The sequence below is a fragment of the Rhea pennata genome, chromosome 1 (assembly GCF_028389875.1).
Source record: "Rhea pennata isolate bPtePen1 chromosome 1, bPtePen1.pri, whole genome shotgun sequence".
In the NCBI taxonomy this organism is placed as follows: domain Eukaryota; kingdom Metazoa; phylum Chordata; class Aves; order Rheiformes; family Rheidae; genus Rhea; species Rhea pennata.
The window spans coordinates 42,004,808-42,148,986 of record NC_084663.1 but is presented as its reverse complement, the minus strand read 5'-3'; the positions used below and the strand labels follow the sequence as shown (position 1 = coordinate 42,148,986).

Below are 144,179 nucleotides of genomic sequence, written 5' to 3'. Positions count from 1 at the left end.
TAACATGCTCTAGGTGACCCTGCTGAGCGGGGAGGTTGGACTAGATGATCTCCAGAGGTCCCTTCCAACCTTACTGATTCTATGATTCTATGACCAGCCACATCAAATCTTATTTGGGTATTATCTTTGAGTCACTCCCTCTGCTAGCTCTGAGAGCTTCTTCATATCTTCAATCTTATCTCCTCCCCCTCCACAAAAGAAAGCACAGAACAACACTCCTTGATTTTATGCTCCCACCTGCACCTCAGAGAGAGCTTGACAGTGCTTTTACTTTCAGTTCTCAGCAAGAGGGGTAGTTAACCAACCTGTGGATGATATAGCAAACGTATTTTCAGTCTTCTTTCTCCTTATTCCCACGTTCATAGCAGTAAATTGCTTTTCATTTGCTGTGTCAGTTGCTCTGACATATCAAAACAGAAACAAGGCTCTGCCCTTTGTCTTGCTACAGGTGCAGGGGGCACCATATTAACAGCTCTGAACATGCAGGTGTCAGCTCCTAGTAGCACCCCTAAGAGCATAAGTGAGCTTTCATTCCCCAGCATGAGTACATGACTTTATCACAGTCTAATTGAGTCTAACCCATGTGCAGTGCTCCAAAACTGTTATTTCTTGCTGCCTGCCTGTGAGCTCCTAAGCAGAACTAGTGCACAGCAAAAGGCTTCAAGGCTCTTGCTGTCTGTGAAAGCAGCAAAATCTTTGGGGGCAATATTAGTGCTACTGTAGGTGAGAAGATAACAGATGGAAAAGAGGTTTAGAAGCTCTGGGGACATCAGTGATGCTTGGGATTGCAGATAGTAGGAATTAAACACAATAAAAGTGGCAGTAAAATTATTTAGGGCTTTTTACCTTCTTGGAGTCAAAGGTGACTTGGCCACCCTTTTAAACAATGCCTAAGGCAAATGGTTGGATATCTAGACAAAAGTTGCTAATACTCTGAAATACTAGGACTTACCCTGAATTCTGCTAATCTGCAGATCCTAAACCTGCACAAAAGATACAGAGTGAAGCTTACTCATAAACCAAAAATATGAATAAAATCTACATATCTGTAGAGATGAATTTGCACTCTCTTGCCTTTATTTGGTCTGGCTTATTAGAAGAACAAGAAACATTTTAGAGCCAATTTTTAAGTGACTTGCTCTTTGTTCTACAGACCTTGGTTTTAAAAAGAATACATACTGACTTATTCAGTTGTCTCACATTTTCTTTATTGAGGGGAGGGGGGAACTCTTGAACCATCCATTTTAAGTTCTGTTTGTACTAAGAGAACACAGACAGAAGCAGTGCCTTTCATTTCAGGGTATCACAGATGAGCTGTAAGTATGTGAATTCAGGGAATAAAGACAGAGAAGCTGTTAGGCAAGCAGGCAACAGCACCTTACTTACTGAGTTATTTCATTGATTCAAATGCGCTGACCTGCACAATAGGACACAAGAAAGGTGCAAGGATTGGTGGTGGTGGTGGCGGCGGGGGTGAAGTATTTGGCCATGTATTTCTCTAGCTGAAAAAACGTTTTATTCATTCATCATAAAACCAATCAATACAAAAAACACCTGCTTTGGCACAAGTTACAAGAGTACCCAATAACTTGTTACTTTTCACAGGAGCTCAGGAAGCTAAGTTTCTAAAACCTCAAACAACAATATCAACAACAAAATGGAAATTTGAAACAAATATCTTATATCAGGAAAGACAGTTGTTCTTACTTTGTACCTTCCCAAACAAGAGATGTGTTCTGTTGCCTTATGACTCATGATGTTATGAGCTGAAACAGAACAACTCAACTTAGAGAATGAGTGTAACACTTTTACTAGTTAAGACAGAATAAAATAAGAAAAATTTAAACAAGCAAATCCAGTCAATGTATTACGAATGTTTAGAAAAGGAAAAAAAAAAAAAAGAATCTATTCTGCTTCTACAGATTATTCTGCAGATTACTCCTGCAGATAGTGATTTACAAGGAACATGGTAGACCAAGTGTATTGCAACATCAGTTTTGGACTAGTAGAATTATATTGGCAGAATGGTTAAAACACACAGACAAAAACCCTAGTTAATCTACCATTTTCACTGGAAAGAGTGATTATTGTTAGCAAACCAGAAATGCAGAGTTTGGCAGAAAACGAGATCTAAGAAAATATTTAAAATTCCAGCTAAAAAATATTCAGATAGAAAACTCATGATTGCAGCCCATCTTTATCATCATCATTCTAAATCTTCCCCATTTTATCTCAGCCCCTGATAAAGACAAAGCCATCCAAAGAATATAAGGTTATCTTTTGAGGGTAGAGTGCCCAAAATGGCAAGTAGAAAGCTGAAAAAATCACTTATCAATGACTTGCCTAAGGACATACAAACAGTATCTGTTTCAATGCCTAGAGTTTAAACCTTGTTATCTTTACCTACCAGCTCTTCCACCACATAGTGATGGACAAAAACTTAAATAACATCTGTAGCAACATTTTGTTTCCTCACATTGTTGAAATAACATACTAGAGTGTAACACGAGAGTAGTTATATGGGGTCAGATCAAAGGTCTATTTAGCATAGTGTCCTAAATTCAGCATCAGTTGAAAATAAGTTATGAGAAAGTGTCACCTGGAAAGGTTCAGATCGTTGGAAAAGGTGAAATACCCTTCTATTTAAAAGCTGAAATTTCTTTCTTGTGGGCATGTTTTCCCATCTGATCTCCATAAACTGTATGTCCAAGCTATGTGGAAAATACTGTCTGCAGGCCTTCATTACGGAGAAGCTGTGATACTGAACCTACAGTTTCAAAGTGAGGTACATGGATTACAGCTAGCAATTTTGCCAGGTAACTTGCAAATCTTCCTCCAGCAGCTTAAATTTACTACATATTGAACATATTCCCAGCAGAAATGTTAGGAATCTGTGAGTCAAAAAAGATTAGGATTTGGATGATTCTGCTTATTGTTGCCTTCATATAGCTGAGAAAACCCCACCATCTGCTGGAGAGAGGAAAATCTGCTCTGGCTTCTGTAATCATAACTTCTTCATCTTCCTCTACCTCATGTGCTCTTCTCTCAGTTTTGCTTTAGTAGGTTTTTTTGTTTGTTTAAGTAAGCCGTTGCTGGTTTTAAATTAGCTGGTTTAGTTATCCTGTGTGCACAACAATTTGGCTAAGTCATTTTGTATGTATACATATACTGATATTTCAGATGTTCACTCCATTCCCACTGCTATTTCATAGCAAGGCAGACACAGCCTCACTTTATTCATAGTAACTAGATGCTTAATATGAGAATCTTATTTCATCGTATCTTTACGTGAGTTATAAGGCAATCTGGTCTAGTATCTTTCTGCAAAGTAGGCTTTTCAAGCTTATTGGAACAGAATATAAGTAAATAAACCTAGTAGCAGTTTTCCAAAGCATTACAACTCTTTATTTATCACTTCGTCTGCAGTTTTCCACTACATTATTCCTATGAAATGGGAACAACAATCCTGCCTATGCCTTTGTACTGTAACTGAAATGACTGAGTCAGCTGTCAGAGTCCTGGAACACATTGCAGGTGGACTGAGCTCCTGGAACAAACAGATGCATCTGTCACAGCAAATACTTTTTCATACTTTAGAGATGATTTAAGGATGAAAATAAAGAGAAATTTCAGCACTTCAATACCTACTCTGAGGTCTACCTCCCATTTCTTTTAAAATGCAGCAGAGGCAGCTCTGACCTATGCTAGCATGCACTACTTGTCATTTGCAATATAAAGAATGCTGTAGAGGACTGATATTGTCTGATTGTTTTTAGGGATCAAGATTTTACATCTGGTAGCCAATTCTTTGGGACATATCTGGTTTACTTCATGTCTTCAACTTAGCATAGAGTATAGAGCATATTGCCAATACATGTTTAAAGCTTGGTAACAGCTTCTCTGTCTATCACGCCAGCTTGGTATCTGTTTAAACATAGTTCAGAGTATCTGAAGAAAGAGCTCATTATGGCAGTTCCCCTGCCTACCTTAAACAGATGAAATTCCACAACTGTAATAAAGCAAACAGAAGGCTAGCATCTTTGCCTAATTTGACACATTGTGTTCACATCCTACTTCAAACATCAGGCACATGTTCTCATATGCAAGCACACATACATGCCTGCAACCTTGTTCATACCTCCTGTTTCCAACTGACAGGAATGATGGATATATTGGTAGAAGCCAGATTAGTAGTTATTACCCTTCTATATTTCTCTAGTGGAATCATCCTAATTTGTATACCAAGCCCAAGAAAAAAAGTAAACAAGAATGCTCTCTTTGATGGGACTGCTGGAGTCTCACAGAGCTTCCCTGTATCACAAACATTTACTACAAATGTAACTGCCCTTTTATTCATGCAAATCCTGTTGGTACTTTTTCCACTTACCAATGCTAACCTTTGTGCTACAATAATGAAAACCAGTGCATGGCATATGCAGCATTATCATCAAAAGAAATGCAATAATTTACAGCCTAGTACATAGCTGTCTACTTTATGAAGAAGTAGAACAAAGAGGAGCACAAATAAAATCCAGGGAAGGTAACGAAAGTAGTTTTGATCTCATTTATTATTTGTCTCTTCAAGTACATAAAATAAAGCAGTACCTTTTGCTCTGGATTCTATGCTTCTTATACTTAGAACAAAAATACAAAATCATGTTAAAAATGACCTATGTCTCAGAATCCAAAATTCTTTCTTATGAAGAGGTGACGATCAGTTTGGTCCATAGCCTGTTCCTTCCTGGTCAGGGAAAAGGAAAGAAAAGGCAGGTACTACAGTGTATCCAAAGACTGATTAATAGAACTGTGGTGGTTTATCAAGTTTCCATTGAATTTTCTAAATAAAGGAAGTCAAGTATGAACTGAAAAAGCATAAAGGTCTTGGAGATTTTGTTACTAAGCTATAGCCTGTAGTAGTAGTTACCTCTACTGATTTCCATTTCATGCAGTTGCAGAAACCCAACAGTTATCATAGATTTCAGCCTAACTAAAACCTCTTGAGAATTATGCAAGACATTTTTTTTGCTATAAGCTTCACATTACAATTTGCTTGAATCATACAACCAGAACAGAATGTAATGCTAGAATATTTTGATTCTTTAGGTTCCAAAAGAAATTGATTTAAAGCCACATAAAGTGATGGAAAAAAATGCTAGAAAAACATCTGTTTGTACCACCCCACTCCACCTCTTCCGCTCCCCCCAAAGAAGAAAAGAAATCAGTCTGCTGGTGTGCATTAGGTGGGCCAAACAAGAACCTCATAGATTTTTCTTTGGCAGTGTCACAAAGCATCAGTGTTGTATTTAAACAATTTTACAATTTAAAATTAATTACAATTTAAACAACTTAAATTGCATATATCCAGTTATTAGAATCTATTATATGCATGGAGATGCATGAAAGATGTAGAAATCAATGAGCTAGAAGAATTAGAACAGTTAATTCTTATGATTTTCAGGTAACAAAGAATAAAGATAGAAAACTCACAATTGACTCTTACCTGCAGACACAACTGTATTACTTCAGCTAAACCATTATTCAACTGATTTCTCTACAGTAATGTTCATATATAGACACCTATTTTTAGCAGTCATTTTTTAAGTGTCACACATTTATCATACTCCTTTCATCAGTCATTCATTTTGATCACCAGCTTGAGAAAAGTCAACATGAAACAATTTAAGGATACCTACATAATGGCCTGCATTGGCATAATTAAACCACTTCTAAATATATTACTGAACTCTGTGTAAGGGTAGCTCTTAAAAGATCTTACTGGATACTACTTGATCAAAATGGCAAAAATACTTTTGGTGAATTCACTTAATTCGGTCCTATTGTTTTGGAAACCAAAAGTTGGAACTCTTAGGCCTCTTAGTGGAATGACTGTAAACATATCCATGTTTTATAACTCTTACCGGATCTCTCATAAACCAGTGCAGAGAGGGGACAGGCTGTATTAGTTCCAGAGAGGTTCCTTGTTTCATCTTCGTGAAAAATCTGTCCATTTGCTGTCAAGTTTAGAGTCAGTTTGCAAATATAAAGGCACATTAAGACAGGCTTGATTCCACAGCTCCCATGTGCACTAGGCATATATCCCAAGGCTGCAGAAGCTGAATGTGGCTTTCCACTTTCATACCTGGAGCACTGTAATTTCAGACATCAGCACAGTGAGTTATCCTGAATTTTTATGTGCTCACTCCCATGGTCTGAATAGCCATTTTGTCAAAAGGATAAATAAAAGCCAGAAAGACTAATATTAGAGGAGAAGCAACAAGCAGGTCATCAAGAACTCTGTGCTGGGCTAACAAAGTGTGCACTGTGTCTTACTTCTTAGCCTGTTAAGCCTATCCACCTGGTCAGCAAGGAAGCAACCTCATTGTAAGACATCAGCAAACAGCTGTGAAACTTGACAGCAAACTAGATTTTATCTCTTTGCAGAAAGAATGTTCTCCCTATTACTGCTATGAGCTACTCCATTGCCACAGAGAAGACAAATCTGGTCTTAAAATTTGCAATGTGGCAGCTAGCCAAAATAACAGCCAAATAATTAAATTTTCTCCCTTCCTGCCATCAGTCTGCTTCTTGAGAAAGCCACAAAATTCCACACTCCTATATATGCATGTAGGGCCACACATTGTAGAAAACTCACATTAGAAGAAAACTAGTGATCCAGAAATACAATAAGAGCCAGGAAATGATCAAAAGAAAGTTGCCTTTGCTGATTAGTCTCATGAGCATGTGGCAAGATGAAATCTTCACATAGTATGATTATTCTTTCTGATCTGGACTCCTGCCTGACACAGCAAAAAGGATCTACATGTTCTGGGGATACACAAACAACAAGCAATATGTGTCATCAGAGATCAAAGTGGGGTTATTTTTAATAAGTAATATACATTGCATAACATTCAGACATTGGAAACATTTATTCAGTTTCCAAAATAAGCTCAAAAGGTCATCACCATTAAAAACTTGTAAGGCTTTTTAATTAGTTAAAAAAGAAAAAGAAAGACATAAGAATTCTCACCTGAGAGTACCCTTACCAGATCAGTAAATTAGAGTTTCTGTCTGTGATAGTCACTATGTTTAGCTCCATCCGTAGATTCCCTCCCCCTCACAAGCTATTTTCCTCCCAAATTGTGCAGGTCTCTGGTTAAGCTGTATCTTTTTTATAGCCTTTATAGTCTCTCTCAGTCTACATCATTCTGAACTGCCCTCTCCCTTTGCAGCTGAACCTGTTTTAGCCACTTCCTCAGCAGGCATAGCTTACAAACCCTTTCACAGTAAAAATTTTCTTGAACAAAACTCAGTATATAGCACAACTAATCTGCATTTATTACAAATGTGATTATAAAAATCCAAGCCAAAGCCCAAAATACTTAAACAAGATGAAAAGGGCTTCCTGTTGCCAAGATCAGAATAAATAGCTGTGAATATTCTTTTTTTCTTTTGACAATATGTATGCTGCTTATGTCTGGTAAGCAGCAAGCACAGAGTGACTGTAAGTGACTCCAGGTCACACTGAATGATGGTGAAATCTGCCAGGATATGGGCTTGTCATCACTCCTTCTGACTGTAAGGCACAGAAAAATAGGAATAAGGATTTCTTGCCTGATACTACTTTTTTCAAATAGCCTTTTCTCCACCTTGACAAGAATATACAATACAGTAGGCAAAATGCTGATGCAGATGTTTTCACGAGGGTTAAGTGCAGTATCTTGTGCAAATTTTGGTAAAACTCTTGCAGTTTGAGATGAGTTTCCCTGTTATTTGCTAATGAGTTATAATGCCCAAGATGCTGAAAGAAATGGCAGACAGATGGAGCTAGTGATTTATGCAGAGCCAGAAATAGAAGATAAGTGAGTGTTTATAGGAGCCATCTGCAACGTTTATGCACTGATTTTAAAGTCAATTCATTACATTTGGACTTGACACCAGCAAGAGAATCTTCTGAAGAGGTTTCTTCAGTATACAAGCAGCAGTGAGCTATAGTAAAAATATAGTGAAATTGTAGTAAGATCAGTTGTAATGAAGATTTTAAGCTCCCAGGGCAGAGAAGCTTACCTCAATCTTCACTAAAAAAGGAAGCTCCTGCAAAACATATCTCAATGTATTATTCACTGACATGCTAGTCTTACCAGGGTAGAATTTTCCCATGCTTGAGAAATAAAGTCAAAGATCCTGGCATGCCTATCTGTTCTAACTTTGATCAAGTCCTCCAACTTTCTACTTCAGATTTCCTCTGATGATAAAAGAGGATACTTGATTTACCTCATATATTGTGAGAATATTTTCATGTTTTTTATATTGCTTTTAACATGCAAATTCACTCTACAATAGAATATAATGCATATTACTTCATACTATTGTTTTTGTTATGCACAGTAGAGATGGGTCCAAATTGCAATTCAGACAAGGCTCACATTGTTCCACAGCACTGGGTTATATAGATTTGGAGTACAGGAATAGTCTGTCTCCCATGAATAGAACAGTATGTGCTTTGGAAAATCTTCAATGAAAAATTAATTTTAAAAAGATATAAACAGTTTAAATACAACAACAGTTGCCAATGCATTAGACCTGGAAAATAATCAGTTAAATGAGATAGTCTGTGTGCTCACAAGTCTTTTAAGATTCTTTTTGTATGGGAGAATTATAACTATCTCAGCAGCTAAGGAGTCAAACATGAACAGACTACCTCTGGTCCTCCCTCTTCAGCATGACAAAACTATGATGAATTTGCAGAGTAAAATGTGTCATGACATTCTTCTCCAACACTAATATCCTAATATCTCTCATTTTTACAAGAGAAAAGTAGAAATAGGTAAAAAGGAGAAATCACATAGCACTGTGGAAAGAACAATAAAATCCTGGCCCCACTGAATTCAGAGGTTTGACAGGGCTACTATCTCAGCACTTTGGGATGGAAAATTTTGACACTGTATCTTATCCCTCCCTGATCCATGGATCTGGGTAAGCAATATTTTGTTCCATACTTGAAACAGAAAATGGACTACTATGGTTTATCCCTACAGCTCTCTAAATCTAAAGGTTCACAAGCACCAAAACAAATGATAAAATGGAAATCTACCAGAGATGTATTTTGCACCCAATGTAGAAAGGGAGAGGTCAGAGCAAAAGCACCTCTTCACTTACAGAGACAAATTTTCAGTGAAGCCTTGAAAAATTCTAAATTAGTTTAAGGAAGTTTGGTTTAAATCTAGACACTATGGTACTGAGATGCCAACTTAGGAAAAAAAATAAAGCTTTATATTTCTGGGGACAAAAATAGACTGAGCTACCATTTGATTACATTATTTTTACAAAGCTGTATTTAAATGACAGCTGAGTGCACGAATAGAGGCAGAGCACCTGAATTTTGCCTTGATTTGATTCACTCCTCATTTATATGTATGTTGTACAAACATTCAGTAGGAGGTAGTTTCTAGCCTAATAGTTTGATGTCTAATTTTAGCAAATAGACAAGGGAGTTGTACTCAAAGGAAGAAGAGGTGGGTATTCAAAGGAGGAAACATGTAATTACACCTGGATGTGGTTTGGATGTAACTATTAGCATCTCAGAATCTTCAAATTATAAATTCCCTTTTTAAATTTGTGCATATTTATAAGTAGTGATATCAACAATTCTACAAACAGTTTGCCTAGCCATTTTCACAGTACCATGAAAAACATGGATCTGGTAGATCCATAGAAAACTATGGATCCATAGAAAACTAAACGGTGTTTAACTCCCTCTGTTTCGATAGCAGGTTTCAAATATGCACCTGTGGCTATGACCAGTTCCTATGGTGCAAGAATGCAACTTTCCTTCCTCTTTGGATAGTTAGAGCCTGTGTCTGCTGTGATAAATCATAGAACCATAGAATCAGTAAGGTTGGAAGGGACCTCTGGAGATCATCTAGCCCAACCTCCCCGCCCAGCAGGGGCACCTAGAGCGTGTTAGACAGGGTTGCATCCAGGCAGGCCTTGAAGAACTGCAGACAAGGAGACTCCACAACCTTTCTGGGCAACCTGTTCCAGGGCTCTGTCACTCTCACAGGGAAGAAATTCCCCCTCACGGTCAGCTGGAACTTCCTGTGCTTCAATTTCTGCCCATTGCGTCTTGTCCTGTCACACGGGACAACTGAAAAGAGTTTGTCCCCGTCCCCTTGACACCCTCCCTTCAGGTACTTGTACACACTGATAAGATCCCCCCTCAGTCTTCTCTTCCCCAGGCTGAAGAGGCCCAGCTCTCGCAGCCGTTCCTCATAGGGCAGGTGCTCCAGCCCTCCGATCATCTTTGTAGCCCTATGCTGGACTGTCTCCAGTAGCTCCATGTCTTTCTTGTCCTGGGGAGCCCAGAAGTGGACTCAGTACTCGAGATGAGGCCTCCCCAGGGCTGCGTTGAAGGGCAGGATCACCTCCCTTGACCTGCTGGCAACAGTCTTCCTAAGGCACCCCAGGAGACCATTGGCCTCCTTGGCCACAAGGGCACATTGCTGGCTCATGATCAATCTGTCATCCACCATCACTCCCAGGTCTTTCTCTGCAGAGCTGCTCTGCAGAAGGTCAACACCCAGCTTGTCCTGGTGCCTAGGGTTATTTCTCCCTAGGTGCAGGACCCTGCACTTGTCCTTGTGGAACCTCATGAGGTCCCTCTCTGCCCAACTCTCCAGCCTATCCAGGTCTCTCTGAATGGCAGCACAGCCCTCCGGTGTGTCAGCCACTCCTCCCAGCTTGGTATCATCCGCAAACTTGCTGAGGAGGCACTCTGTCCCCTCATCCAGGTCATTGATGAAGAAGTTGAACACGATGGGACCCAGTACTGAGCCCTGAGGGACGCCACTAGCCACAGGCCTCCAAGTAGACTCCATGCCACTGATGACAACCCTCTGAGCTCTGCCTTTCAGCCAGTTCTCAAGCCACCTCACTGTCCACTCCTCTAACCCACATTTCCTGAGCTTGCCTAGGAGGATGTTCTGGGAGACAGTGTCAAAAGCCTTGCTGAAGTCAAGGTACACAATGTCCACTGCTCTACCCTCATCTACCTAGCCAGTCACTCCGTCATAGAAGGCTATCAGGTTGGTTAAGCAGGATTGCTGAATCCATGCTGGCTACTCCTGATCGCCTTCTCTTCCTCCATATGCCTGGAGATGACATCCAGAATGAGCTGTTCCATCACCTTTCCAGGGATGGAGGTGAGGCTGACTGGCCTATAGTTTCCTGGGTCCTCCTTCTGGCCTTTCTTGAAGACTGGAGTGACATGGGCTTTCTTCCAGATGCAGCTGGGCAACAACACCCACCAGCTCCCTCAGTACCTGTGGATGCATCCCATCTGGGCACTTGGATTTGTGGATGTCTAGCCTGCCCACAAGGTCTCTAATCCTATCCTCCTCAACCAAAGGAAAGTCTTCCCATCTCTGGACTTTCTCCCTCATGTCCAGGCTGCAGGATTCATGAGGGCTGCCCTTAGCAGTGAAGACTGAAGCAAAGAAAGCATTCAGTAATTCTGCCTTCCCTGTATCCCTTGTCACCAGGGCCCCCACCCCATTCAGTAGTGGGCCCACATTTTCCCGAGTCCTCCTCTTGCTGCTGATGTATTTGAAGAAACCCTTCCTGTTGTCCTTGACATCCCTTGCCAGACTCAATTCCAGCTGGGCCTTAGCCTTCCTTGCAGCATCTCTACATACTCTGGCTGCGTTCCTATAATTCTCCCAAGTGGCCTGTCCCCTCTGTGTACTTTCTTCTTCTGTCTGAATTTGGCCAAGAGCTTCTTGCTCACCCATGAAGGTCTCCCGCCCCTTTTGCTGCACTTCTTACTCATAGGGATGCACCGCTCTTGAGCTTGGAGGAAGTGATGTTTGAATACTAGGCAGCTAAAAGATGAAGAAGGAGCTCCAGTGATTATTTTGGGGAGGCTGTTTAAAGAATGTGAGAGAAGTAGCACTGCCACCAATGTTTTAAACTATTTCTGTGTATTTAAATTGGAAAGGCACAGACTGTGAAAGGTAAAAATATACATAAACTAAATACGGTTCTCACAGCTAAAAAGTTACATGAAAGATATATGAGCACACATACGTGCATATACACACCAGTCATTAAAGTTCTTCATGTGAATGGAAGCCTGAGGATGCTCATTCATTCACGGACAAATTTTGGCATTATTGTATCAGCCAATTCCTAGATGATTATCAAGAGGACCACTGGCATAAGTGGCCAGTGTTGATGTGAGGATCTGCAGGTGCCCTATGTGGAGGATGCTGTGAGCTGCCCTGGTCTGGTCCCGGCTGGCCCTGACCTCAGTGCAAAGACTCGCAGGCTGCCAAACTGCCAGTGGCTGGGGGAGCCTGCAGCAAGACCACTAGAGCTCCTCCCCCCCCCCCCAAAAAAAAAAAAAAAAAAAAAAAAACACTAACCTGCTATTCTGGAAATTCAAAACTTCCCCTTGCCTCCTTTCAATACTAGCAACCAACTTGTTCTGCTGATACTTAAAAGCCTTATCTGCAATTACTCCTTCCCTCTAGCACGAAGCTTTTCTTTTCCTCTCACGTTCTTTCATATCTAAACTCCACATTTTTTTCTCCTGTGCCTGTTCATATGCCTCCCTCTGCAATTCATTTTTATTCTGTAGTTCGTAGTTGTATCATTTGTGTGAAGCATTATATGAACTGTCAGGACAAAATGCATTGTCCTAATAGGTGGAGTTCTTCTAAGGAGCCTGGGGAGGTGGAGGAGAAGGAGCAGTTTTTCAAATTCTGCTTAATTTTTATACTGCAATGGTCAGTCTGTTTATTTAACAGAAGTCAAATCAATGAAAGTTAATGGAAGTAGGTACATAGTAGTACCGTATTTCCCTATGAAATACGAAAATAGCTAAGCAGACTATAGAATTGATGATACCACTGATCATATATGCGCACAAATTCCAAGAAAGAAAACATTGCTTTTAAAAAATGTTTATATTTTAAATTCTGAGATGTTAATAATTGCATCCACACCACATTACACATCCAGGTGTAATTACATGTTTCCTCCTCTAAATATCCACCTCCATCTTCCTTTGAATATAACTCCCTTGTCTTTCCCATGAAGGCACGATCATGTTCAGGGACCATTGCATGTACCAGAAGCAATCACTTAGGTTTAGAGTCAGCTATTTTTACTGATGAGAAGCATTACTTTTCTTAGCAAATAGCTCCATTAAATCCTACATTAAAAACAAAACAAAACCAGAACAAAACACAGATCCTAAACAGGTAGTTCTGTTTTCCAGCTTTCTGAATGCAGTAAGCTTTAATCTGGACCCACTTTCAGTGGTGGAAATCAGCTGGAAGAGGTGGGTTCATTTCTGTGGTACAAAAGTATCACAGAGCAGAACTGGGTCAGGTATACACACTAGAGAAAAGTAATGCGTCCAACACCAGAGCAGCTGGTCTTTTTTAGCACATGCATTCAGGGCTGTTGAAGACAATTGAAACTTTGTAAATGCTTCTCTTTAACAATTACTGTGCACAGGTCGGGCTTCATGAAGTTACCTTTACAAAAGCAAGAAACGATTAGTGAACATTTTTATACTTTTTTTTTTTTTTAACTGACTCTAGTCAATCTATTCAAAACTAGGAATACCATGCCTGCATTCCCTGTGGGATTTCAAAGCTCCAACTGCCAGGCAGATATTCCCAGTCTTCCTCTGTATTCTTTTTACTGTCCTTCTCTTGGGAATCTGTTATTACCACAATTTGGCTGCAGTTATATTAGCAAAAGATCTTAATTCAACAAAATATTTAAGCAAGTTTCAGCCTTCTTGCATCTGGGTTTCATAGAGCTAAATTAAGATTAGCGGATTCCTATGTGTTTCCCATTGGACTTTGTTGTGGAGAAATTATTAAACACTCTAAACTGTTATGAAGATTTAATAATTTGCATTTGTTTGCAACAGGGACATGTAATTCTCTCTCTGCTTTTATATAAAGCATTTTTTAGATTATTTGTACCACATGACACTGAAGAAAATTACGAAAAACAATCTTACTGTTCAATTCCAACTAGAGTAAAAATCTCCAGGGAATTAGATGACTAACACCATTTTTAGTTCCCCTAAAATCTTAAGCCAATGCTATCCTTTGACAAATAAAGGATGCTTTGGGGACACAACAAACTTGGCTTCCCTACAACTTCCCTAAACCTGACTAAAAATAATTGCTATGAATGTCACAAGGGACTAGATAGTATTCCTAGATACAGAATTTTGAATGGAGTGTAAGTATGCAATGATTTCTTCTTTAGACCTTCAAAAACATGTACTAACCAACTGAATGCTGACCAGTGGTCACTTGAAAAGTAACTTCTGGACCCAATTCTGAAAGTGAATCAGGACAGGAAGCTAGAAGTGTGGCTAGAAGTCACTGATAATCTTTCTTTGACCATATTATCACCCTCAGTATCAGACATATTCAAAGGCAATATAAAAATTACTATATATATTCTAGCTTCCTTGTTTTCTCAAAATAGGAATTATCCATACAGGCATAACAGTTAACAAAAGCATCCCGAGACTGATACTGCTCATTTATGTTGTACAAATGTTGCCTAGTAGACCTACATCTACAACAAGCAGTAAAAATAACTCAGGTGAGAAAAGGCAGTTTGAAACCATCAATGAGGGACTAAACACTGTCACATTTTGGAATACCTGATTCCCAGAGATAATCTATTTGTCTTCACCTGTGTGGATATGGAAACATCATCTGTAAAGTAGGTGAGGAGTTTTAGGACATGACAGCACTTTTTGTCCTGTTAATGAACTTCCTGAACCACTTTAGTAGCAAGAACATTTATCAGCTTCACTAGATTTTTCTATACCACTGGAAAAATTAAAAATGTTTTTTTTTTTATTAATATGCTGGTTAAATGATTTAATTATGAATCCAGCTGCATTGCACTTTTGGGGAAGGTCTTCTTTTCAAGCCAAACAACAATTTCAGTTTATGGCCTCTTCCTGGAGGCCATTTGTTTAAAAGTGTGTTTCTCACAGAAGTATCTGCCAGGTGTGCTACTGTACAAAACTAATTTCATTTTAATTTGAGTTGTTGCTTTCCTTCCTTTAAATCTAATGTCAGAGGAAAACTAAAGCCAGAATAACTGTAACTACCTGAGAACTTTCACATCAGTTTTGTCAGAGAGCAAAGAATGAAGGGTATTATCATGTCTCCTTCAGCACTTTTCTAGACTAAATAAAATACATTTTTCACTGCTCTCTCTGAGATTATGTATTCTAGATCTTTGGTCTTCTGCTCTCCAGTAGACTTTCTCCAATAGGACACATCTTTCCTGGAGCACTAAATCTCACACTGGTCACTTACTCTAAGGGTAGTCTTGTCAGCATAGGCGTGAGAGGGAAATTGCTTTATGCATTATATTTGTGTAACAGCATTTCTATTTATATACCTGCATGGCACCATTGATGTGTGACCACTTATGATCCACTGTAACAAACACAATTAAATTTTGATTTCTGAGCAACTTGACTGTAGCTTCCATGCCAGCCTGTCTCACGCAATGATCAGCACGGACTGCTGGGTTTGTAAAACCACAAGTTTGGGAGGAAGTGAGCCAGGGATGCTACTGAGGCAGACACTTCTGGACCAGCTAGGTAATCTGGCTTCATGTCCAGTCCAACCCAACCTTGAATGAATGGAGTATAAAGATCCCAAGAGAGTGGTGGCCATCTCCCATCTTTGGGGAGATGACACCAAGACAGGAGTCATGTGTCTCAGAACTCTTAGACCAAGATTTGTATGCAGAGTACAAAAGGTTGACCACTCTTTTGCTACAGCTGTTCTCCTTCCTGCATTTAATTGCGACAGTTTTCATGAATATATCTTATTGAAATATGTTGTGTACTTTTCAGATCACCTTTTTTTTCCAATTTGTCACATTCTCTCTGCTTTTTCTATCCATCCTACTTGCAGCTTCCTTTATCTCAAAATTTGATTTGGATCCACAATCCTCATTGTGGACCCAAAAATTGTTATGGAACCCACAGAACCCACAAGAACCACTGATAAGTTCTCTGTTTTTAAACCAGAAGTATAAAGGTAGATTACACACCTACCTTATAGAAGTTTTATCCAGATTGTATTTTCATAGTTACTAAAAATTTAAAAAATTATTACTGAATTTAAGAAATATCACATCAACCTCTTCCTCTTTAGAAAGCTCCATACACAGTCATACAGAAAATCAGAATTACTTGATATGATTTGTTCTGATTTATTAATGCCAGCTGTTGCTTATTACTTTACTATCATCTAGTGCTTACAAATGGATTTTATTCCTGTATACTTGTAGGAATGGAAAGTGGGCTAAATATAATTCCCTCAGTTGTCTTCCTCTACCCTTCTATCCTTTCAAAAACAGACACTGTGACTTCTATTTTGCAGGCCACTGGAGTCTCCCTCATACTTGATGAGGTAATATATAGTTTCAGCAATACTTTTACAGCTACGCACACACAGCTGTTAATAATGAAGGCTAGTTTATCCTCTTCCCCCACAAAGATTCCTGTAAGTGAGATATGACATACAGTATTGGGATATCCGAGGAGATCTGAATTATTGTTACTTACAATAATTAGCTATTCTCTATTGCAAATAAATAAAGAGCTCAGGTCTCCTGAACTGTGGTTCAAGAGCAAGTTTAATGACAACTGTATTCCCGCAGGGGAAAAAAAAAGTAAATGATAGTTCAGATATCTCATGAGATGAAAATGTAGAACCACCTAGACAACTTCCAACTAGATTTGTAAACCAATAGGTTGCAACATACAGGAATGACAAGAAATTCCCTGTGGCTGGGGCAACACCAAGTACACACATCATATTTCATTTGTGAAGTTTATAACTATTAAACATATGCCAAAACAAACAGCATAACTCCCAGACTGTCAACATCAGCCTGTCAAAGCACAGATGTGCTTTGTGAGACACTGGCCTTTAACATATTACAGGTATATATTAAAAACATAACAAAAACATGGGGAAGAGTGAAAAATAGCACAGTATAACATGGAAAGGACTTAAAAACACATCTGATGAATTGCTTTTACACAGTTTTCTATCTATCAGCCCTTCTTATGACAGAAATGAAGTGTTATATAACACAGGAGCTGTATGATACAAAAGCTGAAATAAAGAAATAGTGCCTAAGTTCTCTGCATTAAGCCTTTGGCCCTATTTTTTCAATAGCTGTCTGCTATATTTGATGCAATAACATTCTGTGGTTTTGAAGGCCCACAAAAGAGCACTGAAAAAAGCTTTAATGGAAAGTGGGGGACCAGCGGATATTGTCCATGGACTTGAGACCCTTTCCTTCCCTCCTCCCCGCCCCGCCCCGAGTAGGTAACCTCTCTTTTGAAGACAGATTTATTACTATGTGTATGTTTTCACACATTCTGTACAAGATTCCACAATGAGGAGGAAAATATAGAGAACATAGCAAGAAGTTCTGGAAAAGAAGGTTCAACCTGAAGCATCTTGCACTAAATGTGTGCATGTATTTCTTTCTCCCTGCAAAATTGGTATAGCTTGAGGGAATTGTGTCACCAGCACTCCAGGAAGACTACAAATCTCTGTAGAAGCTGCTGCCTGACACTGTTGTCAAACCACACAAGGATGGAGTAAGTGCGGGACATCCTATATTTCCAGTCTAGCATCCCATCACTTTCAGTTAGTGTGTGGTGGATGAGTGATAAGCCTAATAATAAGCTTTGCAAGGACAAATATTAGGATCAGATGGGAGCTCCTGATTCACCTGAGAATGAAACATAGATGACAGTAGACAGTAAGTGTGATACCCTGTGCAGAAGACTAGCACCATGCAGTCCCTACAGGTTTACTAGCACAGGCCATCAATTTTGTTGACTTTAGTCCTGGTTCATCACCTTTACAAGGAAGTGGTGAAGAATGTAAATGTTCTGTGAAGAAATCCAGTTGTGGCATCCTGAACACTGTGATGTATCTATATCCTCCACATGGAGAAAACTGTCACCACAAAGAAGTCTTGACAGAAAAATACCCTCAGAAGCAGTGCAGTTGACTTGATCAGATACTCCAGAAGCATATGCAGTATCTGCAAGAATCCCATCCTGCAAGCATTGGCTAACCAGCTAAGAACTTATACCTACCTCTATCTTAAATACACTCTATCTTAAAGGGTGTCTAGTCCAGACACTCTTTTTAGTTTTCTGTGATACCATTACACAGACTAGAAGTTTCCTTCTCTGCAGTTAGTATCTCATACTTTGGAAACTTTGATTACTTGCTGAAAATATCATCAAGGATCTTTTTGATTTCTCATTGAAAAACTCTTTCAGATTACTTTTTAGTTGGGACAGGGGGGTTGATTTTATCATTTAACTATTTTTAGGCAGAGGAAGAATTATCTACATTTCCACATAGGAACGATGTAGAACCAACCCTGCATTCTTCAACTGTGAAGTTCAGATCTGGATTAATTAATGACTGTGTAGCCTCAGCTTGAACGGATTCTGGTTGATATTCCTGTCAGCCAGATATAACTGTACGCTATGAAATGCATCAAGGCTTTTCACCTTCCTCTTTGTTCCCCTCATGCTCTTCAAAACCCTGGCTAATCTAAACCTTCCAAAACAAAAAGAAATGTTTCAAACTTGTGGAAAAGCTATCTTAGCCTCCCATGTCTGAATTGGAATGCATCTGGAATTTGCAGTGAAGAGTTATCAAATTGATTATTGGAAAGGGTTATTGCAGACCCAGGTAAGAGCTGACTTACCATATAAAATATGAGTGTTTACATCCTGTATATAACCAGTGGTACAAGAGTGGATGCATTTTGTTATCTATTTTCTCACAATACCAAACATTTGCACAAAGTTCTGCAAAAATTGACTATAAGGCCATAAGACTATAACTGCAAACTAAGTGGCAGGTGAAACAGGATCATTAGATCTCCTTGCTGCCATGGATTTCCTCTCAGAAAGATTATGAGATTAAAATCCTACTGATACAGCTAAATATAATTTTATCAAGCTCAATCCACTGTGCCCGAGAAATCTGAGTTTCTCTACATGGAAGTAGAAGCTAAAAAAAAAAAAAACTGCACTCAGCAAGAAAATAGAAGCCACAGTCATGTGGAAAGAAAGAAAATTTTCAAGACATGGTAGGCGTTGATATAGCAGATATTTTAAGAGGACTTGTCAGACAAGAGCATACTAAAAATTGCTAAAATGACAAACCAGATCAGGGCTAAGAATACTTGAACACTGGGGATGGCAAAAGAATAAAAATAAACTGGTATTTAACAAAGTGCTTGTGTTGAATTCAAAATCCTGTAACATCATGTCCTAAATAACTAAATATAATGCAGAAGAGCAGGACTGACATATTTCATAGAGACAAGCTTAGATCTAAAGCAAGGAGGAACACATGTAATAGCACTCTGGAGTGCCAACACTTGTGATCAGATGAGTAGTTCCACAATTCAGCTGCTTGTACAATAACAAATGTGATTTAACGGTGGAAAGATACGCTTGGATTTTTACTTTAGTCCTATGATTGAATGAAGAAAATTTTGGGTTACTGTGGAAAAAGCCATTCCATAAGGATAGCAGTCTTAACTGTGAACAAACTGAAGACAATAGGAATTAATGGAAAGTAAATTAGAAAGATGTCAGATACTTGCAACATAGCTTTTAGAATCAAACCTAAAATTATTGTCCTCTTGCTTGTAATTTCAGTTACTACAATCATGCTGACTTCACATAGAAACTCCAATCATTACTAGACATGTAAATAGTTTTAAAGTTTCAAAACATTCACTCTAAAATGACAATACATTACCAAACTCCATGGCAAAGAGAGTACTACTAAGCGTTCAAAAAGAGCATTGGAACAGGTTGCCCAGATCGGTTGTGGAATCTCCTTCTCTGGAGATATTCAAAACCTGGCTGGATGCAACCCTGTCTAACATGCTCTATGTGACCCTGCTTGAGCAGGAGGGTTGAACTAGATGATCTCCAGAGGTCCCTTCCAACCTCAACCATTCCATGATTCTGTGAAGTGTTGTCTTCTATCATGAACAATATGCTCAGAACCACATAAGTTCTTTTTAATTAATGAATAATGTGACCATGAAGATAATTTCTCCAAAACAAAACAGAGTAATGCAATAAGGCATTTATTGCTTTGCTTCTTGGCAAAAAGTGTTCAGTGGCTGTAGAACTGGTTACTCTAGAAGCAATGCTAACACTTCCCTGTAGAGGGCAACAGAGGACCTCTGTAAGTATTTTTTGTTGTTTTTTGTAGTTAAGTCTAAAAAAGCATTTTAGGTAAACGTTTAGCTAAAAAAATGTCATTCTCTTCCCACTCAATCCCAGCTGCTTTTGTAATTATAACCAAGAACCGCATTTCAGCTTTTTAAAAATAAAATCTTTTCAAGGTGAGAACAAAAACTGCAATTTTCTTTGAGAGATATGTGAAGCTGAAACTTCTTGTAAGAGTAAGCAAGGAATAATTTTATTCAAGATAGGAAGTTGTTGATATATTCATATTAATGCTTTCAGTACAAGATTTCTAGTACATTTCTATTTTTTTCTAATTTTCAGAGACTAATTAGCTCTCTGTGCCTACAGATGTTGCAAAGTTATGCTATATGCTCCAGATAAGCAGGAGAAAAACAAGGAGGGCAGAAGCTTCCCTTGACAGGACTGCAGAACTCTCACTTTAGTTCAGAATCTGCTGTTCCTTTTAGTCTTTTGCTCTGTTTTACCTTACCAGTAGAGTGCCATGTGGTATGTGTTACCACTAGATAATAAGATAAAACCTACCAGGATTACAGTGAATAATCCTCTAGTGACTCTGCAAGTATGTTATCTCATGTCTCTCATTACTTTTTTCTATTCACATAGCATCTATGGGCCCTAATCATACCTCAGCAGCCCCTTAAGCTAAGTGCAACCACCAAAAAAAAAGCTGTGCCCTTTTGCTGTTCAACCTAAACTCTACTACCTTATCATGTTTTTGGAACACGTAGCAGAGAACTCATGAATTTAGGAAGCAACTGTGAGATGCAGAGCTGCCACAAGCTCCCACACTACAGTTGGAGGATGTTCATGCCTAGCATTCCCACTTCAGCAGCAACCTTGCTCACCCTTTCACTGCTCCTTTTGCAAGAGCTGAGCCAGGAAGAAGCAGCGGTAGGTAACTGAGATGAAGGACATATTTCAGTGTATTATTACAAATATGCTGCACAGAAGATACAGACTAAGTGACCTCAAAGGTCACCTCCATCTTTAAATTGCCTGTATCTCTGCTATTTTAAAGAAAAGCATATGCCCTACTGAAAGATATATTTCAAAGACAGAACAGACCTCTACTCTTTCATAGAGTGGTTTCTATTTCTATCGCCGCATATGTATTAAGAAGAATTGATAACTGAGGCTTTCCTACAGGAAAAGGAGTTTTCTTTCCCTACTAACTGAAAGCCTCTCTTTATTTTATACCTAGTCACAGGCATGCTTCCCAACAGATCCGTTACACAGACACACGCAGCACAAGCAAACACTCTCCCCAGTGAATGTATCTGTGGTGCTTGTTAGGTGTTTCTTCTGCCTGACAATCCTAATGAGTGACGTATAAACTCGTGCCTACTATTCATATATACATATCTATACATATATATACCTATACCTGTATATACCTACTACATACTTACATATCCAGCATTCAATAGCATTCTGAGTCCTCAAATCATTTTCACCCCTGCTTTACAAAATTTCCCTGTTACATATTCCACGTTTGCACTGCCTAAAAAAAATTATATTAACTTTTATTTGATTCTGTATAAGCCACATTAACAGAGGCCTATAACGCTCCATAAATTGTTATTGCTGTCTCGGTGTGCGTCCTTCTACCACAAATCTAAATACAAGAACTCTGTAATGCTATGAAAGCCCTCTAAAGAATAAGGAATAGAAGTTTACTAGTGCTCTGAAGGAAAAGGAGAAAAGTATAATATGGAAAAGGGATCAGGTACAGTATGGACTCATAGAATGCCCATTCAGTGATCCAATTTCTGCCTGCCAGCAACTGTCTGGTATCATCACATCTCAAATTGTGACCCATCCATGGCAGTTTAGCACAACTTTAAAAACTTCCGTGTTTTTTTGGAGCTCTCAAAATACTAAAGCACAAAATATAGCGTCTTTGAAAATAGCTTTAAAAGTACTGCTATCTGTTACAAGGCAAAATGTGATCTGAACACTTGAACAGAACTGCTGCTTCCCAAAGCTAAATTCAATCCATTACATAGACCACAAATGACCTTAGGAATTACAGCTTTACAGTGAGAAAGCCCTAGTGTCTAACTCGTGTCAGAGTGAATTATCTCATTCTAGGGCCCTCCTTTGGGAACAACTATTGCTTAATTATAGTAAGTTTTATAAAAAGAAATTTTAAATCCTTTCTTTCAAATAATGAAAACAAAATTGTTCTCTGCTCTCTGCAACATTTTATACCTAATTGCTGAGAACAAAAAGGAATCTTCCGTACTCAGGAATATATGCATATGTACTTCTAAAGAAGTATTAAAAAGTACTGAGGAAATAATACTCAGTCTTTTAATTAACTCACACTATTCAAGGGACAGAAAGAAAAGATTGTGGATAGAATATTAGCCCAAGATAATGGACTCCTAGTGACACTGCTACATAATTGAGGTAGAGCAGATAATACTATGAAAAACAGATTGAGCTAGAAGGTTTATTTTCAGACTTGGACACATTAATCTTTTGATGGCTTTTTTGTGTCATTACTTAGCAGGTCAATGCTCAAGGTACCAAACATCTTCTGAATGCACTGATGTTAGTTCCCCTCAAAATAAGTGGAAAGAGAAGATGTTTAGCATCTCCAAAAGTTACTCAGCACTTTACAACTGTTCTCAGTTGTGTCATCAGGCAGACGATAAAAACGTGAGCTACTCATTCATTTTATTTTAAATATAATAACATGATATGAAAGCTGCTCATTGTGGTTTTATATCACCAATGACACGTTTAAAAACGCTTTGAGGGGGCACATTTAAAAAAAAATCCAAAATGATGTTCTTCTTGGCATAATAATTAGAGATCATTTCACTTGTAGAATTTTATTCGGAGAATATATTATTTCCATTGTTACTATCTTTTTTCACTGCCTAAATTAGTACAATGCTTTTATGCTATTTATCACTGAACTGTTTCCAATATTCAGTACAATTTAGTTTCCGCTTGAAGGAGTAGTGCTCCTTGAAAGTAAGTTGCTTATAAAAAAAAAGGAATTAAAATCCAACATCATGAACTTCAGTAGCTCCCTCCTAGCCAGGCCTCCCTCCAGCTATCCCTGAAAATGTCTTGGTTTTGCCTTTCAGATTATGTTGTGCTTTTCTTTTCTTTTGGAATGATCTTTGAATCTTCTTTCAGTCCAGCAGTGTTTCCTAGCAAAAAACAATTATGCTTCCCATAGCTTCCCTTATAGCAACTTTCATTTTTCAGCTCCACACTGGCACCCCAGTCTTACCATAAAGCATGTCATCGGCCTAAAATTATTTGTTTTACATTTCCAGCTATTCTTTAAAGCTATCATCCTGAGCCATAGTAAGATCTCCTGCAGTCAAAAGGCTCAAGTTCAGTGTCTCCTATCTCCTCCTTTACGTCCTGGCCCTATGGATGAAGGTGGATGAGAAACTGACCTCATATTGCAGGATGTGTGGAGACACCAAAGTCAGCCTGATACACAGGACTTCTCTTCTTCAGAACTATTACAGAGGATTTTCTTCGTGCTAGAAGGAAATACAAAACAAAAAGGGGCTCAGGCTCAAGAGTTCTAGCTTCTAGACCATTGTGTCTGAACCGACAAAAGTCATTTTGTGTAAAAAAGATCCGGTAATTATCCAGCCTCTCACTTGGATTTTACTGCCCACAGCAGGTAGGTCTGCCAACACTTGCAGCTGTCACACAGATACAAATACTCAAGGCCCGCAGCGCAGCGAGGGAACAGCACACGACCAGCAGCAGCAAAACCACCCTGCGGTCTTATGAAGTCTTCGTTTTCCCAGGGCCAAAGCAATGAAAAAACCGCACGTTAGTTGGGAGAGGAGCGGAGAGGAGAGGAAAAGCCCCCCCTCGCTCTGCCTCACCCTCCCGCTCGGGCAGAGAGCGACCCGCGGCGGTTGCACGCACCCACTGGCAGCTAACGGCCAGCGCGGGGGAAGGTGCTGAGGGGGGCGAGCCAACGGCCGGCGCGAGGGGGCGGGGCCGCGGGGGGTGGCGGGGGGGGCGCGAGCTAACGGCCGGCGCGAGGGGGCGGGGCCGCGGGGGGGTGGGGCGAGCTAAGGGCCGGCGCGAGGGGGCGGGGCCTCGGGAGCGGGCACGCGCCGCGGGGAGGTGAAGGCGCGGGGCGCACGCGACCCTGCGGCGGCGGCAGGGGCGGCCCCGATGCTAATGAGGCACGTGACGGGGCGGAGCGCGTGCGCTTGCGCGTGCGCGTCCGCCGGGCTCGCGGAGGGGGCGCGGCGCGGCGCGGCGGCCGATGAGAGGATCAAGCGGCGACTCGGCGCCGCGGTGGGAGTTGAGGGGGGAGCGAGCGAGCGAGCGGGCGGGGCCGCGCGCTACGGGCGGAGCGCGGCGGCGGCGAGGGGAGCGCTCGTGGCCGGCAGCGGCCTCCGACGGCGCCGAGGTGAGAGCCCGGCCGCGGGGCTGCGTCCCCACCGCTGCGCGCGGGGCGGGAGCCGGGGCGCGGCGGCGGTGTGGGGAGGAGGCTCGACGGGCGGTGTGGGGCGCCGCTGTGGCGGCGCGGCCCCCGTGCCGCTGCGCGCTGGCCGCAGTCTGGAGCTGCTGGGGGTCCAGCGTGGGGCTTGGGGTCCGCACGGGCTCGTTTGATCCCCCTAAATTCGGGAGCGGGAGCTGAAGCTGAAACGCGGCGAGTCAGCGCGCCCACCGTAATCGCGCTGTCAGGGTGTAGTGGCGTTTTAAAACTTTATTTCAGACCAGTGACACTTGACAGTGAAGCCATGCATCGCAGGGCATTAACAGGACATTTAAGCTTGCTTCATGACAGACTTGCTCTTATTTACCGTCCTTGGACCTTCAACCCGCAAGGATGCACAAACCACAACGTGAAAGCAGTTGTGTTAAGGACCGACTGCAGTTAAAATCTCACTCCTTTGGTTGTCAGTAATGTTCTTCCCCTCGCACTGGGAAAGCAATCTCACCGGGCAGTGCTCTGGGGAATGAAGCCTGAATCCCTGGTATTGTAACCAGTCCCTTATTGCTGCCAGCTGTTATTCTGAATCTTTATGTGCAGACCATATACACTAGAAAGAGTGTACTCACAAGTTGTCTAGCGACATTTTGTTTAACATACTTGGTGTCAATTCATATGTGCCTCAAATGTTTGCTTGAAATACACTCTTCATAAATTGTGTTTTATAAGGATGCTGTATAGAACCCTTTCTAAAAGAAGGAGGAAAACATTAATGCATGTGTATGCCGGAAGGTGTTTCTAATGTGAGATTTTGCTGCTGTCTGTTTTGGATCTGTGGACAGGAAGCCCTTTTAAAACTGCTATTTTTCATCTGGAAGTTTTTTTAGCCTTAGTTATTTCAGTTTTATCACAGGAAATGGAATAGAAATCAGTGCTTGATGCATTAAATATTACGCAGTTGAGTCCCTGCTGATGCTTGTTTAATGTCTATCTAATTTTCACAATTTTGAAAAGATGACACTTTTGATCAAAAGTTATTCTTCTATAGTGTTACAGGTGGTAGCAGAAATGCTTATGGTTCTCTTCCCCTGTTGTCTTTGTCGGATCTGTTCTTCAGTTAGTGACAGTTTAGTGTTGATACCCCAAATACTAGTCTTATGCGGAGGGAAGGGGAGGGAAATAATAAGATTTCAGTTAACTGATGCCTAGTGTCTTTGGAAGGGAACTCTTTAGAATTCCCTACAAGCTTCTAAGGATATTTGTTGTTTCAGCAATGCACTAACTTTTATCAAAACTCCTAACCTTTGAAGTAATCTGTTCTTTGAACATACTATCTACTATACAGCCCAGCTTTCCACATGCAAATTTAATGTTGTTTATGTCAAAACTGAAACTAGCTAAGAAGATGGAGATGTGTGGTTGTGGTCGTTTGTGACTTTTTTGGCCATAATTTTTCTAGAGCTGTGAAGCTGCTGTAATAAAGTGAGTTGTTGAGACTGATATAACTTAGATCTAGCGGTGAATTGATCTCTCTTTTCCTGATTCAATTATGGGTCAGGAAAAGAGCGCCTTCTAAACATGCATTCCTGTCAAATTAAGAACTGATATTTCAGAAAATATTTGTCCAGGTCATGTTTCTGCCCACAACTGTTAAAGGACATACAGACTTGGTATTTCAAACCCTGTGCTTTAAGTGTTGTAAGCATGTAAGCTTGTTAGCCTTTACAATGTAAAGTTGCACGTTCTGTCTTTGCAGGAGAAAATGTTGAACTTTTGCACTTTTTATTCGTTATTATATAAAGAACGCCTGGTGCTGCTTTTTGTTTTTGTTTTGACATGACAAAATCAGATTTTGACTTCCTTGAGATGAGGATGTTTCTTTTTTCTGATGTCAGGCTGACCAACAGAGGAAAACACTTGAAGAGTTCTGTGTTGTACATCTACTGACACAAAAGCTAAGCAGAATTTATTTCAAGAGTATAATCTAGTTCCTGTTTACTTTAGTGGGAATTGAATCAGGGGAAAAAAGTCAGATTGATGTTTTCCTGCTTGTTCATTTCTTCATATTGTATTCTCGCAGGTCTGCTCCTAGGAGAACTAAAATACTAAAATCAACGATTTTGGGGAAAGTTTACTGATGATTGCTCCATATCAAATTACTTGCAATAAACCTTTCAGTGCTATAAATGCTCTGGTGAAATCATCAAGAAGGCTTTTAGGGGATACATTACTTGTAAACATACTATTTTTTTTGTCTGCTCATATGTTCTTGGAGAAATGTGTACGCAGCTTTCTAGTATGAAAAAGTATGCATATTTTATATTTTGTGAAGTGGTATTCCATCTCTTACCTTACAATAAATTTTTGTGCAGAGCACTTCAGACAACATTCAGTAAACTGCTAAGTCAGTTATTTTGGCTTTTATCTCTACTGCAATGACTGTTGCACTACCTATCCTCCCACCTCTACCTGACTTCTGTTTTGTGAAGCTTCAGGTGGTCTTCTAAGGGTTTATTCTTTCCACTGCCTGCCACCCCAATGCCATGGATTTCTTTCATTTTGTCTGTCAAAAATGTTATCTTGTGTTAGACTCTTTGACCTCTATTTCCAAAGAGAAAATGCCATTGTGTAGTTACATCTTTCCAATGTGACAAAACAAACTTTTTTTTTGATGAGAACCGAACTCTAATGTTGTCAGGTTTGTGACAAAAGCAGAACGAAAACTTCTAGTGTAAAAGAATCTTGAAGGAAGAGAGAAGAAGGTCTTCTGTAATGTAACAGTATGAACTCTTTTCTGCAAAACAGAATATTCTTCTTGGCAAAATTTGTGAGGTTTTTCTTCAGTTGCTTGTAACATAATAGAAGCAGGACAAGCACAAAAGTTGATGGTACTGTCCCCAAAAGCTTAATGTGGGAATCTTGATCAGATATGTTGTGGTTTCTTATGTAATATGCAGTTAATGAAGATGTTGCTTCTGTGGCAGATGGACAGTTGAGGAGGGAGGGGAGCAGTAGCTGAAACCTGTTTGAGATGTGTGTTTATGTAGTCCCAGTGTTTACAGGAAATGAAACAGCATACTTTAAAGGTTCTAGTTCTTCACCTATGCTGTTTTGATGAGTTAGTGAGGAAGTAGAGAGTCCTGCTTCTAAATGTCAGAAGATTCTTTGCTGAGTGAACTGTCATTTATCCTTTCTCCTGTATAAGAGACCAGGGCTACAGTCTTGGTGTAAAAAACCCTTTTTTCCAAAAGGCTTATGATTCATATTAGAGGACTCTCTGTGGATTTTACTCAAGTGATTTCCTTTGTTGCTGCCTTGTGTTTTGGTTGATATACTCCTCTGTTTAACTTCAGTTTACCAATAGATTCATTACTTCTGCTGATTCAAGCTCTTCCACCAAGACAAAGAGAAGAATCCTGCTCACAGCACCTCACAACAGTAGCAATGTAAAGCAATTGTAAACATCCTCCTCCTGTTGAAAGGGTATGAGCAAGTATAGATGCTAGCATGGCTTTCCCAAATTTTCCCAGCTGGCAGAGGATCTTATTGGAAACCAGAAGGTCCAAAAAAAGTTATTTATTTTGAAAAATAAACACTGGCTTTTGTGATCCTGGGAATTAGTAGAGAAAAGTATTGTTGCCACTTTGCGGACTTGCTTCCACCCTGTACCTGAAGAATTGTTATCATCTGGGAGATGATGACTTATATTCAAAAATAACTTACAGTTAAAAAAACAGTAGAAGCAGCTCTTTGTAGCCTTATCTAAAATGAACACTTGGTCAGCTTGTGGTAATAGCAAGTTGTATGCTTCTCCAGTAACTTGATCTGAGTTGCCTCACTTTTGTAATTTCATACTATAGTAGAGAGACTTAGTGGAGGTTAATGTTTTGACTGTTGACACTGACCTTTAAAAGGAAGGTATGTATGCAGTGTTGCACCCAGTAAAATGTGTGAGTGATGTTTAGGAAACAGTGTGTGTAATAGAGCATTGATTAACAGCAAATATGTTAGTCAGAAGTGTTGTACAATCCAAAACCAGTTACTCTGAATACGCAGTTTGAGTTCAGTGCAGTGTTTTGCTATGTTTGTTATAAAACAAATCATTTTATTCCATCTGTATGCTACAACAGGAAAAATCTGTTGCAGATGTAATGTGTATAGTAGCATAAAAAGTCTCTTGAGAGGAGCTAAAAGTGTTCAACAGATGGCAAGAGGCATTTGGGAAGTGCAGTCTTAGTTGTGAGGAAGTATCTTGGACTTTGGTGTTACGAGATGAATAGATAAACCTTATTTTCTTCCCACTCTTAAGTGGAAATGCAAGTTTCAGTTAGCTTTTTCCTTCACTGCAGTCTGCAGTGTTGATCCTTTATCTGATGAAAATGTTAGCAGTTTCAGAGAGATCTAAAGGATTCAATGATGTTGAAGCTGTACTGGAGAGTGCACGTCTCCTGCTCTTTCTACACTCAGCCGTCTTCTTTCATGTTCCATTTTAAATCGCTGTTGTTGCGTCTAAGCTTGGACTACTAGTTCATTAGCTTTTATAGGCTATCTGTATGTTTTTACATGTTCTAGTGTGGTAATCCTGTCACCCAGTGTCTGTATTAAAGTACTGCACAAGATGTTGATATTACTATCCTGTTGAGATAAGGAAAGACAACTTGCTTCTTTCAGAGTTATCTTTTGCTTGCCTGCTGACAAGAAGCCATGGTATTTTGAAGGTTATTTTAAGGACCAGCAAATTGCTTTTTAAAAGGCTTGTATTTGAGAATACAGCTCTATTTTTGGTCATTTAAATGTCTGAAAAAAAATTTCAATCAACTTAAGTATTGCTACACAACTTATGGAAACATTGCATTGTTTTGTATATCGCAGGTGAATTTTTGGATTACTGAAAATTTTTAGCTGTTTAAGGAATTGTACATCAGAAGAAAATAGGTTGGTTTTATTATTGACCTATTTAAAGCCCATAGTAAGCTGGTGGTCTGGTAAACTGAGCAGGACACGTGATTGTGATCTGAAATTTTTTGCAAGTCCAACACTCTTTTCTTAGGAATAGCTTTGATAAATTTAAGAACATTTCTCACCTCTTCTTCCCTATCCCTACCTCCAAAAGTAATAAATGACTGTGAATGACTGACTTGACTTTCTGAAGGACAGAGATCACATTCCCAAACTAGATTTGTCTTGTGCACTGTAGGCCTTTTTTGAAGTGTTTACAGAGGGTCTTATGTCAGTGGTTGGCATGTGTTCTGCTTATTCCTCAAAAACATATTCTTTAGATGTTGTATTTTTTTACAGACAATTTTGAGAATTGAGACAAACTGTGTTTATTGCTTATAACTAGATGACATTAAGTAGAAAGAACAGTATATTGCTGGTATGAAAGCTGTGTGGCAAATTAGATAGCAATTGGAATTTATAACTTGTGATTTATTGAAGGTTTTTGGCTGCATTCTAAAGGAGAAATATAACTGGCTTTAAGAATTGTGAAACACATCTTCCATGTATACAGCAAGCTTATTTTGCTGAGATGCAGGATTTTTTTTTGCTTGAAATTTTTATCTTCAGGCATTTTTTTCTTACTATTGTCAAGAGGTTTAGCGACAAGGATACATTTACAGACAAGAGTACTTTACTAGGTAAAACATGGGTAATGCTTGCTTAAGTGTTGCATTGAATGATCTTGTGTATTTTTGGTTAACTAATTCAGATGGCATATTCTTGTGTTCTTTACCTGTTTAAAAATGTATGATAATGCTGTAAAGCTGTGATTTAAATACTCCTCAAGTGATACTAAAAAAGAAACATATTTACTGGAAAGCTTACCTTTCCTTGTCTAGGTATGAGATAAAGGATAAGATCAGTCTGAGGATATGTGGTGACAGATACTTTTCTGTACTAAACAACCTTTTCTGTGTGAAGTACCCCTTCCTTTCCCCCTTCTTTCCCCCCTGCCTCCCACCTCGGCTGTTGGATGTTAAGTTCTCACTAATGTAAATTACCTGCTTACAGGTCACTGCTCCTTCTCGCACACAGGCCAAAGGATGAGAGGGGAGGTTACACAGTGTTGCAGATGGTCTAAACACTGTAGAATGCATGCATGGAGTCAAAGGAAAAAAAAAACTTTTAGCCCTGTGAAGGTTTTGAAATAAGTCTCTAGAAATTTATCAGCCCCTACATAACCTATTTTTTCCATAATCTTTTAGTATATGGCTGCTTTAGGTACCTGATAGAATATGCTAGCCTATGCCTTTATGCATAGGGATGTGTGCAGAAAAGGAGGGAGGAAGAGTTTCGTAGGAGCCTGTTGTTTGCTTGGTAGCTACTGGCAGCCTACAAAGGAGTAGGTTCTTTCTAGGTAGAATGAAGTAGTTTGTCCAGAGTAGAGATTTGGCTATGATCTGTTGACTGTTATACTTCATAAAACAAATAACTGTTCTTGAATGTGAAAGGAATAGCTAGGGTGTTATTTAGACATTAAAGCAGTGAGTCTGCATAAACTGCAGTTCTTTGTTTTGCAGCTATGGCTGTCAAAAACTGCTGTGCCATACTGTACCAGGAAAATGGGTTTACCATTGTTGGTAACTGGAGAACGTTTCCAAAAGAATGACTGCAGCCTTAAAGCAAATATTTGACATGGCTGTAGAAGAACTCTAATTTCCTTACTTGCATGATGCTACCTTTGTCTGAAAAGGGCTCTGTTTTGAGGCTTTTGGCATAAGGAGTTTGTCTTGCCTATTTGAGAACTCCTGTGATGACTTCCAGTACTTTTTTCCGGTGGAAAGCAATCACAAGAATAAGTTTATATGTGGCTTACTGAGAACTGAACCGCTTGGAATATCCAATTAGAATAGTGTAATTCAATATCTAATACAAATGTACAAAATGTTAGTTGAAACATTTGTAACGTATGTAATATGATGTATATTACTTTGGACTTTGAATCATATGACTTTCTGCCTCTTATCCTCACATGTGTGGCATCAAAATGAACTAACTCCTTTGTTTGCTGAATTCATTGCTTATCTTTTAGAGTTTGCCATTGACGTAGCTCTAGACATGTAGACAGTGATTCTTGTATAGAGGGATGGCAGTTGTGCCTGCCTCTTGCCTGTATTGACAATTGAAAGCAGAGCTGCTTTTGTATGTATGCTTTATTAAATGTTGATTCTGTAGCTTATAAATGGAAGCTAAACTAAGCGTAATTGTTAGGCAAGTTGGTGTGTGATTGTGTTAAGAATACCAGTAGAGGCTTGGGGAAACTGTCAGACTGGTGAAGGGAGCCTATAAAGTCAACAAAACACTAGAAAGTGGACTTCTTTTCCCCTGAGCAGAGGATTATATGTATGCATTTTGTTTTTGAAAGATTCAGCTGTCCTTTGCTTTAATTAATGCATTTAAAACTTGCTTATATCCAGTGATTTTCTTACAGAGCCTTTGAATTTCTGTACAAAGAAAGACTGTATCAGTTTGGCCTCCAGCGTAGCTCAGACTTGCAAAGATGATAATTTCTGCAGGAGAATTAGCTGTGCAAGATGTAACTACTTGATACCTTTCTTCTGGCTAAATGTATTTAAGAAGTTCTTATCCTGCTGTTTGCTTCATTCTCTTTTCTTTTTCCTTGAAGGGGATTAAACAGAATAAATTCCAGGCAGGATCATTTAATTGTAAGCCTGTTGAACAGCACCACAAGCTAGATGTTGGCACAGTAGTAGGGGTGGTGAAGTGTGGCAAGGCGAGTGGAATCAAGAGCTTGGTAGAGCTTGGTAGGAACTTTCTAAGCCAGTTTTGATGCTAAAAGAATTTTTTTTTTTAAGCCACAATTTTGAAAGGCACACTGTCTAGCTTTAAGCTAAGAGAATCATGTTTTGTCATAGTAGGTTATTCTACTGTTTGTGCATTGTTGGAGCTCAGTTTAGTGAAAATCTTGTTTGTTTTTCCTTCAAACTCCAGCTGCCGTGTCTCTACCTTTTTGTTTTTTCTTCTTTTCTGTTAAATAAATTTGAAATGTCCTCTCCTCTCAGAGACTTATTCCTGGACAGCTCCTGGAAGACTGAGATTGTCATTGCCTTGGTGTAGTGAGTCAAGCATTTTTTGTTTTTGCTAGAAAAGATATTTTATAAGTCTTTTGATTTGTTCTTATGGCTTCTTGACCTAGGTCTGGCTTACTAAATTCATGTACTTTTTTTTCTTCTTCCTTTTAAGTGGAAGCCATGTTCTTTGCAAACAGCTTCACTAAAGCTCTAGGATCAAGCGATACTAATCCTTTTCCATGATTAATATTTTCTTTGTTAATACATAGAGATCAAGCATGCTTCTCAGCAACAGTTTATAATGTCCATGTTGATCTTCTTACAGTGAATTTTAGGTCTTTTATAGTATTTATTTTCCAAGAGAGTATCATTTCCTGTGATCAAGACTGTAAATTACACCTAATGTATAACTTTGCCTGACAAAGGGTACTCTTGAATATAGTGTAAGGTGTCTGCAAAATGACGCTCAATTGAAACTCAATTGAAGTGTCTGCAAAATGACTCTCAGTTGCACCATTACCCACTTAATTGTTAAGACTGATGGGGCGAATTTCACTTTTCACTGTTTCCACAGGTTATTTCAAATTATCCAATGCAGGCCTATTTGTCTCTTCTCAAGAAATAAGTTCCTTTTGATATCACTTCATTGGATAAGGTCAGAACACGTATTCTTTAAGTCTGATGAAAAACACAAGATTAAATGAAATATAAAGCAGATACAATCCCTGGGTAGCAGAATGATCAAACATTTAAACCTGGTCTTTGAAAAATTAAAATTTTCTAGGGGGCATCAATTCAAGCTTTTATGTTGAGTAGCAAGCCTTATACTAATTTTAAATCAATAGGGTCTCTTAAAAGAAGATTTTGCAGCCCAGGCCAAAATAGTTGGAAATATGAAGTCATTTGTTGTAATGGTATAACATTTTTCAGTTGAGTACTGAATCTGCATTTGAATATCTAATTAATAATAATCACTTGTTAGAAAATGGTAAACACTAAACTTGGGCAAAAAGTGTCTGTAGGAGAGTTTATAAATCAGTGTGTGCAGCAGCCAATTCTGATACATGCACTAGCATCCTTTGAAGGAGTTTGAACAATACTCAACATTTCAAAACCACCTGAATGTGTTATTTCCTCATTTCATACAAGATGGTGCTCAAAAATAAAAGCCTCTTATAATTATAGAAAATTCAGCTTTTTTTTTTTTTTTTTTTTTTTTTTTTTTTTTTTTCTGTGCACTTAGGTTGCTAAATCATTCTCCTTATTAGCTGCTGGAGTTTTCAGATCTGTGGGAAATGCAAAAATAAGTGATACTGAATATGGGGTCTTTATATTGTTCTTAAGCCTAGTTCCAGGCTTTTGAAGGCTGAGAATTCAGTCAGTTATTTTGAAATCTCTGATTTAATGATTTGGGGATGAAGCATTCTCCTGAATTTACTTGTGATCTGAAGTATAGAAAGTTCTGTCCATGTGATGATGATTATTATTTTTAAGTTCCTTGTGCATGACGAGTTTCCTTTGGGTTCCTCACAGCTTCAGTGTTTTGCTTTACTATAACGCATGTTAGTACCTGTTCTGTTTAGCATTGTCAAGTCAATATAGCATTTTAACAGTGCTGTATTATCACATATTGTAAAAGAATGTATGGTCTTTTAGATGTCAGATGATTTAGCCTTGTCTCTTACCAGTTAATTTGTTGCATTAAATTGAAGCTTCTGTAGGTATTGCATATTTTGAAGACATTGCAGGCCTTCTGTAAATACAGGAAGAGATGAAAAAGAAATATGAATCTCTTCTATATGAAGCAGGTTGATGAACCTTGCTTTTTGGGATATTGCAAAGAAGTTGATGGATTTGTTGTTGTTGCCTTTGTATCATATATTTCGTATATTGGATGAATTTATTGATGAAGATATAGACCAAATCCTAGTTCTATTCTGACAGTATTTCCAAGGCTGATCTTTTGACTATTCATGCCTGCATTAAAAAGTAGGTGTACATATATCTACATTAGCCTGTCTTGCACCTGTTTGGCAGTACTGCTACTAGCAGGATTTTAGTCTAACACTGAGTCTGTTTTTGTCGAAAGTGCCAATTTTGTTACTGTTGGAGTTCAGAGGTGGTATCTGCATCTTTTGAAATATCTGTCTATATGATTTCTTTCAATCCCATAGTATACTTTATAATGATACTTTAAAATAATGAAAGTATATAGTGTAGCGAGTGAACTAGAAATGTGTATTAAAATAATTTTAGCTTAGTTTATCTAAAGTAGATGCAGATCTTTTTTTGCAGATTTTTTTATAGATGTTCTTACAGGTTCTAACATCTCACAAAAGGTTTTGTTCAGTTCATTGCAGCTGATTATAGCTAAGTTTATTGCAGATATCTGACCATATAATGGTTATAATCCATTTCATTTAGTTTCTGCGATGGAAACAGATCTGTCAAAAGAATTTTCTGATAAATAAAATTCCCAAATTTTGAAGGTGGCTTTGTTTCTTTTTTTTTTTTTTTTTTTTTTTTTAGGAAAGGAAATATCAAAAGCGAAATATCAGATCAATGTTAGAAGAGAACAGTAAAAGATAATAATTTGTATAGTGGAGGCCTGTTAGTAACTGATTTCAGTATGTGCCATACTGTATTGCAGCAAAAACTCTTATTAGATCTAGACTGTGTCTTGATTAGTGGGTGTACACAGTCTAGATCCTATTCAAAAAGAAAGAGGTTTTGTTTCATATACTAGTTTACAATGAAATCATTTGTTACTAATCATCTTTTGTTCTGTGTAAGCTCTTGGCTTGTATATTAAGTGAAGTACTCTTATTTTTTTCACAAAAGACTGAAAAATAAATCACTTTATAAATGCTATTTGTTGAGAAAAGTAGGGATGCTATCTTTCTTCTACAAAACATTCTCGAATTCTGTTAGTTATTCAGTTGTTTGGGAATAAAAGATTAATGCCAATGTTACCCTGTTTTTCCCAAGTGTTTAAAGTTGCTGTTCTACTATTCGTGCTGGAATAAGTAACTTTAAAGAGTATTTACTTTAAACAATTGAAACACATTGATACCATTCTACGCATCATCTCAATGCCTTTGGATATCATATTTTATATTTAGACATGTAGAACTATCTACTAATAAAAATCAAAGGGAAGTTTGAATTTTTCTAGTATAGTAGTGAATGTAGAAAAAATATTTTGACTCGGTACCGCTCATTAACTTGACAAAAATGGTAAGTGTTGAAGACTGATAGTAGCACAGCTATTTTTCCATTTAACAAACATATTATCACTAATCTTTAATTACTACTGTGTTTAATCAAGTCTAGGGGAAATAATACTTCTGTAGTAGTTGAAGCAGAATTAAAAATAAATAAAATGCTTGAAACAGTGATTTGTTGATGACTCAATAGCTAGTATGATTGGGAGATGTGCAGGGGAAAAATTCTGTATACTTGGTGGGTCAGAAATGGGCATCAACTTAATATGAATTCATTGTTTAATAGCTTGGTCTCTTTTCATCTGACAGTGACAGTTGAGATATTGTATGTCTGCTGAGCTCTGGTAACTCTTTGTGCTATAAACTATTGGGTTTGACTAGCCTCTGTGGGCTAGTTGTACCTGCTGTGCAGCCACCATACATTTATTCTGAGCATAATGAACAGTATTTTATCTAGGTTTTGATAACATATGTTAAATTCTGCTAGTGTGAGCTACACAACTGAATAGCTGATTATGCTGCAGTGGAAGGTAATATGGGAATAACCTTTGGAAAGGCAGAAGAGGTCTGTGCTTCAGAAAGAAAAGTCATTTTTGTCTTCCTTTAGCCAAGACTTAAGGTCAATAAGGAGAAACATCAGGAACAGCGGTAGTGTTTAGACCTATGTGTTTCCCAGCTTCCCAGACATCAAACATACCAGTAGTTCTCAAGATGTGCGTTCTTTTATTATTCTTATTTCCAATGAGGTAGGCATACAATGCTCTGTATTTCTCCTTGAGGGACTACCTCCCTTCCAATCAGATTCCTTTACAATTTATGGAAGCTATGGTAGTGCATAAGAATAGGAATTCTTCCTCCATAAGAAGGAGGATTGGGGAAGGCTATAAAATCCTTACCTGGGTAGTGGGTACGTTTAACTTACTGTGATTGAACATCTGACTGTGCTGCTTGATAGTGTGAGCCTGTAGCTGACATTTAACATACCTGAGGTGGAAATAGAGTGCATGGTGCTAATGGAAGTTTTTTTTTTTTTTTTTTTTAAGTGAAGATGGTGTGTAATTTTTCTAAGCAGTAGATGCATGTACACTTAATGGAATATTCTCCCTCAGTGTTGAGGTAGCTTTTTTGCTTGTTCCTTTCTTCTGTGTAAATGGTATGTTGAGGGCCTTTTGCGTGTTATTGAGGAAAAACATTTGGGATTATAATTTTGTTGTGATTTATGACCTGTCTACATTTGCTTGCAGTTCCAGCTAAGCTGTCTGTTCTCATTTCCCTGGTTGTTTGTCATTTTTTTTTTCCTCCCTTGGTCTCTTACACAAATCATGGTTAACTTGCTGTAGGGAATTTTTTACCTCATTTTTTGTAGCTTGAGGCACCATATGAGTAATCATGGCTTTAGCTATTTTCAGAAGAATATGGTTTTAGAAGAGGGCATGATCAAACCTCTGTTTACTCCAGATATCTCAGACACTGTAGAGGACTAGCTTTTTTTTGAAAGCAGTATGCTTGTGGGTGGGACAGACTATGCTCCATATGCGTTCCTTACTGCACAGGCGATGTGTCTGTGTCCTATTTGCTGTACTGTAAGGAGTTGCTAGACCTTAGAGCATAGTATGTGTCTGTGTATGTATATATTTGTGTGTATAAAAGAAATTGCACTAGTAATATATTACAAGCAGATAAATTCCTCTAAACTGCTAGCTGATAGTCCTCAATAGAGAACTCTTTCAGCTAGGCTTTCAGTTTAACACATCAGTAGCAGTAGAGGGCCTCTTTCTAAAAGAGGCTGTTGTATGGATAAGCAGGGCAACTTCATTTGATGCAGATTGTAGACTTTGAAGATGACTCTTTGGTTTGATTGCTCTTTTTCTTTTTTAATTTCTAAATTAAGTTCGCACAATGCATGGGAGGAATTTGCAATTCTAAGACAGTAATTCTGGCTTCAGAATTTCCACTAAAGACTTTTCTAGATTGTCCTTTATGATCTATTGGAGGCTGAAGAATTCATGTAACGGTATATGTTTCCTGGACTGAGAGTAATGTTTTGTAATGTTTCTTTTATGATCAAATGAGAATCTCAATGTTAATTAAAATGTAGTCTTCATGAATATATTTAGAGGGCTGATACTTGTTTGAGGTTTTGTTACATAAGCCAGATTAAAGGCCCCAAATTTTATCTACCTATAAAGATTTATTACCCCCCCCCCAAAAAAAAAAAAAAAAAAAAAAAAAAAAAAAAAAAAAAAAAAGAAACACCAGTACTCTGATTATAGCTTGCAAATAAAATTGTGGTTATAGTTAGCAGTCACTGGCTTATATTGCCTTGCAGAAGGGAGTGTAATTTTTAATGCAGCAACTATTTTTAAATACGAACAATAGAAAAATCAGTAGACTTTTAGTGGGAAAAACACTGGCATAGAGGCTACTGTATTTACAAATAAAAACAACCTCCTCTGAACAAATGCAGGTTTTATCCTGTTCTAGAGTTGGGCACACCTATTTGAATGACACAGAAGACTATTGAACGTAAGGGGAAGTTTTAAGCCAGATTTTTAAAAATCTCCCGCTGTAAAGAATGTCCTCCTATTAGGAAAAAGATTTTTTGCTTGGAAATGCTCCTGGGGCAAGAAGCACTGTTTAAAAGTTTGATAGCAGCTAATCAAGATAGAAGACAGAATGGAGAACAATAAGCTATCGTAAACCATTAAAGAAGAAATTCCAAAATAGAAATCTGGTACTAGTCTGTACCACGTCAGCTACGTGAATTAAATATATTATATTATTGTCAATGCTTTAAAGAAATCATAGGTTATAAATAATGCTTAATCTTAATAGGTAAGTTCATATTGGATTAAAATAAGTTTTATCTCTTTCCTGTGTTTTGGTGTGTATGTAGTATTTGTGTTTAGTCAGCTTTAAAAGCTGTCCTTGTATGTCTTATTGTTGATTTCTCCTTTCTTACCTAGCAGAACTTGGTTTACATCACAATAAAGATTAAAGATCTGGTACTTTAGCATTGTTTTCAAGCATAAGAACTTAGTAAATGTATGTTGTTGCATATACTGAATATAAATATTTACTTTTTCTTAATAAGAGACCGAAAATAATTTTTATTCAAAATTTTTGAATATATATTTTGTTGATAATCAAATGACATTTGATTCCTGTTTATAAAATGAAGTACAATTATAAAATAAAAATGATTGCTTTTTGCCTGTCTTAAGCTGCTTTCCCTGTTGGTTGACGGATTTCTCTTTTGAATACCACAAAAAGGCCTTCTGTTATCTTGTACCGTAAAGGTACTGAAATTACATTCTTTGTATTGTCATATAAGCAGCACAGAAGGAATTGATATGTGAACAGAATAGGGCAAATGTTAACATTCAGTTGCTATGTTCTGTGAATGCTTTCAAGTTTCACCTTAAAGTTTCATTTGAGAAGAGAAGAAACAGATTAATATTTATCTTTATAGCCTAAATAATTGGATGCCTGCCAATGGAAAACTCGTGAAAACATATTGCAAGCATTGCTAAGTTATCTTCCTTTAATATAATTCTTAGTTCCTTTCCACAAATGTATTTCTGAATCTGAATGCTTTTCTTTAATTATATTCTGTATAAGATACTGTGAAGTCGTCCTCCTTCTTATTGCATATGCAAGAGTTTTTTTTTTAAAGTCTCTGTAATTCTTAACATCTTGTCAGTTCTTGTGATGTGAACAGTTAAAAATCATGTTTTTTTTGTCTAATACATATTTTTTTCTTCTGAATCTGAGTGGTTCAGCAGAACTGACTGCTTGGCATCAGGTTATTGAAGATCTAGAGGAAAAGCTATACTGTATGGCTTAGTCTGCTTCTGGAAAAACAGGCTGTTAACTCTTCTGTAACACCATGGTCACTTGGTATAGCTGAGTAGGAGTGGAAGGCTTAGACGTCTTGAACCTCTGGCTCCTTTGTTCTTTGCTTTTCTTTTAAATTTCAGGAAGCTATGATTTTCTGCATCTTACTTAAATAGTGTAAAGGGTAGCTTGTTTGTGTTTTGTTGTCATGAACTATAGAGAAAATGGGTTAACTTTTTTTCTTTAATTCTGAATATGGAATATTGTCTGGCAGTTGACCTTTTGTGAAATCAGTATGTACAAAAACATTCTTACTGGCAGTCATGGCAGAGGAGGGGGAAACGAGTCAGAGACCTGACATTTCAACTCTTACTTCTGGACACTATACATTGAGGGTAATTTGAGACATGTGACAGACTTACGCTATTATTCATTGTAGGTATATAGGGGTGAGGGGGCTAAAAAGGAATACTTACATTTCCAGTATTAATAATTGATTTTAGTTTTTGAGTGTTTTTTTCTGTTTTTTTGTTTGCCTATTGCTATTAGTTCCTTGTAGGTGATTGATATATAGACTTTTTTTTTTTTAATCGGGTATTTCTATCTTAAAAATTTAGACTTGAAACTTAAGTTGTCTCTTTTTGCAACATGGGTGCCATTTGTTGTGACTCATAATTCTTAAACATGTTGAGGGAGGTAAATACAGTAGCCTATTTTGACTATTGGAAGAAACCTCTTGACTCTTAGAATTACTAGAATATAGTTTAGTGCCTTGATAGAGGTGATGTTTGGATTTGTCTAACCATCTGTCTGTGAATGCTGGGAGGAAGGGAAGGAAGAGAGTTCATTTTTTTCAGAGAGCAGCTGGCATTTTCATTACTTGTATCTTGGTATAAATTGATCTTCTGCATCCTGCATTGTGTATTCCAGGGCAGGGCAGTCCAGATAGCAGAAATAGAAAGTAATTTCTAAAACAAGCAAGTTTCATATCAATGAAAACGTCGAAGTTGTGAGAGAGGGAAAGGGTCTTGCTGTCCTAAAGCCCTCACGCCCTCACTGAATCTTTTGTTCTTAGAGCTCGACCCCCCCCCCCCCCCGCCCGCCACCGCAAACCAAGGATCAAGGAAGGACTTGAGTCTTGGAGAGAAGAGACCTGTGGGCTTTAATACAATCACTTACAGGCATAATAAAGAGAAATCTTTCCCAACTTCAGTTTGTTTGTTTGTTTTATTTTCTCTCTCTCAAAAAGAAAAAAAAAAAAAACTTTAGTTGTCATGTTGTAACTATCTTTTAGACTGTTGCTATGTTTCATTAACTCACTGTTTCAATTATGCTAGTCAGGCACTTATTAAATGCTTTTTCTCCCTCCCAGCTTTATTCTTGGGTTCCTTCTTTGATAAAAAATATTATCATATTAAGCATGACACACAGCTTCCTTGCCTTCCCATTTTTTTTTCTCTAGAATATTGGTCTTAGCACCACTCGACTCCCTTTCTCTTCTTTCACTTAAGTGTATAGTAGCATATTTGTGCTTCTTGGCTGCTCTTCTGCTGGTCTCAGCAACTCACAATTCTAGTGATATTCTTTATGTGCTTTTACTTTTCTTTGCCCTCTATCTGGAGGCAAATGCGTGTGTTCATTGATTTGTTCTCATCAACCTAGATACTTCTTTCGCTCTTGCCAAATTTTAAGTGTCTGTGCTTGAAGCCTGTGCTTAGCCATCTTTGCTGCTTACCTTCCATTGCAAAGACCAAGCTATTGTAACTATGTGGGAGAAGCTGCAGTGAGGTGCATATGTCAGCAAGTCTTTCCTCTCCCCAGCCAAACTACTACAACATGAGCTGTACAAGCAAAACTAATAATGCTCTGCTTCCCCAGGTGTAGATATAGCATCTGGGGCAGTTGTTATCAGCATGCATTTATTTGCTAGGAGAGGAACACTTCTAGAAGCCTTACTATTGGTACTCTGGCAGATAGCAGTAATACAGATCTGTTCTCCATTGCACCTGTGGATTTTAATGCTGTTAAGCTGGCTGATTTATAGATGATGCTGTTGTGACATGGCCTTTGCTCCTCCTGCATCAGCATTTGACATCCCATGCTGCTTGTGGCTCCCTGCAAACATTTTGCTTAGTAAAGATGGTGGTAATTTTGTTCTTAAGAGAATCAGGCTATCCTTTTCCGTAGGAAATGGAAATGCTTGTAATTTATGAATTCTAATTTGAGAATTATGATGAGTTTGTATACTGTGTCCCATGAGAATCTGTTTGAGTAAATATTTATGTACCTCACTTGAGACGTATACAATGAAGCTGACAGCTTAGAAGTTTTCAGTTGGGGGAGTGCAAACATAGGACTTCCTGAAGAGATGACTTCTAAAACTGCTAACTGAATAGTGATTGGTCTGTTTCTTGTTGGTAGCCTGGCATTTTGCTATTGGTGCTTTTAATTAAAACTATTTCTAAACCTATGCAGTGCAACCTCTAAGAGTTGTGTTTGTAGAGCTCTACAAATAGGGTATAGCATTTTTTGCTTTTCTCCAAGAATGCTAGTTGAAATATTAGCAAGGAAGGGAATTGCAGGTCAAGAAATCTATCTGAATGCCTGACACTTATGCTTGCTAAGAGTGAACTGCATGTTAAGAACTTCTGTGAAGCTCCTGCCATATGTGTCATGACGTGTGCAACCCTTCAGACAGGACTGACTCCTGGGGAGTTCAGCACAGAGGAAAACTTCTAGTTGTCAGACTGGACTCATCTTAAAGAATTAGTGGTTAATCTGAAGCTCAAGGGTTTACTGTGCAGGGCAGTATTTTCTGACAAGTTTGTGCCCTGATTCCACAGCTATTTGAAGGCTTAGGGGTTCTAGACATAGTCTGCTACATCATAACGATGCTTTCTAGGCAAAATAGCTTATGTTGCTCTGATTATGGTCAACTGAAATAAAATGTCTGAATATGGTCAATTCCCATATGCAGGAACAGTTTATTGTGGGCCACCATTTGAAGGATGTTATCTCAGCTGTAGTAACTCACAATTTTATAGTTTATTTGACATTGTAGTACATGTCCTTAGCTGGCTGAGAAGGGTCTGAGATTTCTATTTTTTAAAGCTGATGCTTCGTGCTGAGGTAGGTTCTGCAAATACTCTGACTGAAAATTCTTGTAACAAATCTTGCGGTTGTATATTTTGTGCTTTTTAACCTCAGGTTAAGGTAGATATGCAAGCTGTATGAAATACTATGCCATCTGCAGAACAACTGAAGTACGGTAGTTGTCAAGGATAACAACTTCTGATGGGAGTTAAATATTTGAAATAGGTCTTAAGATATTAATTTGTCACTGAAGTTTAAGATCATTCTAAGCAGGCCAACTTACAAAGGGGCCATTTTCAAAGTGAATAGCCAAGTCAAAGTTGTCAAAATATGAAGAAATGCTTGTTAATCAGGTTTATGTGTTTGGGAGTGGGGAATAAACACCCCTGTCAACTCCACTAGGAAATGAGCAAGGTTACACTGTGATAAAACACACTGATCACTTTAACATCGGAACTTTGTTTCCAATGAGCAGTAACTTTACAATGGTGATAAGGAGCTTAAGTTCATTACACAAGCAGACATCACTTACTCTGCAGTTCCTTCCACAAAAAAGGTATGTTATGTTTCTACTTAGTATCGTAAGTGAAAACATCATGAATTTATGATTTAATGTCAGAGGAAAAAATGATGATGATTAGTATGAAGGAATAGATGGCAACAAGAAACTATAAAGGCATCTAGATTTTTCTTCTGTCATTAAAATGTGGCTGTGTCCTGTATAGAATAGCATGAAAAAATGATCATGTTGTTAAATCAGCAAAGTCTTATACTTGGCTCAGAATCAGATATTATAATGTGAATTTAGGCTCAGGTAGGGAAGGATGGGAAATAGCCATAGATTTGTTTTTAAGCAAAGCTGAAGAGTGCTCTTGGTCCCCAGCTGTCACAGTATTTGTATCTGACATGCAAAGCAGTTCTTGTTGAGAGTCTGTATAGAGCAAAATGCTTTTTTAATGGCTGGACATTGGTCTTTTGTCTCCTATACCCATCATTACTCAGAGGTCTGATTATAGAATAACATACTGACTTTTCCAGCAGCAACAAAACCAAGAAGTCAAAAAAAAAAAAAAAAAAAAAAAAAAAGCCAAAACTAATCACATACTGGAGATTCACATGCATGCAGAACGACAAGCCAACTTGGTTTCATGTTTTTTAAGAGCTGGTATCTTTTCTATTGTAGAAGTGCTAAAAATGATTTTGTCTAAACAAGAGAAAGCCTAATGTTCAGTAGAGTGTTTAAAAAGTTCAAAACCACTTTTGATCTGTTTGAGGCATTCTTTCTCTCTCTAAACTGAAATGTTGCCACTCTTAGAAACATTCCTGAAAACAGACAGTTGCTTGTGGTTTTGTGATGTTTCTTATTTCAAGGCCAGTTGGGCTTGAAGGTCAACTCTTAAAGGTCAGACTGTTTCAGACTCTTAAATCTGCTATTTTCTTTAATAAAGCTTTCAAATTGTAGGCTGTTATCAGTGTGAGGTTTTTCTGAAACCTTTTAATTAACTATCGTAGCCTGACATTTTCCATTCTCCTCACATGTAGATTGGAAGCAGTCAGTGACAACTTCTGGACAGGCAGGTGGAACTAATTTTCAGTTTTCTTGTACTTTAGAAATGACAACTCTATAACAGGCAGTTTCAGCAGCAAAAGTTTTAAATATCTATCCTTTTTAATAGTCTATGGATGAGGATAGAGGATGGGATGGGAATAGAAAGAGTTCCTGCAAGTTACTCCTCAGAGACAGACAAAGTGGCTTTACAAACCAGCATAACTGTATTGCATCAAATACGTATTTTAAAACTACTTCAGTGGAAACCTTGTTTTGTGTATCAGTGACATTGTGCATTAGAGTTCTACTATATCTATGTTATTTCTACTGAAGTAGACAGGATTGGAACAGAAGATAAGATGTCCTAATGTGCTGTATCATCCCGGCTTGCATGGCATGTTTTTGATTTCTGCCTATTGGTATTATTCAAGCAGTGCCTGTTTCTATGATTTTTTTTTTTTTTTTTTTTTTTGCTGTTAAAACTTCAATTTTATTAGTATCAGAGATGTTTCCTTTCATAAACCTTAAATGTTTTAGTGTCTTTATGGGGAACTGAAGAATTAAATTCTTCATTTTATTTATCTGGTGGTGAATTACGACTTTTAGAGAGACTACCAACAAATCCCTTACAGCATGTGAAGAAATAATTGTACTTTTCATTTGCCCCCTTTTTCTTTTTTTAAATTAAATGCATATGCACTTTTCTAGTGCCAAAGTGTATAGACTGCTTTGCATCTTAATTAGTTTTCAAGTTGAATTCATCTTTAATGTTCAAGGCCAAAGACAGGGTTAGGTAGGTTAGTTATACTTATCAGCGTTTGGAAACAGTTGTTCATCTTGTCTGTGAAATGTTGGCATGATTCTCTCTTCCATTTTGAGGGGGACCCAAGCGACTAATTACTTTGATCTAACTAGAAAGTTTGTATGTTTTTCTTGGTTATTTAGATGGATAATTTTTTCTGTTACTATGCAATTTGTCATTTATAAAGGGCATTGAAAGATCCAGATGGATATTCATTAAAGATATGAATCTTATGAAATTAATAGTACTCTTGGAGTAGGCACTTACCAGGCACTAATCTCCTATTCCAGATGTGTTACAGAAACTATATGTAGCTATTACTGGAAAAAAAAGTATGTTGTTGACTGCCTCCTTTTAAAAACAAAAACTAAGTTTGAGAATACCACAGACTTTCTGAAAGCTATCATAGGAAAATAAATCTTGCATTGCATTAAGAACTACTGGTTTATCATATCTTTTTCCCAGTTATGATCATTAGGAGGAGGAAGAGAAGGCAGCTTCACTGACTTGTGTCTCTGACCACTGATTTGGATATCAGTCTTGGCACCCAGTTAATAATGGAATAATAATACAGGATACTAGATTTTTTTCCAGTTGTCCCTCTTAGCATACCTCATGGTTGGAGAGATGTAGCTGCAGTTGTTCTTCTGGCTTCTTCTGCAGGAAATCTAAACAGATAAATCCAGCTTTCCTTTTTCTGACATCTCAATGCTCTGTGTGAAAATAAATGTCATATGAGATCATGTGTCTAAGGAATTGAAAGCTTGACTGTGGTTAAGTCTGGATGTACATTACTGTTGAGTTGTGCTGAGACCTGAGCTATAGCTACCTAACTTCTTTGTTATATAGATGGATATATGTTATCTTTTTACAAAATACTAGATTTTGAAATACATGTGTAAGTTGCCCTTAGAAGAATAAAATATGTAATGTGATATTGCTGTAGTTAAATGCTATGGCACAGAGATAGGGTATTGAATTGCTTAAGTTAGTATTATTTTGATATTTAAGCTAGTATTACCTTGGTATTGTATACCTTTTCATAGTTTACACTCATATTTAAAACTGTATTAAAAACTAAGGATTACTTTGGTCAGTGTTGGTGACAGTATTGGAATGAGGGTAATAGTTTGAGGAGAAAGGTGTAGTTTTTCTCTTCTTGAAAATAAACACGTTCTTTCTGTCTTGGAAGTTTAATCTGTTGACTTTGTGAGGTGAAAGATGTTCCTTTCTAGAGGTGTTCCTGCCCTTGTTGTATTATTAATAACTGATTTAGCTGGAGCTCATGCCTTCCTTCCAGGAAGTTTGTGGCTCTCGTCAGTGTATCCTTGGCCATCCTCACTGAGGGATGTCTTTTGCCCCCTGCCTCATGCTATTCTTGCTTCCCTGAGCTAGCTGATCATGGAGGAGGTAGAAGATGGTGGGGAAGCAGGGTTCAAAACTTCACATTACTCAGTTCTACTGAATTGCATGGTTCATCAGATGATTTGAGCAGGTGATTTAAGGGGAGCGCTCTCTGACTACTCTGTTGACCTGTTTTTATGGGAAACAGAATTTCCAGTATTGGACCAGACTGGGCAGAAGAGGAAAGACTTGCTTGTCCATCCAATGCTCCCAGGCCCTCAACAGAGCAACACTTCCTCTGTCTTAGCTTACCAGCCTTTCCTCTGTAGTAGTAGTTGTTTTCTGGAATATTTCAAATGACTTACTGTCTTGGTTACATGGTAAGTGAACTCACAAATTTTTTGTGGTCCAGCAGGAACAAAATTCTATTACCAGTATCATCACATTTTCTTTTCTGCTTGAATGAGTTAGTCCCTAAAGGAGAACACTAAATGTACTCTGAATCATGGTGTGGATTTCTTGCTACTAAGGATGCTGGTACCTCCTCTTGGTACTGGGAGCAGAAGGCACTCTGCTTGTCAGAAATGGATAGCACAGCATGTAAGTTTAACTTATGCAGCATTGATCTAGGAGAGGGCTGGATTCTTTTTTCAGCTCTGGCAGAAACTATATACATTGTTAGTGCAAATAGTGTGAGCTGCTGCTTAACTTGTATTAGGCAAGAATATCAAGTTGATTTTTGAGGGCTGTGAATTGCAGTTACGTTAAGTCACTTGACTATGTGTTTCTTCCATAGCTGCTCATTGTGGTAGGTTAAGCACTTCTCATTAACCAAAGAAACTTCATGGGGGACATCTTATTTTGTTTGAAGATGGGTGAGGAAAAAAAGGGAACTGTCCAAAAAGTGAATATAATGTCCCTTGACAGGTCTAGAATAACATGTTTTACAGCTGTGATGGGCCTGATGACATGGTTTAAATGCTATTGATTCATCCTGTTCAGTTAAAAGCTGTATAGCATTCCTGCAGCGCTTTCAAAACAAAGTTGATCATCAATGACTCGTCTGCTTGAAAAAAATGTGCTTGGATGTTCAGTGCTAAAGGCCTTAGTCCTCATTAAGTCTATACAATGGCTACTTGAAATACTTGTTCATGAAGTGTTTTTCTTTCTTTTCTTTCCTTTTTTTTTTTTAAAAAAAGCTATAGAAGATTGCTTGAATAGCAAACATAGGTTAGCACTGATACATAAAAGTCCAAAGTTAAGTTTGCTAGATCATTTTAATTAGGCAAACAGTGAAGTAACCTTGGCATAAACAATGGAAATCTAAATTAGACTTTCTAAATCTTTTTAATAATCCATGATGTGTAATCCAGATACTCTCACTGCTGATTTGAACCTGCTGCTCCTTCAAATTAGAAGTTCTAGGGTTTTTCCTATTACAGTATAATTTTCTGCCTTTTGTTCTTTAATTCAAATACAGATATCCTGTATCTTGAAATTGTGGAAACTACCTTCCAGCCCCAGCTGAAGGAAATTCAAATGAAGAGTCTCTCTTATGCCATCAACCCTATATTAGTGTCAAGAAAAGCCACTATTGCCAAGATATGGAAAACTAAGTTGTACTTGGAAATAAACATTAGATTGTTGTTTGAAATGTTCGTGTTCAGTCCTGCAGAATGTACATTTCTTAGAATGTACATCCCAGTCATGATATAACTGTATTGCAACTAAGCACAAGTCAGCTGAATTTTGTCTGAGTGTGTTTAGTTCAAAAGCATGAAAGAATATTTAAAGCTTGTATTGATTTTTTTTTTTTCTATTTTGTATTTCTCACTTTGGAGCAGAAAGTAGGAACATAGTTGCTCTCTAACTGAACCCCAGTAAGTGTGTTTGTGGTTCTTATTAGCAGGAACCAGAGAAGTAATCTCAGTTCCTATTTTGATGAAATTAAACTGCTTGGCAAAAGAAAGGATGTTCTGTACTGGTAGATTTTTTTTTTTTTTTTTTTTTTTTTTTGGAAGCTCTGGATGAGAAAAGATGGGTAAATTCTTTAGACTAATGCATTTCCTCAACAATACTTACTAACACAAAAAAAAAAAGTGCTTTGCCATGGTTAGAGTTTTGGAAGCCTGTAGTCCAGTGTTAGTTCTAAATATATACTGTTTAAGGCAGCCTCTTCAGAATTTGAATCATTATATTCTTCTTGAGTAGGTCTTAGCAAATCAGCTAAACAATGTTCTGGGATTTTTTTCAGTACTCTGAACCAATTCCATCCCCCCATGCCCTTTATGAGACTAAAAGTTTCTTTTGTACAGGTAGAAATGAAAATGACAGTGTGAAATGAAACAAATCTTAACTGCTCTTTTATATTTATTAGTTGCGTGAAGGAATCCAGTAAGAAATGCTCTTTTGTTTTGAGGCAGACTGCCATTCCCTTTTTTTTTTTCTAGGAATCTGTAGCTCCCAGACATATGGGGGAGAGACTCTGTGAGAAAAGTAGGTAATTCTCCTAAGCAAAAAACTCTGTAATCTTTTGGGCTGAGTCTTGGAAAAATATTGTCCTTTCCCCAGCAATGCAGACTGCTTTTCTTTTTTAAAGCATGGATGATACTGCAACATAAGAGATGCGTGCTGTGATGTCTGAGATAATTGTTTGATGTTCACATTAAAACTTGAACTTGTTTGTACAATCCCAGTAAGCAAAAGGTGTAAGAATGTCAGACCAAGTACATGCTCTGAAATTGTTGCAAGCTAGAATCTTGTGTTTGCTTAAGGCAGAGAAAAATAATACTGGAAACCAATTGGAATAGCCTTGATAGGGCAGTGATTTGTCCTCATGATCATGCCTATGCGACCAGGTAAAGTCATTACAATTTCCAAGATACAGCAGCTTCCTAGTGGTTTAAGCTAATTTCCTTTACTTCCTTTATAACAGGTAAATAGTACTCATCTAGTCAGCTGATACAGTTTATCTGACAGTTGACAGTTCACTGATTTGTGATATGAGTGACTAATTCTGCAGTGTAGTGTCAGGATAGCTGTCTTGGAAACTTTATTCCTTACGAAGGTCAAGAATACAAATGTCTCTGTATCTGTAGTTATATTCTATTCAAGGTGTTTAGGCAGTTTCATTACTGAAGATGGTTTTTGTACTTTGAAGTATTGAAGTAATTTTTTTTCATGTCCCTATGTAGTTTTTCCAGCATGATGAATTAGTTCTGATACTAACATGATTAAAGTACTTTTCATAGGTTGGAAATTGTAAGTATCCCCTTTTTTATTTTTTTTAATGCTTTGAATCTATGTTTGTGTATTGTTGACAGTAGTCTAGTAAGGGGGAACGAGAAAAACGTTCCTTTTAAGAAGAGCAAAGTTGGATTTTATTTTGGAAAGTTCTGTGTAAAGGAAATTCAGATCTGTCTCAGTATCTCAGAACTGCAACTGATTCCACTTTGGCATCAGAAACGGAAGGAACTGTTCTTCCACCTATCCATCTTGTCTATGGAAACATCTCTGCTGACTTATCTTACTTTTTCACTTCAGAAATTCCTTAAACAAAGGAATTGCTTTTCCTTTTCCTTTTGGCTTGACTCCTTTTGTTTCCTACATTGGTTTCTCATCACTGCTGGGTGAGTCTGTGGTCCACAGCTGCACCAATTGTTGTGGCAGAAGCTGAGGTAGGTTGGGAGGGTGCCTCTCAGATGGTGTGGGTTTGCTTTTTTTTTTTAGGTAGTGGGTGTGGTTTTTTTTTTTTTTTAATGATTGCTATGTGAGATCTGCAAGCAGAAAAGCAAGTGCAAAGTATCTCCTTGGCCTAGCTCAGTTTAAATGCTTTGTGCTTTGAGAGATGTTTGTTTAAATACCCTGAGAATAATGTGGCAGCCTCTGACAGAAGCAGGTTTGGGAGTGCCTGCACAGGCACAAACCCAGACAGGACTGGAAGGCAGTGGCCTCCGAGGGGGAGAGAGGAGACCAGGACCGGTGCTGGATGCTAGTAACCTCAGCATCTCCTTCAGCTGTGTCTGGGAGAACATGCAGTCTGAAGTTGCTTTCAAAGCTAGAGGTAAGAAGAAACTGTGGGGGAGTACCAACTGGTATCACAGTAGACAACTTTTATCTTTTTTTTTTTTTCTTTTTCTCCTTTTTTTCTTCTGAGCTATTAACAGGAGCATCTTTGCTTCTAATGCAAATCACTAACTAGATGAATATCAGTTGCCTAGCTGGATGTGTCTGACTACTGGTAATACATTTACAGTTGTGAAAGAAAATTTCTGACACCATTAGAAGAAAGGAAGGATCTTCTAAATTGAAGTGATCGAATTTGTCATGTCACTCTGATATAAATAATTTGAGGAGGGAACTGGCATCAGGATCACTTGCAAGTCCCCTATGTGGTAATCCTGTTCAATGTTCTTTGTGACTTTCTGCTCTGTTCTGCAGGCTGGATTATAAAAATAAAACAATTACAAAACATTGTTCAAACTGCTAACTTAAAAGTAAGGGTGTATTGTGCTTGTTAAAATGTGCAGGTAAACATCTGTGTTCGCCTTTATATTTTAGAAAAGCAGTATTATTCTTCAAATGCTAGTTATAGATGTAGTCCTAAATTTTCTTTTCTATGCGTGCATCTATCCTCAATATCAGTGAAGTGCCTGTCAACCGCAAGCCACAACTACTCTGATAAAAACAAGTTCATATGTTAATAAAACTAAATGAAGCCAACAAACTTTAGAAAACTATATTTAAAGTAGCAGCAATGGAAGATATAAATAAAATCTACAAAATATGAGAAGAGAGCAACCCCTGCCCCAACATCTCAAAATGTTAAAATTTTGTATTTGGCTGTGTGAGGCTTGGTTAAATATTCTTTTCCTGTGTCATCACAACAAAGCAGAACAGATTTTTTTTTTTTGAATCTTAGAATGCTTTAGGAAGCATCATGAGTATTTTCTGGTTCAAGCTAAATAAATGCAAAAGCCATAGTGATCCAGTGACTCTGGCATTCTTATGTGCAAAAGTTAGACTGAGCCCTAGATAAAACTAGCTTGCAGAGGCAAAGCGACTAGTGGTCCAGGTAATGAGACACCCTTACCTGAAGAAATGGCCATCTTTAACATGAAGAGAGCCAACTTTGAATCTTGGAAACAGTCCTGCAAAATATGCATTACAAAGACTGGAGCAGGTTAAGAAGCTTTGAAGTGTATTTTAATGAAATGGCTCTGGAACACCTGGGATTTGAGCATTGAGACTGTTGCTTTTCATAGCTGGGGGTAGCTCTTGCTGCCTGTTCAGTACTCCTTCATTTTTACCAGGACAAGTTTGCCTGCAGGACAACTGTTTAAGATAACTTTTAAGTTGCAGTGGCTGTTCAGAAGTCTATTATGCTTTTCCTGGTATTTGTTGCCATCTGCCACTCTCAAAGGATCAGCTGAGAGTTCTAGATTATGCTGCTAGTTTGCAAGTTTTTTCTAGACTAGAGATTTTTTTTTCAGCTCTTTCATTAGCGCTTCACCCTTCTTGTTTTGCTCCTTCTGAAAACAGCAATACAGAAAAAGAGGAAGCAAAGCTTTCTTCACACATGAACTGTTTATTCAGGAAATGAGAAGGCAGGTGATGAAATTCAGGGTAGAAGTGTTTTACAAGAGTGTATTTGGTGTCTTATAGCATTAAATGAGCACAGAATGTTCGGGGGACCTAACTGAGGGAGTTGTTGAATCTAGTATGGTTACACCTATAAGCAGATTCTTGAACATTTAAACGCTCCAATTCAGAGTTAACATACCATGTGGTTATTCATGTATAACCTTACCTATACGTCATTGTTTTGTCTGGCATTCCTATTTCACATGACTTCCTAGTGAAAGGAATTGAACTAGAATATACTCAACTCTCAAATTTTGTTTTGAAACTGCAAAATAAAACCTCTTCCTAGTTCTTGTCAGTGCACATGAGATGCTTAGTTTGGGAGGTGGGGGAAACAGTGACTTGAATCTTCTATCAGGATCTTTTTCCAGGTCTCTTACATTTTCTGACCCTGTTGGCCACACTCCATTTTACCAGTGCCTGAGCTGCCATTCTTGCTCTTTCAGGACTTGTCTCAACAAACGTGCAGTCCTTAGCATGTCATGATGGCACATCAGGGGCAAGCAGCTGGCCTGATCTGCAACTTGTTAATGAAGCACACTTCATTCCCTTCTTCCAAAAAGAATAGCTTCAGTTCAAAAACTTCACCAAATTTAAAGAAATTTATCAGAAATCTTTGCTTAATCATGTAGCTGAGACACTTGCTCAGAGAAGCAGGGTATGGATTCCACCATGACAGAGGGTCTGTGGCATAATGACCAAGGTGAAACTGCCTTCACCCTCTCCTGTCTGAGACACTGCACCTGGCTGCCGAATGACAAACTATTCGCAGAGTTTGGTTTGGTCACTCTGGTTAGATTCAGGATTTAAAGTTTCTTTAATCTCTTAAAACTGATCCTATTCCCTATTAGCTCTGAATTAATGTTTGAGAAACTAGTTCCTCTTTTTTTTGGCACTCATAATAACCTTCTCAAAGGTATTAAGCTTTTTTATGGGGCTTACTGAACTTGAATGCATTGATAACCACACCTGAGAGCTGCATCCTGTGGGGTAGCATTTTTCTGGTGTGGTGACTGCTTTCAAGCAAGGACCTATGTGAATTTACCCTTCCTGATACCGTTGTAAATAGTCAGTGTTTTTCTCTTACTGTGCTTTGTCTGCTCCTCTCACCATATTGGTCTTTGAAGTCAAATATATTATCCCACTGTCATTTTAAAGAATTTTGAAGTATGCTATTAACTCATGCTGGGCAATTTAAGTGCATTAACTTATTCTATGCCTTAAAGAAAGGAAGAGAGGCATCAAGATTGCTCTGAGTTCAGAGCCCCAGAGGACGGGTGCCTGCTGGCTGCTGCATGCTGCTCCGGCCTCTCTGTTTCTGTGCGCTCAGTGCAGCACATTAGCAGGTCACAGATGAGGCCGTGCACTTGCCTCTGAAACATGAGGTTTGAGTGCAAAAGTTCTCTGTGATACTGTAACAGATCACGGAGCAGTGGCACAGTGCAAATGGGATATCTAATGACTGGGTAGTAGTGACTTCTGAACAGAGCTAAAACCTACCTACGTAATACAGTATGCAGGCATTCGAGAAACTTGAATCCATTGATTAGAAAGGAAACACACACCAGCAGCTGACAGATACAGGGCTCATCTCTGTGGCTTTCACTTTGCAGCTATACCTTGACTAAAGTTTGGAAACTCTTGCGAGGAAGGGGCAGGAGGCAAGGAGGCCACGGGTAGTGGAGCAAGTGTCTCAGCCAGGTGATTAAGCATTAAGATTTCTGATAAATTTCTCTTAGTGAAGTATTTAAACTGAAGCTAATCTTTTTGGAAGAAGGGAAAGAAGGAAGAGTCCTTCTGTGAACTGAAATACTGATTTAATATTAGAAACCTACCCCCAATAAAGTTGTACTGCTGTGGAGTCAGAGTTAAATCATTAGTAGATCTGGAGCAACTTTAAAAAGGTATTTGGTGAGCAGTCTTTCTTTTGCTGGAAGAAAAAAGGACTTCTTGTTCCTCATACCCCCTTTATTTGATTGAATGAACATATCCCTATAAAAAACGTGCTGATAATCTAATTAACAGAATTCATGAATCAATACAGAACAGCACCAAATCCATTTCATGCATCTCTAAAGGTACAAAGGCTTGCCTTTAGTGTCCAGAAGATTTGGGACTCTTGCTCTTACAGATACATTTGAGACTGCCAAGGTATCTGACCTCTGCTGCCATTGCTGTGTGGACTGCATAACTATATATAAGAGAATATTGTGTAACATTATAGTACTGAGGCATTCTCTTATGTGTTTTTTTTTTTTTTTTTTTAATGGGTGGAGATTGGGAAAAGGTAGGGAGTTGCATAAGATACTTGTGCATGCATGTATGTAGATAGGTATATAAGAGTCTGTTGATGTAGAATAGTAGCTTTCACTGGCACATGTTGTCAGCTACTTCCTTCAGAGATCTAAGCAGGATTTTCCTATTTTCAAGGTGCAGCTAATTGAAAATAAGACTGTTGCTAAAGCCTATCAATGGCTGAAGTGAGCTCACCCTCCCTTCCCCCTCCCACCTAAGAGCTAAAGAGATGGTGATTTAAATTTGGGGTTGTCTCTCCAAATTTAATATTTGAGTGAATTGGAGTGGAAAAGAGTTCCACTGGTAGCACCCCTCAAACTAATCTGGCTGCATTTAAAAATAAATAAATAAATACTATCACTCCACCACCCCCTGCCCTTTCCTACCTTGACTGGAAAGTTGTTTCAAAGCCTTGGTGCTATGATGGCTAGAGGCATTCTATAACTTTTCAGAATAAATTTATTCTTGAAGTTAATTGCTTATTTGCATGTTGCTTTTCTAGCAACATTCTTCCGTAGAAGATCACTCGATCCCTTTTTTCCCTCCTTGGTATTGACTTTGGCGTATTGCAGAAACAATGTTGTTCAGTTCTGGCCTTCATTTTGCCAAGACAAAAAAGCCAAACTTGCTGTCCACTCAATACTGAGTGATATGGGGGAATGTAGACCTTACCCTTTCTGCACCTGCTTTACTCTGTGTGAATGTTTAAGCATGGTAGGTGGAATTCCGCCCCCCCCCCCCCCCTCGCCTCGTGTTCTGGAAACATTTGGGTTTAGTTTCTTGGGACCCAGGAAAGCGAGTGACCACTGAGGAGGCCACCCAAGGAACCTGTCGGGTATTACTACTCTGGAGGCTGAAAGGAGGAAGGATGTAGCTGCTGTGCTTATGTAAACTAAAGGAGGACTAAAATGCACCAGGAGTGTCGACAATAAAAGCTGAGTTTAAAATGTCTGTTTAAAATAGAAAGCTGTAAACACACTTCTTGTCTTTAAGGGTGAATGTTTCTGTGGCAGGAAAGATCTGTTTATTTGGATAACAGGGAATAGCGGTGGGTTCTCATCACTAGAAGGGCTAACTAGCTGCTTTAAATATCAGTGTATACATCTCTTTGCAATGTTGCTCAGTTTTTATCCCATTTAACAGTGCTTAATGTTTCCGTAAATCGAACATGCATGCAGCCAGCCTGGTGTTGCTGAGTAGCCTGCTAATAATAGGACATGAAGTAGCGAGGAGGGAATAAAACAACCTCCAAGAGACATTTAAACAAACAAACACTTGATGAAATTCGGTCTTGCTGATCTGAATTTCCTGTGTATTGTGCGGAAGGCACAACTTGGAGTGCGTGACAATTATGGAAATCTGCAAAAACAAATAATCCTTTTTCTGTAGTAGTGTTGTCTTTTATCGTAGTAATTTAAACTAACAATTTCCAATAATCTTCCTCAGAACATGTACTGTTTGTAATTTAAAAGAAAACTTTTAGCCATATATTTTTCAGTTATGTGCCATCTCAATACTTACTCAGGTAGCTGAGCAAGTCCCTCTTTGTTTCTTTGAACTGACCCACAGGGAACAATAAAATTTACAATTTCTTAAGCATTACATCGTACAGTGTCTTTTTGTTCTTAAAGTTTTTCGTTAACTTTTTTCTTTTTATGTTTTAGTGGTGTGTGTTATGGTAATTTGCTGTAATTACAATCTGCTCTTCCCATGGGAATTTTGATTCAAATGTATTTCATGTAATATGAGAACAGAAAACATGATAATTAAAACTTCCAAACGGTTGAACAAATGGTGGCTCTTTATAGTGAGATGTGTTTTCATGCATGCAGGTTTCCTCGGGCAGGCTTTGGGTTGTGTGACTTTGGGGTGTGTTCTCCTCCTCTCCCTCCCTTCCTCTCTCCTTCCCGCCATCCTCCTGCGGGCAACTCCTCGGGGAGGGCTTGGCTGCCTCCTGCCATCTCCCCGGGTTTTCCTCACTGCTTGTGCCCAGCCCCAGTGTGTGTGTACCGTTACCCTGAGCTGAAGCCCTTCCTTGCACGCGTGTTTAAGTGGAAATAAGCCAGCAGCGAAGCAAAAACTAACGCAGCCCCCATTCCCCCTACTCCAAAACAAAACAAAAAACCAAACAAAAAAAAGACAAACTGTAAAACTTCTTGGGCTGATTCTCTGCCCTTTTGGCGTGACAGAAGGGCAGGCATGGCTAAGGGGCGGTGAGGCGCAGGGTGTTTTTTCCACTGCAGGATGCTGGCTTTTCCTGTTTTGGATAGGCCAGCTTATAGCCCTGGCTCTTGCATCTTCCCCTGGTTGGAGCCTGGGGGAGAGGGGTAGAGCAGAGGGCCGTGGAGGGCATCTCTGCGGCGTCTGCCAAGCGCACTGCTTGAATGGTTAAGGAATGTGTTTCCTCCCCCCTCCCGCCCTGTGGAGTTTTGTTTGATTGCAGAGCAATTTCTTGCCTCTCCAGTGCCTGTAGGCATGGTGTGGGTACTAAAGATTATTGCAACTTTTGTTCTCTATCAAAAAAAGTAGATAGGAAATGTCCAGAGAATAAGGTAGTGTTTTCTAGCTTCTGCTGCTCTGATAGTGAGATGAATGCCAAGTCTCCCACACGTGGTGCTGTTTAACACAAATGACTTAATTTCTGTGATTTGGTCACATTTTGCCTCTCGAAACTGTTTTTGAAATGACATTGAGAAGTTCTAAATTAATGGATTTGGAGCGCTCTCAGATAGCTTTTTATTCTGAACCGTTGTGTGTGCATGTGTGTGTCTGTTGAGTGGGAGCGGTGTGCTGCTGGTAGGGTCTGCAACTGAGAGGAAATAAAGGGGAAAAAATGTGTGTTTTTTTTTTTTTGTTCTGTTTTTTCAGCATATCTATTTGAAGCAAACGTGGTTAAAAGTAGAAGCTCCTTGGTGAGGATGTGTGTAGAATAACTCTTATTTTGGTTGTTTTGATTGGATTTGATCTTTCCATTCCTAATAAGTTGATTTTTCACAGGTAATGTGTATGCTTTGAAAGGAACTCTATACAGACAGCATAGCATAGACAACTGTTTACTCTCTTAGTTAGTAGGAGGGATAGGCGTCTTCAACTGATTCCAGCCATTGAAAGTGACTTTTCTCTTTTCTTCTTTCTCTCTCTTCTCTCTCTCTCTCTCTTTTTTTTTTTTTCCACCCCTTCTCCAGCATATGTTGAGTAGCAGGATGGAAGAACTCTAATTGAAGAAGAGACGGAGACAAGCTCTTTCAGCATGGAGACTGTTTTGGTTGATGGGGAACTTGATAGAAATTCAGTGAGTAATTTAAACACAGCTTTACGTGTTCACATGAAAGTAAAGATACTTGTGCAGCGGAAGGGTTAAACCTTGAATTGGCTCTGATTTTCTTTGAATTGACTTTTTTCTGGTAAATGCATTTGGAATGTTCTGCAGCATAATTTACTGGATTCTGATGGCAAGAAGGCTAGATGTCAGAAAACATTTGTTTTCTGGATTTTATACTTGATGTCTGAGTCCCAAACAAAGAAGGTATTCCTGTCAGTTTTGCTAATCAGCATTTCATTAATTATTAGCTATGGAAAAACAAGAAAAGGAAGGAGGAGTGATAATTACTGACTTTCAGGATCACTTCAAGTGTAACAATAATCTGTGCAGATTATAAACTGTCTGAAGCGGTGAAAATGCCATCTGTTTTTTTTCCCCCAAATTGTGCTTAAAAAAAGGGCCAGTGGGTACTGTGACATGTCTTAATTATTTTAATATTGATGTTAATTAAGAACTTAATTTTTATGTAAACTGTGTCACATGGAAGCACTCTCATAACTGAAATGGGAATTTTTTTTTCTTTCCAAAGCTGCTTTCTTTATCAAGCACTATCTCAAAAATGCAGAATATTTTTTCTGTAATTGAAATGAAGCTCAGGTTCAACGCTTCGTTAGTGACAACCTCTTTATGATAGTTCAACTAATAAATGAAGCTATACATTTGATAAAATAAAAACAGTAATTAGGTACTTGTAATGATGAATTTGGAGGTAAGTTGTATTGCAGTGTGCTAAAAAAATTCTTGGCCTTTTTTGTAATAAAGTTCATCGATTTGTTACAGCACGAATGTTCTATATGCCTTGCGCAAAATGCTAGAAGTCTACTGTGTAAAAATATATTTTAAAAATTCAGTTACTATGCTCATTATTATATAAATAAAAAATTACCTGTTTACAAGAAACTTAAAGGTATCTTGAAACTTACTATTCCTGTTGTATTTGACATGTCTTCCCAGTAACAACATTTTAAGAGAGTATCTTTAAATGAGGGTCTATACATTACTGAGTCTGTTTGAGAAGAATGCAACGTGTAAAGATAGATTTGCCTTTCATTGTACATGCACAGGTACCTGGGGTATCTTCTCAGAATTAACTTTTTTAAAAGTTGGTCTGGTGTGACTGGCTATTCCAAGTATGCACTTTATCATTTAGTTTGGATAACTGCATATCATAATTGCAGACACAATGTAGAGTTGTACTCTTTTGTACTACAATTGTTAAAATATTTTTGAATGTTTATCTGGAATATCTAATTTACTTGGTCTGCTGTACTCAATAGATAATACTGAAACAGAAATACTCAAAAGTAAGCATATCTAGTTTGAAGAGAGATTGGGCCTAATAATTTTGAAAATCCTGAGTGCATGAAAACCGTGACACTTTCCAGAGTTCTAAATAATTTTTGAAGGATTGTGTTTGTGTTCAAATGGTGACTAGAATGGGTTTAACCCACATCTTCTTTATTCGAAGACACTAGATTTGCTGTTTACACCTTAGAGCTGAAGATTTGGAACATAAAGGCTCACTGTTGAATTTCAATGCCTGAACCTTCAATACAACAATTTGTATTTTTGATTTTTTTTTCTTAATTTTGTTTCTTTTGCTACAATTCTGTACACTGTGATTTATGTTCTTGAACTCCAAAGAAACCTTGACTCTTATTCACAATCACAACACCTGCATTTTTGCAAAGTGTAAACAGCTTGCTTCTTCAAAGCAGATGTAGATTATCTCAGTACTCTAAATAGTTATATTCAGTAGTTGATTTGGTGCCTGTTTGTTTTTTTTCCTGAAATTTAGGTAGATTATTGTTTCCTTCACTTCAATATCTGTAGGTGATCTATAGCTTAGGTTACACAGAGGGTTTACTACAAAAGAAATGATTAATTACAGACTTCCAGAGTTCAGTCCAATACCTTGTGATCAAAATTGCCTTTTCTCCTTTCACTGTTTTCTCTTGTTTCATTCTACTAAAGCTTTGTATTTGCTCAGTTGGTTAGAGTGTGGTGCTAGTAATGCTAAGGTCATGGGTTTGATCCCCATATGGGCCACTCGTTTGAGGGTTGGACTAGATGATCTCCAGAGATCCCTTCCAACCTTACCAGTACTATGTATTCTAGTATTTTGTGGCATATCTTCATTTTTAAATGCATATTTTGGAGAATTGAATTTTATATCATTTACAACACCTTTACCATGGCTTTAAAAAAATAGTGTTCTGAGCTGCTTTTCTGGTTAGTTCTGTGCTATTACTTTCAAAGCTTATAAAGGATAAAGTTGGATATATCTTAATGTGTACTTAATTTTACTTAATGACAGTAATTTGGAAATGAAGAATACAACAGCCTGTACTGACTTGCCTTTTTTGATTAGGAGCAATTTTCTATTGCTTCAGCTTTCTTGATGATGATCAGATCTGTGAGAGTATAACTGAGCTGGTGACATCTTTTCCATGGTGCTTTACAGAACTGCTGTGAACATGGGTGGAACACAGGGCAGATGAGAGAGTTAAATATCCTAAATTGATTAAAATGTTTTTAATAGCAAGACTGGTAGGGGAAGTAAAGGAGTTGAGATGTGTTCTGAATGAGCAAATTATGAAAGAAATATAAGCCAGATTTGTGCAAAAAGCTGATGGTTAAGGAAGTTAAACTTGTACTTCAATATTTAAACTAGACTTCAGTTCCTTTGGTGTTTTTATTTTTTTTCCTCTGCTTTTATCTCCTTGGTAGATGGATATTGCTGTCTCTGCTCTTCTGTTGTTGCTTTGGGCAAATAAATCATTTTTATTTACACATGCATCTTAACTCCTTTTCTAAATGTCTTTAGTTATACAGGAAAGAAACAAGTTTGAAAAACCTGACAAACCACTGCCTCTAGCTTTAGTGTTTGGGAGATTTTTTTTTCCCCTTCCCAACAGTCTTGTCCCCATAGAGGGACAATTTTTTACACCATCTAGCAAGATATCATGTCTTCTGATGAGTTTAATTCTTTGTTGTTCAGATGTCAATGTGATCCTTAACTCAAAATGCATGCTTTATAGGGTGATGGATGGTACAGATTAAGTGAATGAAAGAATAAAAATTAGATGATGAATTACTTGTATGTGGAAAAATCACAGGTACTCTAGGTGACCCTGCTTGAGCAGGGAGATTGGAGTAGATAATCTCCAGAGGTCCCTTCCAACCTTACCCATTCCCTGAAATCAGGCAGGTGGGAGTAGATAGTGTTACTAGAAAGGTAATTGATTCCAAATTGAGGTGAAATTGGAGTAAAATTAAACTTTATTAGCAGATGTGAAGAAAAAAGCATGTTTCGGACCTACCGTGGTTCAAGAAAGAGCATGATACTTGAAGTAAAGCTATTAAATGTGATGCGTTAGAGGCCTGAAGATGCAAGAAGCAGATGGTAATCGCTTCAGAAGCGGGAGAGAGGACTATTAGTTACAGGCTGGATATGAACCGAAACCTATAGGAAGATTGTAAAAAGACGTAGCAGAACAGAGACAGATTGGTGTTAGTTTGGGTTTTTCAGGAGACGTGAAAAGCTTGAGGAATAGTCTAAAAAGTTGAATGTATTTGCAGTGCAAAAAGATAAAATATGAGAGGATTAGAAAACTAATGTAATATAACTTTAAATGTTAATGTTGTCAGTGTTTTCAATTATACAGTTAAGCACAGGCTAGTGCATGTAGGCTGTACTTACTTTCCTTTAGGTATTGACAGAGTTTTCATCTTTTAATATATAAATACATAGCTTGTGTACATCAGAGAATTAAGATGAAACAGATTGGTTCACTTCTTAAAAACAGTTGTTCATTATTCCAGTATTTAAGGCAGAAAGTTGACTGTCTGAGAACATGAACAAGTAATTCAGGGTATGCATTTTATGTGGGCAAATGATGACAGTGATTTTTCTACGTTTGTAGTAAAGTGCAGTGAAGTGTGCACTATAATTCTTAGTACAATTCTTAGTATAATTCTGTGTATGTATAATTCTTAGTTTTAAAACTGCTACTAGAAATCTAATAAGATAAAGTAGTGTATATACATTTTTTTTTTATGGATTTGTAGCACATCAGTAAATGAATTGAAGGTCTTTTTGCTTTCTCCTGATCCTCGCCTTGGACTATGTAGCAAACTGAAGATTGGGTAGAATCAGCACAAGCTCAGATGGAAGTGAGCATTTTGTATTGTGCTTTCTGCATACAGATTATACTTGAATTTATCAATAAGCAAATTAAGTCAGCAGTAAATTCTTGTCCTGATGCCTTTGTACAGGAAGAACTCAATTTGAAACAAAACTATTTGCTGCATTTCAGACTACATAATGTACTACATCTGAAATGTGAAATATATACCTCTATAAAATTTTAAATTAATCTCAGATCAAATTTATCCTTAGATTTTATGAAATTGTATAATACTTCACTTTTTTAGAGGCAAATAAGTTTTTTAAACTTATTTTTAGCATCCTGATTAAAATTCATAAAATGTGAGTTGTGAACATGAATGAAAAACACTGATCAACATTTTTCTGCAAAGTTCAGGTACTTTTGGGGATTTCTGGGAGGTATCTGAAAAAGCTGTTCTGAAGATGTCACTTCTCTAAAGTGCTTTTTGTCTTCTGTTGGGAGAGTGGGGAGGGAGGGAGAAAAGAGGAAGAGTTTTACATAGTTTTTTGGGGCTTCTCATTTCAGACTCTAGAGAGAGAAATTTTATAGGAAATGCTGAACTGATGCAGTAATTCAGGCTAATTTATACTGTATCTGTAGACAAATGTTGTGACAGCTCAGAAAACTTTTTTTCATAGTCAAGCACTGTTAAACAAATGCAAAATACTAGAGATCTTGTTTTGAGTTCCTGTTTGGATATAGTTCTAGCCCATTTTTCTTAAAAAATACAAAACCCCAAAACTTTGTTGGTTCAGAGCTTGGAGCATTCCATGGGAAGCAGGCACTTTTGCTTGAATATTTGGACAAAAAGCAATTGTTTTTTCTTACTAAATGTTTATTTTTTTTATTTTTATTTTTTATTTTTTAGAAAGCTTTCTAGTAAGCTTTACTTTTACCAAAACTTGTATTTTGTAAGTAAGTTGCCTTTGGTACAAACTTGTACAGTCAATCCTTGCTATTTAAAAATATGAGCATACATAGAAGTATACTTTTTTCCTTAAAGCATAGAATCTGTGTCTGTTTTACTTGTCAAGTTTGCAGACAGGTGTAGTGATCTAGAATTTAGAAGTGATATGATTGATCATAAACTCATTTGGACGTATTAGAGACTACTTTCAGAAAAAGACTGCATGCAGCAGGCTGAAAACTCTGGCTTGGCTTTAAAATATGCATTTTAAGTCTATTAACAATTTAACTATAGGTTTAGGTTGTAGATCTAGTATATATTTCTAACAAATTTATCCTCTGTGCTCTGAGGTTCAGACATGCTGGCAAGGAGACGTATGTTTCTGCTTTTACCCTAATCTCTAACGGAAAAAAAATGATTTTATTTTATAGAACAAGTTGGCAGATGTAATTTTAGGTTTAATGGCATTTATTATAAGCTTTGCCTCTGAGAAATGAATGTCTAAAAATAGTACTTTTCTGAAGCAGAGAGCTACTCTTGTATGCAATCAGAATTACGGTTGCTGTCTCTAGCAGTGGTCTATTTTGCCGTTCTTAACCCTTACAATCCTGCGTATCTAAAAACCTAATGGGGAAGAGTGCATATTTTAGTGTATTTTGGTAGCAACATTTTAACTAAGTATGCCTCAGCAGGAGCTGGCTATCTAACATAGTATTTGGAACCTCCGTTGTCAGAATCTAGTGTAGAGAGAAAAGTTTTCTGTGAAACAGTGAACTGATTTATGCTGAACTTCTCATTCTATAATGGAAGTTTGTCTTAACTAAATGTGAAAATAAGTATAGGTTTTGGCTCTGATAATAAACTAAATAGGTATTTCTCTTAATTTTGGAGATGGTATACAGTAATGCCCTGAGGGCATTCTTTTCTAAGATAAAATTGAAGTAGTAAAAACTACCATTTTTGTTCCCTTAAGGATCTGAATCCCCAGCCTGCAGTGCTATGAATTGCAGATCGTACAAGATGTGAAAGGATGTTGGAAAGTAGAGAGGTCTTTGTGGCCAAAACAATCTAATTCCAGTATTTTGATGTCTCATGTCATATTCAGAGGTATATACTCTGCTGGTTTTAGATAGATGCACAGGATCAGGTAATAGCCCTGAAGAGGGAGCGTAACCAGCCAGGACTGCAGAGCGGTGTAAATGGAGGGTTTGCTGGAGCTGATGGGGCAGAGTCGGGCAGGCTTGTGTTTCAGCTTCTGGCACAGGGGCTGTTTGTACTGGTTCACAGGATTAACTATGCAGTGCTAAAATATTTACACAGAAGTCGCTGCGTGGTCTTAGGTGACCCGTTGCCCCGTGCTGGGGTGTCGTGTTGTAACCCGGACAGGACAGCTCCAAAGTCAGACAGTGAGACACGAGCTGCTGCCGGGCTTTTCCCTGTGTGTCTTCAGTGTATGAGTATGGGTGGGTGGCGAACGTGCTGCCTGAGCATCAGGAGGTTCTTTCCCTGTATATCTGCTAACAATTTTGTTTCCCAGTTCTTTGCCCTGGCTTTCCAGCTTCTTGTGTGAAATAAAGCAGACCAGTGAGTCCTGGTGCTCAGTGCTCCGGCCAGTTGTTGGATCTCTGTGCTGTTCCTGCAGCCTCTTTCTCCTTCCTCTCGTTGGTCAGAATACTCTTGAATATTAAAAGCAGCACAGGGTGATACAGGTCCAGTTCAAATATATGTGGCTTCTGTGTCTGCAGTATTGTAGCATTATATATCCAAAGAGACTTTACCTTAAACTATTGAATTCTTGAATGCATCCTGTTTCCTAGTGTCTAAACCTGTGCGATAAGTTCATGAGTTGATTCATTAATATCTCCCTCTTTCACCTAAAGTCTCTGGCAGGAGTAGAAGATTGTTTACCATAAATGCTTGAAGGTATTTTTATTCTAGTTTCTCCTGTTTACTTAAGTCCTTTTCAACAAAGTGCAAAATGCTGAAAAAAGGTTCCCTTATCTTTCCAATATTTTGTACTATAACACTGTAATTTTTATTACAGTACTTTGCACATTGTAATGTCGGTTTAACACTAACGCCCCCTCCTGGCAGTTGTGAGGGATAAAAATCCACATTTTGAGAGCAGGAGTGTGATTTCACTATTCAGGAGACGAGAGACTCCTGCTTGCTAAGATTTTTCCAGTTCCTGTAGTGTTTAAGCCTGATAACGTAGGGGTGAAATGAGATCCTCTTTGAAGTACAGCAAGGATTTCTCTCTATGAAAATGGAGGAGAAGTTTTTTGTTAAAGCCTGTTTGGTTTCCTTTTATTTTTAAGGAGGAAGTGTATATTCATGCTGATCAGTATGCTTGTTTTCTCCTCTCTTTGTTATTTATGTGTCTTGAAGATAGGAAGCCCTTTAAGGTGGATAGGTCAATTTTACCTTACATCTGTACACTGAGAACAGTCTTGAATCCTGATTGTGACTTTGAGTACTAATGATTCATAAAAGTTTCAACTAAAATGTCGAAAGGGTTTGCAGACTATTACTATGTAATTATTCTCCTATAGTGCTTATAATTGATGCATTTCAGTAAGGGAGATTTTTTTTTTTATACAACTCAATTCTTTGGAGACATTTGGATACAAAATGTCTTTTTAATTTTAAAGCCGCACTACTTGTCTTGCTTCCTAAGCAATTTAAAATGCTGTCTGTGGTTGTAATTGAACTAAATCTGTGGCTTCTAAGTTCATGTTTGTGTGCAAAAGCAGTTACTCTTGGCTATGGCATTAGTTGGTGTTTGCACATTAATGATCACTTAAGAATCTGTGTTTCCAAAACACTTGTTTAAAAGTGGAGCAGTTTCAGAAATTTTCTATTATTCTTTCTGTGGAGCTTTGGTCTTCTGAAAATGTTCTAGATAAAAATTTCTTAAAGTATGCTGTGTGTCAAGTTGTCTTGGCATTAAATTGCTGATTGAAAAGTTCCATTCAAGATTAGCAGTTGGGGTGCAATTGCTGTTTACTAACCATATATGACGATGGCTTCTAATAATGGCTTCTTTATAAGCATATTTGTCAGTTTTGTTGCTTCAACTTTGATTTCTCAAAAGCTAAGTCTCTGAGGTCTTGCCTTCAGTACTGAGGTGCATGTTGTGTTTTAGTTATGAACTAACACGTTTTCATTATCCTTCTTCTTTCCCGCTGCTGCTGCTTTTGTGCACTTGCTTCTTCCTGGCCTGGATTTTTTTGTTTGCTGTTCTTCGTTCTTCAATTGTATGTGTGCACAGCATCATGGTGATATCAGAGACTCTCATGGACCATCAAGTAAGTGACTCTCCTTTCCTACAGTATGTTTGGATATATGTTTGTAATAGCTAACATATCCTTTCAGGTTTTCAGGTAGGCTGCTGGGCTAAGTGTTACAGTTTTTTCTGTTTTCTAATTGAGAAGCTGAAGATAGTGAAAATTAATTGTTGGAAAAGTATTCTTCCTGGCAAAATATTCATTAGTATCTAAATACTTCTTTCAGGTTTGTTTATTGTTTTTTTTTCAAAGTGGGAAATGTTTATTCCTTGCCTCTTCCAGTCACGATCATAAATATTTAAGTTACCTGTTGCAATATGATATGGTTATATTTATCAGTCTGAAATGGAAACATTTCCCCTTTACTACATTTTTTTGAGTGCCTAGCATGGTGAGTCTCTAATCTGTTGCTGTGGGCTGTCTGCTTAGCTTACATGCACTTGTTGGAGGCTTGATTTTCTAAAGGGCACTTGTCAGTGAGGCATACTCTTAATGTTAAAAATGATGAAGAAAAAACTAGTTAACACATTCTTAACTACTCTTTTGGTTTTCTCACTGGAATTCTTTCTGTTGTTGTACTAACCTTATCTTTTTTTCAGATTAATGTAGGCGTCTCCTTTCTTCTACAGTAGCTATAGAGAACAAATTTAAGCTATTTTTCATTCTGTTTTGCGAATATATCTGTAGGCTGCTATTGGCCTCTTCTGTAAATTAAGGGTGCAGTTCATGGCATCTCCAGATTCCCTTTCTTCTTGTGAGCCATAGACTGGAGGTGCAAGAAGTCTGCACAGACTTTGCTTGCAAGAAGTTCACAATCTTTTATGGTAGACAAGTATGCAATACAAATATTCAACCTGAAAAACTGATATTTACTAGAGTGCACCGATGTGTTCGCACACACTCATGCTTCCTGAAACCTCCTTTTTTCTCAAGTCTTGAAGTTGTTTTTGATGAAAGCTAAAGCTTAAAAAGTACTAGCAGATGTCTGAAAATAGAGCTTTTAAAAGCTACCTGGAAGAATAAAAAGGGAAATAATACTTCAATTTACCAACTTCAGTTTTTTATCAAGTAGAGTTGATACTGCTGATTATAGACATTCAGAAATAATACAAAATTGAATTATAATAACCCTATTCTTAATTCGAATGTCCTTGTACTATTTTCAAGAGCATAGGCATTTTGACTTTCTCATTATAGATATAAAAGAATTGGGAATTTGCCATTTCAGATTTTTTTTTTTTTCCCATGGCTGTGAAGACTCCAATTTGTGTTCCTTCTGACGCATGAATCTTACTGCAAACTATAAATTAGTAATTTGATGGCCAAAATGAAGGAACTGAACAAAGTATATATTACCATCTCTAATAGTTCTGTTGGTATTGAAATATGCCCTACAAAGAATCATAGGGAGACTTTGATGTTATAATACTTCATGTTCCCTCTCCAAAATAACCCAGTGCTCATTTTCGAGGAGATGGATGATACGTCTTTAAACCATTCAGGTAAAAGAATGGTTGAACTGAGGTCTTCTGCATTTTGGATGAGTGCTCCAAAGCCTGATCCAAGGGCTTAAAATACAGCACCATTTTGTTTGAGAGGTTTGAAGGAAAGGAATGGTTGACAATGCTACTGTAGTTCGTATTTTTTGGATGGATTGAGTGTATGTCTACCAAATCCATCTCTTAAGTAGCAAAGATGACATGTGAAACCTTGGAAAAATGAAGTGTGAGAAGTTTCCCAGTCATCTTTTGGATCTGTATGTTACAAAGATCTGATCTGATCAAGCAGCTGAGACTCATTATGAAGTGAGAATACTTTAAAGATTAGTCAAAAACTACATAATGTTTTTGAACCTTACAACTTTTGTTTTATGTATTGAGATCTTACTACAAGTACCTGCAGACAGCTGAGAACAAAACGAAATTTCAGTTTGATATTTTGGGCAAATGAGAAGTAAAATGTTTGACTAGGTTCCTCATTTAGTAATTGATGCTGACTTTAATTTCACAAGTATGCAAGGCCAGAAGAGTAAATGACCATTACTCACTTTCAGTATCATTGCTGGCTTTTTTTTCTGTTAAATATACTGAAATTCAAGGGTAAATTCATATGTTGTTAATGACTTTGAAAGTAGCTATGAGACCATCAAATATTTGTCAGTGAATGGATGATTTGGGTATATACCGTAAATTTAGAGAGTTCATAAAATTGGCAGCCAAGGAGCTTTTCCAAATAGTTATTTTATCTATTAGTATGCAATAACTAAACCTACTGCCTGGAAAAGATCCTCTTCCAGGTGGTGGATGTTTGATTTAATGGCATCTTGAAAACTCAGGTTTATTAACTCAGATTTACTATTAGTATAATTCTCTCTTTCCAAGTACTTATTCCTGTCACATTGAAATTACTTTCTTTGTTTCTGGCCATCAGACTTCTGAGGTTCCAGAGTTCCTACCATCAAATGCTTAAGACATATTTGTACAGAGAGGTCCAACCACTGAAGGTCCTGCTGATTTACAGTTGTGATTACAGAAGCATATATAAAAAGTGGGTCATTATTTTTTTGCAGAAAGAGATGAAAGTTCATTAGTAATGTTGTTTGCTATCACCTGCTCAAACTAACAGAGGTATGATGCGTCTTTCCTTGTCTTCACCCTCATCCCAAAACAAGTGTTTATGAACATTAGGATGAGGCATTTTGGAGTAGAGGGGCAATTCCTTCCTTGTGGCTGCTGCAATACAGATAGACGTGTGTGTTCTTAACTGATCTGTTCCATTTATTTAGCACTTCTATAATGCTGTCTTAAAAGAAAATTCTAAAACTTCCCTATTAATCATCCTTCAGCTTTACAGATTGATTTCTTTGAAAAGCCCACTTGATTTAAGAAGTTCATCTTAAGCCCCCAAGCATGCAAAGTGCTTGCCACAAGATATAGTATATTAGGGGATATGTAGACAGTGTTTTGTAGGAAAGGAGTCTTTTTAGACTAATGGAGCACAAATTTAATAGTGACCTTGAAGATTGTAACCATATGGGTGTTAGTTTAGTTCATGTTTTTGTACAGCCCAAGTGTGAAGAGCTTGTTTACGCCCTAAATTGTGAGTACTGAGAACTGATCTCTAAAGCTGAAAATCCTGCCTAGCAATTTCCAAATTATAAATGCAGGACACATTAGCAACTCTGCATGCTCAGAAGTGAGCCTTCTGCAAAGATCATTTGAAAATGTATGATCAGTGACCTTAATGATTGATCATACCTTGCTACAGAGTTGGTGTCGAGGTGGAGGGGGCCAGTGTGGTGGGAGGAGATGAGGTGGTCCTCCTCCTGCGTTGGACAGCCTTACCAAAGCTGTTTTCAGCAAGCTGACTGAAAGTGGATGCTGGTTTGATGCATCTTGCATCTTTTCAGGAAGAAATGAGTACAACTCACTGCTGTTACCAGAGCCGCTTTGTGCCAGTCTGTGAAGCAACTGTTTCTAGTGTCTGTTCAGCTTTGCTTTCTGACACCTGACCCATTCTAGGGCAGGCCATCCCCAGACTTAAATGATACGCCCCACCAGTCCCCTTGCTTGAAGCTGCAGGAAACTTTAACAGTTAGTTTGGTACCACAAGAAGAGCCAACACAGTCACTATTTGGAAGTATTGGCTTCTGGCACTGACAGTTTCGAAGTCTGAAAAATACCTTATTTGAATTCTGTTCTTGTTCTGACTAGTAAAATGAGCTCTCTGCCTTGCTTCTTGATCTCCTCAGTTTTCCTGAGAAGTACTCTGCATAGGGTGTAGTTTGTCTGGAGCAAAGCTTTAGACGATTTCTCTGATGGGGAAAAATGGTACAGGTGGGTATCCCATCATCTTGCATTCTTCATATTACCTCAAGTTTATTCCAGGCTTTGCAGGAAAAGTCTGTTTCAGTTACTAGAAAAATAGTAGTAATAAAATGAAGAAGTAGATATTTGTATTTTGAAAGTTTTTGTCTAGAAAACCAGATTTTTCTTTTCTGACTAGTTCTGCAGAATTTTTAAAAGTAATTGAGAAAAGCCTGGGATATCTTATAGCAAGAGCAATAATGTCATAAGTTACAATCTTTTAGGTAAGCTATTAATAGTCATCTCGTGTTTACTGCTCTGATATCTTTTCATCAATATGCCCATTTCCACAGGACAAATGTGGAAAGTCAGTCATTGTTCCATTATTCAAAAATCACTTAGTTTTGTTGTGTGCAGCCTAAGGAAATGTGCAGACACTATAGGCAGGATGACTGTTTGGATAGTCTTACAAATAGCTATAGGAGGTCAGACAGTTCTTGTTTAGACTGGCAAGGTTCATGAACGGTAACTCGTCTGCTTTAAACTTTGCCCTTAACAGAGTCTCTTTGTGCTCTTTATTGATAGGATGTGTATGTCCATGTATGCCGCGAGAAACACGTTCATCATAGCTTTCTGTGGTAGGTGGGTTGCATGACTGGATCTAGCAAGCTGTCTCTCAGAAAGGCTGGTCTTGTGGCTATTGAAACCAAGAACTGTCAGAGAACAAAGAAAGCAGGATTTCAGAAGTTACATGGCAGCTCAGTCCTTTCTCTGCATTCAATAGCAGCCTCTAGCTTTCCTACCTCCACTAGTCCTTGTCTCCATTTTCTGCCTCAGGTCTTAGAACAGTCTTGCAGGCTCTTTTCTCTCTTCTCTTCCAGGCAAGTCTCTATTTAGAAATCTTTATCTTCTGAAAAGAAGAGTTTCACAAGACGGCATTTGAGTATCAGTTTCTGTTAATAATTTTATTGCTATTTATGAAACTCATACACAAGCAAATAGTATTATTAAGTGAGCATCCATTTTGTATTTCAGCAGTGGTAACAAACAGTGATGAGTCACACCTCTTAACCCCAGGAAAGATGAGCCAGCGCCAGGGGAAAGAAGTCTATTTTACTCCAACCAAAGAGCAAATCCAGCCATCTCTCAGCCCTGGAACAGTTCACAGCCATGGTAAGAAAGAGCTACTTTTTTACAGAGGAGTTGAGGAACTTCAGTGCTGACCTTAATTACCTGTTGCAAACACTGGTTCAAAAACAGTGTTTCGAAGTAGAGATGTAAGGAAGAAAGTGCATTAAAATATTGCATGTAATTCTTTGTATCCTTACGTTCTAATCGGAAACAGAAGGAAAATGTAATATTAGGCACGCAGGTTTAATGAAGTATGGTATGACTCATGGGAAAACAGTCCACATGATGGTGAATAACATTATGCACATGTAATCCTGTAATTAACAATCATGTTAGTGTCTCAGGTATTTCGAATTGTGTCTTTATGCATGCATGTTGTGACATACCTCCTAAGCCTGGAAGTAAAGATCATTTAACAATTGCTTCTATTGAAAGACATTTCTCTTTTGGAAAGAAAAATAAGTCTCAGCACTGCTCTTTGCCAGTGTTCAATCAGTCCTCTGCCGCCTTAAACTTATTGGAAACAAACTTTCAGCGGATTAATGTGGTGTGATTGGATTGGAAATGAACTTGATCAATAAAGATGAAACTTGTTAGTAAACCGGACATGTCAATAGCTTAAAAAGAAGGAAAAACAGGGGCGGGGGGGAGGGGTGAGAAGCAAGCCATACTTATTTTTCCTGAAATTCTATACTTACTTGCCATTGCAACTGCCTGTAGTGTCTTCTTGGCTAGGATGTCATTATAAATGTTTCTGTCACAGCGCATGCAGTCCGTAACAAAACATTTTGGCTTCTTTATTAATAGTCTCTCTCCTTTTACTATTGGCAGCCATGCTAGTCCTCTGCTCTTCCTTTAGTCACTGAGATGAGTAGTGTTCCTTAGATTATTTTCATACAAGCCTCCCAAAACTACAGCATGCTTTGTCAAAGTAATGATGGCAGTGACTATCGCAGTAATAATGGCTGCCTCACAAGGGTGTCTGAATTATTTTGCTGTTTTCCCATTCACTGCAGGTCAAATTAAAAAAATAATTTGGAGCTGAAGACTGTTACATATGTTGAATTTGATAGTCTTTTAGCGTATTTTAAGGATATTTATGGTAATATTTTCTGTGGTGCCCATGGCTAGTTCTGAGATATTTTCCAAAAGCTGCTGTTACCTCACTAGAACAGCAGCATGAAGTTCTCTGGCTTTTGTTGTGCTTAGTATGGAAATAATTTCTGTAAAATTTACATATGTTACTTATTTGTAGTTGTTATTACATCGTTCAAAGAATTTTTGGTTATTTTTCTGCATACTGTATTTTTTCACATAATAAATGATGTAGTAAATGTGTGTTCAAATATTTTAATAAATAGTTCCTTCCAGTGTTGCTATTCCCACTAATTTGTAAAGGGCCTTTTCTGATAGGAAAACCAATAAAACAGGCTTGAAAAGCATTAATAATCTTGATTGTGCTCTGTCTGTCTCCTTGCAGATGCTAAGTCTTTTCTCCCAGTTTTTTTTCTCTGATTATTTCAGGACTTAGTAATGATTGACACTAAACAGCACACAGATACATTTAACCAGCTTCCAATCATTTATATATGTCTTTGTCTTCCAGCAGGGCTACTAGCAATGAGGCTGTATGATACAAGGAATTTGGCTTTCAGTAGTGAAAAGATAAAAAATGAGCTAGGCTTCAGCAGCCTTTCATTACTGATTTCTATATACATATACAACGTATGTATACGTAATACAGATTCTGTATATGTATACAACTTGGAAGGCATAAGTTTGGCTTTTATGGAGATGATTGACCCATGTTTAGAAGTTACATGATTATTCTGTGATGGTTATTCTGCAATGGTTATTCATGCAGGGGAAGTACAGTACTGATGAAAACGTGAGCAAATTATGTAGGAAAAAGATGCTGTGCAGGCCTGAAATATAGGAAGTAGAACAAATGTAGCTGCACAGTTTGAAGTGATGGAGTGCTTGAGTGTGACCATTGTAACTACAAATATCCTTCTCATGAAACAACTGGCAAAGGTATTTACAAGATGCCTGTAGCGCTGTTTGAAGAAGATAAGGAAAAATGTATGAAATGTTAAGCTATAGCATTTAAAGGTATTTACTATGAACTAAGCAGAGATGGTTTCAGTTACTAGCACTTGAGTGAATCCTTTGGAGATGGTAATATAAGTGAACAACTAAAAAGCATGTTATGCGCAGGATAAAAGAGATCCAGAACAGAGAAATGTATCATACAGTCTGCAAGGAACTGATTAATCGTATATAAACAGAATATAAACGAAAACTGTGACTTGGGTGCTTTGGCTTTTGCCACTGGGCAGCTGGATCCTGTTGCATGTTACTTGGTCACTGTTAAGTTATGCTTCCAACTTGCTGTTAACTGCCTGAATAAAAGAGTTTGCATGACAAATGCAGTATAGAACTTGCAGTTAAAAATAAATGAGTTGGAATGAAATGCTTCCTGTGTTTTAATCCTCGTTTTAGTGGGTAAATGGTCAACCCTGGCACAAGTGGGTGAACAGCAGATCTGCTGGAGTCCTTGACTGGCCAGCTACAGTCAGTGGGAGAGACAAGCGCCAATGTCGTTGAGCCTTTCATAGAATCATAGAATCAGTAAGGTTGGAAGGAGACCTCTGGAGATCATCTAGTCCAACCTCCCTGCTCAGCAGGGGCACCTTCAGCATGTTAGGAAGGGTTGCAACCAGGCAGGCCTTGAAGATCTCCAGACAAGGAGACTCCACAACCTCTCTGGGCAACCTGTGCCAGCGCACAATGTTCAAGATGGTCAAGCTTTCTCGAGGAATCTTTTTTTTTTCACATAGTCATTAATTTTTGCTTTTGAGTTCTTTGTTTTTAGTTGTTCCTTCATAATGTGTCAAATCAGAGTCCTGTCTCTAACTTCTGCTTTTTTACTAAATATTTTGATTAGAATTGATAGTTTTGGTATTAGATCTTAAAAAAAAAAAAAAAAGAAAAAAGATCTTTTGGATAAAGTTGGGTTTAGGAGCTAGCTTTTGCTGGTTCTTTTTGTGGGATGTCGTGGTTTTAAGATCTGTGTAAATTAGCATGGTCTTCCTGACTTGCCAAGACAAAATTTTTGTAAAAGTGTAGCATACCTAGATTTTAGGACTGCTAAAACAACCTTCTGTTGTAGCAGTGTTTAATTTCACATTGTTCAATTTATTAATCAGTCTAGCTCATTTTTTGTGTTTATGTTCTTTAATAGAAAATGTTACTAAATTTTGGTAGGCACACTACTAAACTTTTGATCAGGCTGATTTGTGAGGTCTTTGTAACCTACCATAAGTGCAACAAAAAAGGAACTGAAACTATTTTATTATAGTTAAAGATGAACATAGAAAATATTGAGTCTAACATTTTAAAAGGTGTTTTAAAGTGGTCAGCATTTTTAAAGGTCTGTGCCAAACTCTGTGTTACTGTAAGCTGTTTATGTTGTTATACAAATTATCCTTGGTAAATTGGATTCTTGTAAATCTTGTTAACTCAGGCTTGCATCAGCATACTACTTTATTGCTGTTTGATAACATGGATTATTATAGAAGTAGTGGTTACTTAAAATACTTAAATTTTGTAATAGGTTATTAGAAAAGGTCTAGGCTGTTTTATTTTGTTATAAAATACGTGATAATTTTTTTCTAGTTTATAATTTGCTAGTAACTTTCATATTTTGTTATTTGCTCAGGAGATGGTCTCTTGGCTTATTTTTAAAGAGGGAGAGGATGAAATTCCATTTGAAGAAGAATACAAAATTCCCAACATAGTCATTATGGGAAGATTTTGCCATTTTAGATTTCTGTGGATTTGAATGAGAATTTAAATTGTACAGAAGATTCATAAGAATATCATCTAGACTTAAACAGGAATAAATAGCAATAGTGCTTGTTTCAAAAAGATTATAACTGACATATTAAAACTGGCAGTTCAGCAGACGAAACATTAAGCTTTTGGAGCTCTAGTTTCTGCATTTCGTTACCTGTGCAGACGAGCTTCCTGGCTCGTCAGCTTGATCCCATCACCTCTCTGAATGCAGAGATGTAGATAGATTGGAAAAGTACCTAGGATCTAGGAAAAGCTTATTAGGATGATAGAGGTTAAGGTGAAGATACTTGACCATAGTGTAACACTATCTTTGAGCTGAATTAACAACTTGGCACTTTTGAGGTTATTTTTGTCTTTTTCCTCCTCTTCATTGCTTTCATGCATTTAGCTCCCTCTTACATTTGCCTTGGGGTATGCTTGCAAATAAATTGGTTCAGTTTGCCAATTAAGAGGGAGGAGGAAATAACTTTATGCTGTGTTTTAGAGTTTCGGCTGTTTTGCTATGTTAAACTGGCTTGCTGTGTTATATTCAGTCAAATGAGGGTAAGGAGTAGAAATGTGTGCCCCAAAGGAGCTTTAGATGAGAAAGAGGACCTGCCCCTCCTCTCTATTTGTTAAGTGGAATCATTGAATCAGTAAGGTTGGAAGGGACCTCTGGAGATCATCTAGTCCAACCTCCCTGCTCAGCAGGGGCACCTAGAGCGTGGTAGACAGGGTTACATCCAGGCGGGCCTTGAAGATCTCCAGACAAGGAGACTCCACAACCTCTCTGGGCAACCTGTGCCAGTGCTCCGTCACTCTCACAGGGAAGAAATTCCCCCTCATGGTCAGGCGGAACTTCCTGTGCTTCAATTTCTGCCCATTGCCTCTTGTCCTGTCACACAGGACAACTGAAAAGAGTTTGTCCCCGTCCCCTTGACACCCTCCCTTCAGGTACTTGTACACATTGATAAGATCCCCCCCTCAGTCTTCTCTTCCCCAGGCTGAAGAGGCCCAGCTCTCGCAGCCGTTCCTCATAGGGCAGGTGCTCCAGCCCTCGGATCATCTTTGTAGCCCCACGCTGGACTCTCTCCAGTAGCTCCATGTCTCTCTTGTACTGGGGAGCCCAGAAGTGGACACAGTTCTCGAGATGAGGCTTCAGCAGGGCTGAGTAGAGGGGCAGGATCACCTGCCTCGACGTGCTAGCAACAGTCTTCCTAATGCAGCCCAGGATACCATTGGCCTTCTTGGCCACAAGGGCACATTGCTGGCTCATGGTCAATCTGTCATCCACCATCACTCCCAGGTCCTTCTCTGCAGAGCTGCTCTGCAGAAGGTCAGCCCCCAGCTTGTCCTGGTGCCTAGGGTTATTTTTCCCTAGGTGCAGGACCCTGCACTTGCCCTTGTGGAACCTCATGAGGTTCCCCTCTGCCCAGCTCTCTGGCCTGTCCAGGTCTCTCTGAATGGCAGCACAGCCCTCTGGTGTATCAGCCACTCCTCCCAGCTTGGTATCATCCACAAACTTGCTGAGGAGGCACTCTGTCCCCTCATCCAGGTCATTGATGAATAAGTTGAACAGGATTGGACCCAGTACTGAGCCCTGATGGACTCCACTAGCCACAGGCTCCAAGTAGACTCCACGCCTCTGATGATGACCCTCTGAGCTCTGCCTTTCAGCCAGTTCTCAAGCCACCTCACTGTCCGCTCCTCTAACCCTCATTTCCTGAGCTTACCTAAGAGGATGTTCTGGGAGACAGTGTCCAAAGCCTTGCTGAAGTCAAGGTACACAACGTCCACTGCTCTGACCTCATCTACCCAGCCAGTCATGCCATCCTAGAAGGCTATCAGGTTGGTTAAGCAGGATTGCTGAATCCATGCTCGCTACTCCTGATCGCCTTCTCTTCCTCCATATGTCTGGAGATGACATCCAGAATGAGCTGTTCCATCACCTTTCCAGGGATGGAGGTGAGGCTGACCAGCCTGTAGCTTCCTGGGTCCTCCTCCTTGCCCTTCTTGAAGACTGGAGTGACATGGGCTTTCTTCCAGTCCTCAGGCACCTCTCCTGTTCTCCAGGACCTTTCAAAGATGATGGAGAGCAGCCTGGCAACAACATCCACCAGCTCCCTCAGTTCCAGTGGGTGCGTCCCATCCAGGCTCATGGATTTGTGGATGTCTGGCCTGCCCACAAGGTCTCTAATCCTATCCTCCTCAACCAAAGGAAAGTCTTCCCATCTCTGGACTTTCTCCCTCATGTCCAGGCTGCAGGATTCATGAGGGCTGCCCTTAGCAGTGAAGACTGAAGCAAAGAAGGCATTCAGTAATTCTGCCTTCTCTGTATCCCTTGTCACCAGGGCCCCCACCCCATTCAGTAGCAGGCCCACATTTTCCCTAGTCCTCCTCTTGCTGCTGATGTATTTGAAGAAGCCCTTCCTGTTGTCCTTGACATCCCTTGCCAGACTCAATTCCAACTGGGCCTTAGCCTTCCTCGACGCATCTCTACATACTCTGGCTGCGTTCCTATAATTCTCCCAAGCAGCCTGTCCCCTCTTCCACATTCTGTGTACTTTCTTCTTCTGTCTGAATTTGGCCAAGAGCTCCTTGCTCACCCATGCAGGTCTCCCGCCCCTTTTGCTGCACTTCTTACTCATGGGGATGCACCGCTCTTGAGCTTGGAGGAAGTGATGCTTGAATACTAGCCAGCTCTCCTGGACCCCCCTTCCTTCTAGGGCCTTAACCCATGAGACTCCACCAATTAGGTCTCTGAAGAGCCCAAAGTCCACTCTCCTGAAATCCAGGGTTGCAATCCTGCTTGTTGCCTTACTTTTTTCCTGCAGGATCCTGAACTCCACCATCTCATGGTCACTGCAGCCAAGGCTGCCCCCAACCTTCACATCTCTAACCAGTCCCTCTCTGTTGGTAAGGACAAGGTCCAGCAGGACACCCTTCCTCGGAGGCTCCTCCACCATTTGTGACAAGAAGTTGTCATGAATGCATTGCAGGAGCCTCCTGGGCTGTTTGTGCCTTGCTGTGTAGTCCCTCCAGCAGATGTCAGGGTGGTTGAAGTTCCCCATGAGAACCAGGGCCTGTGATTGTGAGGCTACCTCCAGCTGTCTATAGAAGGCCTCATCAACTTTCTCTTCCTGGTCAGGTGGCCTGTAGTAGACACCCACAACAGTGTCCTGCTTGCTGGCCTGCCCTTTGATCTTTACCCATAAGCTCTCAACTGCCTCCTCGTCCTCCTCTGCCCCCAGGCAGAGCTCGATGCATTCCAGATACTCTCTCGCATAAAGAGCAACTCCACCACCTCGCCTCCCTGGCCTGTCTTTCCTAAAAAGCACATAGCCATGCATGGCAGCATTCCAGTCACGTGAGCTATCCCAGCATGTCTCTGTGATTGCAATGAGATCATGGCCCTGTGATCGCACACAGATCTCCAGCTCCTCCTGTTTGTTCCCCGTGCTGCGTGCATTGGTATACATGCATTTTATACATTACTGAGAAGCAGATAGATCTTAAAGATCATATATAAGAAGTGGCTTAGATGCAGGGAATTAAGAAGGGAGATGGATTGACAGTGGAAGCAGAATTACAGATCTGTTAACAATAGTGGTAATATCCATGGTGCACTGAAAGGAAGCTTTAGGAGGAAAAATAAGCACCTTTTTGGCTTTGAGCTTACACTGAAGGCAGTTTGCTCTGGAGTAAACATATAAAAGGTGTGCTAGGACTATAGTGGTTAGGATGCTGAATTTAGAGAGAAAATACAAATGTAACTATTTCTGTGTGAGAAGAGGCGGAGAGAGAAAAGGGGATGTTTTCAAAGATTATATCCTGAAGAGTACTTGCTAGTTCCTCGAGGGATGAGCTGCCTTTGAAGCCATAATGACTAAGAAAGTATAAAAGTTTACCTTGACTCCCTTCAGTTAGCAGACAGTGGATTATTGTGGATGTGTACAACTTGCAGCTTCTGTTGCAGCTGGTAGCAGAGGCAGCGCTTTTTGTTTGACTAGGCGGTAGGAAGCGTGTGGGATTCCTGACACAGGAAGCTCTGGACACGCAGCACATACTGCCTCTTATGCAGCCCTCAGGCCAAATAAAAGGAATTGGAGAAATGGGAAAAGAGGAGTTACTGTGGCACAGAGAAAGGAAAGATGTGGCCCCATATCAGCAAACCTGAAGCCACCTTAAAGTATTAGCTGCTTGTTCTGAGATGGGCGCTTTAGTTTGGTACTTTTGGCCATGTTTCTGTCAAAGAGGTTGAGCGTCCACTCACAGGTCTGCACAGGAGTGAAGCTGCACTGGAGAGATCCTGTGCTAGAGCTGGAGAAAGGTGTCCTCCATGCCTATAGTTACAAAATGACACATTTATTGCACATAGGGGAGATTATGACTGTACTGTCATTCACTGCACATTCACTGTACTGTACATTCATCTCTGCTTAAACCTCAACTTCCATTTTTGTTTTGACTACCATTTTGAAAATGTAGATATTTCTTTTTGATAATGATGTTTTTGGCTTGGGGATAGTAAAATCTTGCCAACTGAACTGGTTCCAATTCAAGTTGTTTCCTGGGAATTTAGCTATATCTAATCTCTGCTATTGATTTTGGTTTTCTCCTTGGTTTCATCTGACTTCAATCTGTGTATCCAGACAGACTTAATTGTGCAATTAATACGAAGGTCATCTTTATAAAAGTCCTTTGTAAACACTCCTATTTCTCTTCACTGTGTCTGTCCTTCCAGTAGAGTAACTGAAGAATGACTAAATAACTGACTGTCCTGACACAGTAAAAGCAACTTTTTACTAAACATGTTGTTCTTGTTGACTTCAGTGTGTCTTTCCATAAACTCTCTCCCTGTCTCAGCACTACAGAGAAAACTACCGGAGAGCTTGTTGAAGCTCTTTGACGAGCTCAGAAAAATGTTAACCCTTTGGGCTTTTTACTGTCACATGCGAATTCTGTCTAAAAAATCTTGCAAGCCCTAATACTTGAAGGTCGTGGTCTCTCGGACTATATTCTTGGGTTATGTTTTAATTTGTCTTAATTTGTCTTTTATTATGGATAATCATGTTGTTATAAGATGCTGAGGAAGTATTATGTGATCTGCAGTATATAGAAACCATGTGGATTAGTTTTTTTCAGGTAATTTTGGACTAAATAGCTTTTGTGCTGTAGTACGCGGTTTTAGGGAACTGACATGACTGACTTGGGTCGTCTCTCTGTTCTGTGATGGAGCGTGTTTCACGGAGGCGAAGCCCTGGTTCTGTAAAATCATGCAACATTAGGGGTAACAGCTTTCCTGAGGCTTTTCTGAAGTAGAATGTAAGGTTCTTTTCACAGTAAACAAGGAAGGAGTTTGATCCCTAAATAGTTTATTTTTTCAGCTTGTGTTGCCAAACTCAGTTTCTAGTGAGTGCCTTAAGTCCTGAGGTGCATCGTTGGTTTTCTGAAATTATATCTTGATGTCCTCCTTTCTTTTTCTCATACATACTCTTGCACATTCTAATACAAGTATGCAGTGTGTGTTCATTAAAACTAGCCATTTCTGAAATGCTACTCCGCCCAGCATTTGTGGCTTGAGTAAATTACATGTACTACTTTGTTTCGGTCATAGCTTTGTGGAAGTGCGGTGCTGGGTTTAGAAAGCGTGGGGTGGCTGATTACTGTGAAACTTCTCCAGCGAGTTCTTTCTCTGCAAAGCTGTCCTGCTTGAATCTGAACTGTGACCTTGAGAATTTTGCAAGCAATGTTGAGATCAAAACTGTTGAAACCTGAGTAGTGACCAAGCCTATTTACTTTGGGTGGGAGGAGTTGAGCAGCCGTGTTAGTGAGCTGTGAGGTGCAGCCAAATACTGTTGCCAGCAAGGCACTGAGAGCCTTGGCATTAATTCATAAACCATCCTCGGATATGCATATGGAATTACGCCTCAGCCAAAGTGTGCTTTTCTCACAAATGCTAGAGAACAGAAGAATATTGATGAAAGGATCTTGTCACTATAAACTGCGACACAACATGTAGCCCTGTTTTCAGATGTCTTTTTTATGAATCAAATATTGGTGTCTAAAGGCAAGTATATCTTTAACAGCACTTTTTGATAAATGAGGGAAAAAGCCTTTTGTGGTAAGTCCAGGTGCAAAATGTAGATGCTGGATAAAATCCATTTATAGGTAAAATAGTCTAGCAGTTTATCTGTTTTCTGCATACCGGGAAGAATTGTATATACTGCATTAGGTAATGTGAAATTATTTATGACCTTTTCATTTGTTGGACCGGGGGGAAATTATGTTAGGAAGCATAACATTTTTCAGATGTCAGGGCAAATTATTGTCAGAGGCTTTAAGAGTGAGTCTAAGAAGATTCTGTTTCCTCACCTACACCAGCTTTTAGGGAGTTTGGTTTAAGAAGGTTTTAGGTTTCTCTTCTGCACATATTGGGGGGGGGGGAATAGGTCTTTTTTCTTTGCTTAGGTAGATGTACTGTGAGTTGTATTTGTTAATGCACCAGTATCAATATCAGTTTATACAATATTGTGTTCAACATCTTTAAGAATTTTTTGTAGATTTTAGAAGATTTTTTTAAATTCCTTGGTAGGATAGTTCAGAGTGTGATTTGATTTGAGTTCAAATTCCATGATCAGAATTAATACCTATAGAATTCAGAGAGGTCTTTTTTGATAACCTTGTGCTCTTTTCAGTTGTGAATATTTTTCAGTTGGAAAATGTTTTGAAGTTAAAACCAGCCTTTGTCAAAAGTGTTTGTACACTGTTGGAATTGCATGTGTCTCGTGTTAGCCATTGCTTTATGTGCTGAGATTTAAGTTTTGCCCCAGCAATATCCTGAAAGAATGTCTTAAGCACTGGATTATAATTTGTTTTTCAGCTCGTATTTACTACTAAAGAAGCCCTGATTGAGTAGCTGATGTGATGTACAGCTTGTCCCATAGAAAATGTACACAATGGATACATTTTCCTACTTTAAAGGGAGGTTCAACAAATAATGACTGAGAATGGGGTTTTTTTTTTCCTGAGATATTTGAACTAAATATTCAGAGTCTTTTTTTTTCCTTTCTTCTTCCTACTGACTTAGGTTTTATATAAAACAGAAACTACCTAATTGTTCATTAGGTAGTTGACGTCAGGTATGAAGAGTCCTATTTTTTTCATGAACAGACACAATATGGCCTGCACCTGAAACACATTTACATGGGTGCGGATATTTTCCATTGTGTATAGACTTTTCAGCTTCTGTGCAACTTGAGTTTGGCTGTAGTTCTACTTGCGCACATGTTGCAACTGTGTAAACATCCAAGCTGCGTATGTTAGTTCATTTCCTAAGTACATCAATTATTAAGGCATTTTGAACTGATATCATAGGAATAGAAGGCTTCCTGGGACTTTAGAATTATTTAATTAATGATGCTAATTCTCTTTTATCAGAAGATTGGCTCATTATATCTGAATTTATTGGGGGGCAGGAAGAGAAAAGAATTTATATCCAGTATTTGCACCTTGCCGTTGTGATGGACAGAATGTGCCCACTCTACCCAAAGTACCTGCGTGTCTTTTTAGGAATGAAGTTTGTTGCAAGGAGTGAAAAGGGTTTCTAAAAGCTTTGGCACTGTGTGTGGACTGATTCTCAAGACCTGTAAGATAAGAGACTTCAGCCTAGAATCACGCACAGAAAACTGTTGATTTTTATTAACTGTTACAGATTCCTTTTATGATAACAGCATTTTAGTTATGTGCTGGTTCTCTCTCCAACAGCATATACTGTTTTGAAGGAATGAAGCAAATAAACATATATTTGTACAAGTGTGAGCAGGCATTAATAAATCACAAGCTGTTGAAAAGGTGGAGACCTAATGAACTTTTGTAGCTAAACCATGTCGTTAACTGTTCTGGCACTGCAGGTTTAAGTGAAATGGTGATGGGGAAAGAGATGAAAAATTAAGTTTAGATCAAAATCTTTTTTTTTCCTCCTCTACGTTGGTGACGGAGATATCTTTTGACAAGAGACATTTAACATGCCAGCAAGCCTGACTCTACTGTCTTGCCAAGTTAAAGCAAAAGGCACTTAGTCAAAATACCCAGATAACAGCTTCCTTGGTTGAGAGACAGCTTCAGCAAGTGGAAGTGTAACTAACATTACTATTATTGGAATTCTTAATTTTATGTAGCTGAAGATTTTAATTTTGCTTCTAAATGGATTAGGAACAACAGGTTTTTAATCCGTACTCCTTTCCAGCTCGGTTATGTGAACAGTGTCAAGGGAACTGAGTGAGCATGGGGAGGAATGATGGGAAAAACCTTCACTAGAAAGAACCTAGTAGTCTGGTAGGATAATTCTTAGTAGTGGCTGCAGACATGGATGGTGTGGTGGCTCGAGGCGGTCCCAGGAGAAGCGTCTGCATAGTTGCTGCTGAAGTCTGTCTTTGGATTGTTTGACCCTGAGGATCTGGTGCAAGTACAAGATACAGGAAATGTCCAGTGATAGCTATATCAGGAGGGCATTCCTGACCGCTTCAGAAACTTAACTCTGAAATAGTAGATAACAGAGCTAACAGAGCCATTCATTGGACAAAATAGGTTTGTAATGAGGGGATACGGTTATTTTTGTGTATACAGGGGAGTTTTCCACTGGAGTTTTTTTCTGATTTTATTTAGAAAAAGTAAGATGCACATGCTAACAAGATTGGACCACTGTAGCTTTTGCTGTTTTATACTCAAGAAGTTATATTGGAGAAGTGCATGGTACTGGATTTATATTAACAAAAAAAAGACTCCTTCTCCGTGTCCCCAGCACCCCAGTCCATGATTTTTTCAGCTGCTATTTTTATATCTTCTGAGACATGCAAACAAAAATGGCCTCACCTGGGAGAAGTGCGACACAAAGTAATGGATAAATGGAGATAGGCCTGTACACATCATATGCTATGACCTCTGACATTTCTTCTCCATGCTATTTCAATTCTTGTACAAAAGAAACAAGATTATGTACTGCATGTAATGCTTTCTATTGATGACTCATATTTGGGTATTTCGATCACCTCACCTTTTTCCTGCCCCCTCTTTATTTTGCTTATGTTGGGACATTATCCTGTTAAAAGAGGTGGGAAGACATTTTAGTGATTCATAGCATCATGGAAAAGAGCTGCAATACTTTATAATCAGAAAAAAAACAGTATTTTGTATACATGTCTTCTGTTTATGTATATAGATATATAATCTATATACACACACACATAGAAATGTGCACACGCACACACTGCACAGTTAACTTTCACAGAGGTTATAGAACACTTCAGTCGACTGTATTATCCTTTGAGCCAGTGTGAACTGAAATTACTTAGCCACAAATAGTACAGTTGTTTACATAAGCATCTGGAGTAAACAGTATTATTTGAGGATTAATCAAATTCATGTTACTATCAAATTGATTTGGGGGATGTATTTCACTTTGTAAGAAGACATAGACCTCTTGCACGGGCTGAGGGGGCACACTAATAAGCTTGTATTTTCAAGACAATCCTTAGCGCCTTGTTTTCATGCTTTCCAGCAAACAGGGTAGGTTTTGAAACCTATTTTGTTAGAAATATTATGTGGTGGGAAAATGCAATCAGCAAAGAAGCACCAGGCAGGAAGGAAATGCCGCATATGGAAGCAGGTGGCCTTGCATGCTAGCTGTCGGGGCTGAGAAACGGCTCATCTTACAAGAGTAATACAGGAGGGGAGGGTAGGGGGAAGCCTGTGTGACTTCGTTCTTGTAGTTACCAGCCAGAACAATTTTGATCATGTGACTTCTAGCTTTGAAGCATAATTTACTGGGATTTTTAAAAAGTTCTGGATTGAACAGTTGATTCATTTACGTGCTTTGTTCATTGCATTAAGTATTTAAGGCATTAATTAAAAAAACACAGAAAAAACAGCTTTCTGTGGAGCTTATTTTGTGCAACTCTTTCAGAGGTTAGGCTGGTTTGTGTACTTTAATTTGTCAGAGTCTTAAAGAGGAAAGAGCTATCACCATACCTTTTAAATAAAAACATAAAAAATGAAGATATGGAAGCCTCAGCCATCAGTTAATGAAAAGTAGCTATATTTGTGCCTAAACAGGAAAGTTTCATTGGCTCCATTCTCAGGTTCTCATACTGTATTTTTAAGTAAGCAAGGTGTCAAACAGGGAAGGCACATTAGCTCCTGTGTTATTCTTTGTGCAGTATATGTTTGGGAGCTTGAAAGACTGACAGAAAGGGGAGTTTATGTAAGGAATCATGAAATCCTAAATAAGAAGTTGTGTGCTCTGAAAGCAGAGGTGAACAGAACCCCAAGTGGAGCTGTACTGAGGAATGAGATGTGGTGCATTTGTGGAAAAGAGAAGCTGGAACAAAACCGTTCTGCTTTAAGGGTTCTAATGGATTTGCTGAAAATAGTATAGTGTTGCTTGGTTTGTTGCTGATTTGACAGCCTCAGTCTCTTCATTGCATTTTTCATGTGTGCCCTTCATTTGTGTGTGTGTTTTTTTTTTCCCTTTTGTATCTTACTCATCAGAATGTGAGGTAAAAGGCTATTACTGCAACACTCTTGTTCCAGCCAGCTAATGCTAACCAGCTTTCAGAGCGAACATAATCCTTACACAAACATCTTAACTCATGAAGGAAGAGAGGCCACCGCGACGTAGGTTTTCCTCATATGCTGGGATTTCATCTGTGTTTTCCCCAAGACCTGATGGCCGAAAACTTGTCCGGAATGCTTCATTTGGAGGCTATAATGAACTTTCTCCTGCTCTACCAGGTTTGTTTTGGTCTTGTTTTTATTAATGTACAGGAGGTACTGTATAGTTTCTTCTTCAAGCTCTTCAACTTGAATGAAAATAATTTATTGAGATGTTTGCATCTCTACTGAGATGGTAGAAACTGTGCACAGGAAATCAGAAAGAATATTACTTACTTGCATTTAGATATCAGCTGTTTGTAGTGCCAAGAGTTGTTGTAGATAGGCAAGTGAATAGCTTAGCTTAGACCACAGCAAATACCCGTTTAAAAAGGATTTGTGTATTTGGTGCTGACTGAATAGTGTTTTTTGGTGGTTCTATTTTAGACTTTTATGATTGAAGTGCTGTGATGTGGTTTAAAAACATTCCACTCCCCCATCCCCCAAGACCTTGCGTTAAAATAGTAAGATCTTGCATAAGGTTTTAATTTGGCCATGACTGCTGAAGAATCTGCATGCATGTCATCGGTGGTTTGATATAAAATGACAAAAGGAATGAGCTAAGGCTAAGAGCATAACCTTGCTAAACTCCCACTGTAGCTCTGTAGTATTAGAAATTTAACACTGGGAAAAGGCTTGAATCTCCTTTTGGTCACATTTGTTGTCTCCTGAAAATCAGTATTGGGATATTGAAGTGAATTTTAGAATGTCATTTCTCCATAATATATGCTTCTGATGCATGGACTTTCAGGAGTTCACTTCAGGAAACTTGGGTCCTTGAAAATGCACTTCAAGGTCACATCTTTCTGAAAAGGAACATAATAAAAATTGTGTATTCTTACCAGAAATACTCTGCTCGTGTGGTTTGTCTTGTGCCTGCATGCGTGCGTGGTTTGCTGCATCCTTCCATAGGACCAGAATAGTGAAAGAGAAGCAAGCTTTCAATTTTTATTGTATGCCCAGCTTAGGTCACTGAGTTTGTAAGTCTTAGTCCATAGAAAACAGCTGGGGTGCACGGTGTACGGGGGCTGCGGACTGCGATTTGGGAGCTCTCTGCATCACTGGCGTGTGCTGGCTTGCAGAATCACTGGAGCAGCAATTGCTGCTGCAGGCGGGGGGCGGGGGGGGGGCAGTTGCTTGGGACACCAGGCTCTGTTAAACCTCACGTTGTCATACAATGTTTCCCCTCACTGTGCTTCAGGAACTGATTAGTCTTCCACCAAGAATCTGATGCTGTGTTTTATTATAGCTGCACAAAAAAATAAAGATTTCAAGTAAAGCTCGAAAGTATGGAGCTGGCAGCAAGACAGAACCTCCCTACCTTTAAAATAAATGCATGTGGTCTGGTAATTACTGAAACAAAAATGGATTATTTTTTCCTGTTAGGTTTCTTCCTACATGAGATTGTACCTTAAAGCTGATCACTGTCTGTAAGTTGGCAATGATTTATCTGAAATGAACAAATAGAGGGGAAAATAATGAAAAAATGAAGTTAAACCAGATAACTAACAGATTGCAGTCTTTCATTTATCTGAATAATTTAGACGATATGAATGTGTTGGTAGGTATGGCCTTTCAGTTTCTGCTAAGCAAGGAATTATTTTTGCCTGTCTAAAATATGCTTGCATATAGTTACGGTGAGGAAATTCTGTGGTTACTATTAATTTACTTTATATAGTGTTTACAAAGAAAACATTACTGTGAGAAAATACTTACAAGGCCTTTGCCTGCCTTTCTGTTGACTGCAGTTTCAAAATGATGAAAGAATACAAAGTAGCTAATATACAATTGTATTGCTAAAACTGGTTGTCCACAAACTTTTGACAATTATTTGAAAGTGCTATTCTCTCCTGTGTTCAAATCTTGAAGATTTTTTTTCTTTTTCCTGCTGTGGTTATTTTATAACACTGGTATTTCTATCTCCTACTAAGTATAGTGGTTGCAGTTCTTGCAGAAGCATACAGTTTTTTAGCTCAATTATTTGGTCTTTAAAACTGCATTCACACCACTAATCAAATCAGTTTGTTCTTTGCCTTTCATTTCAAAGTCAGTAGTGTTACGGCTTGGCTTGCTTTTTTTGGTCTTTTCACTTCAGCACAACTCAGCATTGATTTTACTGCTTCCTTTTCTTAAAGCCTCCAATAGATGGTAATTCTTGCTTACCTTTTAGATAAAAACAGGTTTGTTGGTACTGAGAAGCGATATGTTTTTTTTTTTTCTGATGTATTTTTCTCACTAAGATATCCTAACTACAGATGATACTTGCTGAGAGCTGCAAAATCAGCCTTTGAGATGTAGATGTTGCCTGGTTGTTGGGCTGTATTTTTTTTTTCTCCTCTGAAGACTGATTGAAGGGACAGACTGCAGATGCAACTAAAGAACAAAGTTATCCTTCCCAATTGAAACTTCTTAACTTAAAGCTTAACTTCTTAACAGTTCTGACCTGAAAAGTTGCTGTACTGCAGGCTACATACTAAGGATTCCACTGCTTGAACGCTGATGTTATGTGCGTGTATTGATCCTTTCCTGAAGGCAGTGCTCTGAAGGATTCCTTTCTTCAGTATTGGCAGGACGTGTTCCAGCTCGGTCTCAGGAGAAGCAGCCTTTGGTTTTGTTCCAGCGACACCCTGCATGTGCAAAGTTCTGGTTGCGCAAGTTTGGTATGCAGCCATCAAACTTTTCCTATCTGTCTGAAAGTTCTTCACAAGTCTCCATTTAAATTTAAGTCTGCAAGTCTAAGAATGATTTGCTGAGTGCTCCCAATAAAAGCATGGTGAGGGAGAGGTTCCAGTGGATTTGGAGGTTGTATTATAAACTCCACTGGGTTTTGGACCAGATTTCAGAGCACATAAGGCCTGGGAGGCCTTCAGTCAGCTCTCTGATTTGATGGCAAAAAGCAGACTTGAGAGTAGCCTTGTTAGTCAACTGAAGTGTCCTGAGCATGCGAGAGTGGTACTTGTGAGAGTAAGACCAGGAGGCGAGCACTGGGGAAAGTGTTCTGGGACACAGTGTTGACCTGCACGCAGTCCCTGACGTCCAGAACATCCAGAATCCCTTAAGCGGCTACAGCAGTGAAGCTTGTGGGTTTTTTTTTTTTTGATCTTTTTGTTTTGTTTTCTAAAAATCTATAAATGCTTGAAATAAAACTGGAGGCTTGATCTACAGCTATGAAGATTGGGTTAAACTGCACTTGCTTGCCATCTCCTCACTCTGTTAGGGCTGAAGATTGATCTCATGAGTTCAGGTAGAATATGATGCGCAAATCCAAGAGTGGTAATAGGAAAGAAGTCACAGAAAAGGATTTCAGCACTTGAATTTTTGCATTGAAATGTGAGCCAAGATTATCCTATTAAGTAGTTCGCAATTGGATTATAGGATTGAAGATGGTAAGAAAATTAAAATATTGAGCTGAAAACACTGATGAGAATCACAAAACGCTGAGAATCTTGAAGAATATTCTTTTTATTAGACACTGTCTCTAGCCTCTCATACCTTGATAGTGTTTGTGCTCCAGACAGTGACCTCAGCTACTTTTTGTGTTAGCATTTCATATCAGGAAGTGCAACTTTCAGTATCTTTGGGGCTAACAAAACTACAGAAAGTGCAATAGCACAAAGCACTGTGTTGCAGCGTTTTTATCAGGTATACCAATATCTTTGTCAGGAGTCCGTGGAGAAATTTGCAGTTCACTGCTGATGGCAGGAAGGGAGAAAACAGTACTTCTTATTTTTGATCCTGTGAATACAATTGTTCTGATCTTGCTGTTTTCTTGAACAAGTATTTCCAAGGCAAGTTGTATATTGTCCCCACCTTGGCTCATATATAGCTTTTGGTAGTGTTTCCGGTACAAACTTCCCTGCAGGCATTAGTCGCAAACTGCTGTTGTTAAGCTCCATTTCCTGTACTGGATACCTCCATCTTAACGAAGACTTGCTGGCAAAGGCGTTATACTGAGTGAGGTTGTGGTTAGGTCAGCAACTGAATGCTGTTTTTTATATATATATGTATATATATATGTGTGTGTGTGTGTGTGTGTTTTAAACCTGCTTTTTATCACAAGGAGAGAAGTCTGCCATCTGTATTCTGAAGTTAGCTTATTCCTTCTAGTGAGAGAGTAGTTATGAGTAGTGTAGGGTATTGGATTATGATAGTAGTTTTTGTAATAAACTGGTGTATTGCAAAGTGTTTCTGACTCTGGAACACTGTCTTCAGTAGTCAAATTCACCAGTAAAAACCTCTGAGACTTAATTTTGTTGTTCGTACAACTAAGGAAGGGTGCAGTAAGTGTGGTGACATATTTATCAATCAGTGACTTTGCATCTTTCAAACTGGAGATACTGGAAGCAAGAAGGTGAAGATCAGGGAGACATGGCTGAACTTTGCTCGCTGTGTCTGATGCTTTGAGTACAGAGCAGCTCGTTCTGTTTTCCTTGCTGCTTGGTGAGACTGATTTAAGGCTCGTTAGGAAAAAATGTGTAATGTCATTAAAATAGCTCTGCTTTAGGGAGCAAGCTGTGAATTATAGCTGCTTTAAGAAGTACAACCCTGATGTAGCTTGCTGTTGTTGATTCTAGTTGCTAAGGCGTGTACGTGTGTACACACATGCCATATATGTATATAAAAAAGACGGAAAGTCGTTAGAAAATTTCTACGTTACGTTTTCAGTGGAACCTGGTTCCTAGTTGAGGCTCTCTTTTAGGCGTTGGGAGTAAAGAGAAAAGAAAAACATTACTTCCTAAAACCAACATCAAGTTTAATAGTTTCTCTGTGAACTAAGGCAGCTTTTTTTTTTTTTTTTTTTTTTTTTTGCTGTTGGTTCAGCACCTGATTACCTGTGCTGTAGAAAATGTGCTTTTGTACTTGGTGTTACATTAACTGTGACTTTCAGCCTCTGGACCTTGACATGCCTTTTTGTTTTCAGGATTCAGTACAACTATTACAGATCTTCTGCCTGTGTAGGTATTCCTTCCCTGTGGTGAAGTACTCTTCCACATTATAAGTTTCTAGTACCTGAACAAACTCATCACTAGTTGGATAGAAGAATGTTGTAAGGGAAAGGTTCAATAAAGTGTGTACAGAAGGGCTTCTGTAAAGTCATGTAAAGTTTTCTTTGTATAAAATTTAAATGAGGTATCATTCATTTTTAAAGATCAGTTTAAAAAAATTTTATACTCAAAGACAATCTCTGCAAAAGGTATTAAATTTAAAAATCTTGATTACCAGAACTAAGGGGAATCCAGAATGTCTTGTGTAATCTGAAAACCAAAGGAATGCCTCTGTTACTCAGTGTAACTTCCAAAGGTTTGTATTTGTGATAGATGAGTCTGTGCTGTCTGAAAATTTCTGAGTGTGTAAGTTGTGGAAGGGCAAAGATACCAATTCTCAAAAACATCCCACGTCAGAAACACAAGCTACCCAACACTGCTGCGGAGAGTTTATAAAGCTTTTCCAGTTCTGGAGAAGTCAAAAGCCTTCAGCCTAGAGAAGGAAGCTGAGGAGAGCACTGGTGGCTATTTACAAGTTCTGTGTTGATGTAGTGCCCTCTGGTGGGCTAAGGCTTGCTCTTTCTGGTTTCGGGAGTGATGCAAGGCTTTTTGGCTGGCAGGATTATTCCTGAAACTTGTGTATGAGTTCATATTTGTCTGCTTTATATCTGGAAGCCGTGTGAATGGTGGCATCTCTTATTTACCTAGGTAAATTCATTGAGAAATTTGTTTTATTCCTCTTTATAAGAGTTCACACTGGAACAGACCTGGTTCAGGCAAAATGGTTTACTAAGATGTCTCATATGTATAGCAGTTTCTTTTTCCTTAATACACACTGAGGTGATAGTGTGCTTTTCCGTGGCTTGCAGTAGCTGCGTAACAGCACCGTTAGCAGTTTGACCTCCTTTCCGTTGTCACACACGTACTGGCTACAGCTGTTATTTCACTTTGCTTTTTGGATCCTGATAAAACGTGGAATTTATATTATGAATCTTTCAAATAGAATAAATGTGGGATTTGGATTGCTTTAATGTAAAGCTTCATACATACACCTGTGCAATGTCAAGCTGAAGTATGAATTCAAGGCTAGTATAAGCAGTCTTTCTTATTTTCTTCCAATAAACTAGCTGGTAGTCTGAATCTATATTGTAGATATGCTTTCACACATCCAGAATTTAACAGATTATTTCTAGCTACGGAAATAAACAGAACAAGGCTTTGTTTGGAGGGGTATACTGTATATGTGTAAGTGAATGTTTGGGGGCAAGGGGAAGGACAAAATTTTGCAGACTACAGTTTTGACTGGTCAGGTTATTGAATCAGTTGCAGCACCATCCAAATATGATAGCTGTTCTGGCCTAGAGTGGGTATTAACTTTGCCTGTGTGTGTATGCATCATTTGAAAACTACTTTTTCAATCAATGTTAATTTAAAAAAATCTCAGTAGAATCTTTGTGATAAGCTATATGCTGAAATGATATGGGACATTGTTAAAGAAATATCTGACTTGCTTGCATTTGTTTGTTAAAGACAAGTTGCTAAACTTATTTCAAAGACTAGCTCATGTAAAATGTAACATATGCAAATTGTTTGTAACAACGGCATCTTTTTTTTTTCTCTCTCTCTAAGGTTTTGACAAAGGGAAGGACGATGTGTCACAAAGTAAAGAGGACCCAGCACATTCTATATCAAAAAGCAAGGTAAGGAAAGCAGCCTTGAACTGATTTAAAAATGTCAGCATACAAAAGATTTGAATACCTTTTCTTTTTATTAAATAGAAATGTATTTAACTTTTATTGTAGGTAATCTTGATTTCTCTTCAGGTTTAGCAATAGATAAAGATTAAAGCAAGTTTATTAATACAGTTCTTAAAGTAACATCACATGGAAATCTACAGTCCAGATTAGTGAAAAGGAAACGTGGATTCTTCTTGCTGTCATGTTGGTGTCCAGTTTTGCCTAGCCAAATGTAATGATAGATTTAGACCAACTCTTTGTATGGAGCAGAATTTACAATCCTTTAAGATGTGGGTGAGGCTTCTGTTCACTAAGCTGTAGCAAATCTTCTTATAAGAATGCTAAATAAACTGTAACTGGAAAAGCTTTAATCACTTACAAAGTTGCAGTCTAAAGCGTAGTTGCATGTATTCTTTTGTTCTGTTTATTGAAAGGGCTTTTGTACCTCAGAAGTCATGTATAAAGGTCCATTTCTGTGAGGCAATGAGAGCACAAATGAAAGTGTGGTCAGTAGTACAGTAAACTACATATAATTGTTATGCATGTTTATACTCCCTGGCAGTCTTATATAAATGGAAAAGGCAGGAGTCAGACAAATTAATAATCACTTTATTCTGAGAGTTCCGAGATTTTTTTTTTTTTTAAGAAGAAAGTAAGTTTATTTATTGAGACACAGTGAAAATTGAGACAGTACATACTGGAACTGAGAGACAGACGCTGCAGTCACCTGAAACAGCACTAACGTCTTGGGAGAGTTAAACTTTAAAAAGGAAGAAAACATGGACTACCATGGAGTAACCAAAAAGACCTTTGCTCTTGTTATATAGTGATCCCTGGTCTCCTCTTCCAGTGTCTGAATGATCAGCAAGAAGTGTCTGGCATGTCAATGCACTAATTTTTTATCTAGTATTCTTTAAGTATTTAGAATGTGGGGTTCTGTAAAACTATTTTTATTAAATATTGCATAAAACAGGTTTCTTTAATGTCTTTAAGAGAAAAAGAGAAACTGCATTTTGCAAAGGAGGAAGTTCTGTATGATTTGATCACTGAACTGAGGAGTTTAAGTTGCATGTTTTTCTCCCTCAAGCATCACTACAGGATAGAGTTTAAAGATGCTTTAAGTTATATAAGTATGCATGTTTGTATTTTCTGCTGGTGCACCGACTGGCTTTTTGGCTTTTACAAAGGAAGAGCATGATAACAGATGCTTAAAACCAATTGTCAGGGTGCAGCAGGAGCAGGCTGCTCCCTAGGGGAAGGTGAGCCTACCAAGGAGGAGCACGGTCCCACAGCAGCCGGGCACGGTGAGCAGAGCTGGGCTGCTGGTGGCAGCCAGCCTCAGCCAAGAGCCCACACTGCCAGGCAAGTCCCTGGTGATGAAGCAGGGCTGAGGTCAAGCCAGCGACCAAAATCCTTGGGGGCCAGATCAATGAGGTATGAGGCCAGACACGGACGTGTCTGTAACGTTAGCTCGGGCTAGGACAAAGGGCTGAGCTTAAACACAGCTCCCCGGGAAGTGGGGGAGATGCCTGCTTCTCACTGCTTTCTCTCAGAGCTCTTCTCATAGCAGTTTCATCCAACACTAAACAGCTGCACCACATCAGAGCTGCCCTTAGGCACAGGCGAGGAAGCCGCTCGGAGGAAGAGGGGATGCACTCGGGGTCTCTGCACACATTTTAAAAAAATATTTCATATATCAATGTCTTAAAGAGGAGTTGCTGTTTCCTCCATTTAAAACAAATGTTTAATAGATACTCAAAAAAATCAGAGTGACTTGAAGATATCCAGTAGCAGTTCCCTGCTTAAATGACGTCATCGGCGTTGCCCTGGGGAAGGGCAGGTGGGTTCCGCTGACCTCACAGCGGAGGAGTCGGGCCTGGAGCGGCTGTCGCGGGTCTGATGGGAACCGCGGGCCGCCGCGCCTGCGGCTTTACCCCGCCCTAGAGTGGCACTGGTCAGGGAGCTCGGGGAAGGGTACTTTACTGTTCAGCTTGCTTCTGGACCAATATAATATTTTGGTCAGAATTCTCGAAATCATTCTTGATTTGGAAGTCAAGTTAAAACTGTTTGTTTTAACAAACAAAAAAAAAAAACCAAAAAAAAACTGTTTGTTTTAACTTGGATTTATTTCAGACTCTATTAATTATTCACCTCTTACTACCTAATGTGTTTTTTTTTTATTCCCTGTGCTTATTTTTCTTGATTGCTTTCTCTCCAGAATCTTAAATCTCTGTATACTTTGCTGTTACCTTGTTTACTTGCATTTTTCTGTTATCCAAGAGGAGACAGGTATTTCTACTTATCCTAATGTAGATTTTTCTTTTTTTGCAATAACTGTGTGTAGGTTAGTAAGCCTAGTGGTTCCTTTATACCCCACAAATAATATAAAACAAACAGAAGATGACAATTGGCTGTCCTAGCTATGGAGGTTAAGTAACATCTCTTCTTTCTAAATATAGATGAGAAAAGCAGTAACAAGACTTGCCCAGAACCTAGTATAAAGTTACCTCACTGGGAATTGCAGTTGGTTCTCTTAAAATATTCTCTTCTTTACATTTGGATCCCTGCTGCTTATTATGTGTGCAGGTAGCACTGAGACAGTTATTAGCTTAAAAATATCTGAATCTCCAACCTATTCCAGATTCTATTCTACAGGTGAATATAGTGTCATAGTAGTGGGAAAATTAATTTTTGTAACTTGGGATACTTAGTGTTTGGAGGCCTAACTATTTATGGAATTTAGATTGCATTAGCTTTCTGTTAGTGAGCAACTATATTATTTATAAATGTTTTACTTAAGTTATTCTGTTATATCTTGCATAACAACTCAATTATTTCTTCCTATGAGATAGCAATAAGCATTTTTCCCTCCTCTGTTCCTACGTTTAAAGTACAGTATTTCTTTAACTTCAAAACAGAGGGATTAAATTACTAAATTTCAAGTTCTATCTTTGTCTTAAAATTATATTTAGAGTGTTAAGAGCATATCTTTAATAATAAGGATTCCTTCCTTCTTCCAAGATATATATGGAAGTCAGAAGCACCAATTGCTGAAATGATTTTGAGACAGCAGGATTACTTCTTGCCATTAATTGCAGTTATCTTTTTGGTTCTTTTTCTGGCAATATGCTTTGTGCATGACAGTGGAAACAAATAAGGAAAAACTAATTTAGTGTTAACACAAAATAACAGTGCTTCACCTTGAAATAAAACTAGCTTAATTTTGGCACTTAACAAATAAAAGCTTGTTTGACTATTTTGACTTTTTGGGAAATATAACAAATTAATAGCCTTATCTAAATAGACCCGTGTAAACGGTTAATTCTGAGGCGACAAAGTCAGACCAAGGTTATATTGTTGTTTATTTTGTTTGTAATTCTTAAATATTTATCTCTTCGGTTTGAGTGATCTGTGTGTTAGGACAAAAATGATATTTAAAGGCACTACTTTTATTATCATGTTAAGCCATTAGTTTTCTCAATACTTGTATGTTTTTGACTATCATTTTACTCCACAATAGAAATTCAGTGAATAAACTTTGCATTGTAGTGTGAGATTTCAGATTACCATTCAGAAACGTTGACTAGACTAAGAAGCAGTTTTCCGTGTCATTGAATTTACAAAGCTTAGAAGCTTTTTCAAAAGTGCTTTCTTTCTTTCCCTTTTCCTCTTTTCCCCTTTCCCCCCCTTTTTTCCCCTAGGAAGGAACTCTGAGGGAACCAAATCTAAACTCTTTGTAATTTATCATATGTGTAGCTGATCTGTGCTCAATGTTCCCTGAATTGCAGTAGGAATGGCAGGAGATAACTCTGTGGTAGACTTTTTCTTTTATCTGTCTGTCCGTATGTCCGTCCTCCGGATCCCGGGAGAAATCTGGTTGGCCTCAGTTCCTTCTTAACTAGTAGGCAACAGATGCAAAGGAGTAAACTTTGAACTTTGTAAGACATGGGGAAAGGGTGGAAAAAATCATGTGGTGCTGAGGCAGCATATTTTCCTATCATGAATGAGGATTTAGGTTTTATAAACAACCTGGAGTGTCTCATTCCCCTATCTAGTGGCACTGTGAGCTTCTCTAAGATGACTTGAAAAATAGTCAGATCGTGGGACTGGGAAGGAAGGAGCACAGCAAGTAGCTTTAGTGGTCAGCTGTACTCTGAGAATTTATAGAATAGATTAAATTCTAGACTGAAGAGACTTTATTTTCCTTCATGGGTCATGGGGTAAGTGCCTTTATAGCAATCAGTCTGGAAGAATTGTCAAGTTATGAAGGCATTGGGACTAGGGGTTGGGGATGAAGGAATATGACAGACATGTGGACTCTCCTGGTGTTTAAATACCAGGGTTTTCCTAAAACCCTGAAATCCTCTATCTGCCAAAATAATGCCTAGCTAGTCAAGAATATGACACTTGAGCAACAGAGTTTGTGCTAAATATTTACTGTATATAATTCAGCTTCTGGAAAAATCAAACTCCTTTTGCACTTACAGTTTTTATGAGGTAAGACTCCATAAACAGATGATTCATATTACTTTTTATGTGAAAGAAACAGAAGAAAAGTGAATATGAATGGATGTTTGTAAACCTACCTATGCATTTTAAACACTTTTCTTGAAAGTGCCTGAAGCAGCAGTATATCCTGGTATCTATTATTGTCTCTTATTTATTCTGCATTTTGTGAATTTCAGTCTGAATCCAAACTTTTCAATGGCTCAGAGAAGGACATCTCTTTATCTTCAAGCAAGCTTACAAAAAAGGAATCTCTCAAGGTGAATCGATTTCAAAGTATTTCCACATAGACTGTAAACATATTCATGTAGTTTTACCATATTCTCCAGTGAGAAAACTAATGCCAAGTAGTGATGAGACCTCTATGGAATATCAAAGTATTTTGAGATGGAGTGTTGTTGATGCTCTTCAGTTTTCAAATCTTACTGTGCTATTAACTTGAGTATGGGCTTCTGTAATGTAGTCTTTAGGGTGAGAGAAAATTATAGGATAATATAGGTTAGAAGGACCTCAGGATATAATCTACTCCATGCAGTGAAATGGTAAAAGGAATTCTCAAGGTTACAACTTGCAGTGCCTACAGTTTTTCTGCTCGCTTTGTCCCTGTGTAGTAGCAGGAATGAACTGCACTGTGTGACAGATAATGTGGCAGGAGAAATGTATATTTTTTTGCCAGTAAAGGAGGGGAGATTATACCACCATGAATTTCTACTGTTGAGGGAAAGTAATTGGTGAATGAAGATGGCTGACAAGATAATGTACCTGTAAATCTGAATCTGGCTCTGATTTTTACTTAAACCAGGGAAGGAAGTTTTTCTGTGATTCTAATAAGAGTTTTCATGATCCTCAGTCTTAAAAACAAACTGCAGAAGAATCTAAAGTAGCCAGTCTTGAAAAGTCTTTTATATATTGAAGTCGCTCTATTGTACTTAAAAGCTACTTCTCTGTACCTGTATTGCAAATTAAACTTAGAAGGTTGTTCCTTAACTCATATTTATAGGTGACCTTTTGTGCTGTGATTACTTGTTTATGTCTGTGGCATTATAAACATTTTTATTATTAATTACAGGTTCAAAAGAAAAATTACAGAGAGGAGAAGAAGAGAGCTACGAAAGAATTACTTAGCACTATCACAGACCCATCAGTTATTGTTATGGCTGACTGGTTGAAGGTCAGAATTTAAGTGTGAAACCTGAGCTGAAGATCTAGCATCTGCTGGCTGCTTTCTCACCAGAATAGAAAAGGCTCAATCTCTTAGATGCTGATTAATGTTTTTCTACAAGCACAGGAGCTGTTAATTGCATCCCAGAGTGTTTCTGCTCAAATTCTAGGGGAATAATGGAGTAAACCGAGCTCTTACTTACTGCAGTCACCATAGTCACATGCATCTCTGTAGTATACATAGCAATTGCATAGCAAAGATGAGTTGGCTTTCAGACTCTTATTTTGTCCTTTTGTTTCACACTTTGAATTTAAGCTCTGTTGCAGTAGTGAGTCATTCAGGTATGTTAGGTATTTGAATACAGACTTCTTTATGTATCTCTTCCTTGTTATTTTTCTTTCCTCTCTTAAGAACTAATTGTCCCCTAATACTTGTATAAAAGGTGCAAAATTAATTTCTTACTTTTGATGACACTAAATACTATCTGTAAGGCAGTCTATTTGTTTAATTCCTTACATTTGTAAACCCATTTCTTGCAAATTTTACAGGAAAATCCATTACTCATTTTATTAGCTCTGAATGATAGTTTCTCTGAGAAAAATTTCTCCAGCTTTTTGTAAAATTGAGGAAATTGGCTAAGAATGCTACTCAGACATAGATTAGCATTCAGTTCTGCAGTTGCAGAAAGAATTGAATTCCAGAGCTGACAGAATTGATGTGAGCAGCCTAATCAGATATGTAAATTTGGGGATTTGAAAGGTTCTCCTATCATGTATGGAATGAAGTTAACAGCTGTTTATAAGAGATTTTATCCAAGGGAAAAATATTTTATAACTCTCATATATATATATGAGAGAGATCTGTTATTTCAAAACTATTCTGTTTTTCTTACCAGACTTTTGGTCTATTTTCAGAGGAACTCTGCTTTCAAAGATATAGATATATATAAAGATATAAATATCTATGTTAATGTCATGTTAGTGATAAAATATTTTCCAAATAGGAAAATTCATGGAGGTTTCAGATTAAATCTCCAAATACATACAGATCTGGATATGTATGTGCATGTAGGCATGTGTACACACACACACACACACATTTTTATGTATATATATATATATATATATATATATATCTTTGGAGTAAAGCTACTAAGTAATTTAAATTTTAATTACCCTTTGTTAGAGGAGATGGTTTTGTTACTGGCTTCACTCAGTTTTAATTTTAACTATTTGCCTTTTAGATTCGTGGTACCTTAAAAAGCTGGACCAAGCTGTGGTGTGTACTAAAACCAGGAGTCTTGCTTATTTACAAAACTCCCAAAAATGGCCAGTGGGTAGGAACAGTGCTCCTGAACGCTTGTGAACTGATTGAGAGACCTTCTAAAAAAGATGGCTTTTGTTTCAAACTCTTTCATCCTTTGGAACAGTCCATATGGGCTGTAAAGGTTAGTGGTCGTCCATTAAGAACTGATCGTGTTATTAGCATTACCAGCTATGAGTGAAAACAACCTTTAATGAAAAGTTGAACTGAATATTCTGTTAAAGCTTAAGTGGTTTGTCTATTCTGAATGTAAAACTTCAACATTTAATCTTCCTCATTATAAAAAGTATTTGATTTATGCTATATAGCTTGCACTGCTCTATATGCTTAAATAGCTTTAAGTGTGGTGTATGGAGAGATACCATTAAAGAGATTAGTTCAGTCCTTGACAGTGGTGTGAACAGAAGAAGAGTATAGTATATAGCATTGTACCTTACATCAGTCCAATCTGATCTTCCAATCATTATGTAGGATCGGACATTTAAGGAAGGAAGTGAGAGCTGAGATGGGTTATAAGCATTTCTTGGCTTCCAGTTCTATTATTAAGGATGTAATAAAACCATTCAAATGACTTCCTTGTTCAATAGTAGTATATATTACGTATTATTATTTATTTATGTTCCTTTTTTTTGCTGAAATTTTAGAAAGATGAAATATTTTCCTTCACTTTTGGTGCTTGTTTTGTCATACATGACATTGTTAGTAGTTCTTAGCCCATGATTGTTGAAAAGCCTAGTGTGTTTTGCACAGTTAAGGATTATTTCAGTTTATCATGGGGATGTTTATTTCAGAATTTGCTTTTTTTTTTATACTTGAATAAACAAACTAATAGGCTTTGTTTTATGTGTACACAGGGAGAGGGTGTGTGGAAGCATAGCAAAAGTGAATGTATTTACCTCCTGAAATGACATCTTGTTTTAGTTGAAATCATTGTACGATATTAATGCACTTGTCATAAAGAATAAGCATGTCCTCTGTGACATGTGTCTTAATACAAATACTAGTTGGGAGACTGTGTCTTGTGAATCTTTTTATTGATATAGATGTGGTGCTGTGGTATCTGTGGAATGCACTACACTGTTTTTACTTCTTCCTTATCTCAGACCGGGAAGTTTAGTCAAAGTGTAATTCCTGATGTTTATTTGAGGTCTTCTTCCTGAAGTATTATCGTTATCAGTATTATCGAAATTTACGACACATAGATCAAATCTTTTGTTGTTACTTTTTAGAATAATTCTATTTTAATATTCCTCAGGAGGATTTTTCACTGATTGGTCGTGATCTCGCATTTGCAGAACACAAACCTCATGCTCTTTTACAAAGCTTCATGATGTGGTGTTGATGTGACTTAATGATTTTTGATCATGTGTACGTACATTGCCAAGTGGTGGCCTGTCTGCAGAAGATCACAAAATCAGTCTTATATTTCTTTATTGCTTTGCAATGAGAAATGGATTTGTTTGTTTTTTTAACTAGATATTTATAATTTAGAGGACATGGCCCACCAGATTTTTACTTTTTTAAGGTAGGTCAAAATTTGAACCTGAACAAGTTAATATTGTCCATTCTAAATGTGCTGAGAGCTGGAGTGGCATTTGTTCATTTTGGTATGGCTATTTGCAGTTGAGAATTACTAGTTTTAATTAGATGAAAGGCCTTGAAGTTTGAAACTTTCTGCTTTGTCTTCCTAGTCAACTATAACTTCCTAGTTAAAGATTTATTACTGTGAGGCAAACGTTCATAATCATAATAGCGAATGACTAATTTATAGAGTAGATTTACCATAACAAGCCTGAAGTCTAAGATGAAATGAACCTTGTTTGCCATCAGCCTAGGAAAATGGCACTGCAAGAAAATATTTACACAGGTGTAAGTACTGTAGGAGATTTTCTTGCTTGAACACGCTTCCCACTTTTGGCAATTGGGAATTCTCTTCTGCAGTAGTTTGAGGCCAGTCACTTAACATGCTCCTGTAAGCCTATTGCTGTGGTCTTTGATGTTCCTCATGCGCTTTAGGGTTGCTGATGCACTGTATCTTGCTCATTCTTTTTCACGTGCTGAGGCCTGATGCCATTTTAGTTTTCTGAGATTGCTACCTAGAAAAATTACTGAAAATATTTTTTCGCTAATACATTTAATTAAAAGTGTGACTGCTTATTTATTTTTGTTACTTTCTATGAACGTTCATGACATTTGAGTTTTATTGGCATGATTATTCTGTAAGAAGTAAATTTAGCAGTTTTTTTAATCTATGGAAGTGGAATTTTAAACTTAGCTGTTACCTTGCATTTGAGTACTTGTACAGTCATTTTATCAGGAACAGAAACAGTTCAAATAAAGTCACCTGACCAATGGAAACTAACTAATGTCTCTCTCATGAAGAGTATTAATATACAGATGATTGGTTTTGAATTCATAGCTTGTGACATCAAAATAAAAAATGCCTGGTGCTTTTGAAACACTGATCAGTTACAGGAAATTGAGATCCACAAGCAGTTACTCCAAAAGAAGTCAGTCTACTTAAATGTTCACTGCAAATTTGCTCAGTTCTAATGATTGCAGTGTCAAGGCACCTATGAGTATACCCTTTTCACAGCAGCAATCTTACCATTCCCAAATTACAGTTATTTGGTGCATAGTTTACTATATCCTTTACACTCAGGTCTCATGGGCGGAGCTCTGCCCTTAGTCCATGCTGTGTAACCTGAGAGTTGGAGGACTTGTGATGGCTGAGGCCTTTGCGCAGCACTGCGCCACCTCTCCTGCTGCGCCGTGATGCACTGCGCCGTGCCGCGGTGCCTTTCCCTCCCCGTGACACCAGTCTAGGTCATTGCCCCACGTGCCTACTCAGCGATCTGCCCTGGAAACGAGGAGCGCTCCTGCATGGTGTTGTCTCTCGTGGCTTTTGTATAGTTAATGCCTAATGCTCATATTTCCCCTTCACCCAACACTTTTCGTAGGTGCACCTTTCAGCTCGTTCTGAAGGAGGGCCACAGTATGTAATCTCTTAACACCTGGGTTGCTGTTACTCTGTACTTATTATTCGGAAGTTACTGAACATCATTTACACCAGCACTGGCTTGTGTGTATCAGTATATAAGTGCCACTAGCACTCCTTGCTACTTTCCCTTCCCACTTTCAGAAATGTTTTGGCTGTTTCATATGCTTGCTTCTAAAATATCTGCCTTTACCTGCTTTTGCTCTAAAACTTCTGCTTGCTTTCAAATTCCCTCTTCTAAGCCTTGTACTAGCTTTTCATTAGGCTTCTCTGGGGAAATCAACCAAGACCAAAATGTGTTAACTCATCAGTTAGGCAGGCTTAACACAGCTTTCAGTGATAGCTTCAAGTGTTTTTTTTTCTTTTTTTCTTTCTTTCCTTCTTCTCTCTTTTTTTTTAATACAGCCCTCTTTGCTTGTCAGTTGTCTTAAAGTTTCCGTAGGTAAACTTTTCAAAGGAGCCTTAAAGTGGTTGCTTGGTATTCTATTCCAAAACAATGCTTGGCAAAAATGGAAGGGTCTTCCGGAATAGTTTTTAAATTCAAAATGCACAAAGCTTCATTGTGGAAATTAAAATTTGGCATTTTAAATTCTCTCTCTGTCTTTTGATTGAACACAGTGTCATGGTGTCCTGCTGATACTCCTTATAGAGGGACTTAAGCATCTAAGAGCCTTCTATAGACCTTTTTGGAGGGCACCAGCTGCATTGAAGTCTAAGGTTGGGCACCTAAATATTTTGTGAATTGACTATTGGATAGTGGAGAAGTTGAAGAGAAAGGAAGAAGGGGGAATCTATAGAGATACCTAGTGTTTGGGTGGGTGGAGTTATCTTCCATTTTCTGTAAAAGTAGAGTGAGTGACTTATCTGTCTTCTAAGGGCAGGCAGAAAACTTGCAGAGCTGGAGCACAGCACAGTGCTGAGAAGCCAAGCGCGTTGTCATGTAAGAGCAGCATGGAGTGGATCACTGAAAAGGGCCTCCTGTTCTCTGCCATGGTTTGTCTTGCCCTTGTGTCTTGCTGTGCTTTATGAACCATAGCATCCTATTAGGAGTCTTTAGAAGAATCTTTGCTCTTATCCCCACCAGAGTGGGGAGTGGAGAAGAGCTGGCTTCTGAGGAGAGAAGGGGGAAAAAAAAAAAAAAAAAGAAAAGAAGAGGCTATTCCACTTGACAGCATTTGTTGTAGATCTCTCTTTAGCCTCCTCATAGAAGTGCCTGTTGTTCTGGTTGCTTTTAATCTCACCCCTTCAGGTCAAATACTGAGCTAAAAAGGAATAGCTTGTCCCTTGCAATCTCTCTATGTTCTGTAATCCCTGAAAAGTGAGGGTCACCCCCTGAGGGGTTCTTTTTGATGCTTTTGTCTTCCTGCTGTAAGTGGTATCAGCAGAGCATTTGCAAGTTACTATGCCAAGTATGATTTACCAAAAAAAAAAAAAAAAAAAAAAAGGCACCAAAACTATCTGAATGCCAAAGATCTTTCTCTTCAAAGTGGGTTTGAATTTGGGAGCTACTTAGAGTGAAGACCCTGAAGAAGAAATCCAGTAAAAGAGGGCTGTCCATCTTTCCATTCATGTTTTCATGAGATGGTGCTGAGTGACGGCAAATAGACCTGCACTGTGTCAGCTTAAACTGAATATCTAATGCTGTTGCTTCTGTTCTATGTGTTTCAAGGGTCCAAAAGGTGAAGCAGTTGGTTCTATAACCCAGCCGTTACCCAGCAGTTATTTGATCATCCGAGCTGCTTCAGAATCAGATGGTAAATGAATGGTATTTTTCCACATTTTGAGAACTTGTTAGAAAAAAGATGGCATTAGTTCTTTTACTATATCTATTACAGCTCTGTGTTTGCAGTTCCATAGTTATTAAAGCTCTCTGTTTGTGTAGTACATTTGGTTGTGTTGATACTAGAAGTTTTTCGTGTTTTTAAAGCAGAAGATTGACTTGAAGAAACTCATTGGGCTCTATACAGTTCCCTTGCTATGGTTGGGTAGAGGAGGAAAAGGACTTTTGGATTTCATTATGTTAATTTTTATCTAATACTCAACCTGTTTTCTTCACTAATGTGGACATACTTTGATTCTAATGCAACCATTTATGTATGATAAAATACAGTAACATTGCAGAGCTCTAGCAATAATAATTCCCTCAAAATACAGCTTTGTAACAACTCTTCATCACAGGGGAGGTGGTGCTCAATGTTAGTGCAACCATTTTGAAAAGTTATAAAAGGGAAACAGAATTTAAGACTGTTGTGCAACTTTTTTTTAGCAGCTGCTTTCCTTCTGTTGGCTAATTAAGCTTACCTGTGCAAACTTTAAAAGTAGCACTTTATTTGCCTTTAAATCAAGAGGTGTTTTTTTTTAACAAAAATAGTATAGTTGAAAGAGAATAGGAGAAGTGGCATTTTGGTGTTATTTATTCTAACTAATCTCTAAGCGTAAGTTTATGTTGCTTTCATTATTATATTTAAAAACTTTATTTATTGTTAATGACTTGCAAAGTTGGAAACTGATTATATACAGGGTAATGAAGAAATAAGGAATGGAAAGAATGAACAAATTATTTTCTGTTAGTTACATGACTTTTTGCAAAAAATTACAATATCCAAAGCTTTATATTGAAATGATATTTATATGTTACCATTATAGAGCCTTTTTCACATTGCTACTGTATTACATTGGCAAATTTTGCTAAGTGATGAAGTTACTTAGTCTTCAAAACTAGAGTATGGTGCAGGCAACTTTGGAGGAATCCGACAGATAGGGCCTAGATGGAGCCATAATACTTACCTAAAGGAAGAAATACTACAATATAGTGTAACAGGAGCATAGCTTACCCTGCTTGTTCTACCCTGAAACATATCTTGTAGCAGAGCTGGGTAGCTGTGAGTTATTTTTGTCACCACCAGATTTTTGTCACCAGATTATAAAAAAAATCCAATGCATGAAACATAGAACAACTCCTTTTCTATTGAAGTGTGCCTTTGATGGTATGGTAAACAGATTGAGAAAGGACTACGAAATTAGGAAACTGAAGTTATATAGCTCAAATACTTAATTTTTACTCTAATAACAAATCTTTCTTTAGGCAGGTGTTGGATGGATGCTTTGGAATTGGCTTTGAAATGTTCAAGTCTGCTTAAACGTACAATGATTAGGGAAGGTAAAGAACATGATTTGAACTCTTCAGCAGACAGCACACATGTCTCTCTCTATGGTCTGCTTCGTGCTAACAACTTACACAGTGGAGAAAACTTCCCGTAAGTAAAATAATTACTAAACCTGATTGTCCTTTTGGCAAAACCTCATAGTGATAACTTCAGTTTTCCAGAGGGAGAATCTCCTTCTAAGTTTACAGTTTCTTTTGCTCCTGAATTCCCTTTAGATGCCTTATTTGCTCTGTTTGTAAAAGCAAAATGGGTACAGAGGAAGGTTTGACCCAAGGAACTCAAAGTGGGATATCTTATCTGTAAGTTTTAAATATTCAGTTCAATTGTTAGTGTTTAATTTTTGGTGTCCTTAAGTTGGTCTCTCATATCTGCTTCACCTGCTTCACAAAAGTTGGTAGATGTGAATATATGTTGTTGGTCTTTGGTTGAAGTATGAATAATGTATTTATTTAAACAGTTTCAGTATGTTTTAGCTTTGAATTGTCAGATGAATTAATAATACTTTAGACACTATGTTAAGTCATTCAATTCAAAAACAGCACTAAGTTGAATTCTTACACCTAGATCTCTTCAGCCTTTTTGGTATCAGAAAGTGAAAAAAATTTATCATGTGGCATCCGGCGTCTAAGTACATTTGAGTAACTGCCTGTTCTGTTTAATAAATGCTTCCAGCTGGATTTTTGGGAGCATAATGAACTTTCTCATAAAAATAATGTTAAACAATCATGATAAATGGTGTTTTCAAACACCTTGATTGTGGCAGCAAAGTGCTTTAGAAAGTACAGGTATACTCCTTTATCTGAAATAACTAGGTCTGAAGCTTGAGCTGTTCGTGATTTTTCTGAGTAATCTTCCACAAATTCAATATACTTCCAATTGACATTAAAAAAGTATTTTGAATAATCCCTCACATATATGAAGAGTTGGTTGCCTGTCTGTCTTTTCTGGGTGGGCAGGAAGTTTGTGTTGCTGGTAAAGTATGTTTCTGTGTTTGAGGTGAGTAAAGCTTTGCACTGTGAAAAACATGATTCTTTCTGGCATAAATAGTCTGAGAAAAAGTGAATTGTTGCCTCAGATCCAATTCATGGCCCTGTCCACATGACCAAACAGTCTCATGGTGGAAGTTCCTGCTCCTTCCATTCTCTCATGAAAAAACAAAATTACTTTGTACAGTTCAGCTGAAGATCCGTAGCCATGAATAGTAATTTAATGTCTTCATGTTCTGGTTTGGTAGATAGGAACTCTTCAGTTGGCCCATATTACAATCACAGCAATTAGTTACAGGTGTTATGCTTAATTAAGACTAATGTTTTAATTAAGTAGCTTTTTGCACGTAGCCTATTCTAAGAGTGTTCAGTATTTAACTATCTAAGCAACAAAAAGTGTTCAGGCTCAATTTTAATGAGGTTGACAGGAGAGGGTGGTTTTAGCTCTGTATTAACACTACCCTACACATTTTCTACTTAAGGTTAAGCAGTTGCAGAGCCTCCCAGAAAGACTGAGGCATGCTCTGCTGTGGCTTGGTCAAAAAACTTAAGAAGGTTAACTCTCACCTGAAGCAACTCCTTTATCTTTGAAAAAAATCAATGTTTACTTATACTATCTGAGAGAAGAGGCAATGTTCTCTACCTGCCAATTAATGACTTGTTTGAAATACAACTTTAATTAAAGAATGTCTTTTTTTTTTTCATTTCATCTTTTTCTCCTAAGTAGAGAGCCATTTCCCCACCCTGTTAGTGCAATCCTGTTTATCCAAACTCTGCAGAAGTCTTTCTGCTTCTTTCCCATTATGCTATAGTGCTATTGCAACAATTAGTTGAATCTTGTTATTTAGGTTAGCTGTCTACTCGTGCAGTTGCACAAACAAATATTATGAATAAGTTATTTGAAGTGTTACCAAACATAACTTCTTCTCTAACAAACAGTGAACAGATTACAGATACTTCCAGACTTTTTTGATCTACATCCATGCCAGTATGTGGTGAATATAGGGAAGACTAATCTGAGAGTTTAACAGGTAAAAATATAAGGAAACTAGACAGTGCGTATAACATTTCAGTGCCAAGAGTGCATCCTATATTACTTCAGTAAGGCTAGTTTGACATTGCTGCCAGATCCATGTTGATACTCAGCGACATTAATGCTTTGTATTTTTGTTAAGAATCTGTTTTGGAAACAAAAATGTGGAGTTGAATATTCATTTTGTCTTTATTTTTTGTAGGTTAAATGACAGTGAAATTGAAAGGCATCAGTTTAAAGATCCAGACCTGTACTCTGACAAATCTGATAAGGAAAATGATCATGATCATGATGAATCTGATAATGATGGATTGGGGAAAAGTGAAGAAAGCGACAGTGACACATCAGAGCGACAGGATGATTCCTACGTTGATCCTGAACCAATTGATATTAAGGAAACTACTTATTTAGAACAGGGTCATGAAGAACTTGGGGAGGTAAAAGTGCTGTTTATGTAGTGGGCAGACCTCCTTTCCAAAGAGCAAGCTGGTATTTTAGGGGTCAAATCGTGTTTGGAAAACAGACTTGCAGGATTGGCTTTCATGTTTTTAGCAATACTGGGGAAAAATTCTTTCTACCTATGTTCTACTGTACTATACCACTGTTGTGCTTTTGTCTGCGATTCTGAGGAAAGCTAGTGGGAAGATTATTTGGAATGTTATTCAAACTGAAAGCATTTTTTTTTTTTTGAAAGGACCACCTGCAAGAGAAGCTGACTGCGTCTCTATCCTTTTGGTGTTGTTTCTAAGTGCTTTTTTATTAATTTATTTGCATTTTTTCTTCAAATGAAGTAGGAGCTGTAAATGTTTTAATGCAAGCTGAGGCCCTCCATTTTTCCTTTTTTTTTTTTTTTTTTTTTTTTATAGGTGTTAAGGAACCTTGGGGTTTGCAGAATTCAGTAGAAGGCTTGCTGTCCTTTTTTGGTTGCTTTAGATTCTACCACAATGCCCAAAGTTATCATTCCGCTTGTGCAGGTTGTCATGTGCATCTACATGAGGCAAATATGAGGGAGATTTGTTTAATTCTCTGTTAAGATGCCTAAAAGCTTCGTAACAGAAACCAAAATGAACTTTTACAGAAATCTCTCTCAAGCACTAGCTATGAGAGATTTTCTGTTTTTTAATACCTACTGGACATAACTGCTTGGTGCTTTGTTACCTTCTAGTATTGTTTTTACATGTCCTTTTAGAAAAGTTTAGGTTGGTAGATAGTTCTTGACTGTGCATTTTAGAACTGTTTTGGAAAGAAGGCTAGCTTTCCTACAGCCTTTGCTTTTGATTTCAGAAGCTGTAAGGAGAAATATCTTGTCTCTTGGACAGAAAGGAGGCATGCTGGGGGCTGCCATTTTTGCTCACTGAACTCTAAGTAGCTCTTTGAGGGAAAACAACTGATACCATTGACTGGTCAAGGCAGATGAAAAGCATAAATGCGGCAGCTTTCATGGTAGGGAAAAGTTAATAGGCTAGCAACTCTTTGCTTTATAAATCCTGCTCATGAGACCACAGGAAAATACTTGATACCTAGAAGAAAAAAAGCTAAGGGAGGACTTTGGAACAATGTTGTCTCCAATTTTTCTATAATATTTTAGGGCTGATGAAACAAATCTAGTTTTTAATGCTGAATAATAAATCTGGCATCCTGCGTTAAAGGTATATCATATGTGTGTTCAGAGGAACTTGGTTTTTCTCCCATAGTTACTTCACCTCTTTGGAGTATCCAGCTTTCCGTTCTCCTTACATTCTTAGAATATGTTGATCTCTTAAAAAAATTACTTTGTTTCGCCTTTCTGTAAGCAGTTTTTTATTCATCCTAGGCTGGGGAGGCTGCTCAGACAGAAGTAGTATCAGAAGAAAACAAAAGTCTGATCTGGACACTGCTGAAGCAAGTCCGTCCAGGAATGGACTTGTCCAAGGTTGTGTTGCCTACGTTTATCTTGGAACCTCGTTCCTTCCTGGACAAGCTATCCGATTATTACTACCATGCAGACTTTTTGTCTGAGTGAGTCAGTCCTATCTTTGATTTACTTTATTTTTGTTTTTAAACTAAAACTGATTAACAGGTGCGATAAAATGCTTGTTCTTTGTGTGCTCTTCTTTGACCAGACTGTGACTTAATTTGCATTTGAGTGTTTTCTAGCAAAATATCAAACATCAAATATCCTTAGGTTTTTGAAAGCTAAACGCTTGAGAGCTCATATGGTACATCTTGGAGGCTGTCTCCTATTAGTAATTTAATAACAATTCAGCTGCAGACACTTTTGTTTCAGCTTTTAGAGAGTGGTCAGAAGCTTTCTCAAAATTAGAGTTTTTTTGGTTTTTTTTTTTTCCTCTAGAATGCATATTTAAAATGGTAAAACAGCACCAGGTAGCATTTTTTAAAAAATCTGTAACTAAATACAAATTTAAGATGTATTTACACGCTCAAATAAAGCTAGTATTTTAAGGGAAGCAAATTGAAATATTGTTCAACTCAGTTCTGTACATGAGTAGAACAGTTTTCTAAAGCAGTATGTTTTATAAATCAAAGAACTGGAGTGGATGGAAGAACTACAACAGGATTTAGTGATACAAAGGTCTAAATACTGTACATCCTCCACTACTTTTCTTTCTTGTGATTAAGTTTGGTTGGCTTTTGAAAATAAACATTTTTTTTTATGTCTTTCTTTATGTATATAATAAGAGAGAGAGCTTGTCTGGGCCTAAAGTTTCGCAGTGTGGTCTGGAAAGATACAGTTCTATTTTGGAGAGAGGGAAGGATTCAGTTTGTCAAACTAAAAGTGAAAGTGAATGTTTTCAAAGTACAGTCTTCTGAGATGGATTACACCACAAGTGCAGGGCCTGTTAGAAGTAGAGAGAAGCAGAAGTCAAAGATTTTAAAAAAATATATATAGTATATATATAATATATACATATATATATTTATTTATTTATAATATATATATATATTTAGTGTAACTTCAAATATGTTTTTGATTTTTATTACTCTTTGGACAAGTGAGTTTTCTAAATGTTAAGAGAACTCAAGTTTACTTCAGTAATCTTGTCCTTTATATACGCAATATATTTTGGTAGCACTGGCTCCGAGACCTGACCTTGGGGAAAATTTGCATGGAAGGTGCTTGAGAGTAGTTTTCCAAGAAGGATTTTGCCAGTACTGGAACATAATAGTTTCTGAGATCTGCAGGATTTTTTTTGCATGTTCCTCTTTTATCATTCAAACAATTTTTGTTCTGCTGTATCTGCACGGTCATTTAAATATTGACATCTTATATAAAAAGAAAAAAAGGTCAAATACATTCTATGTATGCTTCCTCATGCTCTGTGGAGTATGTTGTAGATAAGAGAAAACTTATCCAACAGACTAGCTGAAAGAAACACTAACTTACCGTACACTTTATTTTGCATTTACACAAATTCTTGCTGTTATTTTAGTAGGTTTCTGGCAATCTATGTTTCGTCATTTGTACAGTTAGAGATTCCCTTTTCAGAAAAGACTCAGTCTTGAAAGTGGTGTTTCTTATCTTCTATTTGATTTACATTTTGACACAACTGTTCGAAAAATGTTTGTTTTGGCACATCATACTGAAAGATTTACAATACTGCAAATCACAATATCATCATTTTGGTTGGTTCCTAGTTATAATATGTATCATAGGGATTAACAGGGTGTTGTAACTGAAACAGTACATAATGTAATTCATTTCCATGTTTGATCTATTCTATTTTTTTTTTTTTTTTTTTTTTTTTTTGTAGAGCTGCTCTTGAAGAGAATGCTTACAACCGTATGAAGAAAGTAGTGAAGTGGTATTTGTCAGGATTCTACAAAAAGCCAAAGGTTTCGCATATTTTGTCGTTATATTAGTGGTTTTGTCTAGTTTCAGAGCTTTGCGATGTGATGGAGTATGTTTTTGTTGTTTAATTATGTTGTTACACTTTTTTAAAAAGCAAGGTTAGGTTTTTGTTATTTATACAACTGGAAATCAGACATTTTTGGTCACTAGCCATGCTTAAAATGGACTATATTCAGCTGTTTCATTTTTCTCTTGAAGTAGAAACTGAACTAATTTTTTTGAGATAAAGTTGAGATATTTCTTTGTTTACCACTCTTTGATGGCATATTTCTGGTGAGAGGGAACAGTAATATTTCCATTTCTTCAGTTAGCTTTGTACTATATATTCTTTTTGTAGTCATGTTAGTGGGAAACAGTATTGACGGATGAAAGGACAATAATTCTCAATTTCTGTTTGTCCTGATATGCAGGCTGGAAAAGTTTAGTGCGGCTCCCACATTACGAAGAGTAGAATAAATGTGCATAATATTCAGATGATGAACTCAAGTACAATATGTTCTAAATTATATATAATACTTTTCTTTTTTCCTCGGTCTTATCTTCAGTCAGGCTGGTAAAGTATTTTTTTAAGTTCTCTACCTGCGTTGCATGACTCTGTTTCTGTTTATGTTCAGGGACTTAAAAAACCCTACAATCCTATACTTGGTGAGACTTTCCGCTGCATGTGGATTCATCCAAGGACGAATAGCAAGACGTTTTACATTGCAGAACAGGTAGTTACAATAACTGAAAAAAATATTTTTGAGAAAAATACATTAATAGCATTTTTGTGGTAGACAAATGATGTGGTAATTTCAGAAAAGGGATTTAAATACATGAAAAATACTCCAAAGGCTTTCCTGATGAGCATTGCTCTTTTACAAATGTCTCTTTTAGTCTATCTTCTGTGACAGGCAGAGACATAGCAAGCGAGAGAAACAAAGAGGTGTTTCCAGCATTTCTCTTCCCTCCTCCTCCAGTAAAAGTCTGCCATTAGTTTTCTGAGTAACTCTGAAAATCCAATAAGACTGTTTGCTTGATCTTTGTCTAAAAAATGTCTAGAACTTGGAATTTTACATTTTGTCATTGTTAGCTCCAGATTTATGTGATGTTTCATTATTTTTGTTCAAATATGTGTGTTTTCAACAGGTATCTCACCATCCTCCAATATCTGCCTTCTACGTTAGCAACCGCAAGGATGGATTTTGCCTTAGTGGTAGCATTCTGGCCAAGTCCAAATTCTATGGTAAACAATATTATGTTTTTCTGGATGTACCATTATTGAAGAAGTGTAAGATGTGTGCATATGCCACAAGCAGAGTTTTGTGAACAAAAGAAGGCTGTTAAAGGAACTGGGGTTTTGATCATTGTATTCACCTTTCCTTAAAAAATTTTAATTACTGGTCTTGGGAGTAATCAGTGTTTTGATTTATAATTGGAGATGGTGCTTTTTATAATGTCTTCACTGGAAATGAGAGATTGCAGCCTTGAATATACCAGTATTCTTAATTTTACTGCTCAATTTTTAGAGAATGTTTACTGTTGTCTTGCAGAGGGGAAAACTACATGCTAAAATATTCTCTCTTCAAATTTTAGGGAATTCGCTATCTGCCATACTAGATGGAGAAGGACGACTAACATTCCTAAATAGGGGAGAAGATTACGTAATGACTATGCCATATGCTCATTGTAAAGGTAGTGGGTTTTTTTCGCTTGCTAGATGGCAAAGTTCTGAGAACAGAAGCTCATTATTCAAAGCAGCACATTGTCTTGGGTTTGAGCTCATCAACTGCAAAGAGTTTTCTGAACGTAGGCAACATTGTTTCTCTTTGTCTAGACTTCAACATATTTTAACAGGACAAAAATGCAGTTGTTTTTAAAGCAATGATCTGGTTTTGACTCAGACGGAAGGATTTTTTTCTCAACGTAAATGGGAAAAGTGTGTGTGTGTGTGTATGTATATAGCTATCTGTCATAATGATAGTAGTTAGCTGAATTTGAATTGCTTTCTTTCTATAGAACAGTTCTGTTGAGCTTCTCTAGTATTTTTTCTCTTGTAAATGTGAATGTCAGGCTAGCATCTACCCCTGAATAAATTATTTGAATGTAAATTATGCCTATTTATGTCTAGCTGTATATTTTCTGCCAAAATTTGGCCAGTTAGCAACTATACCACTTTCTTTATTTGAAATGTATGGAAATGAGTTAGCAGAATTAAATAATTTGGCATTATATTGGTAGGCCCTTTTCTTTCAGTTTTTCATGGGTATCTTTGATACTCTATTTATTTGTTTGATATGGCTTTGACAAAAATTACCACTTAAAATGAATGCATGTGTAGATACTTTTTTTTTAAAGCATGCATATTCTTCCACCCCACATGTAATTCACTTGGATGTTTGTGTGTGGTTGGGTTATGTTATTTGACAGAAAGATAATGCTCATATTTAGGAAAGATCATCTGAAGAGATAATAAATAGAACTGTTCTCTACTTTTCCTCTGACACCACAGTGTTTACTCTTGGAATTGTTAAAAATTTTGTATCTTGTTTAGTTACAACAGTTCATTTTAACACACTTTTTCTTTCCGTTTCCAGGAATTCTTTATGGCACAATGACTTTAGAGCTTGGGGGAACTGTTAACATCACTTGTGAAAAAACTGGCTACAGTGCAACCATTGAATTCAAGCTCAAGGTTAGGAAATGCTGTGGGTGGCCACCAGAAAAGAATGAGTGTAAAAATAAATGATCAGGTCACTTTGTAGATATGATCTAATTTCTTCTTCTTTAATATGGAGTTGGTTCTCTGTCTTTTTTTCTGCAAACTGAAGAATTTTCATGTCAGTTGCCTCATATCCGTCTGTGTATCTAGCAAGTAACAATTTAGAACAATAGGGCTTATATTGTTGTGTATTGTTTGTTTAATATACACTTCTGGATCCAAAGTCTGAACTGAAATTTAAAACTCTGTCCTTAATCTCTGATTTTAAGGGTACTTCCATTACACGGCTAATATTGTTAAATGCATGAATCTTAACATCAGCTGTGGTGGGTAAAAGAAGGGTCTATTTTATCTCCTGCCAGGGCAATAGCATGTGTTTAGGAAAATTTGTAAGAACAAAGAAAGTACTTAGTGATCTGATAAGCATCTCACGCATTTTGTAAGGTGCTAATGATATCTTGAAAGCTGAGTTGGAATAAAATAGAAAATAAGCCAAGAGGACCTATACCCCATGATTTTTTTTTTTTTTTTTTTTTTTTTTTTTTTTGGTAAGCTGAAAATGTTCAGGATCTTTTTGAACCACCTGGACAACCATTGAAGGGGAGCCCAAACACAAGTTCCCCTCTTCTATCCACGATGAAACTTAAGTTGCTTGTGACTCCTTCAGAAAAGATGATGCAAAAGTTTTGACTAGCATTTTGATCAGTCTGATGCCCAAGGCTAAGTTACCTGTACTGTTTTTGAGAGCTGTATCTGCTATAGAGAGTGTTCAAAACCTAATAAGTAGGTGCAGTAAAATTAATGTTAATATTTGTAGTACTGCCACCTTCCCATTCACAAAGATGAAACAGAGGTTTCCTTGCTACATGCTGATGGCTTGCACTTCTGAAAAGATACTTCTGGTATCTTTGAGACAAAAATTGATTTGAGACTGAACAACCATTTGTAAAGGAGAAGCATGTACAGGGGAAAACTATGTATTCAGGTGAACTTACAGGTGAAAATTAAAAGTTAGGAGGCTGTATGAATTGAAGTTTTACCTCATCAGCCTACAGGATACATGTACAGATTATCAAAAAGGTTGAAAGAAATCCCCAGCAATCATATTTGTTGGTGCTTTTGCAAGAGTTCATCCCTAGTAACAAAGAACCCTGGACAAAGTGGTGAAATTAGTATAGTAGTGACAGCTTCCTCCAAGACAATATTGTCACTAACAGTTTCTTGCATTATTTGACATTTTATTTCCAGAATTCTTAGCCAATTCTTAGACTTTTGTCCAGCAAAGCTTTTGAGAAAATAAAGAATAACTTTCTGTGTATTTATATTTATTTCTGAGATTAAATAGGCAGAAGCTATTATATTGAAATCAGTTAAGGTGGTTTGCATCAGATTTCAAAACTGTACTTTTTCCTTAACACTTGACATGTATTAAAATGTAATTTGATATTAAAATGAAAGCATTTCTCCTTGTTTTACAGCCATTTTTGGGTAACAATGACAGTGTTAATCAAATATCAGGGAAGATTAAGCTTGGCAAAGAAGTTCTGGCTATTTTGGAGGGTCACTGGGTAAGTAGCAAGTGATAGTACTTTATAAATTCTGGCTGACAGGTAAGACAAATGAAAATAGTACTCTATTACAGAATAAATTCCTAAGTTCAGAGAATTTGTAAGTCTTGCTTTCATGAAAAGGATCTTGTTGAAGTCAGCTCAAGAAGCTTATAATGTTACATTTGGTTTCAGGAATTACTATAGAGTCGATAGAATGTTGCTTGCAACTCTCAGTGGTGGCAAAGTTGAATGTGTTTACGTAGTTCATGAAAAATTATTTTTCAGCTTGTAAAATGCCTTTAATGTAAATGTTAGCGCTTGAGGAATTGTTGTGGCACCAGCCATAACCAGAAACATTCAAACTTGATTTAGGTCTGGTGAAATGATAGCATCACCATTGTTTTTTGGGAGCATTGTAATGGTTCTATTGCTTCTCTATTCCAAGTTAGAACTAGTACAGGGTGCAGAAATTAGCCTTTGAAAAAACATATTTTATTATTAGCTGTATGTATCCAAAAGAAAAGAAATTCATGTTACAAAAATTGCTCATGCCTCCCTTTTGTGTTATTTTGGCACTATTGCAATTAAGCTAACTAAACTATATATGTTGCAGGACAGTGAAGTTACCATTAGTGACAAAAAGACAGATGTTTCAGAGACCTTCTGGAACCCAACATCTGATATCAAGCAGCGTAGATTACTTAGATACACAGTGAAGTTTGAAGAGCAAGGTGACTTTGAGTCAGAGAAGTAAGTTCACTTTAGAAGCATGTATAACTGTTTTTACAAAATCAAACTCATATTATCTTCTCCAAATTGTAAACTTCAGCTAGTAGGTGATACTGCCTGTTTCACTATATTTTCTGATCATGACCTATAAAACAAGAAAGGAACGCTGTTAAATACAAACGCATTATTTACAAACTTCATAATAATGGAAAGTCTTAATGAAAATGTAGATTGAAGATACATTACACTATGGTAATATTCCTCTTAGAGGTTGATTTGTTTACTTAGCCTCTAATCAGGGAAATGTTTACAATTTTTTTCCGTCAACTAGATTGTAACTCTTTATATTGCTCACTTGTCAGGCTTTGGCAACAAGTGACTCGAGCAATAAATAACAAAGACCAAACAGAAGCTACTCAAGAGAAATATGTTCTGGAAGAAGCTCAGAGAAAGGATGCCAAAGAGAGGAAACTTAAAGGTGAAGAGTGGATGTGCAAACTGTTTGATCAGGATTCAGTCACAGGAGAATGGCACTACAAATATGCAGAGTAAGTGCCGGAATGTCTGTAACAGCTGCTTGGTAAATATTTGAAAGTGACTGTTGCTTAACCTCTTGTGATGGTTTCAGGAGCAAAAGGACTTGGATGTATGGCTGAGTTCAGACTTGTAAAACAATGAAATGCTACTTAATATTCCTACTTGTTATGTGTTTTAATTAAAATTCACAATTTGTTAGCTGAACTTGATTGGCCAAAGAGAGGATATTAATATGGAGTATTGAAAAGATAGTGACTGCTTCTGCAGGGAATCATGTTTCATGTAACCATTGCAATGGGCATTTTTCTCTTTGTCTTTATGCTTATGAGCCTCTCTGAATTCATGCTATGTGTTAGGGCTTTATTGGGCCCAACACTTCAGGATGCAGTGTGCTCCTTCTCCCTCTCTCTCCCTCTCTCTCTCTCTCTCTCTCTCTCTCTCTCTCTCTCTCTCTCTCCCCCCCCTTTTTTTTCCCTGTATTAGACAGACTACAGCAGCTACAAAGCTTTTTTCCAGGCTGGAAAATATGGTATATACAGGCATAGAATCATAGAATCAGTAAGGTTGGAAGGGACCTCTGGAGATCATCTAGTCCAACCTCCCCGCTCAGCAGGGTCACCTAGAGCATGGTAGACAGGGTTGCAGCCAGGCGGGCCTTGAAGATCTCCAGACAAGGAGACTCCACAACCTCTCCGGAGTTTGTCCCCATCCCCTTGACACCCTCCCTTCAGGTACTTGTACACATTGATAAGATCCCCCCTCAGTCTTCTCTTCCCCAGGCTGAAGAGGCCCAGCTCTCACAGCTGTTCCTCATAGGGCAGGTGCTCCAGCCCTCCGATCATCTTTGTAGCCCTACGCTGGACTCTCTCCAGTAGCTCCAGGTCTCTCTTGTACTGGGGAGCCCAGAAGTGGACACAGTACTCGAGATGAGGCCTCGCTAGGGCTGAGTGGAGGGGCAGGATCACCTCCCTTGACCTGCTGGCAACAGTCTTCCTAATGCACCCCAGGAGACCATTGGCCTCCTTGGCCACAAGGGCACATTGCTGGCTTATGGTCAACTTGTCATCCACCAGCACTCCCAGGTCTTTCTCTGCAGAGCTGCTCTCCAGAAGGTCAGCCCCCAGCTTGTCCTGGTGCCTAGGGTTATTTTTCCCTAGGTGCAGGACTCTGCACTTGTCCTTGTGGAACCTCATGAGGTTCCCCTCTGCCCAGCTCTCCAGCCTGTCCAGGTCTCTCTGAATGGCAGCACAGCCCTCTGGTGTGTCAGCCACTCCTCTCAGCTTGGTATCATCCACAAACTTGCTGAGGAGGCACTACATCCCCTCATCCAGGTCATTGATGAATAAGTTGAACAGGATTGGACCCAGTACTGAGGGACTCCACTAGCCACAGGCTCCAAGTAGACTCCATGCCACTGATGACAACCCTCTGAGCTCTGCCTTTCAGCCAGTTCTCAAGCCACCTCACTGTCCACTCGTCTAACCCACACTTCCTGAGCTTGCCTAGGAGGATGTTCTGGGAGACAGTGTCCAAAGCCTTGCTGAAGTCAAGGTACACAATGTCCACTGCTCTGACCTCATCTACCCAGCCAGTCATGCCATCCTAGAAGGCTATCAGGTTGGTTAAGCAGGATTTCCTCTTGGTGAATCCATGCTGGCTCCTCCTAATCACCTTCTCATTCTCCATATGCCTGGAGATGACATCCAGAATGAGCTGTTGCAGCCCCTCTCCAGGGATGGAGGTGAGGCTGACTGGCCTGTAGCTTCCTGGGTCCTCCTCCTTGCCCTTCTTGAAGACTGGAGTGACATTGGCTTTCTTCCAGTCCTCAGGCACCTCTCCAGTTCTCCAGGACCTTTCAAAGATGATGGAGAGCGGCCTGGCGACAACATCCGCCAGCTCCCTCAGTACCCGTGGATGCATCCCATCCGGGCCCATGGATTTGTGGATGTCTAGCCTGTCAACCAGAAATCAGAAATTCTAGTGTCTGGAAATCAGAAAAGCCAGTGCTTAGTTGAACTGATCTATGTAATCTATAATTTGTTAGGGTAACTGTGTGAGAGTAGTAAGTTTGCCAAATGACTCAGTTCAGTGGTTAAACATACCCTGGGCATGTGAGTTCCTGCTTAAAAATAATTAAATAAGTAATAGTAACTGTCTGATTGCTGAGCTACATTCTGTGCTCTCCTAACTCTTGCAAGGGTCAGCTTGGAACTGAGCGCTTTACTGGTGATCGCTAGCAATACATAGATTCCACTGATTCTTTTTCAATATCAAGTGCTCTTGTGTACTTAAGGAATTGTAAAATATCCAAGGATGATGTACCCCTTTAAGAGCTCAGTCACTTCAAAGCCATTGATGCTGAAAATACATTGCATCGCTAAATATATGGCTAAATGTGTGAATCATTCACACTTGTACATAAGAATGACGATGTTGGGAGCGTAGCCAAAGTGAATGTATAGGAAAAGTAAAAAAAATTGAATATATTTTCCCTGAGTACTCCACAAATCTGCAGCGAATTTGCAGCTTGGAGGCTTCCTGGAACCAAACAAGTATTTACAAACTCTCAGTAGATTTTCCGTGAATTTCTGTGATTTTCTCTAAAGGTTGTAAAGGCCAAAACATTCTGCAACAGGGAGCTCCCCAACTAGATGTGATATGGTCTATGAAGATCCCTCTCTTAGTTTGAACCTTCTGGTGTAATTTATGCTTCTTTCTTTTGGAAGAGATGTGAACAGTCCACTTGACATCCTGAACTTTTCAATACTGTGTAAAATCATCAGGAAAAGTACTACGCTTTAAATCAACTACCATATCCTCTGCAGCTTTAGGACTCATTTTGTTAATGTAAATCTTGTCTCCTTGAGGCCTTTTAACAAGTTCAGGCACGTGCCACAGAAGTCTTACTATGTGGTAGAAAGCAGTCTGTGCTTTCAGCAGTCACTGGACGCAACTTTTGTCTCCTTTGATGCGTGTAATGCCAGTTTGCAGTTTAGTTCATGTGGTGAGCACGCTCTCTTAAGCTTTCTCTGAAATGTTTGGTGAACTGTGGCATTTAAGATGGCTGAATACTCTGGATTATAAATTTGAAAGACTTTTGGGACAGGAATGCCCTGTTCTTATCCAGTTATCTTAGATAACATTTAACTTCAAGTCAGGTTAAGCTAAGATGTAAATGCAGATGTATTTTCACATCTGAAAAAAGGCAAGCATTCTAAAAGACATAAAAGAAGATATGAGAGAAAGCCAATGTTCAATTTACTCTTAAGAAAGCTGTATCAGAATGGTCTTTATGTGGTTGACTTGCTGTTTCTGTCCTGAAAAGATGATAATTGGGATGCTGGACTTTGCATGCCTGTCTCATCTTTGTGATGTTGTGTTTTGGCTTAAAATTCATCTCTTCCCAGAAGTAGAAAGTGTCTATAGACAAGTTTTATCTTTCTTCCTGAAACTGTATGTTCTCACTTTAAGTGAAAGACAATTTGGTCATTATTTTGGCTAGAATAAAGATTTAAGCAGATAACAATCTGTTATACTAGAATCATTTTCTGCATCTCAACTGGCTACTAACCAACGCTTAACTTCAATGAGGTACAAAGCATTTCCCTTCCCTTTGGCTGTTTGTCCTTCTCCAGTGAGCTATGAATCTTTTGCTGGACTTTTCATTTTTTATCGACCAATACTTGGAAAAGCCCACTTAAACGTATGAAGAAGTAAACTGTATGTAGCTCATTATTGCCTCTTGAAACCAGTCGTGAGTACTGTTAGCTGCTTGCAGATGAAAGCATTTGAGGTGACTGTTTTGCAACATCTTCCTTGTAGGCCTACTGAAATTCAGAAATGTCTAAATTATTATGGAAGTGATTTACAGTATCCACTGCCTTATCTTGCTCTTTTAAAAGAAAAGAAAGATTTTGCTTCTAGTTTCCCTGTAGTTCCAGAATGACTTCACATTACGTAGAAAACCTCTCCATGTTTGGAGAGTATATATCTCTGGCTAGATATTTTCATAATGATATTGTTGGTATAATACAGTGGCTTGCACTCTTACCAGCATGGTAAGGGGTTGAACTGAACACGAATTTTATCCTTGACTTTCTTCTCCCTTCGTGTTAAGACTGGGCCGTATGTGAAAGATAGCATCACTTACTTCATATCTACCTTCTGTGGGGAGAGAGATCTTTGACTTTTTTATCCTAAGTATTCTGCTTTGAATACAAAATATTTGTTATTTGTATTGCTATGGTATTAAAGAATTGTATTCACTCTCTGTCTAGTACCAGGCCTTGGGACCCTTTGAATGATATGATCCAATTTGAAAAAGATGGTGCCATCCAAACAAAAGTTCGACATCGGACACCAATGGTATGCTCTAATTTTGTTAGCTGCTACAGCAAGGTCCAAGGACTTGGACGTATTATTATGTATATGAAGTTCGTCAAAGCACTGAGAGGAGTGGAAGATATTATTATCCTACAAAAATGTAGTTTACCCAGTCCATAGTCTTTCACTGCTCTGTTGCAGAGAGTGTTTATTTATTACAGGGGATTCTTAACTGGATAGAGATATAAAGCATTCAAACTTGATCTCAACAGTTTTGTATGACCTTTCCCTTAAGAGAAGATGCACAAACTTTAAATTTTTGCTTTTACATTAAAAATCTTAATTTGAGCTTCTTATATGGGTTATTGTGCTTGTAATTATTACTGTTAAATTGTGGCAAAGCAGCACATTCTTCATTCTTGGGAAATAATTCATAATTGCATCAATTGTAGGTTAGTGTTCCAAAAATCAAACGAAAACCAACTGGTCAGCAGAAGAAAGGCGAGTGTGGTTTCTCGTCCCCTGAGCCTGATAATCAGGATTCCTCTGGAAGTGAAGGTAGGAAAAGATACATTTGCATATAGAAATGATACATTTATTCCACAATTAGATGGAAATATGTAGTCACACATACTCTTCTATCTCAGGATGCTTGTATTGAATGCTTTAGATCAGAGTATTAAGTGTGTCCTAGAAAAAAACAAAAGCAGCAGATGACACCTAGTTTTGATTGAAAACTTTCCTGTCCTTTTAAGCATCCATATGTAATGTAGGAGGGCCTTACCATCACAAGTACTAAATAGGTGTGAAAATAAATTGTATTTGTAAACTCTTTATTAAAAAAAAAAAAAAAAAAAAAAGAAAGATGGTTTGTTTTAATTTAATTGTTTTAATTTGTAGAGAAGTATGTTGATAAAAGACAGATTTTTTGTTGTTGAAGGTGCTTGAGGCAGTTGATACAGCATGTATTTTAAAATATTTCAGGTACTTAACTTGCTGTCCTTTACTATAGTTGACTCTGGAATAAAACTTTAACTTTCAGTAAAAACTCAATTAGAAAGCTTTCTTCTCATTTTTGCAAATGTTTTAGTTTTTTAGAACTTTGTCCAATTTTGAATTAAGTAGTCATTTCTGTCAGTTATATTTGGCTTTTGAATCTTTCTAGCCCAACTTCTGAAGCATAATACAAGAATAAGGAAAAAAGGGGCAGACCTTGGTGAACTGCAAAGTGCTATTGAGTCTATAAAGGAAACACAAGAAGATATTAAAAGGTAGAGTGAATAACATGCTTTATGGTTTTGAGAATATTCATTTTCTAGCTTTTAATGAAGATTTTATTTGGTTAAGTGAAAACCAAGTAAATCATTTCATGGACTTCTATTTAAACATGTTATCTTTTTTGTTTTGGTGTATGATGTGCACTGGAATAGTTCAGAGAAAGGCACTGCTGCACTAACAAGCTTGATTGCTTCTACGATAAAAGCTGACTGTTTTCCTTGGAGAGTTGTCAAGTTATGAAGTAGGGCTATCTAAAATGAATGGCATGGGGATTTCTGATGTTGGGTCACTGAAAGTGTGTGTGTGTGTGTGTGTGTGTGTGTGTGTGTATACACATATAATACTAAATATATATATATTACTACTGTTGAGACGTATGGCTCAAAATCCTTCCATAACATTCTGAAAAAAGTACCACCATCATTCAAATATACAAGGAATGAAAATTCATTACAAAATTTCCAGGAATGAATGAAATACTAAATATGTATATTATATATTATAAATATATGTATTTGTATATTTGAATGATGGCGGTACTTTTTTCAGAATGTTATGGAAGGATTTTGAGCCATGCGTCTCAACAGTAGTATTAAATGGAGAACTGAAAGGTGATGATAAAGTAGTCATAATGATTTCAAACCAAATGTTGCTGAAGTCCAGTAATCAAGACAGAATGCCTAGACAAAAGTATAAGATGGAAACATTTTAAAACTTCATTTAGACAACTTAGATGATGGAGATGGACTGACATATCTAAAAAAACGTGTATTAATATAAAATTTCTTTGAGGGCTCAGAGCAATTAAATCATTGCCTTATAGAAATCACTAGAGGGTTTCTGTGTTCATGTCCTATTGAAGCATTGGGCCCAAATTTTGATTATAGGTCTTTGGAATTTGTCCTGCTTCATGCTGAAATTCCTTAATGTAGATGTAGACTAAGACAGGGGAAAGGATAATTTTAATTGAAGTAGAAATGAAGAGGCTCAGAAAGCAGAGCGCTTTAAAAGCACAGAACAAACAGAGACTGAAAAAAAATGTTTTATTTAAAAGTTTCTGAACATCAGAAAACCCTTTCAGCCCAGCTAAACACTATGTTCATTTTTTAAGGTGAAACTTAAAATTGTAATCCCCCCTCCAAAACAACCTGGCTGCCAAAGCCATCATGAATTCGAACACCCAAACCTCGTGTATGCATACAACATGTCATACCCCCAGTGGGAAAAATATTTGATTTCTTCTTCTTCTTCTTTTTTTTTAAATAGTTGGTTATGTTTTAATAGTTTGTCACATTTGTAACTTTTACAGTGTAAAATAAACAACCAAATGATGGGGAAACATTGGTTGTCTCAGGCTCTACACTAACCGCTTATTAGTAACTGGAGTAGCTTTTTTCAACTAATATATTTTTACCTAGATAGGCAGATGTGAAATGCTATTTAAACACACAAAATATATGCGTAGATTGTATGAGTTAGTTTTGTTAATCTTTGAACTTAACACTTAAATTTGAAGTGTAAAAATGTATGCTTTTATGTTTAACTTGTTCATAAGCTAGCATGAAGTTTAATTTATTTTGCTAATTTTTCACAAATTTCAAGGAACAACTCTCAGTCTGACTATACTGTAGCTAAAGATGGGATATTGGCTATTATTTATTGAATATGAGAAGTGAAAGTATGACTGTCAGAATATTTTCTCTCTTTTGGTGTCCTTGACACCATTTATGTTTGGAACACAATCTATGAAATGTTCGAAATAACATGCTAGGTTCCTGACATCTGTTTTGCTTGGAGAATGGTATGTATCTTTTTGTTTTGTTGGAGTCTTAATGTATTTAGAGGACCAAGAAAATTAAATGAACTGGGGTTCTTCTGAAATGTTTGCTACTTCTTAATATTTCATTATTTTCCTCAAAAACTGTCTTTTGCAAAGAGCCCTAACATGTTAGGAAATGTCAAATTGCCTAGATTATTATTTAAAGGATTTTATTTTATATCTTACAGGGACATTATGGCTCTACGAAATCGAGTCACTTCTAATCCACCACCTGTGGACAGCCATTTTTTCCAGCTTAAGCACTGTGTCTTCGTTTTACTCGTGGTTCTACTACAGCTTGTCATTAATATCTTGTTCAACTAGGAAGTGTGAACAAGGGCCTTTCTGAACTGGGATGATCGAACTCTTACTGGGGACCATATTTTAAGTTGGACTTCAAATGATGCAATATTTGAGAGCCCTGTAGCAACAACTTACAGAACTTCACGTCTGAGTGCATGGTTCAGAGTCATACTCCCATCTCCCCAGTTAAAGTAAGAATTGTGCAAGTGCCAGTACACTCTTGTTCGTGGTGTGTGCCTCTTTCTCTGTCTCACAGACATGCAGCATCAGCCTTGTGTTTTATTGTATGTCATGCACTATACTGATAAATCTTCATTATGGAATAGCTCGATTTCAGAATTCAGAGGTCAGGCCCTGTTAGTAGGGCATGTTTCCTATTTTGGTAGAATAATCAACAAGGAGAATTTGTTACATTTAAACTTACTGGCTTTGGAACAAAGTAACATTTGAAGTAGCACCCTTACTGACTTTATTTGTAACGGGTGTTGAGGTAAGGTTGGGTGGTTGGAGGTAAACTGTTTAAGGTCAAATACATTATTTTACAAAGCTCATGAGTGTTAGAAACTGGCAAGTAAAGAGCTGAAGTCTTTGAGACCTTTGCAATTTAATGTCCGTGATTTGTTTGTGGAAGTATGACAGTTTTTATTCTGAATTATGATAAGGGCTTATAAGCAGGTGATTTTATTTTTATAACTTTTGAAACGTAAGTTTCTTCATAAAAGCATTCCTCCATCTAGTATACAGAACATGTTTTTAACAATGCAGCAGCCAAGAAGGTACTTGGTCTTGGCCCATGCATGCATTTGAGATGCAAATGTCAAGGATTTACAGTATGTTTGTAAGTTTTGATAAACTGGCAGCTTTGAATTTACTTTTTTGTATGGCCACCACACAGTCAGAAGACAGACTGCTGATTTCAGGGACTCTTTCCTATTTCTGAAACAAAATGTTAACACACAAAGTTAGGTTTAGTATGTAGCTTGAATTGAATCTCGCGAAGGAGAGACTATGCAGAACAGAATTCAGCCAAACAGTCAACAGTTCACCTGCAGATGAAAATATGCATTTCCAAGGGTAAAGGCTTCACGAATTTTAGGATGGCTAACAAAACACATACATACCAAAACAAATGAGAACGAAACCTTCAGTCTCTTTTAAATTCCTCTTTATTGCAATATATACCATGTAACTTACTACCCTGATGCACCTATTCATTTTTCTACAGATTAGTTATAAAGCTTAAATTTCAATTTAAAACTGAGCATTTCTTTTATTTGAAGAAATACATGCATATATACAACTTGCAAAACTTCAGCAAAATAATGTAGTGCTAATAGTGCTAATAGCAATAGCACTATATTGCTAGCAAATGCTAGCTTGGTGAGTACCTTATACCAGTTATGCCTTTCCACATTTGTATTGAAGTAAAAAGGGGCTGGAGTAAAGTAAAGGTACCTTCAGTAGCCCAGATGAGGCAATTGGATGATGAGAGGCATGACATAAAGGGGAGCCAAGTTTGTTTTCAGAGGATCCTCTCAGAATTCAAATGTATGATGAAAAATGAAACAGTTCAGGTGTCACATTTGGCTTTTTGCTGTGTGTTGGTTCTTCCTCTGTGACACTTGAGCTTACACTTGGGCAGCCTCTCTATCTTTTAAACTAAGCTAACATGGGAAGACTGCAAAGTTGGCTTGAGAGTAGCCACTGTCACCCTTTTAAGTCTAGTTCTGCATCAGTCTGTCCTTGTATTTAGTGAAAATTCTATTTACTTACTGTCAGCTCAGCTCATATGTTCCTGTGGCTGACATCTTCATTGCACCTCCACTTCCATTTTTTCTTTGGGCCTCAGCTACATAGGAGTTTATTGCTGAAGTAGTCAACCGTAGCTTATTTTACTTCTTACAGCTTCGTATTAATATAATTTGGTGGTCTTTCATTTTCTGGAACATGGTAGCTTAACCAAACAGAGTGGTCATGTGTAGGTGGGCATGACCAAACTTGATTGGTCTTCTATCATGTCTATAGCTGATGAGGCAAAATTTGTGAATGTAGAAGGGCCCTTATTGTATTAAAAAAAAAAAACAAAAAAAAAACACCTAAGTTAAGTCCCTAACAGCAGAACCTGAAGTTATTAGCAGTATAAAAGATGACATAATGAAAAGGAGATCAGGGTATTTAATATTAAATTCAAAGCTCTCATCACTGAATTAGATCATTTGTTATGTCATTCAACTGTCAAAGTTTTACCTGTTTACCTGTTTTAGGATCTGTTACAAGTCCTTAAGTGCACCTTGTACATGGGAGGGATACATGAGGAAATGAGAGAGGTAAAGATAAAGAATTAGGGCAATAGCTTTAAATCCCCTGAAAAAGTACTCTGCTATATTTTTAGTGCTGAAGCTCATGACTGATAGTTTAAAAAAATTTTTAAATATCTCCCTTGTAAATAGAAATGTCCTTCTGTCCTTCCATGTTGGTTTTAATCACTTCTGTTCAAGATCAGTTAATAACCCAGTCTACATATAATTTTTAGATAAACTTTAAAAATAAAGAGAGAAAGGAAAAGACCATGTAGTTTATATATGTCCTACACAGTGAAACTTTTTGAAGTAAAAGCTGCAGACTTCTGCTTGACTGAATGATTAGTGAAATACTAAAAACCACATCTAAAGGCAGGTAATTGCTATTTTGCTGAGTTTTGTATAATGTTCCCTCATGTGACTAGAACAGGAATTTCTTGCCTGATTTTTACAGCACAGCTGGTTGCACGTCTTGTTTATGAAGCCTTTCCTCTAGCACATCCCCATCGTCCTATTTAACCAAAATGTGTAGCTGATCTTGACTGTTATGTACCTGAGATTGAATTCTGCTCATAGTCATACAAAGCGATTGTACAGTTTGCAGATGTTTGAGGGCAGTGGCCTCTAACTAGTTTTTAGTGTTCAAAACAACACTTACTTTTACACTTGATTTTGCTGGTTTTTTTTTCTTGTACAGGAAATAAGATATTTTCAGAGTTTGTTGCCATAGTAGGTTTTGTTGTTTGTTTGTTTGTTTGTTTGTTTAATTTTTCCTTCAAAAGCACTCTAAGCCTTTAATTTGCCATTTAGGTACAGATGACCTAAAGATAATAAGAGTAAATGTCATGTGAAATGTAGCAAGTATCACTTTTAGCAGTAGATGGGGTATTTCTTGCATTTCACATGTTGATTGCTTTAAAATAGTAGATATTACTTAAAAGGGTATAGCATGTCTTCCTCCCCATTAAAACTGTTTTTTTTATTAAAAAAAAAAAAAAAAAAAAGAAAAAAAAGAATAATTTGCAAGGCTGTCCTATCAAATGTTGTGATGGTGGTTTCATTTATTTTATTTCTTTTTTTGCTGCCCTCCTGTGCCTTTGGGAAACTTTACCAGGCTGGTGTTGATGAAACAGAATTTAGATGCAATATTTGGTATAGTTACTTGAAGGGTATTACTTCACCACTGTTTGTGTAAATAGCATGTAACAAGGATGTTGTACATCTGTAAGCTCTAATTGTTGTATTGAAAGGGAATCCCCGAATCACTGCAGATTTAACAGATCCTCGAGTATTGTAAACAGTGCCTTCTCGATGGTTTCTTGCTGTTCTGAGGTGTGTAAGGATGATTGCCAAGCTTGTGCCATATGTAACATCCCATCTTTTGTGAAGGCTTTTGTTTCTGAAAACTAACTTTCCTGCTTAGTCGGACTCTCTTTTTGCTCTGAAAAAAAACCCAACAGAAAGTATTCCTTCTGCTGGCTGCTGAGCCCTGAGGGGAGAACTTGTTGCATCTTGCAATGTTTGACACAATTAAGCTGCAGTAGTTTTTGTGGCATTTCAGAAGTAGCTATAACACGGTAATATCACCGAGAAATTTGGGAGGCCTTTTGAAAGAAAGGGCTATTTCTTAGATACACGTGCATCTTCGTGTAAATGTTCCGGTCTTCAGCGCGCTCAGCCGCGTGGGAAGTTCGACCCGAGCTCGAAACGCCCGGTCTGGCCGAGAGGGAGAAGCCGTTTGTGAAGGCCGGAGCGCGTGGCGGTGCCTTTGCCCCGGCTCGGCCGTTTCTCTGCTCCGCGGGTAACGGCCGCGGGTAACGGCCGCGGGTAACGGCTGTGCGCGCGGCGCCCCGCCCCCCCGCCGCTTGCCTCGCCCCCCGCCGCTTGCCTCGCGCCCGTGCGCCCGCCGGGCGGGGCCAGGCGGCGCCATGGCGGCGGCGGAGCCGCTGGGGCTGGGGCGGCTGGCGCAGGAGGCGGCGGCGCTGGCGGGCGCCGTGCGCGGCTGCCTGGGCCCGCGGGGCGGGCGGGCGCTGCTGGCGCTGCCCAGCGGCGCGGCGGTGCTCACGCGGGACGGGCGGCGCCTGCTGGAGGCGCTGAGCCTGGAGCCCCCGACGGCCAGGTACCGCCGCGGCCGCCCTCCGCGGCGGGGCGTGGGGGGGGGGAGCGGCGGTTGGGGCGCGCGTAACGGCGTGTCTCGCCCCGCAGGGTGATGGTGGCGAGCGCCTGCCGGCACCGCGCCGCGACGGGGGACGGCGCCAAGACGTTCGTGGTGCTGCTGGCCGCGGCGCTGCGCGGGCTGCGGGCGGCGCGGGCGGGGCGGCAGCGGGCGGCGCGGGCGCTGCGGGCGCTGGAGGCGGCGGTGCTGGGGCGGGCGGCGGCGGAGCTGCGGCGGCACGCGGCGCCCGGCGGCGGCGCGGCGCTGCAGGCGCTGCTCGAGGCCTACCTGAGCGGCCGCGTGGGGCCGGCGGAGCGGCGGCCGCTGGCGCGGCTCTGCCGCCGGTACTGCGAGCGCTGCGCGCCGCCCGCCGCCCGCCCCGAGGCGCTGCGGCTGGCGGGCGAGCACTTCGCCGAGCTGCACGTCGCCGTGGCCGGCCTGCCCCTGGCCAGCTCCCGCGTCCTGGCCGGGCTGCTGCTGCGCGGGCGCTTCGCGGGCCGCCGCCCGGCGGGCGGGGAGGCGGCCGCCGTCCTGGTCACCGAGCCCGTCCACGCCGGCCCGGCCGCCCCCGGCGTGGAGCTGCTCGTCGAGGCGCAGGGGCAGTTTCAGGCCTGCCAGCGCTGGGTCGCCAGCAGGACGGAAGCCGTGATGAGGTGCTTGCAGAGCAACAACGTGAAGCTGCTGCTGTCGAGCGTGAAGCAGCACGAAGTAGTCATCTATTTTGCGGAGCTGTACGGCATATCTGTTGTCGAGTGTTTATCGCCGGAAGAGATCACCCTTCTCCGCAAAATCACGGGCATCTCACCTTTTACACCTTCTTGCGATGACAGGCAGAGAGAAATCACTGAAATTGCAGTGGCAACGTTCTGTCAGCCCTTGCTGCTCGGCTCACAGAGATACGTTCACCTTGGCTTTGCCAGCACATGTGCCTTTCAGCCTCATTGCCTGATTCTCTGTGGGCCAGCCCATGGTGTTAATGAGCAACATGCTGCTGCTTTTCAGGGGGCATTTAAAATGCTAGAGCAGCTATTTAAAACCGTTGAACTTAAGGAGGAATGTGAAGATGAAATCCAAGGTGAAATCTCACATATCTGTGATTGGCATTCGTCTGCTGCTCAGAAGCAACTCCTAATAGAAAATATCTCCTGTAATAGTAACCAGGGTTCTGAACATCATCTGAAAACAGGTAGGGGTGAAGCAGAGACACAGACTGTAGAATCTGACTTACAGGGAAATGAAAATCCAGCGTGTGTGCAAACAGACTTGGAAATGTCCTCGAGTCCTGTTTCACCCATCAATGAATTAAGTGCTCTTACTGTCAGAGATGGCTCTTCAAGAGATGTACAGAATCTGCATCCAAAATGGAAGCATCCAGATGAAGTCCACAGGAACTGTAGAAGTGATTTAGTTGTGGACGATCAAAAAAATAGTAGCACTGCTGCATTAGCTGTAGATAATGCTAATACAGTTGTGTCTGAACACTTAGATGTTGATAAAGATACTGAGAAAATTAGTCGTGATATAGTTCTACTTAAACATGGAGAGAGTTGTACAAATAACAGACAAAATTATCCCAACTTGATTATAGAAGCAGGATCAGTTTTGCCAGTAGGAGGTAACTTTGAAATTCTGTTACATTATTATATTCGGCACTATGCGAAGCAGTGTCAAGAGTCAATAGTAGCTGATGTAGCTAATATAATTGCAGATGCCTTGCTAAGCATTCCTAGGTCCCTATACAGGACAGCAGAAGGAAACAGCTTTAACAAATTCTATCTCAAAGCCATAGATGCACTCAGGAAAAATGAGCCACTGCCTATGAAACAGAAAGGCTTAGAATCAGTGTATTGTAAATACCAGTTAGTAATTTCGGTTCTTAATTGTATTGCTGAGCTTCTCACTATTGACCTAATAATTGGTGTTAAGCGGCCACTGCAAAAAAATGAGGATAATGACTCGGAAGATGATTTTTGAAAACAATAAAGAACTTTTTTGGTTTTGTGTTTGTGTGTGTGAAATGAATATATTCCAAAGTTCAGTACAGGAGACTAAATATAGCCTCTAAAAGCCTAATGTATTTTTTTCCCCCTTAGAATTAAAGGAAGAAGAAGGAGGCAGAGCAGCTGAGATTTGAGGAAAAAACTGTTGTGAACAGCATAACTTGAAGTTTCAAGTGTGAGAAAATGTAATTCTGAGTGTAGCTGAGTCCCACTGCAGAACATGGGCCCTGCTTTCTCCATCGTTGAGCAGAACATGGGCCCTGCTTTCTCCATCGTTGAGCAGAGGATCCTCTGTATGCTTCTCTCCGAGGGTGAACTTTGTCTCTTTGCTAAATACAGTGGGGAAAAAAAAACTGTCATGCTAGTTGGTTCAGTGTTAATGCAGCAAGTGGTAGGCCACTGTAGTATATCCCAGTGAAGAATTTTCTGGTCTGAAATGAAATCCAGCATTTTTATCCTCTATTGGGTTCACTTCAGTCAAACTAGTAATGTTAAGAACAAATTCATACTATGACTAACCAGCATTCACTCTGACATGTCACGTTATGTGACATTATTTAGTACAGCTAGTCATTTTTAGCTCTTCTGGGTTGAGTTGTGTTGGTGCTATAAAAGCAGGCTGTGTAGTCGTGGGAAAAAATATACAGGCAGTAGTATGGTTTTATGTGAAAAAGCTTTTGAGACAGCATTCCAATTCAGACTGTCATCAGGGGTTTTACTCTTCCCTCCCTCCCCCATACCTCTTCCCCCAGGATTTTCATCCTAATAAAATTTGCTTTCACTCAGTATCACCTGGATGTCAATACACCCATTTTTCAGCTATGTCTTAAAAACTTTTAGGTGAATTGGGGAGGTTTTTGAGCAGCCTTGATAAAAGTGTCATATTCATTCTCTTATGTGCAAGTATTACATAATACAACAACTGGGATTTTTTTAATCTGCCATTAAATAAAATTAAGTGAGGATGTTTAAAATCATGGACAAATATCACATTTTTTATTTACTGTACCTGAGACGATTACAACTGAAAATCAGATTTTCCTTCCCTTAATTTGTGTTGTATTCCAGATTGTGGTTCAAACTCTGTTGGTGTTTGAATCTCCTTTTTTTTCCTCCTTTTTGACCTATCTAACCTACCACCGTCAGCTCCAGAGCTGACCCCGATTTTAAAAGCTGTGTTGCCTAGTTAGGGCCCATACTTAGGCTGGCATGCTCCCTGATCAGCTTCCTTATGACTGTGTTGTCACTTGTCAGATTTCTAAGGCTTAGCTGAAACTCTTTAAGACATTTGGCAGATATACCAAATTTTGAAGCTGTCGAATAGATCTAATTTGCCCTTTGACAGGTGATGTGGAGACAGTTCTCAGAGTCCTCTCATGACATTATGGCAGGGATATGCTGGGCTCAGCAGACCTCTTTAGTCAGTCAAAACTACAATGAACAGTATGTTTGGGCTTGCACTAGGGTTGCACAAGCCTAGATTTTTTCTTGCAGTGGTTCCCAGACACTTTTTCAAGTTTGTACTTGAGTATTGGTTAATCTCCTCACAAAATGAAAGTAAGGTGCATCCGAAACTAGGGAAAACTAGGAACCAGGACAAACTGGGGGCTGACCTTCTGGAGAGCAGCTCTGCAGAGAAAGACCTGGGAGTGCTGGTGGATAACAAGTTGATCATGAGCCAGCAATGTGCGCTTGTGGCCAGGAAGGCCAATGGTCTCCTGGGGTGCATTAGGAAGACTGTTGCCAGCAGGTCAAGGGAGGTGATCCTGCCCCTCCACTCAGCCCTAGCGAGGCCTCATCTCGAGTACTGTGTCCACTTCTGGGCTCCCCAGGACAAGACACACATGGAGCTACTGGAGAGAGTCCACCGTAGGGCTACAAAGATGGTCAGAGGGCTGGAGCACCTGCCCTATGAGGAACAGCTGCGAGAGCTGGGCCTCTTCAGCCTGGGGAAGAGAAGGCTGAGGGGGGATCTTATCAGTGTGTACAAGTACCTGAAGGGAGGGTGTCAAGGGGAGAGGGACAAACTCTTTTCAGTTGTCCCGTGTGACAGGAGAAGAGGCAATGGGCAGAAATTGAAGCACAGGAAGTTCTGTCTGAAGGTGAGGGGGAATTTCTTCTCTGTGAGAGTGACGGAGCCCTTGTCTTGAGATCTTCAAGGCCCACCTGGATGCAGCCCTGCCTAACATGCTCTAGGTGACCGTGCTGAGCAGTGAGTTTGGACTAGATGATCTCCAGAGGTCTCTTCCAACCTTACTGATTCTATGATTCTATGAACACATGTGCAGGCTCTGGTACATAAAATACAATGAAACGTACAGGGGCACTAGTGGTGATGGTCTTAAATTAGGAGAATGGTTTTAGCAAATCTTTAAATCACCTTTCTGAAACTCCTAGCCATCTTGCATACTTTACCATGCTTGAAATGCATCAGCGTATTTTAAAGCTTTCACAAAGCTTTCTTGTCACAAACAGTGTAGGTGTAACTTTAGTGAGACAATCCTGTTTATCGGGTGGCAGATATATTTATAGAGGCAGGTAACTTAAAATAAAATAAATAATAATAATAATAATAAAAAGATTTGGCTTTAAAAACTAAGTGTAATAGTGTATGGTCCATACAGTAAGACTAGAAATTACAAATGCATCTTGCACCCAGGAGCAGCTCCTATGAATAAGCTATTTACTTGACAAAAACACTGCTTCTCCTTTGTTGATCTGGGTAGTAGTCGAGTCTCAATGTACTTTTATGGGTGATGCTTCCCGTGTTTTTAGCACGCGCAAGCGTGTGGGGCTGCACTGATACAGCCTAAATTCCACCAGTGTTCCTGCAGCTGTCTTTCTCCATTGATTGACCCCAGGCAGCTCACTGCTTACCACCTTCCTTAGGCCCTTCCAACTGATCTCCAAGCTTGGACACCACCTCCCTCTTCAGCAGGTGGGTAAAACCAGCTTCTCTGCTGCAAGTTGGATAACCTAAATATAATACATATGGTCTTACATTTTCTTTCATGCTCAGTTGATTACTTGACTTTTATGGGCACTTCTGTCAATAGAAAATATTGCTAATAGGAATCAGTTGCAACAAAGAATATTATTCCATTGTGTAATAACTCATGCACTATTGAATGACATTTCCAAGAGGAGTACAATATTTTGTATAGGAGCAAATGATAAATGATATTTCCCATTCTGGGAAGCATAAGTGGCTGAAAAGCCAAACACCATTTCTATGAAGAAATGTTACCTTCCTTATAGTCAACAGAAAGGCTCAGGCCAATAAAATCGATTAGGCACTTTGTTCCCCATTAATTTCAATAGGATATAGGTACCATAAAGCTATTATTGATGTGGGTCCAAATGAAAATTCTCCTTTAGAAATAGGTGGGTGGTTTAATACTAATGGTGAGATTGGAAAATTAAGCTGCATTTCCTTTTTAATACATTTATGTCTAGCTAGTCAAAAAGGTGTATTTTTTGTTAGGTTTAACCCCAAAATTGACCCAAAGATAAGAGATTATCTTAAGGCAGGACTAAATGTAAATATGCCTTTTGTGGTACAGCAGCATAGTTATGGTACTTTTATATTGTTTCTGTTACGATATTTTTAAGAGTGTTCCAGAGTCCACAGGCAAGTGATTAAGCATACCATGTGAGCAGATGAAGGAAGATTAAATTCTTAACTTACACATATCTCCTTACTTCATTGGAATTGCCTTCACCTGAGCCTGTACTAAATTTTTGTTATACAGCAAGTTTGCTATTCGAACTAGAGACTTAAATTTTTGATTGCTAATTTTATATCTATAAATGTTTTGTTTAATTAGTTCCCTTGTGTCTTTTTTGGCAAGATTCTTTTAAATCTCTTGTTAAGAGAGAATCTAATTCAATATTGAAGCAAATTTTGCAATTGAATTCTCTTGAAATCTAAGAAATATGTTAACAGTTTTGTCTTGGTTAAGAACAAAGATTGAATATTAGCTTTATTTGCTATGTTATTTATCACATTATTAGCAATAAGGTTGAAAAAATGAAGAGAATACTGTTTGAATTTATAAACTAGCTTTGGAAATGTGTTGGCTGTAATTAACATGATTGTAATTTTGGAGTAGCATTTTGTGCAAAGCATCATTTGTATTTTGTTAATGAAACTAGAAATAGATATTTGGATCTAGGATCATACAAATCACTTCTCTGTGAGACTGTTAAACCAATAACTACATTCAGGAATAACAATGTTAATTTTAGCATTCCAAAATTAAAAACAATGATCACAAAAATGAAAGAGATTTAATAGATAGTATCTCCTTATTCATTATATAATTCAATGAAAGACCAGGCTTGGGAAGTAATACCTATGTCTGTGATAGATGGACAGACAAGAGCTGAGCAATGCGTTCTTTGTTTTAAACCAGTCTTGGCAAAAAGAATGCAAAATAGTTGTGCTGTAGAAAATGCCGATTCAGCAGACAGTTTATTTCTCATGAAATCATCAGCAGATAAAAGAACTGCTACACTGAAGGTGTTGTTCAATGCAGGGTTAAGGGAATATTACTTCCTGTGTAACTGCATCCTAAATCACCTACAGCAAAGCTTGCTATAAAGTACAAATTTCCATTTAAGGTGTTTAAAGAGTGTATTATTTTACAGAATTGAAGCTGTAACCTGTTTGTGTTTTGAAAATTCCAATAAAACAATCCAGCATGATGCTCTTTCTTTTCATAATAATCATGACCCTGCCTTCAGTGGGTGTCTTCATTCTCCAGACGAAGCATCTGATTAAATATTACCTTAAATGTAAATGCACAGAGTGAACATGTGACATGGATTTCCTCTGCGTATATGGAAAAAGGTGGCTCCAGACGGAAGTTACGTCAATTGAGATTTTAACGTTCAACTTGACACGTGCCTGGTATCACGTAGGGGGATTATATCTACACTTTCATGCAATGAAAGTCATTGTAGAAGTGGGTGAGTTATATTCATGAGGAAACTGTATAGGGTCCATTTCCTAAAGCGAGAGATGTTCTGAGGCTCCTCAACACCAATGCAGTATCAAAAGCAGTACAAGGTAACTTTATAGTGCTGCAAAAATTGTAACTATTGTTAGTGTTGACTGTATTAGAGATGTTTATCGGCAAGAGTGGGGTTGTGGATTGGCTTTTTTTAATCAACCAGGCAGCTGTGACAGTGGAAGCTTGGCCTGTTTCCCCAGCTGCAGGACTGATTCTGTGACTCGTCGTGGCACCAGTGAGAGCTCAGTGCTAAGGGCATTTTAGCAGTTACTTATTGCCTCGCTTTTGAATGTACCTTCAAGCAATCTGTTGTTTCAGTGTGACTTGTGTATCTTTAATTCATAAAGCAAAGGACTGCTTGTTGAATTTCTTGATTGATTCATTTGTGTGTGTGAAACCTTTTTTGGTAAGTGGACATGTATTAACAGTTTAGGATTTTGATATGTTAAAGAAAATACTTAGTACTAAGTACTCAGTACTTTCCATTATGAAAGTCAGTTTTTGACATTTGTGATTCAGCCTTCATGCTTTCTTTGGCAGAAATTTCCCCGTACTGTAAAGGAGTGACTGCTTCCTGCTGACTGACTTGGAAAAACTTTGGCCAAACAATTCAATTGTTTTCCAAAAAGGAATTAGAAAAAAATACTTTGTTTTGCCCCAATTTCGTATCTGTTGATCTTTTATTCGAACTTCTCTGCAATCCCTTTGTTTCACTCTTGGGAAGACAATTGTCCAGCTTTTCCACCAGGAGAGCTGGAAAGAAATCCGAACCTGGGAGCAAAAAGATCTGAACTAAGATCTTCCACTTCCTGTTCTGCGCCTCTGAAATGATGTGCTGCTGCACTATGTCCTTGCCAGATTTATTTTAGTGATATGTATGCACTGAAAGATTCAAAATCTGCTCAGTCTCATACAAGAGAGGTCCTACTGTGCCTTAGATACGATACAGTTCACTTTGCTTAAGTGTTTGTCCCTAGGGATGAGTTTGGCCAACTCAGTAAATTTTGCAAGCCAGGATCTGGGTTAGTGGAAGGGTTTTGTCAAATTTTCAAAAAATTGGTTCTTATAATACAGCAAATACTGGAAATCAGAATTTGTAGTAAATTCCCATTGATCTAAGACATTATTACCACCTTGCAAGTTTTTCTAAGTCTTGATGGTTATTAGGAAGTGATATCAGCCCCATCTTGTTTTAGGACCTTCCTATATTTTTGAAGTTTGAAACCTTGACCATAATCTTAGGTGTTGTAGAAGATATGTCCTGGGTCTGTGAAATGGAACTAATCTGTAAACAAGCAGGAAGCAGGAGATTTTCTCTTGCTGTATCATTTGTTCATTGCTTCTACTCTCTGCTCGACTGCAGAGGCCATGACGCAGTATAATAGAGTAGTAACTCCAGGGAAAGATGGATGTGTGCATGGAGCAAAGGAGGGGCAAGGATAAGAGAAGACAGTCGGTAGTAAATCCTAGTTCAGCAGGAAGAGAGGGATTACAGATACAAAGGGGAAGGAGGATGGTTGAATCAGAGCAAAGAGAAAGACTGCCATATAGGAGGAAAAACTAAGAGACTCGGCTACATAAATGAGAAGCAGCAGCCACAACTTCTACGCTTCCTTCCCTGGAGATGCAATAACAAAGGGAAGAAATTATGTTCTGCTGTTCCCTTGGAAGGGTAGTGAAAGATGGTTGCCAAATGGAAACAACACACAAACAAACAAACAAACAAAAAACCCCATGAAACTAACTTTCTCCTGTATCAGAGTATGAGAGCAGCCACCTCCTGAACTGTTGTGGAGAAGAGGAAGGCATTAGGAGCCCTGGAGACACTCTGTCTGCGTCTGTGATGGCCGCCTGGGCTGTAAACAGCCCGAGATAACAATTCAGATTTCTGAGCCTATTATTGAAGCTTAAAGAACCTAGGGATGGAGGCAGAAATTACTGGGTGTGGATTTGATTTATTTGCATAGAATAGCTTGTCCTAACTGCTCTTAGACTCTGGAATGTCTTTTGATCTTCAGATACTTAAAAGATGCTCACTAAAGTCTCAATAAAGTCAACTCCATTTTGCTCCCCAGACTCGATGGCAAGGGGCTCCAGGTTCGAGCTTGTGTGATTGCTTGTGTCTGGAAAATACTGGGCAAGTGAATGTTACAAGTCACACAGTAAATAGCACAGGATTGTAATGAGAAGGTTTGGAGCCTAGAAGCTACTAGATTTATTACTTTGAAAATAATTACACCAACTCTTATTGGAGTCATCAATCAGCATCTGATAAATTTGCCCTTTGCTAAGCTTTAGATAATTAATCTAAATTTACCTGTGTTGAAGTGCAGAAAGCCTGTCCAGGACTATAATACTTATTTTACATAGCAAACTATTATAAAAGTTCAGTGCTTTAGCCTCATTGTTGAATTATAGGGGGGAAATGGATTTTGCTTCATAGTTCTGACTTCTTGTATGACTGAAAGTTTTCAAGGGAGAAAATTACTCTAAAAATCTTAGTTTTCCAGCATCTCATACACCCATCTCTTTTTGATAATATCCTATTTATTTAATAGCTATCACTTATGACCAAAAAAAAAAAAAAAAAAAAAAAGCTGATGGTTCATCCTCCACTGAAAGAAGTAGAAATTTTACTTCTGTATATTCAGACCCCAAACTGCTAATCCTCTAATTCGAAGTAGAAGATACTAAATTTACAGACATCTGACCAGTATAATTGATTACATATACTTTGGAACAGAAGATGATCTATAATTTTTTTTTCTACTTAATAGTTCTCATTGTTTTTCCTCCTGAAAAACAATTATTGAAATAAAATGCATGAACAAGAGCATAGATCTTGCTCTTGCAATTAGCAGCATCTTGCTATTATATTAAACATGCTTGTGTTTTAACCATTTGTTCTGTGGTGTTTATAGGGTTTTATAAATACGACTAATACCAAAGTTTTAAAAAGTTTTTATTGTTTCACTAACTGCCTGACTTTGGTGGCAACATTTTAGCTGTAAAGATCAAATTATAATAAATGTGTGGCAAACATCTCTAAACATCTCGGAAATCTGTTATGGTGAACCATAGAGGAAATACAGTGAATTTTGTCTTCTGGAGTTTTATAACAATGTATGCCTGAGGTGAGAACTGGTTCCCAAATCAGCAGTATCTGCAAACTGTGTTTAGTGTCTCATAAATTGTAAAGCTTTTTAACAATTTTGCCTTTACATTTTGGCACTGTTCAGGTTTATAGCAAAGTCTGAATCTGCATCGAAATGCAGTTATACTTCGGAATAATAAATTTTTCATTCTTATTCCCTCTAAATTTCTGCTGTCAGGATGAGTAGGTGTTAACATCAGAAGTTAGAATAAATGCTACTGCTTTGAAATACTACCTCTACAGCTCCTAATGTTACTGCACTTGTCATTGTGAGTGTACTAAATGCTCTCTGTCCCAGTCATAAAAGCACCTACATCAGTAGGAAGAAATGTGTATATATGTGCCTTTCTTTAGTTTCCATAGTTGTGACATGTCATATTTTCTCTCATTACACTCTATTTTTCCCTCCTTGCACTGTTTTGAAGTGCCATGTGACACTGGCTGTTATTTATGCCTGTATTTTCCTCAATGGTTGGGAAATGTCTTGCTCTGATAACATCTTCTTGGGTGCCAGAATCTCTCTTGATTTTTCTGTTCAACTATTTTTGAATTCAAAATTAGTTGTAATGCAACAGTCATTGAACAATTCAATAGAGAGTACCAGAGTATTCATTTTAAAGAAAGCAAATGATGAGGACTTTTAAAACTTTTCAACATAATAAATAGCAGAGAATTAAAATCTTAGAGCTGATGATAACTGGATCCTCCTAAAATGGTATTTAATTACCAGAAATTTCCAGGATGGCTTTATAGTTGGTCGGTATCATCACATATGTAGTTTGCCATTATTGATATAATCAGTGCAATGATGAGATAGCAACATACATCTCTAGTAAAAATAGCTAACCAATAGCTGCTTTCTGTGGAAATAATTGTCAAAAATAGTGGGATCCTAGGCATTACCTAGAGCAGGAGACAGAGATTAAGACCCCAGAGTTTTATCATGGCTGCCACTAATTTACTGCAAAGCCTGAAGTAAGTCACTTAATGCCTCTGTGATTAATCTTTCATCATGAGATGAAAAAAACCTTTATAAAGGTTTCAGGTCATTCTTTTAATCTCTCGGAATCCAAAAATGGAGGCATGTGCTATCACTTCATGTTAGAAAATAAATAAAATGTACTGGACATCCTCTCAGTCTGTTGATTATCTTTTTATGAAATATAGAAAACTTTTTGCTGGAATCACAGATACTGTATATTTTATTCTGATTTTTACCTCTTGACTACTGTAAGAAAACTGAGATTTTAATAAATAAGCAGAAACAACTTCTTAAGCTCCTTTCTCTTTTACTATAGCAAAAATCCCCCGCACATTCACGATTTCTATATGCAGTATAGTGAAAAGTTTAAAATGCAGCGGTTTTAAGAAGCACTTTCCTTTCCCTTGACGCAGCTATATATTTGTTGTTCAGTTTACTGAGGCACTAAATATGACTTGAACTCCAAGCATCTTGGAACAAATTGTAATCAGGCTATCTGGCATAAACAACAAACTTTTAGTAGGAACATTCCCATCTGTTATACTCTGTATTGACAGTGGTAAGGAAATACAAACAAAGTGACACTTAAATCTCATTTCCTTGTCCCCAAATTCATAAGAGACACAAAGCTGGTGCATGTATTGATGGTTTCCGAAAGGTGCAAAGAGGAGCCCCGTCTCCCATCCGAACCAGGGTCTAGGGGAACTCAGGATGCCTGATCCAATACTATGACTTTCCTACCTTGCCACAAATACTGCTGCTGCACAACTCTGGTGGGCTGAACACCATAGACACCTCTCTCCATGATTTTTAAAGTACTCCAGGCACATCGGTCCAAAAAAGCACACAAGCTCCTAAAACGTGGTGTAGGCAGGATATGTTGTCTGCATTTGGGAGCAGCTGGATGCCCTGCTTTACCTAAACTACAGGGCATGTGCAAGCTGGCAGTGCAGCACCGTGCAAAAATGCACAAGCCAACTGCTGATCCTTGGGGTTTTGTCAGAAAACGTATTTAGAAGACGAAGTTTATGACACTGGACATACTGTGTGGGTTCAGCTGAATGGAACATTTAGTCATCTGTCCTCTGCTCATGGTCACCTGGATCCACAAACCAAACAATCGGTGGGAAGCTGCTCTCTGTTTTTTAGCAGTGCTGTAGCAGCATGTGTGTGGCCGTGCAACAGCACTTCTCAGCTATCGGGCTGTCCAAAGCTCCAATGCAATATTTGTGTCTGCTGTAATTGTATCCAGTTCAATTATATGATCTTCTCCGTAGCAGACTGTCTAGGAGCTTTGTCATACAGCCTGCCTGTCACTGGATCTACCGCCTAAAAACAACAGAGGAAAGCTATATGGAAGGTCGCTGTGTGGGAACCTCTGGCTTTTCCTTCTATGCCGCTGTTTATTTCAATTTGTGTTTACACTACCAACTCAAACTCTAGGTCAAAAAAATACGACATACTTGTTCAGGTATCTTAATCCACACTTTTTGAATTTCAATGCATCAGCCCTAATTTACACAGGAGAAAGAAATAATTTTGCTCTGATTTTGTCTCACTGGGCCAAAACCGACCATTTTTTTGGTACCAGAGGTGATTTGAGTTGCTTGGGCTGTCAGCTGTGTAATATCTAATATACTTTCTATTGCATAGGATGACATTTCTGTAGCAAATCTTGTGCTCTGCAATGTGTAGAGTATCGAATGCTTATTCCTGGATTCTGATGAGTAGTGTAACCCGAGATGTGCTCAGGTTGTCTTGAAGTTCTGACTCTGAACTTTAATTTCCACAGCTACTTTGATAGAGCATCCTAGCACCAGGGAAAAAGACAGAGATGTATGACTGTGTGAAAAAGCTGACTAATTATCCTGAAGGTTATGTGGGAAAGTGAGAGAGAATTGAATCATGTGCAGCGAGCAATTGAAACCCCCATTCTCTTTTAAGAAAGGTTGATACATATTGTTGCTCATAAAGTAATTAGCAGATTTTAGGTAAAATCCAGCTGCTGCTAAAAGGAAATTTACTGGAGAGCCACAACCACACCAGTGTGCAGATGACATTAAATGTCAGAGCAATCTCAGAATTGAGAAGGAGGGTGAGCTTTTTTTGGCTCTTCTATGCCCCAGAGAGAGAGATGGTCTCATGCCCCGGGTTACTTGTGGCTGGAAAGCTGCCTTGCCTTACTACGTGCCGAAAGAAGTAGTGATTTGTCCTGAAAAAAAAAATCAAATTTCAGAGCACAAATGGGAAAGATAGAAGTGTACAGTGCTAGAATCTAGACTCTCCTATGTGTTTGGTGGAAAGACAATCTCTTTCAGGTTTTACATTTTATTTATTTATTTGATAAAGTCAAGATAGTCCATAAAACGTATGTTCCAATATGACAGAAGTTTCAAAGGTTCAAATTTATCAGTCAAAAGACAGTTGAGGAGGGCTGGTCCTAAACGCAGTAAAGCTGATGAAATGATCCCATTGACGCAACAGATTTGAATTCAGACCATTAAGTGACGTGAAATGGGACTAGGAGTTGGGGACTGGGCAAAGAGGACTTATTTGCATTTGGCTCTGGTTTCATTTAGAGCGCTACGCTTGTAACCAGCCAGGGACGGCTGTGACGCCCAGCTCCTGCTGAGCTGTAAAAGCTGCGGGAGCCAGGACTGGCTGTCTTTCAGAGAAGAGCTACCAGCTCTCCCCATGCTGTGTGGCCCACCACGCTGAGGTTGGCAGTCTCTCTTTGATTGCTAGGAGCTACTCCAGAAAATCTTCTGCAGCAGAAAAAAATTTAAAAATGAAAAAGAAGCAACACTTCAAAGTAATGAGATGTTGATGCCAGATGCCATGTCTGCTTCAGGTGTCCTGAATGCTCTTGAGTAGCAGGTGCCTAAACAGCCTAGCTCTACTCTATCCTTTTTTTTACCCCGAATGAAAGGAGGCCTCTTTCCTTTCTTTCTTTGGAGTCCCTCTTTCCTGTCCTAGATGTTGTATCATAACATGTGATATCACGTTGAGGCTGTACACACATTCCCATGTTGTTGGCCTGCTTGAGATGTCACCAAATGCTGATGGAGGAACCAGGACTCTCAAGATGGTTTGCAGGCATTTGCTCGGGAACTGTAAACCCAGAGGTACTGATCTGGGAGCCCTTTGGGCTGAGCCGCTGTTGCTCTCGTTAGGTTCTTACATCCTTCATTCCCGCTTCCGCCTTCACTGTCAATATTGTTTTGTAATCTGTTTGCCAGCAGCTCTCACTGAAGCATCTGGTCTTCTCCAAACTGCTACTTGCCCCTGGTTCCTTCGGTTCTTCAAGCCTGAGGTTGCTTTTTATTTAGAGGAAAACGAGTTGCAAAGGATGGAACAATATTTTCTTGTGATGGGCAAGGGTTGGTTTTGCAACTTTTTAACTCCTGCTTCTGGGCAGATTTTTAAGTACAAGGTGTAATGGTCATAGGCCAGCTGGGTCTGAGGGAGCTCTCCATACAGCAGTTATGCAGCAACCTAGGTTAGTTATGTAGTAATCCAGATTTTGGATGTAAAAGAGAGGCAGACTGCAGGGCTCAGGTTTTCACTGCCTTTCAGCTCACATTAGCTTCGTGTAAGATGGACTGGCACAGCTCTAGGGACAACTAAGTATCACCAGTGGGATGTGGAGGTGCTAAGAGCAGGTTGCAGCTAGAAATCTTCCCAGTGCTCTCTAGTAAATACAAGCCAAGAAAGGCAGGTGCTTTCTCATGATTGCATAGAAGTCAATTGCACAGAAAAAGCACAAAGTTAAAATTTATATCTGTGTATAATCAGTTAGGTTGTTCCCTCTGC

The 144,179-nt window shown here is 38.4% G+C and overlaps 2 protein-coding genes across 6 annotated transcripts; both read left to right on the top strand.

Moving 5' to 3' along the window:
• The first annotated feature begins 24,674 nt into the window (after positions 1-24,674).
• Positions 24,675-128,482, top strand: OSBPL8 (oxysterol binding protein like 8). Of its 5 annotated transcripts, none has more exons than XM_062584677.1 (24): positions 24,675-24,755; positions 57,788-57,894; positions 66,275-66,311; positions 71,132-71,269; positions 92,389-92,459; positions 97,181-97,261; positions 98,071-98,172; positions 99,407-99,610; positions 104,154-104,238; positions 105,570-105,741; positions 107,873-108,107; positions 109,484-109,668; positions 111,423-111,504; positions 112,135-112,233; positions 112,649-112,745; positions 113,096-113,194; positions 114,097-114,194; positions 115,700-115,789; positions 116,385-116,521; positions 116,863-117,048; positions 121,315-121,402; positions 121,813-121,918; positions 122,526-122,631; positions 124,646-128,482. In XM_062584677.1, the coding sequence occupies exons 2-24, from the start codon at positions 57,853-57,855 to the stop codon at positions 124,779-124,781; spliced, it is 2,676 nt and encodes an 891-aa protein (XP_062440661.1). In that variant the 5' UTR covers positions 24,675-24,755; positions 57,788-57,852; the 3' UTR covers positions 124,782-128,482. The 5 variants fall into 5 exon arrangements, with proteins under 5 accessions (XP_062440661.1, XP_062440697.1, XP_062440669.1 ...); XM_062584685.1 differs by lacking the exon at positions 24,675-24,755 and adding an exon at positions 33,439-33,470; XM_062584713.1 differs by lacking the exons at positions 57,788-57,894; positions 66,275-66,311 and having other exon boundaries at positions 24,697-24,755.
• A 506-nt stretch (positions 128,483-128,988) lies between these two features.
• BBS10 (Bardet-Biedl syndrome 10) lies at positions 128,989-131,217 on the top strand. Its single transcript, XM_062583006.1, has 2 exons — positions 128,989-129,179; positions 129,266-131,217. Exons 1-2 carry the CDS (start codon positions 128,989-128,991, stop codon positions 131,187-131,189), a joined length of 2,115 nt encoding a protein of 704 aa, XP_062438990.1. The 3' UTR covers positions 131,190-131,217.
• Positions 131,218-144,179: the final 12,962 nt, after the last annotated feature.

Coding starts and splice junctions, on each gene's coding strand:
- BBS10 (XM_062583006.1), top strand. CDS start 128,989: ATGGCGGCGGCGGAGCCGCTGGGGCTGGGGCGGCTGGCGCAGGAGGCG. Junction 129,180..129,265: donor CTGGAGCCCCCGACGGCCAG/GTACCGCCGCGG, acceptor CTCGCCCCGCAG/GGTGATGGTGGCGAGCGCCT.
- OSBPL8 (XM_062584677.1), top strand. CDS start 57,853: ATGGAGACTGTTTTGGTTGATGGGGAACTTGATAGAAATTCA. Junction 66,312..71,131: donor AGACTCTCATGGACCATCAA/GTAAGTGACTCT, acceptor TTTGTATTTCAG/CAGTGGTAACAAACAGTGAT. Junction 115,790..116,384: donor CTATTTTGGAGGGTCACTGG/GTAAGTAGCAAG, acceptor TATATGTTGCAG/GACAGTGAAGTTACCATTAG.